At 32.6% G+C, this 128,606-nt stretch overlaps 11 protein-coding genes, 1 long non-coding RNA gene and 1 other non-coding gene across 14 annotated transcripts; 9 read left to right on the top strand and 4 right to left on the bottom strand.

The window, feature by feature from the left end:
- Nucleotides 1-21,684: 21,684 nt before the first annotated feature.
- LOC122580487 (amino acid transporter AVT6E-like) lies at nt 21,685-23,057 on the top strand. The gene has a single exon (XM_043752762.1). The coding sequence runs from the start codon at nt 21,703-21,705 to the stop codon at nt 23,029-23,031; it is 1,329 nt and encodes a 442-aa protein (XP_043608697.1). The 5' UTR covers nt 21,685-21,702; the 3' UTR covers nt 23,032-23,057.
- A 3,509-nt stretch (nt 23,058-26,566) lies between these two features.
- Nucleotides 26,567-27,919, top strand: LOC122610708 (amino acid transporter AVT6E-like). Its single transcript, XM_043783675.1, has one exon. The coding sequence runs from the start codon at nt 26,567-26,569 to the stop codon at nt 27,917-27,919; it is 1,353 nt and encodes a 450-aa protein (XP_043639610.1).
- A 16,240-nt stretch (nt 27,920-44,159) lies between these two features.
- Nucleotides 44,160-45,141, top strand: LOC122579466. Its single transcript, XM_043751648.1, has one exon. It carries the CDS (start codon nt 44,192-44,194, stop codon nt 44,834-44,836), a length of 645 nt encoding a protein of 214 aa, XP_043607583.1. The 5' UTR covers nt 44,160-44,191; the 3' UTR covers nt 44,837-45,141.
- A 1,381-nt stretch (nt 45,142-46,522) lies between these two features.
- LOC122579072 (protein NUCLEAR FUSION DEFECTIVE 4-like) lies at nt 46,523-50,564 on the bottom strand. Its single transcript, XM_043751164.1, has 3 exons — nt 50,080-50,564; nt 47,765-48,648; nt 46,523-47,203 (listed from the first exon to the last, which is right to left on the bottom strand). Exons 1-3 carry the CDS (start codon nt 50,401-50,403, stop codon nt 46,738-46,740), a joined length of 1,674 nt encoding a protein of 557 aa, XP_043607099.1. The 5' UTR covers nt 50,404-50,564; the 3' UTR covers nt 46,523-46,737.
- An 11,252-nt stretch (nt 50,565-61,816) lies between these two features.
- LOC122610707 lies at nt 61,817-71,463 on the bottom strand. The gene is made up of 8 exons (XM_043783673.1): nt 71,230-71,463; nt 64,884-65,065; nt 64,162-64,446; nt 64,015-64,073; nt 63,548-63,584; nt 62,924-62,995; nt 62,515-62,839; nt 61,817-62,252 (listed from the first exon to the last, which is right to left on the bottom strand). Exons 1-8 carry the CDS (start codon nt 71,461-71,463, stop codon nt 61,899-61,901), a joined length of 1,548 nt encoding a protein of 515 aa, XP_043639608.1. The 3' UTR covers nt 61,817-61,898.
- A 1,486-nt stretch (nt 71,464-72,949) lies between these two features.
- LOC122578311 (BRAP2 RING ZnF UBP domain-containing protein 2) lies at nt 72,950-77,774 on the top strand. Its single transcript, XM_043750244.1, has 11 exons — nt 72,950-73,237; nt 74,030-74,145; nt 74,227-74,335; nt 74,411-74,522; nt 75,230-75,327; nt 75,595-75,942; nt 76,312-76,365; nt 76,554-76,700; nt 76,799-76,863; nt 77,277-77,331; nt 77,420-77,774. Exons 1-11 carry the CDS (start codon nt 72,989-72,991, stop codon nt 77,468-77,470), a joined length of 1,404 nt encoding a protein of 467 aa, XP_043606179.1. The 5' UTR covers nt 72,950-72,988; the 3' UTR covers nt 77,471-77,774.
- Nucleotides 77,775-78,237: 463 nt separating this feature from the next.
- On the top strand, nt 78,238-78,917 carry LOC122578312. Its single transcript, XR_006320502.1, has 3 exons — nt 78,238-78,269; nt 78,351-78,405; nt 78,724-78,917. It is a non-coding gene; the product is annotated as an uncharacterized LOC122578312 (long non-coding RNA).
- Nucleotides 78,918-79,770: 853 nt separating this feature from the next.
- LOC122578309 (F-box/LRR-repeat protein 14) lies at nt 79,771-82,513 on the top strand. 2 transcript variants are annotated; one of them, XM_043750240.1, is made up of 3 exons: nt 79,771-79,842; nt 80,321-80,444; nt 80,931-82,513. In XM_043750240.1, exon 3 carries the CDS (start codon nt 80,987-80,989, stop codon nt 82,397-82,399), a length of 1,413 nt encoding a protein of 470 aa, XP_043606175.1. In that variant the 5' UTR covers nt 79,771-79,842; nt 80,321-80,444; nt 80,931-80,986; the 3' UTR covers nt 82,400-82,513. The 2 variants fall into 2 exon arrangements, with proteins under 2 accessions (XP_043606175.1, XP_043606176.1); XM_043750241.1 differs by lacking the exon at nt 80,321-80,444 and having other exon boundaries at nt 79,780-79,842.
- A 1,574-nt stretch (nt 82,514-84,087) lies between these two features.
- On the top strand, nt 84,088-87,491 carry LOC122578310 (acetylornithine aminotransferase, chloroplastic/mitochondrial-like). The gene is made up of 3 exons (XM_043750243.1): nt 84,088-84,668; nt 85,585-86,016; nt 86,755-87,491. The coding sequence occupies exons 1-3, from the start codon at nt 84,234-84,236 to the stop codon at nt 87,292-87,294; spliced, it is 1,407 nt and encodes a 468-aa protein (XP_043606178.1). The 5' UTR covers nt 84,088-84,233; the 3' UTR covers nt 87,295-87,491.
- A 9,412-nt stretch (nt 87,492-96,903) lies between these two features.
- Nucleotides 96,904-97,590, top strand: LOC122610706 (ethylene-responsive transcription factor ERF084-like). Its single transcript, XM_043783672.1, has 2 exons — nt 96,904-97,444; nt 97,517-97,590. The coding sequence occupies exons 1-2, from the start codon at nt 96,904-96,906 to the stop codon at nt 97,588-97,590; spliced, it is 615 nt and encodes a 204-aa protein (XP_043639607.1).
- Nucleotides 97,591-113,250: 15,660 nt separating this feature from the next.
- On the top strand, nt 113,251-115,303 carry LOC122611095. Its single transcript, XM_043784060.1, has 2 exons — nt 113,251-113,398; nt 113,955-115,303. Exon 2 carries the CDS (start codon nt 113,963-113,965, stop codon nt 115,142-115,144), a length of 1,182 nt encoding a protein of 393 aa, XP_043639995.1. The 5' UTR covers nt 113,251-113,398; nt 113,955-113,962; the 3' UTR covers nt 115,145-115,303.
- Nucleotides 115,304-120,140: 4,837 nt separating this feature from the next.
- TRNAF-GAA lies at nt 120,141-120,213 on the bottom strand. Its single transcript has one exon. It is a non-coding gene; the product is annotated as a tRNA-Phe (tRNA).
- Nucleotides 120,214-121,328: 1,115 nt separating this feature from the next.
- LOC122578284 (heterogeneous nuclear ribonucleoprotein 1-like) lies at nt 121,329-124,363 on the bottom strand. Its single transcript, XM_043750209.1, has 5 exons — nt 124,061-124,363; nt 123,785-123,902; nt 123,285-123,567; nt 121,932-123,051; nt 121,329-121,789 (listed from the first exon to the last, which is right to left on the bottom strand). Exons 3-5 carry the CDS (start codon nt 123,522-123,524, stop codon nt 121,776-121,778), a joined length of 1,374 nt encoding a protein of 457 aa, XP_043606144.1. The 5' UTR covers nt 123,525-123,567; nt 123,785-123,902; nt 124,061-124,363; the 3' UTR covers nt 121,329-121,775.
- Between the last annotated feature and the right edge of the window lie 4,243 nt (nt 124,364-128,606).

The following is a 128,606-nucleotide window of genomic DNA, read 5'->3' as shown; positions in this document are numbered from 1 at the left end:
AAATACTTTTTGACCGGCTACTTACACGGTATCCCACAATAGTATATTTAGCCATTTTCATACCATCAAATAGAACTTTTTTTTGTTGGAGCCCCAGAAAAGATTTAAGTGACAAGTTGAAGGACTTTTTAAGTAATTAGCCCTTCATTTTATTATTGATAAATAAAATAACTAAAGATGACTAGAAAAATGATTGTAACCGATCATGGATAAAGAAAGTTGGCTTATTTGACAAGATATTAACTACTTCTATCAATAGGGTGAAACGAACGATCACCATGATAACACTTGACAAGTGTATTTTTATTTTTATATTTATATACAAAAAATTAGTGGTAACACACTTATACCATCAAATTCGTAGTAACATACAAATTAGTAGTAACATATTTTTATTTAATATTTCCCTTAGTAGTAATAAGAATTTTAGTCCATTTAGTACGTCGCATAACCATTTAGAAAGAAACCATCAAATTGCAATACAATTAATCATGAACCATACGCCAAATTAGCCAAATAAAGTATGTGTTATGACCCCGTGACTTATTGTCCCCAATTCCCCATGCATCTTTCCATCCATCTATCGATATAAAATCTATTTATATATTGAGTTATCACATTTTTCGTCCCTGTGGTTTGTAGCAAATTTCACATTTCATCTTTAAGTTCGAAACTCTGTCAATGTTTTTGGTCCATGTCATTTTGGATGTTAATTTACCTTTAATTATACTTTTGCTCTAAGAGTATGTTATCAGTGTTTTACTTAATACATCACAAGTCAGTAAAATAAATATATTAATTGTTGTGATAAGAATATATTTTTTCAATTGATTATTCATGGGGTAGAATTATTGTCTTGTGAAATATCATGACCTCATGTACCATTAGATATTTTGATGGTATAAATAAGGGTTATTTGATTGGAAAGTACTCAAACTAGTCTTGATTGTCTTTTTTAAGACCAAACTTTTAAAATGTCTATTGTGAAGATTAAAACCGGTAAAAACTTCTATTTGGGGTCATATGTTCACTTCGACCACTTTATCTCTATTTATTTAACATAATTATAATTATAATTACAATTACAATTATATAATATCCATGTATGTGCATATGTATATCACATATATCTGGGTAAATCAACAACATTCATCTCCCTCACTATCCTTTTTCTTATTCAGGCCAGCACCACCGCCGGTTCGTCGCCGATATCGCCGGAAAAACGGGAAAATGCTACAAAAGTAACCTTCATTAACCATCCAACCCCCGGCGCACCTCTGCCTCTATCCCCATGTCACGTCGTCTCCTCCGCGCCACCTCCATCGCCGAACCGCCGTCCCATCCCGCCTGTTCAGAAATAACTTCTATCCAGTAAAAAAAATCCATCCATAGATCCGGTAGCCACTGCCAAATAGATCCGGTCAAAATCATGGGTGGTGGTGGTCAACAAAACGAGATTCCTGAAGATCCGTGGTGGTGGCAAAGGATTCAGGTTCCAAGGGGTGAAGGATTCCGACAGATTTTCTTTATTATCCTTTACAAACCCATTTCAATCGGTACAATACATACCGATCGATCTAAAGAAAGAAAGAAATAGAAAGAAGGTATAGAGACACTCTTAATGGCTAGGGAAGATCTAGTGGTGGTGATATGGTATAAAGTTTTTATATATGTGTAAATTTATTGAGATTTGAGATATATAGACATTATGTTGTCATCAAAGTTCATTGATATGTGATAAGTATTGATATTGTTTTAATAGATATAGATATTTTATACTCGTAAATGATTCATGAACTCTTTGATATTGTTATAATACTAAACTCTTTGATCTACATACTTAGAGCCATTCGCACAAGACGGATAGTGGAATACATTTTTGGCTCATCAGTATTAAACTTGATTGGGGTGGAACATAATTATGATTAAATGACATGGAAAATGATTTAATATGATTAAATCATGTGGAATATGCTTAAATGACATGGAATAGTCACGTAAGCATTAATAAAAATAGAAAATGAAATTAAAAATTAAAAGTAACTGGGTACCTGAACACAGACCTTAAATAGAAGTTTTTACCGGTTTCAATCCTCACAATAAACATTTTAAAAGTTCGGAATTGAAAAAGACATTCGAGACAATTTGAAGTACTTTCCAATCAAATAGCCCTATAAATAAATCAATGTGGTCACTATCAAGTATAAAAAAAATATTATACAATTATCAAAATTTGCTCATGTCTATATTAACTACGGGATGTATAACTTTACCAGGGGAAAATGTGTAACCCCACCACAGAGGGTATTAGCGGCGACGTCGCCGCTAATACTGCGGGCCCCCATGTCTGTAATGGTAAATCTGAACGAGAAATGTCAGTGTCAGAGTATTAGCGGCGATGTCGCCGCTAATACCTTTATCGGGTTGACTTTTGTCTAGTGGTGTTACCATTAACTATTGTCTAAAAGCAACAAATAATGTCCTTTTACAGGAAATGAGTTTTCTATTTTCTTCTCATGTGTATTTATGTTTATAAGAAAGTCATTAATTTTTTTTATTTTGAGTTAGTTGCATACATGGTTTTTGTGTTTTGTAACGTAATATGGTCTTCTTTTATTTTTTAAAAAAATACTTGAATAATTAATGAAAAGAGATTTGAATTTTGTACTCCATGGATTAATCTAGTACATGTTTCGAATTTATATATACGCATCATTATATATATATATATATATATTATAAAAGTTAAACTATGAATCAATTTGAAAGTAAATAACCTCTCTTCATAATGATATTAATTTTTTCTTTTTAATTTATTCATAATTTAATCATGTTAATAACTAGGTAAAACCCGTGCGTTGCACCAATCTATTTTGTTTTTTGCTTGATTCATCATAAAATCTTGTTGTTTGACTTCTCGGCATATAAAAGAAACTTATTAAGTACACAAATTATGTATCAACCATGACAGATGCAAATGTAAATCTGCAGTCTTAAATTTTATCATACAAAGGTTAACTAATATGTTTGTGAAGAATCTCATTTAATATGCAGATAATAATAGTAATGATAGAGAGTTAATAGAAAAGAAGAGGTACAAAGACAAATTATCATTAAAATCACATCGTTCAAACAATACAATTTATCGGATAAATGATCTTTTATGCTAAGGAAAAAGATAAAGAATGATACTACTTAATAGTACTTCAAAATGCTATAACATGGGCCCAAGCAATTCATACAAAGCATATACCATTGATACAAGTTACTTCCTCTTAAGTATCATTTACCATGCCCTGATAACAATATGCGAATGAATTAAGACTATATATCCAACTTATGAGATATGTAAAAAAGTGTAAACATATCGAGAAGATTTTGACCTCATGAAGTTTTGTTACATCTATTTCAAGATTGCTACTAACCAAGAATAGCCGGATAATGTGAGAGTGAGAGTGTTCGCTAAGTGAAGAAAAGCAAAATCCAAATAGAATGACCAGTATAGTATTTAAAAACAACATTTTTTTTAGTGTTTATAGGCTTGTCATCACTTTCCAAAACCAAAACCGTTGATCATTGTTTGCTTTTGACTTGCGAAAAGACAACATACAACTGACGATGGCTAAAGACTGATTCGTATATAAACCAACTTTGGCCATGGCTAAGTCTTTGTGAATTACATATAATAAAAACAATAAATTGTGACAATCTATATCAGAAGATAATGACACAACCAGCAAACAACAACAAATTTTTACCAATTTATTAATAAATGATATCCCAATATGTATCTGTACTCTTATGTTGAAATACGAATTTACATACTAACACTAAAATCATCATCCATTTGATATAGTTTAGAAATATAGGGAATATTCCAAGTAAGATATATAAACCATATATTCCAAGTAACTATTGTTGAATATGTTTTGATATCCAGTATCTTTGATGGTTGAAAACCAACATAATATTCTTGAAAGGTGGTAATTTATCATTTAGCCATGCTTTTTGGGTTGTTCTATAAAATAGAGTTCAACATGTAAAAATTGTAGCCTTCAAATATCTACGGGTTTTTTCTATAGAAAGACACTTATGGCTAACCAAAACATGACACATGAACTAAACAATAAATCAGCCACAACAATTTCAAAGGCTTGTTCCTACAAAAAGAAAAAAAGTGAGAAAGTAGAGATCATAATAAAGTTTTATACTAATCTAGTACATTTGTTAGGCTTGCAGCAAATTTTATCATAAGCATATATAGTAGATTGCTAAGAACTTGAATTCTTAGAAAATAACAGGAGTGCCATATACGAAAAAACAAATCGAAGCAATATTGTAGAACACGCGTTGAATCAAGTAGACACAATCACTAAATTCTAAGCATATACGAAAATTCATTAATAGAAATCTGAGCATATTTGAAATTCCATTAATTTAAAGAAAGATTGGTTTGTGTGTCCCTATAATCTCGAATCACTAAACCAATCTGAGTATATGTAAAAACCCTATAATAAAAACACAAAAAACAATGATTATTTTGATGAAAAGAAATCATACCATGATCTTCTTCCCAAGTTTGTGAGGTTAGGCGGTGCGTGAAATTTTTTTGATAAAAACCTTTTAATTCCAAATCCTAAACTTAAGGTTCTGATCTCTGCTAATTCAAAAGTCTATATGTTGTAATTCCAAAACATGTTGATCGTGATTGTGAGAAAAGAATTTGAGATTCCCTTTCCATAATAATATGTTTATTTGTTTTCTTGTTAGGTATGTATTAAATTGATAGAAATAATCTTTGAAATTCATGATTGTTAAATCGATGTGTATGTATATGATGATATAGATTCTTTATTAACAGTGGATTTCCAATTTACAAACAAAATTAATTCTAGTTCGAGTGGTACAACGGCTTACCTAAGAATCAAGAGATTGCGGGTTCGATCCCACCTCCCGATATTATTTTTTTATTAAAAGCCATTTAATAAGTTATATATGTTTAAGTAGACATGTAACACCCTGCTAAAGCGGAATATACGGGATGCACAGATAAGCACAAGCACGCACAGTACAAGTTCAAACACAGCCAATAACATTAAAAGATAAGAAGTATCATAAGTTATTGCAGAACATGGGATATACCCAGAATAGTCAATATCAAGGAAGACAGAACAATTGTCTTTACAGAACCAAGTCTTGAACTGGATTTGAGCAAAAAGGAAGTCTTCACAGCTACTAATCTTGGACGTACAAACGATCGCCAAAGGGATGAGCTTAGAGAAGGAAGACTCCTATGCTAAAGGATGTAATAGTCTAGCCTGAAAAGCATGTAAGTTCAAAAGGGTCAACTACGAAAGTAGTTGGTGAGATTCACATAAAGTACTTAATAGGTATGCATGATAATAATAATATGTATAATAAGAGCAAGTCATAAGGTCAGTACATTTATCAAAAGTACTTCGTAATAGCAAGATCAGTTTAAGAGCAAGTAATGTACTTTATATGTATGTATATAGTTACTGCTAACCCGATTGGCCAAAGATGAACAATAATATACCAGTAAGCTCACGTAAACAAGTAAGCTAAATATATGATTCAGATCAGAACGAGTACAGATAATATGCATCCTCCAGAACTGTAGAGAATGAGGGTGGGCCTACCCTAACAACGTTGTCCATGATTACCTACGTTTCATTCCGTGAACTGTGGGATATGAATTGATAGCAGTAAAAATAGTACTCATACACAGATCAGTAAGTACATAGTAGCGAACATGTATATCAATAGGAATGTATTCTAGGTCCTGCCCATTCAAGATCTAATTACACTTTGGAAGACAATTCAGAATCATTTCATAAGTATTTTCATACGATCCTATAATAGTACGTAGAACAGTTCATGAACGTATATATATATATTTATATATATAAAAATACAAAATAGTTTTCATGCTTTTCAGTCCCCGAATAAGAACTTTGAACAAAATGTACGAAAAGGGGATAAGTGAACTCACAGTGATCTGGTACACGCACAGTTATCAAGCACAGATAACAAGTACAGAGATAGATAGATTATATCTATTAAAATCCAAGCACACCTTGACAGAAGCCTAAGTACACGTTGTTGATCACATAATATATACATATATTAGACTTGATGATCAATTAATCACAAAAATATTCTTGATGATCCGATGATTTGGTCTTTAATGGACTTAGAACGTTTTGACACAAAATGGACTTTAAGTACTCGAACTGAACTCGTTTTGTACATCTTAGAACACACACGACATAATCATGTAGTCCGTAGTTTGATCATAACTTTACTTGTGAACTTTAGCTATAACAAGTCATTAATTGAACTCAGTTAGGGTTTGCACAAGATCAGATCGTTCATTAAACAATTAAAGGAACATGTGAAAGTGGAATTATAGTTTGAGGTCGTCTAGGGTTTTGTACAAAATTAGGTCATCTCCATATGTAATTTAGAAAAGATCGTTTTAAGTTTCTCAAGTTCAAGTCGTTTTGATTCAAGCCCAAGTTCCAATCGATTCAATGTTTTATCTTAAGGGTCGTGTTGGCACCACTTCACATTTGAGTTTCTTCAGGATCCAAACTACTTCCCAAATTACCAAGTAAGAACAGAAGAGATCGTCCTAGGTTTAGGTTCATTTAGATCGTTCTAGGTTTGGTTCATTTAGATCGTTTCACTGCTTCATCATTTAGATCGTCTTAGCTGCTTCATCATTTAGATCGTCTTAGCCTTAGGTTAGTTTAGATCGTTTCATTAGACAACCTTTTTTAGATCGTTCTACAAACTGGCAAAGAGATCGTTCCAACTAGCAAAAGAGATCGTCTCAAGCTAGCAGGGAGATCGTCCCAGCTTTTCCAAAAACAAACACCAACGTGACTGATCCAATTCATCATTCGTTCGAGCGAAACCGATCATAAGATTGGTTACCCGGAATGTGAATCCACATCAGACCACACCACACACTCAACAACAACGAGCAACAACCACAGTAGCTCAAGAACAAGAACACGAGCCCAAATCAACCATGAATTCGAGCTAGAGAAGTGTACGTCGATATCGGAACGAATTAGAACATATTACTAGTACATATTATCATAATAACATTATTTCATAATCAATTATCAGTTTCCAGGAACAAATTATTACATGAACACCTTTGAATGTTAATATTTCAAAAAGTGGGTTTTGTAATTTAATCATGTTATGACCCAAATTTGCTCACCAAAATGATGTTAAACACATTTAGAGACAAACCCATTGATTATTAACATGATTTCTTAACAAAAATCAGACCAAATCATCAAGAACAAGAACATAAAAAGTATACTTTTGTTTTGATCAAATTCTCAAAAGATGTTGTTATTACCTGTGATTTGTTGTTAGAAACGTGTTTTGATCGTCACAAGGAACCCAGAAGTACAAATGATTTCACAAGAACAACTCAAGATCAACAGGGTGGTTTTTAGTGTGTGAAAAGGTGGTGGAGAGCTTACTATGTGTTTTTAGAGAGAGAGTGAGAAATGGAGGTGATGATGAATAGTGAGGGTTTTCTCACTCTAACTTTCTATATATACATTTCCTAAATAGATGCACAAGTTATTTACAAGGGACTAATTGTGAACATTTTACATTAGAACATTTCATGGACATGAACATTTATGAACCGAACCTTCATATTTTATCGAATTAATTCATAATCCGTCACATAGATCAAGATTTAAAATCAAATTGACCTTCAAATAAGTACATATTTTAAGTCTAAAGTACGTCAAGAACTTAAATAGATTGGATTGTCTAGCTGTTCAGATGGCGAAAGTACGATCTAAGAACTTAATTAGAATATTCGTAAGGCGGTTGTTACAAGACACACTCCACTTCAGCAAATAAATTGCTTACGTGGCTGCTGACGTGTCTCTCAAATCGTTCTGGTGATGCCATGTAGGAAATTGCTGACATGGCGGGCTCAGAGAGCGCCACCCAAGCGCTTTCTAATAGCCTTATATATATATATATATATATATGTATAGAGATGTGTGTTAGAGTTGGCAATTGAAAGGGTTTGTGAAAGGGTCAACAATTCAAAGGGTTTGTGTTAATGGTGTATTATGTTATTGTCAAAGTGACACCAATATTTAAGAGTCATGATTGATGCATTCAATAGGTTTGTTTGAGCTTCCATCGGTTTCATTAGTATATATTTTGGCTCTTAAAAGTGTGTATATATAGGATAACAACACAATATTGTTTACTTCATCGGGATTTCTAAGTATTTTTTGTTTCCGCTTTTTAGGTTGTTGATACACGAGAAGACGATTAATAAAATCAGACAATTCATTGTAAGCAATTGAAACTAAAGAGGTTACTTGCATTTTTCTTTAGGATTGTTGTTTGCACAAATTCTAATATTCAGATTTAGGTGTGTAGCTTTTTATACCAAAGATTTTTCTAATTCTGATAGACTTGATTTGACACAGATGGATATTTTGTTACGCGAATGTCCTGTAGAGAAACTTACAAATGATTGTGAGAAAGAGCAATTGTATCATGAGCCGGCATTGATCGCAATTGGGACTTTAGTACTAGATGGATGAAGTAAAATGCATGTTAACTGTTTTTGTTTGCATTCATTCTATAGTTGTTTTGTTTGAATTGACAATTTGTATTTCAAGAATACCTCTAATCACAATATTGTCTATAAGCATTTATTTTGACTGCGAATTTGAATTGCCACTGACATGAAGTTGTGATATAGTAACCGTACTTGCCAAAGTCATGTCATTTCAGAAATACAAATTTAATAAAGTTATAAAGTTATACATATTATCTGTTTTTCTTACATGGAACTTAATATACCTTCTTGGCAAATGTTACTCGATAAAGTACTCATGCTTTACACGTCACTAAGGCTTTAAAAGCAACAAAGAAGACCATAGATTCTATTTTTTGGGACGCCTAGAACTCTAGAAGGGTCAATGGTTTGATTACTAGCTCAATCATAACTTGACTAGCTAGGTAAGGAATACCATAATATTATTTGGTGTGCATCCATATGCCGCTCTCATATTACATTCTAATGTCTTTTTTATGATTTTAGGATGTTCATAAATACAACATCTCTAGGCAGGATTAAGATGTATATGCCTCAAACTTCATCTTTATATGGGTTCAGTTGTTCATCTTAGTTTTGATTCTTAAATAGGAAACCTTTGGAAAAATTGATGAAAGGTATATTCATTTTAAATTTAAAAGTTCATGATGAGTGTTGCCCAATTGGATGTCACTGTGATGTCTCAGATGCTAACTATTAACTACTAACTAACTGTTATTATATATATATATATAGGGGTGTGTTAGATTAGGGACTCATTATTTTAGGGACTGTTAGGGACTCGATCTAAACCGTCCATTTTCATCAGATCTAATCACTACTGATCGTCTCCGGCAACATCTCCGGCCATATTCATCTCCGGCGACATCTCCGGTGAGACTTACACATGTGTAAGTACAACTTACACATACACATGTGTAAGTTGAATAAAAATTATGATTCGGAGCGGGTTTCGCCCTTAAGGATATTCATAAACCAAAGCTGGTAGGGGTGATAGGTCATAGAGGGTGATAGGTCATAGGGGGTGACTGGTGATGGGTGATCTACCTAAAAAAAATTGTACTTAAAACATGTGTAAGTTACTTACACATGTGTAAGTCTCGCCGGAGATAGTCGCCGTCGCCGGAGGATCATGGTGGTGGTCGGAGATGATCATGGTGGTGGTGGTGGTGGTCAGAGATGATGGTGGTGGTGGCCGGAAAAGGAGGTAGAAGGAGTCTTTAACAGCCTAAAATAAGGAGTCCCTAATTTAAGTTTTCCCTATATATATAGGGGAAAGATAGAACGAGTCCACCTAAAAAAAGTCCATGTAACATACACATGTGTAAGTTAACTCTGACCACCACCATGATTTTCCGGCCACCACGTCGCCGGAAAATCATGTGTAATTTAACTTACACATGATTTTCCGGTGGGGCCTGTCGCCGGAAAGTCTTAGTGTTTTTACAAAAAAGTTTTGTATATCGTAGTAGATGATGATGGTGGTGTGTAAGTTACGAAAATCAATGGACTTTTTTTGGACTTTGTTTAGGTGGACTCATTTTATCTTACCATATATAATAACAACGAGTTAGTAGTTAATATTTTGAGAACCCATTTTTTTGTAAGAACCCATTTTTTTGTAAGAACCTTGAGAACTCTTAAATAATGTATTGGATCTCATGTTTTTTTTTTGTTCATTCACAAGTGAAATGTTATAAAAATATATGTTGCAGAAGAAAGTTTTTTTCAAAATCTTATAAATACTCATTTGTTAACATGTGAACGAAAACGTGAACATATTCATTCACAAGTTCACAAAACGCTATTTTGAAGGTTTTTTAAAAAAGTTTCTTCTACAACATACTTTTTTATATTATTTCACATGTGAATGAACAATAAAAACATATGATCCAATACATAATTTGAAAGTTTTTATGGTTCTTACAAAATTAATGGTTCTCAAAATAAGGAAAGTCTATATATATATATATATATATATTTATATATATAGTTATCATGCTTTATGAAAATAAGATCAACGTTTCTTAGATTATTTTGTGTGTAGGATTTGGTACTGCAAAAGTAGCGTGTTCTGGACAAGTGTCATACAATAGAATTAGACTATGTACCCTATTGTCAAACTTATGCCCAAACAGAGGTATTTACATGTTTTGGGATGCCATTTCATCCATCATAAAAGGCAGGTAAAGTTATTAAAGTTATTATAGATCAGAGTATGTATGAAGCAAGTGAGTACATGAATCTAATCCCGAAAACCATTACCCTTTTTCTCGCCTTACAACTTATGAGATTTAAGCCCTCATATATATAAAAAGGAGTGACTTTTAATTAAAGTTTTAAAACAATTAAGGATAATTTTAATTAATCTTTCACTCAATCAATAATTAATAACTCATCTTTTATTCTGACAAGTGTAGGTTGAATTTCAAAATAGTGTCTATACTATATTATTTTAATCAGGTCTCCATAAATCCAAACTTTCATAAACAAATTTTCCTTTGCCATTGGGACTTTCTGAATCTAACGACAATTATTATTATTCTAATTTAAAAAATTGGTATGGGCATTATACTAATTTTGGTCAGTTATTTTTATCTTTAAATTATCTACAACAAATAAAAGCAAAACTTATTTAATATTATGTATTAGGTAATCCGAAGCCACCTATATTGCTATAATCACTCTTAATTGCATATACCACCGGTGTCCTTGAGTATTAGCTCAATGGTTGAAATACTATTCTTTTATCCATGAGGTCTTGAGTTCAAGCCTTGGGGAGGAAATAAGGAAGTCCCTTTATGAGGGCTTGACTTGGGTATACTCATGTTCAAGTCTGAGGGGGCAGGGTTTACCCCTATTGATCGTCGTGCCTTCAGGCGGATTAATAGGGGTTTTTCCCCCATCGGGTATTTAAAATAGACATTTCTACTTCGAGGGAGCTCTCTAGGGCGGACCCGGTTAAGACAACGTATGCTAGACCTTCCGCTGTCGAATCGCAACACGAAATTTTCAGCGAAATTCACCTTTAAGAAAAAAAACTGCACATACCACCACACATAATTTATAATTTATTAGTAACACTTGATTTGTGCAAAAACTTATATATTTTAACCATCAACTACCGCACATTATTTAACGTGTAAATGGCTGGGAAAAGAAAAGTTTCTAAAACATAATCATTGTGGTAAATGTTTCAAATATCTCAAAACTTTAATATTCTAATGTAATTTTTAGATTATATGTTTAATTATTTAAGAAATAATTGAATTATAATATACAGTGGTATGAATAATGTGGCATTATATAACCAGGGGTGACGTCTTTTACTGAAAAATAATGTGGCATCAAATTTGGTAAATATATATATATAAAAAATAGAATTGTATTAAACGTCTTGTTTAAAGATGATTAATTTGCAAATAAGATAAAAATAAAATAAAATATGTCCTATCACTCTTTTCTTTCTATTTTTCAATAACTTAAACCCGAAAAAGCTTGGTTATTTATCGATAGAAATGGAAAACTACTTCCTACAAAAGCATGACTAAAATCAGGTTTGGTGTGTTTTTTATCGATAGAAATGGAAAACTACTTCCTACAAAAGCATGACTAAAATCAGGTTTGGTGTGTTTTTTTCCCTTTCCAAGGGAGAAAAATCATCCACGTAGCAAACTTAAAGCAATACAAGTTGATGGGTTGAGCTTGACCATAATAAAGGAAGAAAGCCATGCTTTACTTTCAAAAATCAAAATTCAAAACCACGAATAATAAAAGCAATGATACATAGATTTACATTTTATACGTTTATATATAATAATTAACTAATTAAACTGTTACAAATATATGTCATTTTCTCGAATGTTTCATCTTCATTTTCAATCAAAATTCGAATTTTTCTATCTTTTTTATTGACAATCATGTTAGTCGACTCCTTGTCTCATAGTTTATTTGTTTTCATTTAAAAAATAGAGTTTTTCTCTAAAATAGTGTAATGGGAAATTTTATTTACCAAATTAGTATGTTTTTAAAAATATTTATCATTTTGGTTTAAAATTTAATTTAACATTATATATTACTAGTTAATCAACCTGGACATTTTAAATAAAATTTTAAAAGCAAAATAAATCTTAAAAAATGTATATAATAATTGTTATTGATATATTATAACTCGGCTTGGAGATATTAAATTGATTAACACAATAATTTATAAATATTAGTACCTATTGCATTAACAAAACATAAAAGGACATTTCACGATATTATATAAAAACGAATTTACTTTGATTCTAATAAAAGAATAAGTTTGTAGACATCATAAATAAAATAAAAAATTTTGAAAACATTTAATGGGATATTTATCTTTAAAAATATTATTAATTAAATATGACATCATAAATAAAATAAAAACATTTTAAGAAAATTTATAGACATGTCACATTATAGTTGTTTCTTAAAATTGTTTAAAAAGACAATCCTTCTTTATTATATATAATAATAATTATTATTATGGTATTACATCATTATACATTAAATTTTTACAAACAAATATTTTTTATAACCTTCCCCAATCATCTTACATTGTATTTTATTATATGAAATTGATAACTTTGAAATTTAAAATTACTGAAAATAACTAAAGAGTAAACTATCTAAATAATCTTTTTCACAAACTATTATTTTTATATTATCTTTTTATAACCTTCGTCAATCATCTTACATTAAATTTTGTTATATTTTTTATAACTAATAAGTAAATTCTTTAAATATCTTTTTTAGATTTTGATTTGTTACCGAAATATGACTTTGTGGTTATATTTTAGACACTGAATCATAAAAGATAAACTTTGCATAAGATCTTGAGGGTTACCCATGCCGACCCATTCAGCCAACTTTAATTTTAAATGGTTTTCTAAAAATTAAAATTTTTTAGCGGTATTTGAAAGTCGGATGGTTATGGTACTAGATTATTCACTTCATTTTAACCAAAAGTGTAAGTGTTACTCGTATTTATAAATTTGCAAATATGTAATTCTGATAACGTTTTTGAATCTCATTACAAAATTATTCAGTTCATTCTGACCAAAAGTTTCAATTGGTTTTTTCTTTCCAAAATACATAAAAAAAAATGACAGTCATTACATGCATATAAGTTGTAAGAAAACTAATTAATGTTATTGTTATTTTTATAAAAGTTGCATAACAACACTATAGCGGGTAAAATAATGTTAAATTAGTTTTAAACTTAATAAAAAAATTGTTAACTTAAGTTCCAACCCAAAATGATAAATTTTTAAAACTATACTAATTTGATAAATAATTTTTTCCGTTATACTAGTTTGGAAAAAAACCTCTAAAAAATATCGTCGTTGTTTAGTTTCTCGAGATATCATATATATCACGAGAGATTGAAAATGATACCCCATTCTTGTGTTGACGACGACTGGTTAACAAAATGAGAGAGAAATTAAGGTGGGGCCCGTATAATGACATATTAGTTTCGTTTTCACGTTTCTTCTGACAAATATAGCAAGCTGCATTTTTCGGATGCACCACTGAACTCACGCGCCTGTCTAGTTTGTCGGCTCCTACTCGTATATTTATCGTTAACGTGGGTATCTATTTTTACTTTCCTTTTTTTTTCCTCGGTTGGTTGAAGAGAAATTAAGAGATCTTATGTTTAGGCTTTGAGGTGGACATAGAAAATTCTTTTATACTTAACTTAGATATTTCATGTTTAAGTCTGAGAGGTCAAGATTTGAAATACATTTCGATAGAGCTCTATAACACGGAATTGGTTAAGACAACGTATGCTAGCCCCCGTTGTCGAATCACGACATAAAGTTTCAAACAAGATTCATATTTCAAAAGAAAATGTATTATATTGTTTATTTTATATCGAGAGACAGTATGTAGTATGTAAAAGAATTAAGAATATGAACATTCATTCTTGACTTTAGAACATTTATAATGCTAAATGGAACAGGTCAGATAAAGGGCGAATTACATGAATGTTGCCAATATATAGATCGTCCGGAACACCTCCTCGTCCAGGTGATCCCCCTTTTCAGCGATCTCTACTGGTCGCCATTGTTATCTTATTGTTTTCCTTCTTTTTCTTTTTTTTTTTTTCTTTCGTCTTTTTCCCTTTGTTTTTTGAGCCCCTAACACATTTTTTCACATATTGATTTCCTTGTCTTTTCGTCTCTATTAAACTTATTTTCATAATATATTTGTATGTATATTTGCAGAAAAGGGAGATAATAAAATATATTTGGGTTATTCAATTCCCAATATTTTTCTTCGGCAACCCATGACACAATATGGGGCAAGTAGCACAATCCAACAATACGATTTTGTTTAGCCTAAATGAAAGTAATAATGAAATGTTATGACACGACAGATGAAATGAGGTGAAAACCTTAAAGTTGCTATATCAAAAATATCGGTAAAATGGGCTACTTGATCTATATTCACTGTTTGAATTTTATTTTTTTTTTGCTTCGATTTTGCAAATAGGGAAAGCAAATATTTAGGAGGAAAACATGAAAATGGGCTCCAAATGTTGAGTTTGAGTAATTGTTAAGGATAAGAAGAAAAAAAAAACAAAATACATGAAATGTGATGTTAATATGACAAGAAAAAGTATAGGTAAACATGATGAACGGTTAAAAATTATCATTGATAAAAGAATAAAGAACAGTAAGTATTACAACATGGGTCAGACCAGCTGATCGGTCAATTTTTTTTATTTATAACAATCAAATTTATTCTCATACTTATGAGTTATGATGTTTACGTTATGTGTTTAAGTGAAACTTTATTAAGTGACTGAATGCATAAATGATGCATGTATGTATTAAGTAATAAATTAAATTTAAGATTATTTTTATTTATTAAGTGAAAACACACATAAAATTTAACTTAATGTGTTAAGTTTTAAATTATTAAATCTATTAATTAAATTATTAAATCTATTATTAAATGTAAAATAAATGGGACCTTTAATATGAGATTAAAGGTCACCCACACATGTTAATATAAAATTTGGAAAAAAGAAAAATTAAAAAAAAAAAAAAAGAAGAAGAAGAAGGAGTTGATGTGAGATAACAATATGCAGCTGCAGTGCTGAAGTTTCCCAAACTTACATTGGGACTATATGTGTATTATAACCTTTAGACGTGAAGAGGATAAGGAGTAAAGCATGGAAGTTATTATAGATAATAAGTAATTACCAGTCGTTTTTTTTTATAGGTTTTGGGTTTTAATATTGTCTTTGACAGTGTATAGGAGGATTGGGATATAGACAATCTTACCAACCAAAGATAGAAATGTTGCTTTCAGGTTTTACCAAAAATAGAAAAGGACCTCCAGTTTTGTTGGACACGAGGATCGAACCCATACTCCCTGTCTCGAAAAGCAAAAGCTTTAATCACTGATCTAAGTCACTTAGTTGTTTTAGAAATAAAAATTTCTATTAATACTTCTTAAAAATGTCCAATTGAATCATTCATTGAATAATTTATAATATAACTAAAAAAAGAGGTTGAGGGTACGCTTGACACCCATAATCTTCCTCTATTAGTCTAATACTTCCTCCTTATTAATCATTTATTTTTTAATATTTATATAATAAAAAAATGGCCGACCTTTAATAAAAAAATCTTTATTATTATTATCTACCAATATATATATATATAACAAGTTTCTAAATTCTTTTATGGAAAAACAAGGACCGTTAGATTAGTTTCAACTTTTGATAACAACCCTTAGATCTATATAATAGTACAATTACCAAATTTAATATTAACTAAACACAACATTAGTCCATCTAATTTAAATAATTTACACTTTTTTGTTTTCCATCACTAATTTATACTTTCCACCATTAATATTCACCGTTAGATGAGTTTCAACTTTTGATTACAACCCTTAGATCTAAATAATAGTACCATTACCAAATTTATATTAAGTAAACATAACATTAGTCCATCTAATTTGAATAATTTACACTTTTTTGTTTTCCATCACTAATTTACACTTTCCACCATTAATATTCAATCACTAATATTAAGAAAACATAATATTAGTCTTTGTATTTCAAATAATTAAATATTGTATATTTAATAAAGTATATATATACCTAGGAAGCCATAGATCGATCGATCAGTGTAATGTGTAAACATAATGAACTTATATATATATATATATATATTCATGCATGTATGAGTTCATATTGTAAGTGTACTGTTAAGTTATCAAATCGTTTACAATTATATTATATACATTAAAGTCTTTTAGATTATCTGATTATCATTTAACCAATATAGATAACTATTAATTTATTAATAAAAGAAAAAGCATGTCATTCACTATATATACTAGATACTAGATTAAACTCGTACGTTATGCGAGATAATTGAGAACATAAAAATAAAAATAATAATTGATAGTTACATTATTATTCATAGTTATGATAATATAAGGAAATGTCAGATTACAACTGATATATAAACAATTAAATTATAGTTTATGAATATATATGATATACGTCAAGTATATATAAAAGCAAGATTAATGAAACATAAATATTTATAAATCATAAAAAATTTTCTCATGATATATAATTATTAAATATAATATAATAAATACTTTTTTAAAAAATCAATAAATATAATATAATAAACAATCTTATTTGATAAAAGATAACTATCAGTGAATTAATAAAAAAAAAAGTAGTATCATGTATATAATCTTTATACCTATATATAAAATAGAAAATTAAATATTAATGATTAGGATTATGATTAATGATTATGATCAAAATTGATGATAAAGATCATACATGATAACATAGATATACATAGGGTAGATCGATGAGAATAATTTGATTCCGTGTACCAAATTGGTACCTACGAAACCTCAATGTTGAGTTTTTTTGCATCGATGATTAGCTATAATTATCAGTCTTATCCATGACAAGAATTGAACATGCGTCCCTCAAGATAATAAACTCAATGATGTCATGGTGGCCAACCCACCTAAATGAGTTGGTTTGAAATTTAATCATCATAGTAAATAAAGTGTTTTGTTTATATTTACTTTTATATCATCATTATATAAATATATAACAACCATATTATAAAACCAACTACACTAAAGAGCAATTTTGAATATTACTATCTTCACCAGTATTAGATGTATTTAAAATTACATTGTCATTATACAAAATTTATATATCTTACTAGCCATTTTTTGATGCAAATAAAACTTTAAATAATAATACAATTATATTTTAACATGTTTTATCTATATTTAATATTATGTTATTCTTAAAACTTATTATGTTATCTCGCGTATTTATATTGTCTCGCGTAATATGCGGGAAAAATATAATTTTACTTTTATAAATTACAAAAATACGATTTTCTTAAATAATTATTAGCCAATTGAAATGTTTTATTTCACTTAATCAACATTTGCTTATGTTGTTGATCCTATCAAATTGAAAAACTTATTACTTGACACTTTTTAATATGTTATTTATTATATGTTTTTCCTAATAATTTTAGATGTTGAAATTTAAGGTCTCTTATACGATTATATTATGAACTTTCAAATCTTGATTATTATATTATAGTTTGCTTTTACATAAGAGATGTTAATTAAAGTAAATATTAAAAGTTTAAGATTTTAGCTTCCTAAATATTTTAGTTTTTTAAATTTGTTACATAAACCCGATATTTGTTTCATATATTATTAATATTAATAACAAAATTCAACCATGATTTTACAAAAATACTTTGAAAAACTCAAAACATTTAACTATAAGTATATAATCCGAAACTCTCAATATATTGATGTAAAATTAATTTTAAAAATTCAAAAGGTTAACTATAAACACAAAAAGTAAACTTTCAAAAGGTGAGCCATTGACAAGATGTTTAACCTTTGGGAAATCCATCAGGGTATAAACACACTTCCGACATTTGTAGGAGTGGATAATTAAGAGGGTTTTTGATATTAATGAGTTTTATCCCAGACATACGTAGTTCAAATGCTAACTACTTTTGTTTTGTTAAATTATATTTATGTGTGTATTTATATAAACATTAAACTACATGAAAATTGTAAAAAATGACTAATATAGTTACACTAATTAAAGAGAAGTCAAATCCATATAAAGCTCTTATTTATATTCCGCTAAACAAATCTGTTTATATTGAATTTCAAACTATCACTTGATACAATAATTTGAAGTGTTACTAATTGTTTATACAAACAGACATTAACTTTGATCGTAAATGCGATAGTTTTCAATGAAAATTTGGTTATATGCATATTAACTCATTACAGCAAGATACTAACTGAATTACATCTTTGACATCATGATACTAATTAATCTATTTTCAACATCTTTTCTTTTATGGTTGTCAATGTATGATATTATGAAACGATAACTTGTCACTAATTAAATACGTTATCTCGCGTATTACGTGGAAGAATAATCTAGTCTATATATATACCACATAGAAAAACTCTCACATATTCTCAATCATAAGAAAAAACCTACGGCAAAAAAAATGCTACGATCGACTACCACAAAGGTTTTTTATCTATATACTTTGTTCATATTTAATTATTATTATTATTATTATTATTATTATTATTATTATTATTATTATTATTTAACATTATATTCTTATATTATTATTATTATTTCTTTTAATTTAGTTTGTTATCCATTATAGATTTATAGGTTCATTATGGCTTCGTAAACCCTCACATATTCTCAACCTTAAGAAAAAACCTACGGTCAAAAAGAAGAAAATCAAAACGTTCGAGATGGTCTTTGTTGATCAATTAATATGTATTTTTCAAATTATATACTTTACACTTTTTGTTTCTCTTTTTATTTATTTAAAGTTGAAAAAAAGGGTAAACTGGACACAATATTTATATGGAGTTAATTTTGATATGTTTCTTCTTTAACTTTCGTATTGATTAAGTTGTGATACTGGTCATACACTTTTTGTTTCTCTTTTTATTTAACTAAAGTTGGAAAAAAAAGGGTAAACTGGAATCAATGTTTATATGGAGTTAATTTTCATATGTGATTAAGTTATGATATTGGTAATACACTTTTTGTTTCAAAATTATTATGTAGTTTGAGACTACTCGTCCAGTGGACAGGTCTGAGTACTAGTAATAATGAATATGCATTGACACGCTATTGGAAATTTTTTGTTACCGACACATAACACGAGTCTCTTTGTTACTATATCCTAAAATGTTACATGATAAAATTTTGGGGTTTGCTAAATACAACCCTTAGGGCTGTGTTTAAGGTATATAAATTGTTTATACATTTACTATGAAAGTCAGGGGGCGGACTTTTAATATGGAAGGTACAAGTTTTTATGCACGTTAAATACAGCCCTTTATGGCTGTATTTAACATTTCCCTAAAATTTTAAATCATTTAATCTTTGTATAGTCATGTTGTTCAATCAACTCGATTCACTTGGATTCAAGGTTTAAACTAACTTTAAACTTGAACTATTTCTAAAAATAGAGGATAAAGAATTTTTATAAAGTATTAAAGATAACCAAAAACACATAAATTGATGAACCAACATAGTTGGATCAAATGTTTAACATCTTTGCTTTTGGACACAGAGGTCGGAGGTCCCTTTCCATACATGAAAGGAGCCTTTCTACATTAGGTAGGAGTAAGACTCAGGGATGGCCCAATAATTCTCAAAAGGTAAGCAGCCGTTTTTGGCCCCCACTTTTCTAAGGCCCCCAAAATGTAAAATGGGCTCAGTATTTTAAATATCAGGGTTAATATTATCATTTAGAAAAAAAAAAGTAATTGAAAAACCAAACTTTGCCTTCAGCCCTTTAGAAAAGGAAAGGAGAAGACGATATAATTATTACCGCCGCTCGTTGATAATATGAAGATGAAATTAATCGAAATGATCCAAGATAATATAGCTATAAATGAGTTATTAGGTACCCACCATTTGATCTAAAACTTATCATATTGTTTTTTATTGCTCAAAATAGAACACAATGGAGATATGGATGTAACATTTTCTTCGCAGTAGGAATAGCAAGTTAAGTTAAGAGGATTTATCATTTTCCAATTTGAATCACTAAATCACATCCTCACTTGTTGAAAAGCAGCAGACAAGCAATGTCAGTGCCTTTCAAGTTGCCTTTCACAATACTTTTTTTTTTTTTATGTTAATGAATTAGACCTCCAACATTGATCTCGCTTAAAGCCCTCAAAGAGCTTAAGCTGCCATTGGTAAGACTGTCTACATTATCTTAACTTCCCCAATACATTGTTGTTGTATTCGGATCCTAAACTTGTGGAAGACGCCATTGGTCATTTGGTTGTTACTTTTTTCTTTAAATGAAAAAGCATAAATTGACATCTTTATAAATATATGCGGAAAAGTTAATTTAATAACCCTTAAAATCTTACGAACCTTTTTGAGTATTTATAACAATAAGATGAGATTGATCAATGGCTTGCATCAATAATGGTAGTTTTGGAAATATATGAACAAATATTTTGGTTGCATAATGACTAAAGGGTATATATATGATCAATGGCTGTCATAGTTACATCAAATTTAATGGTTGTATAGTTGTACATATGTGAGCCACTGAGCCAGTGGTCTAGAAAAATGCTTAATGGGCTGTGATATGTATAATCTATAGCCCAATAGAAACTGGTCAAAGTCAAAGAACTCAAAGTCAAGTATACCACATGGGCTTCAAAGAGAAAAACACTAAACTAAACATTCGAACAATCGTTATTTCCCTCTAATTTCTCATAATCATCAATACAATCCACAAAACATTCGATCCGAAGACCTTGCTTTCTCAAATTTTCTTACTTTTAACCCTCAAAACATTCAAGTTTTTTTCCACCCAATTTCTAAGGACTTTGTCTCACTACTTCAAACTTCTTTTTCCAATTGTCTAGTTACCAATTCTCTTTTCTTCATATCACTTTTTCTTTTTTTGGTTAACTTCTAATTTACAGTCATGTACGATTACGAAAAATCTAAAAAATCCACAAAAGAGGATGATGACTATGATCATTCAAATGGACACAAACTTTCTGGAGTCTCTAGTGCCGTTTTTAATCTAGCTACGACGGTTATTGGGGCTGGAATCATGGCACTTCCAGCCACATTGAAAGTTCTTGGGTTAATTATTGGAGTTGCTACAATAATACTAATGGGTATCATAACCGAAGTTAGTATGGAAATGCTGATTAGATACTCTGCCCATTGTAATGCCAAATCGTACGGAGAGGTTGTGCAACATGTTTTAGGTACACCAGGCAGGATTATAAGTGAAATTTTTATAGTTTTGAACAATGCCGGTATCTTGGTGGTTTACATGATTATTATAGGTGATGTTATGTCGGGTACTGGTGATCACATTGGTGTTTTGGATCAATGGTTTGGTAAAGGGATTTGGGATGAAAGACGACTAGTAATGTTAATCGTATTAGTCCTTTGTCTTGCCCCACTTTGTGCATTGGACCGAATTGAATCACTGAGTATTTCTTCGGCCGTTTCTGTAGCTCTTGCTGTTCTTTTCGTGATGGTAACTATTGCCGTCGCGTCTGTTATGTTAATTAAAGGTAGAATTGATTTTCCTAGACTATTACCCGATATTAGTACAGAAAAAGCAATTCTTGATATTCTAGTTGTCATCCCAATCATGTCGAACGCATATGTTTGTCACTTCAATATTCAACCGATTTACAATGAATTAAAAAATCCTTCACCAAAGAAAATGAACAAAGTTGGGAGGATCACGACTTTTATATGTGTTACGGTGTATTGGCTAACCGCGGTATCAGGCTATCTTTTATTTGGGGAGAAGACTGAGTCCGACGTGCTTACAAATTTTGATAAGCCTCTTGGGATTCGTTATAGTACCGGTTTGAACTACATTATTCGTGTGGGTTATCTTCTCCATTTGTTTCTCGTGTTCCCCGTGATTCATTTCTCGTTAAGGCAGAACATTGATGCATTGGCTTTTAAAGGATGGGACCCGCTAACCAAGAGCAAGAAGAGGTGCTTATTGTTAACATTTGTGATTTTGACACTTGTGTACTTAGCAGCAACCCTGATCCCGAGTATATGGATCGCGTTTAAGTTTACGGGTTCAACCACAGCTGTCTCACTTGGGTTCACTTTCCCGGCTCTTATAGCGCTACGGTTGCACCACACTGGATCAATTAGTCTTACGAGTCGAGAGAAGTTGTTGGCATGGATGATGTTGATTCTAGCCATCATGGTTAGCATTGTTGGAGTGATTGCCAACATATATAGTTTGCATAGCGGTTCAAGTGAATGATTTTTTGAAGTTTATATTTGGTGGTGGTATATATATGGTTCAATAATTATCTGATTTGTTTTAAAACACAAACCAGATATAAGAGAAGTCATATATTTAGAGAATTAGAGTACATGGGGGTGGGGGCTCTTGTGGTGTGAAATTTGGGCTTTGCTTGTGTGTTTATCCTTCCTATATGTATCGATCACATCACATCATATTTATTGTTAATAAAGAAAAGTACTTTTTTTTGTTTCAAAAAGCCAGATATATGTACATAGGGCCATAAAACGTCCACTTGGAGCTCAGAACTCGGCGTGAACTTGGTTATTTTTTTGATAACTCAGAACATTTCAAGTTTGATGAGTAAAATTCATGCTCGACTCGTGAATAATTATATATATATAGAGGTTCAAGCTGGACTTGAGCTTGGTTGGTTTATATAAAAAAGGTTATTTTATTTTATTATACTTTTTATTTGAACATCAATAAACCAAATTGTTATTTTTTACTCAAACACAATTGGAGCTCTTTAAGCTTTGGCTGGTTGTGAGCTTTAAATGAGTCGAACAAAGAGTAGCTCATTATTTCGTTTGAATCGTTTACAGTCTTACACAGACACAATCCAATGTTCTTTGGTTTGTTTTGCTCTCTGTCTTTCATCTTCAAAAACGATACCAGTCCAAATGCAATTCATAAATATTACAGCCGTGTCAGGGGACTTTTAACTTTAATTAAACGAAAAATAAAAATTCAACTGGTGATTGACTTGTATATATAAAGATTCAAAGTTCAAAACACACGCGAAACAATAGGAAACGAAACAAATTTAAATGAAGTTAAACTAAAATAAAAAGTTACTTAGGTGGCCCGATGTCTTGTGAAGCTGCAACCTTAGGCCTCTGCTTATAGGAGGGAACTTCTTAAAATTTCTTCACTGCCACATCAGCATCACATAATCCAAGACTCTCCTCAGGACACTCACTGTCTATAAGGACAACTTCTTCAGAACTTTTTCGCCACATCATTAATCCTTTTAACATTTTTTTATAACTTTATATATATTTAACATTAAAACACACTTAATTAATTGAAAAAACACATGTTATTATTAAACCACACCACACTTAATTAAAAAAAGTTACAACAAGGATTAAAAACGTAACGATTGTTCATAACGACAATTTATTTTAAAACATAACAACAACAACACAATAACATAACAACTACTCGTCGCTCTCGTTCTCGTCGTCACTGCCACCCATCTCTAGAAACTCATCCCCATACTCATCCATCAAAGACTTACGATAATTAAGAAGAGCTTTCAACTGCCTCCTAGGCATATCTGTGGGCACCGGGTTCTGAAGAAAGTTAAACGCATCCATAACTTCCTTCCTGCGACGAGAAACTTTCCTTGCCGTCCTATCCTCTTCAAACTTCTTTCCATCTTCCTCTGATTTCTGTAGCGCATCCCTCTGTAACTTGAGCATCTCGTCGAGCTTCAATAGCGCCTCTGAACCGGTGGATGATCTACTAGAACCTGCATCAGAACTTTGGGATAACTTTCTGCTAACATTACGCCCCAATGGTCTCTTAATGGGGTCATCTCCAAACAAGTCGTCAACAACCGGGTTTTGTGTCCCCGGCTCACCGTCGTCACCCAAATCCACCCACGCTGCTTGCTTTTGTGTCCTGTGGTCATTCCAAAACGTTGGAAAACCTTTTAGGATTTCCCAACACTTCTCAAACGCAAATCTACTCGGCCCATACTCCCGCTTGTATTGTTCATGTACGACATCATAAATATGCTTCTCGTCCGCCCCGCTTTGACGTCCTTCGTCACTAAACCTTTTAAACACAGCCCCAAAATTCTTACAACTAGATTTGATTTTGTTCCATTTGCCATGAAGTTGACTTATGTTACGGTAACCTTCTTTTGATGCGGTGTTAAACAACCTCTCAATTGTTGTCCAAAACACGTTTTCCGTTTGCGAATTCCCTTTGATGGCGTCCTCGGTAGCATGCACCCAACTCCTATTCAATATCACACATTCGTTTTCGCTCCACTTTTTCTTTTCTGCCACCTCTTTGCCTTTTCTCGTCAATCGCTTTGCCGGTTTTGCTATTTCGTCTTCTACAGGAGTGGCAGAAGCGACACTAGTTCTCGCTCTTTCATTTTCAGCTTTGTCGTCAACGGGAATCGGTTGTTGTTGTGGTGGTGGTGGTGCTGCCGCGGCTGCTGCGTGTTGCATCATTTGAGCAGCTTGCCATTGTTGCAATAACAAAAGATTGTTGGCACTATTTATACCCTCGATCGGGTTGTATCCAAGATTATTGTAAAACGAACTAGAATATGGGTTGACATTATACGATGGTGAACCGTAGTTGAGTGGGAATTGGGAGTTGGAAGATTGACCTTGTGGGTTCAAGCTTGACATTGCCGGTGATGGAGGTGTAGGAAAGTCAAGAAGATTTTGAAGCATGTCATCGCCAATATTCTTGTTTCTGTTTTGTTTTTGGGTGTTTTTCTTAGGCATGGTTTGATTGATTTTCGGTTGTATGTGAAGAAGGAAGAGGTATGGTTTGTTTTTTTTTTACAGTGTATGCTACAAATGAAGAAGAAGATAACGATATATAGCCATTTTAAATTAGAAAAGTTTTTTTTTTTTATTGGCTCACACGTGAAGAACTTGGCCCAATGTAGCGTCCTCTAGTATTCTCCGTGAAGAAGTTATGGCAGGACGCGAAAGACAGAAGCTCACGTTCAATAGGGTGTCTGCGTCTTGGGAGCTTAGGGACGCGCGAAGACAACCCTATAAGCACCGCCCTTATAGAACACGAAGTTAGCAAGTGATCGACACTCGACTCGGCCCCATTATGATGGACGATTTGTCAACTACTATATATTAAGGTGCAATAAATAATTAGTTTCTCGGTTTCGTGTTATAAATAATTAAACTTAGGTATTTCCGTATAAAAAAGAAAAAAAATAGGCAGTCTCAGGTATAGATAATGCCAACCAAATTCATAAATAATGACATCCACAAGTACACTTCTTTTCTCTCCGTATATTAACAAAATTTAACACTATGACAACAACTGTCTATAAATTATATATCGCAAATATGCTGCAAAAAATCACTAGCGATAGATAACATGTGCATGAAAGGTACATATATAATGTTGATAGTGATTGGGGACCGCAACAAAAATACCCCAAAAATTTCTCTTGAACTATGCGGACCCCAACAAAATTACCCTCCCAAATTTAACCAAACTTTATCTATGCGTAAAATCAAAAGTCTAAGCTTATTAAAAATCTTGTGTTTTCATTTTTTCCTTTTACAACTTACAATCCTGAAAACATTCAAACTTTTTCCACCCAAATCATATCTCTAACGCATTTTGTCTCCATTAATTCTTCAAACTTTTCTTGTAATTGTTCTCCAATATATATATTCTCTTTTTTCTTCGTGTATCAAAAATTGAGTTAAAACTTTTATGTCATATATTCATGTTTGATACCGAAAAAGGTTCATTTTCATCTCAAAACTCAATGGGAAGTCAAGAAAGAGCGGTACAAAACAATTCTATAACAACAAATGATAGACAAGAGGAAGATGACAACAATGATTATTCAAACGAAAACTCGCATTCTGGGTTCTACGGTGCCGTGTTTAATCTAGTCACAACGGTTATCGGGGCTGGAATCATGGCATTACCCGCCACAATGAAAGTCCTAGGATTAATTGTCGGAGTTATTTTGATATTATTAATGGGCATTATAACCGAAGTTAGCGTCGAAATGCTGATTAGATACTCTGTTCATTGTAATGCCAAATCGTACGGAGAGGTTGTGCAACATGCTTTAGGTACACCCGGGAGGATCATTAGTGAACTTTTTATAATTATGAACAACGCCGGTGTGTTGGTCGTTTACATGATTATTATAGGTGATGTTATGTCGGGATCTGATCGTCATGTTGGTGTTTTAGATCAATGGTTTGGTAAAGGTTTTTGGGATGAAAGACGACTAGTTATGTTAATCGTATTAGTCGTTTGTCTTGCACCGCTTTGTGCGTTGGACCGAATTGAATCGTTGAGTATGACTTCGGGCGTTTCTGTAGCTCTTGCTGTTCTTTTCGTGATGGTTACTATTACCGTTGCGTTTATTATGATACTTGAAAATAAAATCGGTCGTCCTAGACTGTTTCCCGATATTAGTTCAGAAAAAGCTATTATAGATCTTCTAGTTGTGATCCCGATCATGTCGAATGCATATGTTTGTCACTTTAATATTCAACCGATTTATAACGAGTTAGAAGGTCGTTCCCCTAAGAAAATGAACAAAGTTGGACGAGTCACGACTATTATATGCGTGTTCATCTATTGGGCTACCGCGGTATCTGGCTATCTTTTATTCGGTGACAAGACTGAATCCGATGTGCTTACAAATTTCGATAAGCCTCTTGGGATACGTTTTAGTACCGGATTGAACTACATTGTTCGTGTGGGTTATATTCTACATTTGGTTCTCGTGTTTCCCGTGATTCATTTCTCGTTAAGGCAAACCATCGATGCATTGGCTTTTAGTGGTCGGGAACCACTAACCGAGGACAAGAAGAGGTGTTTATTGTTAACGTGCGCGATTTTGATAATTGTATTCATGGTCGCGACCCTAATCCCTAGCATATGGACCGCTTTTAAGTTTACGGGTGCAGTTACAGCGATTTCACTGGCGTTCACTTTCCCGGCTCTTATCGCGCTACGTTTCAACCACACTGGATCGCTAACTCTTACCAGTCGAGAGAAGATATTTGCGTGGATTATGCTGGTTTTAGCCGTCATTATTAGCATTGTTGGAGTGTTTGCCAACATCTATGGTTTGCAAAGCGGATCGAGAGAATAATTATTTACCTTCCTCTTTATTTGCCAACATCTCTTTGTTCCATATTTAGTTGTCACTACTGACTTTCAAAGTCTTTTTACTACCGTAAATATTTTTATTTGTATTATATAATACTTGATGAAAGTTATATCATTGAAAAGTTCGTTTAAAATCAAATTTATTTATATAAAAACTATTTTTGGTCAAAATTGAGACAAGTAGACTTTGAAAGTCACTAAAATGAGATGGAGGGAGTACAATACAATATATTGCAACTTAAAGGCCGTGTTTGTATGAATATTGCAGCTTAGAAGCTGTCTTTATATAAATAATGCAGCTTAGAAGTTGTCTTATATTGGCACTTTTTTCTTTAGTTTGTGCTCTTTGTATAGATACCTACGAGTTTTTGCATGCTTTTTTATGGATATATACCCAGTGGTGGTGTAGATATTTACAGGGGGACTAATTCGAATTCTTATGAATTCCTGTCCTCTTAAATATTCTCTGGAGTTTTAAAATTATATGGGCGTCCCCATTTAAGTACTCTTAGCACGTATTGTCTATGAAAAAGCCTTTAATTTAGTAAGAAATATAAGGTTATATACCATAGCCTCTAGGCTTTCTTTCAATAATAATTGAGGTTAATAGCCTTTATGAATTGAAAAACTTAAGTCTCTTTAGGGTTTCCCTAAGTCGTAGGCTTTGAGAGTCCAAGAGGATACTTTCCTTCTTTACTGAACCAAGTGATAAGATCAAATCCCGAGTTTATAGGGAAACAATTCTTATCTCCTTTACCTCCTGCGGAAGCCTTCGTTACGGACATCATTCGTGTCGTAAAGTTCAACTATTCTTTCGCGTGACAGGTCCTGCATATCGCTGGGAGGGTGTATCATCACAGAGTTTTATGGAACTTCCGCAAACTCAATTCTGTATAAAAGGTTGAGTCCAGGTCTTATCAACCGGACCTCATTCGAGGATTTTTAACTAGTAAGCTCCGTTACGTAGGCGGTTTCGGAATATGTGTGGGCCTTCCCATGTCAGTCCCGGCTTTCATTGATATTATGTGGTGCCGGTGTTGTTTAGTCAAAGTACATAGTCGCCGGTTTCGAATGAAGTAGGATTGATTATTTCGTTGTAGCCTCCTTTGATTTTCTTTTCGAACATTGCTTCTCTAATGAGTGCATTTTTTCTTCATTCTTTTGACAGTTCCAAGTCACCTTCCTCCAAGTTTCTTTCAGTTTTCAGCATCCTATGTGTCGATATTTGGAGTTCTGCTAGTACCACAACTTCAGTACCGAAGGCTTGTCCGAACGGTGATGCTTCGTTTCGGAGGTTCTTATTTTTTTTAGGACCGAGAGGAGTTCGTCTACTCACCTTTTCGTAACGCGGCTTGTCCAAGGATTATGTATCGTTGTGTTACGGAAGGCCTGCGGATTGACCTTCGGGATCTGAGCTGCGTAAGCTTTGCGGGGTCTGAACTGTTTCTGGACCTTCAGATCCGAGCTTTGGAGGATCTTCGGGGTCTGAGTTGCGAATGGGCCTTCGGACATAATTTTATATAAGGTTAAGTTCGGACCGGAGACTGTGTAAGGTCTACGGGACTTAAACCGCATCGGGACCTTCGGAAGTGAGCTTTATAGGATCTGTGAGATCTGCTTTGGATCTGCGAATGGGCCTTCGGATACGAGGCTGCGTAATATCTTTGGATGGGCCTTCGGACTAGAGGCTATATAGGGCATGCGAGATCCTTCGGATCTGGAAGATCTGCGGATGGTCCTTCGGGGGCCGAGGCTATTATATAGCATTAAAGGGGTCTTCCAACCTAGAAGTTGTGTGTGGCAGCGAAGAGATCTTTAAGATACGGAGCAAACATTCCTCCTTAATCGTGATGTTTTTATACTCTACCTATGGAGATGTAGCCTCTTCTTTTGTAGGGAAAAGTCAGATCTTAATATGAATATTCGGATCTTATTTCGGCTAGACTTCATTGAAGATGTCGTTCCAATTGATTACCCTTTGTAACATAGCTCATCAATGAGATTGTGTAATAATGATGTGAGTCTTCGTGACCCACGCGCTTCGCGGCGCAACCGGTTCGTGACGATGCATAGTGTTGGACCTTTATTCGTCGTAGGGAAATATCACCATCGCTTGGAGGCCGCGTGGGGAAATAGATCTTTCAACAGTATGGGGGTGTCCAAACAGTAATAATATTTTTGGATCTTGATCAAATCATTAGATTATAGCCTTCGCTACAGAGCGTCGTCGTTACGGAAAAACCTTCATGTCGTTGAGAGCTACTGTGATGGGTCCTTTAACAACCAAGTCCTTAACATCGATGATCTTCAAATTTGGAGGCTTCAGGAGCCTTCGTTATAGAGAAGTCTTTGTGTCATAGCGAAGATATTTATTTCATTCATCATTATTATTTTTTTATTTTTTTATAAAAGGATCTTCAAATTGGGAGGAGATTTTCAGATATGATGGCTGCGTGTCGCAGCAAATATGCTTCTTCTTATTTTTATTTTTTTTAATTTTTAATAAAAGAATCTTCAAACTTAGAAGAGATCTTTAGATCTGATGGCTGTGTATCGCAGCAAAGATACTATTTAAGAAAAGGATCTCCAAACAGGGAGGAGATCTTCAGATCTGATGGCTGCGTGTCGCAGCAAAGATATTTTTTAAGAAAAAGATCTCCAAACAGGGGGGAGATCTCCAGATCAGATGGCTGCGTGTTGCAGCAAAGAGATTTTTTAAGAAAAGGATCTCCAAATAGGGAGGAGATCTTCAGATCTGATGGCTGCGTGTCACAGCAAAGAGATTTTTTAAGAAAAGGATCTCCAAATAGGGAGGAGATCTTCAGATCTGATGGCTGCGTGTCGCAGCAAAGATATTTTTTAAGAAAAGGATCTCCAAATAGGGAGGAGGTCTTCAGATCTGATAGCTGCGTGTCGCATCAAAGAGATTTTTTAAGAAAATGATCTCCAAATAGGGAGGAGATCTTCAGATCTAGAGTCTACGCTAAGTCACATGGAGGCACATGACATGTATTGTTTGGGTACATCTCCCATCTTTAATAAATCTGGTTCGATGCACGTTAACATAACGATTTTGAGAAAACGGGAATGGGATCTGAGAGTTGTGTCGGTCCCACGGATGGCGCCAAATGTTTGTACACCAAACCGCGATTAGGTTAAGAAAAGGGGATGATGGGTGTTTTTGGTTGTTTGTTGGCGATTCCCCGAAAGTAACTCGTATAATGTATACGGTTTTACGCCAATCTATGTATATGTATATTGTCGTATAGTTGATTATGATCATGCTATCGACTAGGTTTAAGATCTTGTTTGATTGTATATTATGTTAGCCGATTATGATCGTGCTATTGAAAGAGATTTAGATCTGATCGATCATGTTTAGTGTGCTCATGGAAGGATATTATTATATCCGATATTCAAGGATGTTTTTGCCTAATCGTTGTAGGCTGTGGGAGGCTTCGGGACGGAGAGTCATCGTCCCGCAGCACGTTGTTGATATGTGAGTATATTGTTGTAGGTTGCTGGAGCATCTCTTAGAGAGAAGAGAACGTCCAGATCTATGTATGTGTTTTCTAGAGAAGAGGATAATGAATGTTTTAGGTTTAGACTTCATCCATATATATAGGGATGAAAATCTTGGAGAATAAGCTTAGGATTTAGGGAATATTCCTCATAATATGCCAAATCTTGATATTTAATATGGCCAGACGTGATAAGATCAAATCTCCTTAATTTAGGAGGAAGAGATTGAGATAATCTCTTCCATATTTAGATAAGGCTTACAACGGATACTTTCGTCACGCAGGATCGACTTTGTCATGTTCCGTCACGAAGAGTGACATACACCATCACTATCTATACTACATAATAAACAAAAAAAAATACCCCGTATTAAAACTTACGAGGAATTGTCTAAAATACCTCTCAAACAACCTTCCTATTTCCATTTGGAGCCTTTCACACACACAACTTTCTCTCATATCTATCTCTCTTTCATTCATTTGCAACCATTAATGGTACCTGGACGTGCGGGAACCATGCTAATTATAACAAATAGATATACTCTACTTAACTTGCAAATTTTTCCAAAAGCTGGTTCAAGAGTCTTTAACCGCATCAACCCATCGGGTAGCAGTTTGGAAAGTAAAATCAGTTGTCACATTGTAACTACTATCATATACAAATTTAATCCCTTCAAAGTAACATGTTTAACATAATAATAGTGTTTTGACAACTATTCATTAAACGTCCAAGTGAAGTGGGTAAAAGTTACATCATGATAATATTCTTTTATGTTTTCTTAACCTGTATATCTTTGACCTTACTTCATAATAATTTATAATTAAGCAGTCGTTTGTTTCGTTTTTATGATTCTCTTCCTTATAAATCTACAACGGTTCATACTTCATTTTACTATTATTTTTTTCATCATTCGTCAAAACTGACAAAAAAAATATAAACTTTCTTGTTGTGTTGTAGCAAAAAAATATATTTTTAGATTTTTTTTATAGATATATTCTACCTGGGTAATTGATTAACCCTCTTCCAATTGTCTTTTAGAGGCACCATGAAGCTTATGCACCACTTCACAGCCTCGATAACAATCTTGAGCCAGGTCTGGATGAGCAATCTCATGATGAACATGAGGAATGTGAGGTCAGTGAAGTTTTGGTGCATCAATTAACACATAAAAGCAAATCCTAGCTGTTAAAGATGATGACGAAAATGAAAACTCAACATAGAGTCTTCACTTAAATGATAGCTATAACGGTCGTACAAATTCCATGTTTTAAGCCAGTTAAAAGCAAACTCAATAATCCCAAGTAGATAACAAATATTCAGACATGTAATTGCTAATGAAAGAGTTACGATATGGTACATACCATCTTAATCGCAGAACATATAGCTGACAATCGTTCATGAAAGTTCTCCAATGAATAAATCCTATCACACAAATCACAAAAAATGAGATAACATTATTCTCAAATCATATTACCTGCTACGATCATCTATGCCATTTTTCCACCATCGGGGTCAAATTTCTTTTGCCACCCTTGCTTACCATTTTTTATATTTATTTTTCATTTCTATATATCAATTTACCCAATTATTTACACCTTTAGATATTACAAGAAATAACAATCACAATCTAAAACCAACGGCTGATAAGGTCGATTACCCTGTATCAAATGTAGTACTAAACTAATATGCTAGTTTCAACATGACATGATAGGACTAATTTTTTTAATTTGTAAGCCTTTAAATGTAAACTCAAATCATGATAGTTTCTTATAACCAGAAATATATATTTGATAAAGTCTTTTATGAAAAAGCTTTCCCAATTAAATGGATATATGCCTATATGTTAGAATAGTATAATTCAAAATTCTGAACTTGCCTGACCAAGTTTTACTTCAAACAACTTGTATTTTTAGTTCTCCTACGGAGTATAACACAAGGGCCTTTTAGTATACAAAAACCTGTTCATTCAAAATATAATACCAACCCATTTGAAAGCATACATGGACGAGTCTTTCCACCTGCAAACCGAATAACAATACCGACATCACCAGAATCTATTTGGGGTGGATCTCTTAACCGGTCTCAGGTATTTAGACATAGCGAGAATAAGAAGAGACATGCATAGCGCGACCATAATAGATAGAACATCAGTCAAACACAGTTTACAAAAAAGTTGACAAGACAAGACTAATTAGTTCGTTCATGGTAGACAATAAAGTTACTCTAAATTAAGTGGCCTCATGGGTAGACAGCAAATTGAAACTAACATCGAGTAGCTATACGCATAATTAATTGAAACCATAATAGTGCTCCCGCGTCCAGTTGACCATCAGAATAAGCAGTCACCCGTCTCACGATTCCTCTTGTTCATTGAACCGTTGACTCTCGTCTCGCGCTTCCTCTTGTTGGTTGAACCGTGGACTCCTGTTATTCGTTGTATGAAAGAATTAGGCAACAAGGTGAAAAAAATATATGAATCAAACAAAACAAGTTTTCAAGCATTCCATTTATTTTCATCCTAAAATACACAATCCATAAGTTCTTAATTGATGGTAAACAGATCAAAAAAGGCTTTAGTTTGTGCGGTGTGAACCTACAAGATTTCCTTCTTCGTAAACAACACCAACAAACATGAGAACGGATCCTGTCTCTATACTAAACAACAATGCAACACTTAACATATAATTAGATATTGCTGATCGGGAGGTTTATTCAAATCTCTATCCGGACCGAATGTCCCATATATACGACTGCCATCAATTTCAGATTGAACGGATTGGTCTCGCACAGGGCAAGCACCCTCTTTAACATTCTGTTTTTGACGTCCATACAGAACGAAATGGGACAGCAAAAAACAAGTGCAACTCATATATGGAAACGCTTATTCTGACCTTACACACTGGTAACTTAAAGCCATGGGACTCTTGTGTGTCTTTGTGTGCATTGGTAATTAAAGGAACAATAGTAAAAAATCTCATATACAAAACGAATTGCCACCCAAGCATACATACCTTTGTCTTTCGGGTTGTTCAAGGCCTCTTCAAATCTGCAGATAGTATCTCGCATGCATTCTTTGACGGCCTGTTTCAACGCTGGCCACAGTCCCTTTATGCGATGAGCCTCCTGCTGTAGACACAGTGTGACATATGAACCACCAGCTGTAGTATTGCTACTGTTCTGGGAACTGATGGCAATCCCAGATAACCCAATTAGAGGATAACTCTGGGGATTTTGACCAAGTTTGGCAAGATCAAACAGATTTCTAAGCAAGGACCACACCACTAGTGAGCCTGACCGGCTAACACTCACCTCTTGCAGTAAGAGGTCATTGTTGAACGACTTATTAGCCTGTTGCAACAAATATATGTCAAATGTAGTAAAAACTAGATTAAGCCGTCCGAAAAAAAAACTTGTGTGTCAACATATACCTGAACTGATATCTTGTTCCTGGGGTCAGCACCAGTTGCGTAACATGCCACCTCTTTGAGTGGGCCAATCCTCCCAGACGCATCCAGCTGTGGAAACAAACAAAATTAACATGGAATGAAATGATGGCCTGTGTGTGAATGTATATATAGGACAGTGTACCTCATTACGTCTACGTTCATCCCCAAGGATTTCCAAGACGAACTCTGGAGAATGCGGTAGACTAAAGGTGGTGGTTGCTAATATGACAACTTGTCTTGGATCATCATGATAGTGGGAGTACTTGACCTTAAAGAGAGCCGACGACTGACGGGCGGCAGAAACACACGAGGCCAGCGGACGATCCCAACCTAGAGGGCCGATATTCTCACAGAAGTCACGAACCATCCTATTTGAGAACCTCATCACACATTTCTTCTCATAATCCAACAGATCTGTCCAGGCGTCAGATACTCAACCGTGAGATGCAGATCAGCAGTTGGTCATTCCTGACTAACGTAAAATGTTTGATGAGTAGAACAGAATAGAAAAGGATGTACCTTGTCCAACTAAGCGTGGAACGAAATAGAAATCAGACTTGGTCCGATGATAGGATCTTCGTTCACAGGATCGTTGAAGGCACGCCACCCATCGTTCGGCACCGAATGCAAAGCCTCTAGAGCACAGATCGCTGTAGAGCTTGGGGTCTAGGCGGTAACTTTCTTCGAATTCCAAATGGTCCACCCATGTGACCTGTTCAAATCAGGATACAAGGCAACGGACGTGTCATATGTACATAGTGTGTGTGTGCTTAGTGCACGGACAATGAACTAAGGAAGGTGATGATGGAACACCTACCTGGGAAGATCCATCGGGCATTCCTTGTATCAAAACACCCGCAAGGATAGCCAACGTTTAGAGAACTATCAACTGAAACGTCAGCCCAAGTCGAGTGATCGATTTTTTTACAAGTTCTGAGGGTAACAAAGTCCCTTTCGGGGACAAAGGGTGTAGGCGCGTGCAGCTGCATATGCATCTGATCGAGGGGCAAATATATACAGCATGATAAATAATTAAGCAAGGAAAGAACTAGATACATGTATGCGTGTAGAAAACAACAAACAAACTAACGGCAGGTGACGTACAAGCAGCGTGCAGCCATCTGGGTTACGAGAAGGTGATCCTGGGGACAAGAATCGAAGGCCTGTAGATGTCGACACTATGGATGGGAATAGCTGTAGCCAATCTTTCTGGAGAGAGGAAAGGAAAGAGTTAAAAGATTGGATAACAAAACTTAACGAACAAAGAAAAATATTGAATATACGACGTACATCAAGGGTGAACTTGTTGGCCAGGCGGGTGTGTTCCATCTTAACGACAGCAGAAGCCCTGGATGCGTGAGTCCATGGAGAAGAATTTGCCTCATCATCCCACTTGGGCCTGGGGAAAGTTTGTTGGTAATGTTGTTGGTTAAGAAGGCCGTCGTTGGTCCAGAAAAGGCCATCTTTGTCGAGAGCAAGAGCGAACAACTCATGGACAGCGCAGGCAGAAACGATGGGGTGGTCGATACATCCATCCTTTGTTAAGAAACTGGTAAGGACTGGCCGTGATGCTGCTGGATCTTCAAGCTGTACGTACGATTGATTTAGAAAAAACATCCATCAACACTAAATTGGGAGGAGATTGATAGGTTCATCAGTAAAATGGAACTTAGGTGCAGTAGGAGAGGAGGTTAGTTTCACATCATCATACATATAAAGTTATTAACTTGATTGAATGTTAACAAGGCAGGCTAACAAATATAAAGTTATTAACCTGTTGTGGTGGTGGTGACGCATCAAAAGAAATAGCACCGTCAAGCAGCTCCAGTTCGAGAGCCATTCGGGTTGCTTTTGTTTCGCGCAGATACTCGTGCTAATTAAAATCAACATTATAAAAATAGGAAAAAAAACATTTCATGAGTAGAGATGCATGTACTGTACGTGGTAAGTACCCATTCAGCTTCATCTTCAGAAGAGAAAAAATGTCCTCCTTGTTCATATTTTTTGCGCTGATCCTTCCACTAGAATAAAAACAACACCATCATCATCATCAAAATCAAAATTTTAAGGATAAAAAACAAAATAGTAAAATAATTTCATATAAGGAAGCAGGTACGTACATAAGCATCTTCAGGATCAGCTCTTTTTTCGATCTGACCAAAAATTAGAATTAAGTTTTTGAAAAATAAAAACACCATCAGCAAATAAAGAAAAGATGATCGAGTAATAGCGAGCAATTTCATATAAGGAAGGAGGCACGTACCCAATCATCTTCGGCTTCAGGAACAGATGAAAAAGCTTCTCCTTTTTCGCTCTGATGCTCCTTGTACTACAAATTAACATTTTTTTTTTAAATATAAAGAAAAGTAAAGGTGAGCAGTAGTAGTAGTTGATAAATTAAATTTTCATATATGGATTGAAGGTAAGTACGTACCCAATCTTCTTTCTTTCTCTTCAGGAATTCACGAAATGACTCCATCGATAATTCTAGGGATTTCTTTCTTTAATTTATTAGGGTTTCCTTTTCCCCTCGTTTTATCGAAACTAGATTATTGTCCCGCGTAATATGCGGGTAAATATATTTTTATACTTATATATATCTAAAATACTATTTTCTTAATTAATAGTTAACAAATTAAAATATTCAATTTCACTTTATTAACATTTGTTTTTTGACCTTGATAATTTCACAGACACTTATTGTGTTGCTCATTAAGTCTTACTGATAAAATAAATTATTCAATGCCAAAAATTATTGCTTACATGCCATCACAAGTATCTCGATGTCATTCGGATTTTCATGTCATATCATAAAGAATACTCGTATCACACATGACACATTATTTAGATGGTGCCAAGACATACAACCTTCTAAACCGAGTTGCGATATTCCTACCATCAAGCCAATGATCATTCTATTTGCCCATATATTATTACCATTTGTTTTACAGAGGAACACACACTCAGAACCATGAATCATATTGATGATATTAAACCTAGCATAATTCAGATTTTGAACCACATGTCATATCCATTTGTACATATCAATGCTAAATTAAGAGTATCTAGACCACCAAAGCCTAAAACCACCCACTTTTTTACTTGATAATTATCTTCCAGTAGATCCACTACATTTCATTTTTCGAGTTTGACCCCCCCCCTTACCCTTTCTACCAAAAAAAAAAAATTGAAGTTGTGATCTTTATCAATCGAAATAGAGAAAAATAATATATCATAAATACTTTGAATTGCCGAGTTAGAATCCATCGTAGACAACGCATTAGTATTGTGTTTAGATTTTATTCTATAATGACTTTGCAAAATTTATGAAATATAACTATGGATAGAGTCCTCACTCAAATTTTGGTACAATGTAAACTTTTTTAAAGGTATTTTTGTAATTTTGTTCCTACAAAATATTAATAAATGAAGAATACATACAAACATTGACTTTATTGTCATAGGCCTCTTTTTTGGTAGTACATCACTTGGTTGGAAACATTATTTTTGAGATACACTCCTTTATTAATAGAGTAAAAATTTTAAGTTGTTTTTATTTTTATTAGAATAGAAAAAAAAAAAAGGTTGGAAAAATGGTTTTTTCTTTGTTTAGGTAGATATAGACAAAATTGATGATATACTTGTATGTAAATATGTTATATTTTTTTTCAAATTCCTATATAATAGTCATCACAATAGTCATACATATTTATAAGCTAGATTATATATCATTAATTTCGATATATAATTTCGATAATTATATATCATTAATTTCGATACTTTATTAAAAACCTTTTTTTTTAATTGTCATTTACAATTTGTATGGGAAGTTCCTTATGACTTGTTGAGATTTTTTTAAACTTTAAATTTCAAAATGCCTTAAAAGATCATTTTATAAATTTTTTTATTCCTTATTTTATATATATATATATATATATATTAATTCGTTAAGTCCAAACCCAATATAACTTTCATTGTGATCTTTAGTCATAATTTTCTATTTGTTTGGATCTCTTACTAATGTTAGGTTCATTTGTCTTCTTCAACATTTTTGTTAGTATATGTTTTTTCCTTTTTAGTAATTGCAATGCATAACTTATGTGAATTTCAATACAAATTATTTTTGTTTAGCTATTATTTTGTTTAATTTTACCGTTTAAACACTAAATGTATAAAGATAAAAAAAAATAAAATAGTTATGATACTAATAGATTGAAAGTAAATAATAATGATGATAGTAATAGATTGAAAAGAAAAAGTACATGAACATACATTTAAAAATATCTAGTGATATTAGTTTGTCCTTGAGTTTGACTATGATACTCAAAATTAATGTTTAATAGCAATGATAGATTTATAACATAATTGGCTATATTAAAAAAAAAAGTAGCTTAAAATTTTATGTTTAATAAAAAATAAATATGTATATTTTATGTGTTATGGTGATTGAGTTGTTAATTTTTAATTTGTTTACTTAACTTGTAGGCGTATTTTACTTTTGAGAAGGTGAATAAAATCAAAACGTTTTATATGTTAAAGTATAAAATTTAACATGTATAATTCTAACAAAAATATTACTAGATTACAAATGTACATTAAATAGTGGTTTTGATTTTAATTTTTTAACGGCAAGAATGTTTTCAATTAAGGAAAAATAGAAGGTTATACCTGTTTAAATTTATAAAGTGAAAAGGCTAATGTTGTGTTTAATTATCAATAAATTTGGTAATGATATTACTTTTTGATATAAGGGTTGTAACTAAAAGTTTGAACTCATCTAACGGTTTTTGTTTCTGCATAAAGGAATTTAGCATCTTGTTACGATAACAGTTTTTAACCATACAACACATAGTTTAATCTAGTAAATAATATAATACAGATATTTTAAATCCAAAATAAATAATAAATATAAGAGATTTTGTATAATAATTTATTAAATTAAAATAAATAAAACAAATAGTATATATCTCAACCCTCTCTCCAATAAACGTCCACCGGTGTCAAAACAGATCCGGCCCAACCCCAAATGGCCGGGTCTTTGAAATTACCTTTATAACATTAACGTAAGTTTGTGTCTCCGTATTCAAATTTTATTCTTACCTTTATTTTTTTTCCAAATCGCATCCTCACCGTGTGATGGTAAAACCTTGCATGTACCATAAACAATAAGATCTTCACCAAGAGCCGTTAAAAGTATTCATTCAAAGGGTATTACTCCAATGTTTACCATCCCTTAAAAATCAAACTCTAGATAAGTTGGATAATTCTCGGCATCCATGCTTGAGAATTAAGTTGGGGAAGGTCGGTTGGGTGAGAAAGAGAATGTTTTTGCAATTACTTGAGCCGTTAACTTATATCTAGTTTAAAGTGTACATTGAGGACAATGTACCTCTAAGTTGGAAAAGGGAGTTCAATTTAATATAATTGCAATTGTTTTTAAATCAAGTTTAAATTGTTTTTAAAGTTAACTATAAATTGAGGATTGTTTTTTAAAGTTTCAATTGTTTTTACAACTATAAAGCTCGATGAAAGTTAAAGTTTTAAAAGTGTTGAAAAAGTTTTGAAAAAATTGGTCGTGGCTGTAGTTTGGAAAAAAAAAAATCCGAAGTGGGCGTCCTGCACGGTGGGTCCACAGTCCGAAGTACCCAATGTTTACCATCCCTTAAAAAACATTTCATGAGTAGAGATGTATGTACGTGGTAAGTACCCACTCTTCACCAAGAGCCGTTAAAAGTATTTAGTCAAAGGGTATTACTCCAATGTTTATCATCTCTTAAAAATCAAACTCTAGACTTTTGGTACAACCGGAAGTACCTCTCACCTTTGTCTAAATATGTTTTATTTTATATACATTTCTGCTTCTGTATATGTGTTTGGGGTAGAATTTTCACTATTAGGATCCTGAATAAAAATTATACTTAAGTCCTTCTAGAATAAATACGTAATACTGTGTACTGTTAAAGGATCCTTGATCCTATTAGAATAAGAACCTCAGATTACATAACAGTATTATCATGATACAATGGGATCTTGATATCTTCAAGATCTATGATTCTACTAACTAATATATGTCCAGTGTGTCAGATATTATTTGCAGGACTAAAGTCAAAGACGTGTTACATGCACAAAGAAAACGTGTTACAACGGATAGTCTATCATTTCCTCCACGAGAATCGGACTTGACAACAGATTTACTTGATGAAGAATCACTCATAACGGTCATATGTGCCATTTCTTCAGCGTAGAGAGCAAGTTCAGGGAGATCCCGGATATTTCAGAAATACGGTTCAACGTTTAGCTCTATAAATAGAAGAAGCCAATGAGCAGAAGGGGGCATGCTATCAATCACTCATCAACAACACTGAAAGAATACACATTCTGCAAATCATCAATCAACTCATTGTTCAAGCAACCATAGTTTAATAAAATAGCAATTGTAATTCACTCATTCAATTGTTATTCATTCTTTTCGTTGTAATCGTTCACAAACAAAGATAATAATAAAAGAACAGCTGGAGGGTCGATTGCATCCTCCCGGAGTTTTTTACCTAAGATCACTTAACTGGATCAAGGGTTTTTCCTCGTCAACAAAATTCTGGTGTTATTATTCTTTACCTCAATTTCTTTATCGCATTACTTAAATACTTTACCTTTAATCTGCATTACTTTACATTATCTTCAACCGTTTTCTTAATTACTCAACGTATTTTTGTCTCAAAGATCTTCTCAAAACTCTTTTCAAACCTAAACTCTTAATTTAGTAATTTTTGTTAAGAAAACTTTCCTTTTTAATTGAAGATCCTTGAACAGCAAACCCCATTTATAAATCTTCAGTTCTTGAGTTGTCTAAAATTCTTTTTAAAATTATCTTAGATAATTTTTGACCGAAACAATATGAATGACTAATCTTAGATTGAATGAATATATTTTCTCAAAATCCTTGAAAAAACTATAATTTATGATGGTATTGATATGTATTTATGTATATGTGTATGGTTTAGGTAATTTTATCCTAATGGTTTTTTTTCCCACAAAATCCATGATCTTTTTTATGATGTTTATTGTTGAGGTTTATGATGTTAGTTATTATGAAAAAACACGAACAAAATACTAAAAATAAAAAGAAAATGATATAACAAAAATTTAGGTTGTATATGTATTAATTTATTGACAAAGTTTTAGGATATTATATATCTTCAAAATTTTAAAAACCTTTATTTAGATAGAAAAAGATTTATGATATAATTTTAAATATAAATATAAAATATTTAAAAAAATCTAGGGGAAATAAAAAAAAAGATTTAGAGTAATCCGGATAAAGTTTTAGGCCTAGAAAAACAACTTTAAATGATTTGATCGAATTAATGATAAATAAATCACGGATGATATTTAAAGCCTAGCTTAATTAGCCAATGATTTCTTGATACGTAATTCATGGGATTTCATTTGCATGGAATACTTTTTTTTTCTCATCTATATTTGTTAGTAGGCATGAGCATGGATAAAAGACCGAATCGAACCGGACCGGCTTGACCCGAAGACCAAGATGGCATGAAAACCCAAACCGAAGCCCTGCCCAAAACCCACTCGGGCGGTTGGGTTCGGTCCCAGGTTAAACCGGGTCGGGTTCGGGTTTTAAGACATGGACCGAATATTTATACCTGGATTCCATGATTATTCATGCACGGATGCAAGTTGCTGGGATGTTTTCAACATAGGTAGGTAAACTTTGAGTATTGTAAGCGAATGACAATGAAACACGTTTTTGCTCTGTTTCTAAATATACAAGCTTGTTTTTGTATGTAAATATGGAAGTTTGATATATATTTATATATATTATTTACGTGATGGGTGAATTGATATGAGAAGAGTGTTTGTAAAGTCAAAAGTGTGTAACTGTGTAACTTTTCTCTCTCTCCTAAATCAACTCTTCCTTACTCACCACCAACCCTACCTCTTCATCACCTCTTCCAGCTGGTCTATGGCTGACAATTATAATACTAGAAAGAAAACTGGACTTGATTTATGGGCTTATAATCAAGACGCGCCTTGGGACTCGAGCTGGTCTATGGCTGACAACTATAGTACTAGATTATCTTTGCAAACACAGACTTGTCGTTCTAAATAATCGAATTCAATGTTGTTAAAATGATAGATGCATCAACCAATTGAACGGGTACCATTGCAAGTATTATCCAATCATATATGCATACTAATGTCGTTCTAATATTAACCACAGGCACACACCATGACATCAACTTGGCGCAACAATTAAATTATTAGGAGGCTACCTTGGAAATATAGAAAGTGGTTGGTTTGCATGTACATGGATACTTGATAAAGATTGAAGCTAATTAAAATCAACCAACATCAATATGCAAAGATATTAGTAAGTGGTTGGTATGTGCCTTTTTCCATGCCTTGATTGATGCCCAAATTTTCAAAGAAACATTCCTTAACTTGCCCAATTCTGACTTTGGCCCGTGTTTTTAATGGGAAAATCTTTATAATTTCAACCACCATATGGGAAACTACACATACCACACATACCGAACTTGTTATTACAATTGCTAGCAAATAAAATCATGATTAGATCTTAATTATTAGATACAGTAAAGTGTGAAAACAATGTAATATTTTAAACTTGTTGAAAGTCATAAATGTATACACCGCACCAGAAAGAAAGTTCACTTCTATGTAACCAGGATTTTATTCTAAAATCGACGAATTGTTTTATAATATTAATAAGCATAAAATTAAGTTATATTTAATTATATTAGTCTTGCGTTACCTTCAAAATTGAATAAACACACAAAAATATAAAGTTTTATAGATATTATGGGATTGCCGTGACCAATCTTAACTATTACATAGTTCGCCACTGCTTCTATATATCTATTAATAATCTACATACGTTTTTTCAATTTCAGTAACATCATTATTTTTTAAACATACTAAAAAGATTATTCTTATAATTAAAAAGATTTTCTTTTTCAAGTCTTGATATATATTTGCCATATAAATCCACCCAATATACATTTACTTAAAATAGATTATCACAAATATAGTAATTATTAAAGAAACTAATGTGCTAATACGGGTTCATAACTTACTATCTTAATATATATCTTTAGAAATAATAGACATGCCTATTTTTGTGCTAGATACTTTATTTCTTTTATCTCTTTTTGCTTTCTTTTCCTTTTACATAGTTTAATTTATTATCCCTTTACTTTATATAAATACACGAGCGTTATATCTTCCACTCAAAGCAACACATCAAAGCCATGGACTGGTTTTCATGGTTATCAAAAACACACCTTGAACCTCCATACATTAACGAATATGCAAAAACCTTCTCCAATAACCAACTCGAAGAAGAGGACATTTCATATTTCAACCATGAATTCCTTCAAAGTATGGGAATTTCCATAGCCAAACATAGGCTAGAGATCCTTAAACTCTCTAAAAAGTCATCATCCACTTCACACCCAATGGCTAAACTAATGCTAGTTTTCAAGAAAACCAAGAGAACATTGGCTAACTTGGTTCGAACATGGGTGCACCGCAATGATTCGGCTATGGTTATGGTCAAAAGAAGGACTTACAGCTCAAGATGGAAAGGTGCCATGGTTAAGAGAAGTAATAGGTTGGTTATGAACAAACAATGGTCCGGAACTCTTTTGCTAACTAATGGATATCGGCCCGTTGTTAAATCTAATAATGGTGGTGCTAAAGTTAATAGCTTTTCGAGCCCTTTGGTTTACGATATCCAACATGATGAAAAGAAGGAAAATGGTAATGAGTATAAAGAAGAAGATTTATATAGTGATTATGAAGATGGTAATGATGGTGATGAATATTGGTCTACTAATAAAGGCGGTGAAGACATCAAATGGGATGCCATGTTTCAAAACTTGAAGCCTACTTAGCTTTTTGGTTTAATCTCTTAATTACGAGTATCTTACATATTGATTTTGATCTTTATCAAAAGTTTTATATTACTATCATATGCAACTTTGCTTTCGAGTGAAATTGTAGGAGAAGCAACATCAAAAGTTATCTTCTTTAACATGTTTTGACCCTTTTAGAATATGGGTTAGAGCCAGAGGCCGTGTTCTTTAAGTTTTCTGAGTTAAAGTCGAAAACACTTAAAAGCCGAACCACAACGGATTTGAGTTTGGGTTCTGGTTTTTGGTTTGGTTTAACATAGTAATAAATTATAGGTTATGTTTTATATTTTCCTGTTTTTAGCTTGGTATGAATGCAAGTATATTTGGATTCGTAACATTTGTGTGCATTATCTTTCTTAAGTGAGCCCAAACTGGGATTTTATTAGGTGATCAATTAATAATGTATGTAAAAAAAATGTTATAGGAAATCTTGTAATCTATATATCTATATCTATATTTTATTTATCAATGCTAATTAGATCTTTTTCCCTAATTTACAACATTTTCTATATCATTTTATTCACACACATCATTACTTCTCTCCGTGAGTTTTGTGGCATATTTGTTCTTAAATTGTTACAAGACAAGAAACATAGAAACCTATTCTTATCTACGAGTAATTAAAATATGATTGCAGTTTTTCTAGTTGGATAACTTGGATCTAGGATGTTATGTTTTGATATAAAAGCACTTTTATTACCTTATAAATTTAGGCCCACCTTAGCCACAGGGATGGTGCACTTGGTCTGACCCATCCATGTGTTTGGTTTATGTAGTTATGTTGGTGGGGGCTGATCTGGGGTGCCATCCTTAACAAGTAACAACAAACCAACCAGTTGGGGTGAGTTAACCCTTGATTATGATGTATGCATTTGGTCTTTTCTAAAACATCTAAAGACCAACTGTGTCAAATATGATGTTTTTGGCTCTTGATGCGGTAAAATCCATTCAACTATCATGGTTGTTACTCAACATATATATTTTATGTGACAAGTGACAACTTCTATTTAACAGATAGCTTCACTTGAAGAATTTTGATTGTTTTTAATGGCTCATGTAGATTAATCATCTATAGTGCATTTATAGATGGATGAGGTTAAATAGATCAAGTTTTTCCTGATCAGGTTATCCAAAAAAAATGTAGTCTTTCACTCGGACATATGTAGCTATCTAACCAGGATATTGTGCGACCTTTTCCAAATCCCTTCACTGCATTGTGTGAGATATATGCAATCTAATGGGGTATCCCATGACATTTTCTAAACCCCCCCTAATCACCCCAAAATGTTACCTAAAGAGGTTGGAGCTTATGTCTTGTTATGAGTATATGCATCTGACCACCATGTCCCCTGGGCAGTGGTTGTTCAGTACATTAAAAGTTCAACGAAAATTGGAAAAATGAACAAACACTATATGGGCCTTTATACCCAGGCACCCAGCCTGTCACACTTTTGAACTTGTGACTTCATATACAAAATTTGCAATCATTTGCAAAATAGGAAGAAAAGCAATCAATCTTCTCTTATTTCAGTCTCATCAATTAAAAGCTTACATTACATCAGATCAAAACAAAGCTATATAAAATAACTTCTAGAGGATCAATCCTCAAAAGTCATACAAAGACTCTTGGCAAGAACATATATTTTTACATAGCAGATGTTCAAAAGCTCAAAAAGTCAAAACTCTAGTTGTATTAATTCTTTTTAGTGTAGATTTTCATACAAAGACTAATGGCAAGAACATATATTTTTACATAGCAGATGTTCAAAAGCTCAAAAACATATAAACTCCTGTGATTACTTGTACATGGCTACAACAAACACACAAAACCAACAAACGTGGACAAAAATATCGTTTTGTTGACCGTTGGTGAATGATCATTAGCGGACAGTGCTTTGAGGCAAACGAAATGACCCACCAGCATAAAGCATTTGGTAAACGGGTCGAATTCTAAGGGTTAAAATTAAGCTCAAAATAGTCCCTAAACCACATACACAAGCAAGAACAAGGAACGTGAACCGAAAACAAGCAGGACCCATACAAGTGGTTGAACCTTGCCTAGCTTCCTCTGCATCATAAATGTAACCTGCGAGCATACCAGAAAATAGAAGTGCACCCAGAGGGTTTCCTAACTGCATAAAATTGAATATAATCCCAAAGTTTCTCAACCCGAAAAGCTCAGAGGATGTCGAGATCATAATAGCAATTTGAACACCATAACATGTTCCAAGTAATGCTGTTGCAGCATATAGAGTTCCATCTAGAGCCGATGCATATAAAAGATACGTTAGCACCATAATAATTTGTGTTACCATTGTCCAAAATGTCCTTGGGATCGCATTTAACCTGCACAGGACACCAAGATGTTGTAACCACAAAACTACAGGTGATACCTTCAGTTCATTTATATATGAGAGGATCTAACTAGATTTTACTTAATCTCTTATGATAGGTTACATATTCTTGGAGCTAAAACGGTTCAGCTCAAACTCATCATAGTCAACCAAAGCCTTTCTTTTTTCATCAACCTACTAATTCTTTATTGTTTATAATATAGTTTTTGTACCATAATCAACTAAATATAAGAAAAGTTAGAAAATAAACAAAACACTGATTAAGAGTGACCTGACCTGTTTTTGACACAACTTAAACTGAACCTAGTTTGGCCCGTAACCCAATTCGATCCATTTTTTCGTCCACTACAAATGACCCAAAGTTTGTTTCAACTCCTTATCCAAGCCACCCAAAATGACCCAATTTTGACCCATGCTTAAAAAAATGACAAGTTTCAATCAGAATTTGTTTTTCTTTGCTACTTCATCTAACCATCCATCCAACCATCATGTGACCTCTATATAGCATACCCAGGTTAAGCATCATATGAATGATAATGGCAATAAAGATTACCTTACAAAATATTCAGAAACCGCACCACCACCAAGCCGGCCAAGAAAATTGCAGAAACTGAATAGGCTCAACAGTGTGTTTGTATCATTAAAACCAAGTGAAGATCCAATTTGAGCCAAATTGTTTAAAACCGTGACTCCAGACCCAACACCAAGAAAGTAAGCCGTCCATAGAAGCCAAAAATCGGCCTTCACAACAGCTTCGCGAAAACTAAAATCCTCCCCTCTTCTAGGTCTTCTTTTCTTCAATTTCACCGCCCCTTCACCAACAGCAAGAAGCATATTCACCTCTGACACTTCTTCATTTTCTCGAAAACTTGTAAGATTCGTGTTTGAAGATGATGGCGTTAACAATGGATCTGATTTTGAATCCAGGCTGTCTGAAGACTCAACCGGCCGGAGAAGCTTCTTGCGAGCTGGAAATAGGGTCATTTTGATTGGGATTGCAAGTGGTGACAATAAAAGAACCACCATTATTGCAATAAATGTGTAGGAGATGGTATTATTTAGGTTTAAGGAGTTTTTTAGTATTGTTGTTGTTAAAAGAAAGATTGCAAGTAAGAGACTGGTCCCTTGGGTGAAAAGAAAGTGAGTGTTCTCCGATGGGTCAATTTCATCAGAAGGAGTGCACGGGCGAACATAGTACATTAAGGCAAGACATATTATGGGTATACCTAATGTGAACACAAGCACAATCGACGATTCTGACCCATTAAGTAACATGGTGCATACTTCTGTGAAAACCGCAGCACTAAGGGCAATGTAGCCTTTTAGTAGGCCAGCTACTGTACCACGACTTAGAGGGAAATTTCTTAGATTTGTAACCAGAACCGCTGTACCTAACCATGCACTGCTGTTGGCTGCTAGCACAAGCGCAATCCATAGCTGCAAACAAAATGCAAGAAAGTTATTGTCTTGATTCAAGAAACTTAATAAAGTTGCTTCAAATGTATTGCTTTATGGAATGAGAGTATTAAATCTTGATTGAAGTTGCTTCACATATTCCCTAATGAACTGTTAATAAGTCAAAATTTTCAAATGAAGTACTCATTAATGAGGCTGATTCACCCATTTCATAATGAACTCAATCTTTTCAGGAGGCTAGAAACTTATCAAAACTGAGATCATTAAGTGAAGTAGTTAATGCCTAGAGGAACGAACTTATAAGCTTAATCAAAATTGGTCTGTTTTTATCTTGGCCTTACTTTATTCAGGGTCATGACTATGTATCTTATTTATGGCTCAACATGGTGATACCTTTGATCAAAATCATGTGGATTATCTATAGCTGATACAAATTACAAAAGATCATCTAACTTATTAGTAATCAAACTTCAATTAAGTAGCAAGTGGCTAAAATCTAATTTCTTGTTCATGATCTTTAATCTTTAAACTTTTCTAGCAATTCAAAATCTTGAGAGTTTCAGTGGTTAAATTAGTGCATATATAAGATAAAGATCTACTTTTGTAAAAGAAATCCAAACACTTGCTTTCCGAAAAAGAAGCAATCTAAAATCCTAAAGCAAAGAACTTTTTGGAAAGAACCAACAAAAAAATCAATCTTTAGCAAACTATGAATAAAACCAATAGCTTTAGATATGAACTTTTTGAAAGAATAAATACAAAAACTGAATCTATATACAGAAATACTTGGAAGAATAACAAGGCAGGCATAGCTTATTCTTTTGGCTTTATTGAGTTACTCAACTTTCAAAAGGCCAGGACATTTTTGCTAATAGGTTATGACTTATGAGCTAATCAACTCAAGCTTATTCCTTATTGTTTATTGAAGCCCATAAGCCCAGCTGGGAGCTTATTGGCTTCATTGAATTTCAATCTCTATAACCCCACAAGATAAGCTATGCCGAAAAGTCAAAAAACCCCTCCCCCCTTTCCCTCACACCCATAAAATTAACCAAAAAAAAAAACATTTTGGATCATGGGAATTGGTAGAAAGGAACAAACTTGTTTACAGAATAATCGAAAAAGATTACATCTTTATAAAGAAATTACTTCAAACTTATTCAAGGCAAATTATGAATAGAACTTTATCAATAAGTATTTCTTAAAAAAGAAACAATCCCAATTTGGATCTTGGTAAAGAGTACACAAATATACAAACTTTAAAAAGAATACACACACACACAAAAAAAAAAAAAAATGTAATCAAACTACAATAACTATTTTTCTTAAAAGTAACAATCCCAGGTTGAAACACGGGAAAAGGGTATGCAAAGATATGAACTTTTCAACATAAAACTAACAAAAAAATGAATCTTGATAGATATAGATATAGATATAGATAGAAATACTTACAACCCAATAAGGCAAGTTGACAACAGTCTGAGAAATAGCAAGCCAGATAACACCATAACCAAAGAAAGAAGAAAAAACACCAACAAGAAGAACAACCCATGGAGGGAAATAGTTACACGCAATGCCTGGAAGTATTCCTGTATTTTCTCCAAAATCATTTGCAACTCCAAGTACTGTTAGTTGTTGTTGTGAATATCCCAGTACTGATTTCAATGAATGTGAATATAGTGGAAAACAGTATGAGTTTCCGGCAGCTATTCCGACCCACACGGCGGCCGCAAAGCCTACCCACGGTGGCCGTGTTCCTGCTTTTACGGATTGCATAGTGTTGGCACCAGTGATCGAGTGGAGTAGTGTATTATTACTTGTGTCTATATGTAATTATTATATGCGGGAATATGTGATGGCGTAATAATATTTTTTTGTAGGATCCGATCAAAAAAGTGTTTGTGTGTGTGTGTGACAATTGTGTTGTTTAAAATACAAGAAAGTGGGTTTTCCACGTTTTATGTTGCCATTTGGTCTATTTTATACAGATCTTTAGATCCCAAGTGATATATTTTAATTTTTAATTATATAAAGATTAAAATAATTGTTTGATATTAAAAACTATCATATGAATGCTTTTCTTATGGTCTCAATTAAGCCGGATTTAAATTAAAAGGTTCTCATTTGTGAGTTGACAACAACATCTGAAACTAATAGCTTAAAACTTTCTCTAATTATAATTTTTAGGCGATGATATGTAAAAAAATCATGGAACAAGAAGGAAAATTAGTGAATATCACATATCAACCTTCTTATATTATAAGAGAATTTTAGGTTAAATTTTATAAGAATTTATCATTTTCCTTATTAAAATTTTCAACTTGTTAATGGAGCGTTCATTTGGAGAAAACATTTTTTTTATCTAATAAGACACGAAAAATATAAAGTTTCAAATCAACAGAAAACATTGTTTCTATTTTTTGAAGTTTGCTAATTTTTTTAGTTTTTTACTCGTATTATGCAACAAAAACATGTATGCATTTTTATAATTTATATTTTAGATTTCCAACCGTACATCTAAATGATTTTATTGTTAATTTATCTTTTATACATTTAATTATACATTACTTATTGACATTCCAAAGTTATTGTTAGAAAATCTTGTAATAGTATACTGTGGTGAGAACTATGCACTTTTATAACAATTTTATATATTTAGTTTTCATCTTATTTTATTTTTCTTACAATTTTTGTATTTATAACTCCAATTCTTGTATTGTGATCACTTGTGGTATTAACCCTATAGATCCTCCAAAGCGAAAAGAAAACCAATCCTAAACATGGACAACTACTTTCAAAAGTTATAGATGACGAGTTCAATTTGACTTGGTTTAATTAGTTTTTGTGGTATGTTATAATGCCAGGAAACTATGGGATTAGATAGTTCGATTTGACTTGAATTCTTAGCAAATATATGTTAACCAACTCGTAAGTTCAACTTAGATACTTTATAAGGACAAATTAAAACCCAGGTTATTAGGTCCCATTTGCTTAAGAAAACCAATAAAAACCGTTCGTTTATATTATTGATAAATAAAACTAGATTAATAACACGAGGATTTGAAGCCTAACGATGTAAGCAAAACATTATATTAACATTATATGTGTTGGTAATTTTACAATTTAATGTTTGATAAAATGTTTGGTTAATTTCTAATTACCAAGCAAGTATATTAAACAAATCTTCAAACAAGTGAACTGACTTGAATATACTTCAAACAAGTAATACCAACCACAAAATTATGTTCGGATGGTTGGTTAAAGGAAGTGAGAAAGCAGTGATTAAGTTTTTATGAAAAATGATAAACATAAGTAATTATTTTCTTTAAAATATGTTTAAAATGTTAGTGTTTTTTTTCCAGTGGATAAAAGAGGCTTCTAATTTAGTGTTTTTGATTAAATATTTATTCGGCGTTCGTAAACTCGATTAAGAGAATAGAGATTATATACTAAACCTTTCGATATTCACCGATAATTTACACTACAAAGAAAACTTATTAGTTATTAACAAAAGGAGTTGGTCAGGATATAGTAGGGAAGTGAGTGTGCATAAAGCGTCCCCTCATGACTTTTAGGGTCGTATTTGTTTTGATGGAAAGCGACACGCCAAGGACCCACAAGCTACAATTTGATACTTGACACGTAAGTTATGATTTTGACTGAAGTTTCCTTTTGCCAAACTGAGAATTCCCAAATCCTAAATTAACACTTTAGTTGTCATAATTTTATTTATATTTGTAAATTAATACCATAATGAAAAATTTAGACTATGTTATTAAGTTCACCCTACAAAATCTCTCAACTTTAATACCTTGTGAGAGGAAAAATCCGTCCACCCAAATTCAGAACAACATATTGAAGGAAAACCTTGTTCATAAGTCTCGACTCGAGTCTTCCAAAATTCAAGTATCGACAAAGAGATTTTCTTACCACTGGGTTATCAACCCGTTGGTAACATTTTAGTTAATATAAATGATGTATTAATCAAATTCTTTGATGAAAATACTTATGCTTTTTTATATTGATTTTCAAAAGAATATGAAAAATCCTTTAATCATTCAAACTAAAACCGGTTTAATTTGTTTTAGTTGCTTTAATTTGACATGACGATATAGATGGATTGGTTTGAAAAATCATTAAATTATACGAATCTGTTTGATAGAGATTTTAGGTTAAAACAGATCAAACTAGATATGCACATCTCTAATTTATATATATCTCAAAAAACATAATAAGATTGTTACGCTTTAACGTAACCATGTAGATCGTTAATTAAGGGTGTAACATTTTGCAAAAAGTTTTTTTATATTTGGTAAGTTTTTAATAATATATCTTGAAATCCCTCTGATCACATGTTGAACTACAAACAATTTTGGAAAGTCGTTTAAGTATCCGAAATCACCATTTGACATGTATTTTAATATAGGAAATGTTAAATACAGCTCTAAGAGTTGTATTTAACGTGCATAAAAAAATTTATACCTTCCATATTAAAAGTCTGTTCCTTGATTTTCATGATAAATGTATAAATAATTTATGCATCTTAAACACAATCCGGCTGTATTACCCCTTTTGATATTTTCTAGCAAGCAACTGACCTTGTAGGACTATTTACACATTATTTTTGTTGCCTAATATCGTTATACAACTAGACTTTTGGTCCAGTTGTCTTTATATTTTTAACTTTTAATTATGTTATTTTGTCTGTTTTGGATGTGCACGAAAAGGTGTTTTCTATGACAAGTTGTAAATGTTTTTAATTCTTACAATGCTGTCAAACATGGCCGTGAATACTTTACAATTAAAAATATAAAAGTTTATTAAACACCATTAGGGCCTAAAAAATTCACAATAGGATATTTAAATGCAAGTTGGGCGTGAATTGAAAGTAAAAAAAAAAACTCAAATGTGTCACAAAAGTCACCTCTTTATCAATTCTGAAGATCAATCGTTGGCTGGGAGATAGTTTCAGAAAAATGATATAGTTAGTTAGTTACAAACAAAAGTCGCTACTAATTAATAACATTTACAAATTCATGTGAAGCAATAGAAAAATAAAAGTGAATCAAGACATAGAAAATATATATTGTTTTATTGGTGGTTATTGATGTCTGTATTTGTAAAAATTTATTAGTGAATGTAGCATTGCTCATCTAGCCACTCATTTTAGTTTATTGGAACAAACAAGTAGCGACAATTTTCCTAGTCTATTTTGTAGTCTAGGTAATTTAGCTGAACAAACAACCGAATACAACACTTAAAAAAACAACTCTTTTTTGGCTAACAGATTAAGAATGTTTAATTAATGTGTCGGTTCATTCGCTTATGTGGTACTGTTACATAAACAACCGAACCTTAATTAACATTGTATAAAACATTAAGGAACAAATGAGGTACAATGATACAATAATACATACTGTATATGTATTGCTCGTTTGTCACTAAATAACATATCTAAAAAATCTTTTAAAATGATACATGTATTTGTTCTTGAAATGTACGGTTCATTACCAGTGACTTTGTACTTTTGGGCCCATTATGCCATTATGAACCAATTAATTAAGATTTAAACTTTTATGAACATCGGATCAAAATGCTTGAAAAGTTGGTTTATGAATATATAGAACGAAATTTCCCTTCACATTAGTTGCCCCACATAATAGAACGAAATTTTCCTTAAAAAAAATGTTATAACAGTAGCAACATGTTGCTAAAACTAGCTAAGTCTCTAGTCACGTCTTGTTTTGATATACGATCTCCAAAATGTACATGTCTTTTTTTTAAATAAAAAGGATTTAGACACTTTTGGACTGTTGTTGGTGTGCATATGAAATTATCATAATCACTCATTAACAACAAAAATATTAAAAAGAAATACGTGGCAAGCTGATAATCGGTAGACGTGTGACCAAATGGATTGTGACATGACATGTTTGATTTTGATTCAGAGCTTTTGGAGAATAGTTAACACCCTTTGTCCCTTTTCCTACATAAATATGAAGTTTTGTAATTAAAAACTTACTCTTTACATTAATCTTGTAAAGTTGCATTTATAATTTCATTAAGGAATGGCCAAATGGGTAACTTGTATCTTAATATATAAAAGTTGAACTAATAACTTATTAATCAATCAAATCGTTCAATTTTATCAAATTAATTCTCGCTTATGTCATCATTTAGATTAACTATAAATTAAAAATCCTAATAATCATTATCCAAATATATTATTATATTGATATTTATATTATTTTGTATAAAAAGTTTCATTAATTTACACTTTTTTGTTTTTCATCAATAATTTACACTTTTTAACCCTAAATATTTAATTTATATTTATTTTTAGCCATCAATTTGAGAATTTTTTTCTTAAATTTTTTAAAAACGTTACAAAAAGTATTTATATTTAATTATTTAAAGTTACAATTGTCACTCAAATCAAAAGTCCTAATTGTTATCAAACAATATGAAAACAATCCTAATTGTTATCTAATTATCATAGGAGAGTGATTGAAAATAAACATATTCATGTTATGGGTCGTATCATGATTAAACACATATACTTAAATGTCAAGTACAGGATCACAAGTATGTTTATATTTTAATTCTTAATAATCTTTCATAATAATATCACATTATGAGTACAATTAGTTTCAAAAAATTATATAATAGAGAAATTATTGTAGCATGTGCCTTATGGATTGACAACGACAAACAATCCCATCAATATGTATCAGCTAATAATGACAGTGACGAACATGTGGTTATTGTACTACAACTTGCAAAGTATAACATTTAGAACCGTATATTTTCAAAATTATAAGTTTTTATGAATTAAATGTATGAATATCTAATATTGATAATATCGTAAACCCCGTGTCCAGTGTCGGACACGAGTCTAAAATCTAGTTTTGGTCTATGGATATGTTTGAGAAAATTAGTTGGGGTGGAAATGGATCGAGGTTGAAACTTTGTACGGGAGCTAGAAATCAGTTTTTTTTTAATAGTGTTTTACTGTTTTTCGAACCTCCTTTCAAGCGTTTGCATTTTAAAGATCTTTATTGGTTTAGTTTTTTATATTTAAACAAGATCTAAAAGCTCGTACCTTTAAAGTTACAAACTACAAAACCTCTAAAAGCCCTTTACAAAGATGATTGAAATCACATGTAAATGAAGCCCAAAGAGCAAAGACATAAATGATCAATCAGATGGTATTTTGGCCTTTTAGGCCCAGACTGTGTCTTCACAGAGTCACAGACACAGGATGTGCCGATGTGGGCATGGCAAATACAATATGATTTTCGTGGGAACTTTTTTATAAATGAGGACCATGAAAACTTTGATATTATGTATTTGATCACTTCATTTGTATATGAAATACGATAAAAGTTGATGATAATAAAACAAAAATGTTAAAAACATATTGAAATTACATATAAATTGATTTGTTTATATGTTAATAAATTTATTAATATGTAAATCATTTACATATTTTTAATCATGTTTAGATTAGGATAATATTTATATCTTCATGATGATTGTTACTTATGCACTAACATCCATTTAGTGTTACAATGTTTATATGCACCTTTCCAAGTTTCCGTCATATATCAAGCATAAGTTTTTTACTGACATTTAGTCACATGTAATCGTTCAATGCTTTTCTATTAAATTCTTTTGATTTCATAGTTTTTGCATTTTTTATCTTTTATATAAATAAAACAAGATTATTTATATAAACTATTTTTGGAAAAAAATCAATGTGTCAACTCAACATTCATATCTATATCTATACTATTATATAAAAGAAATAGCACCCTCTCTCATCAAATGTTGAAATGTAACCATGCGAATGTACAAGAATGCCCTTCCTTTATTCCAAGTAATATTTAAACTATTTTAACAATTTCACTTCAATTGAATATTCACTTATATTGTTAATACGTGTATTTTTTGTTACTGTTGGTTGATATTGAAACTACGGTATCATCGTGGTATCTCGCTTAATTAATTGTTCATTGATACTGTTTTTGGTAATCACGACATCAAACGCATTGTCAATGGTATTCGCTGCAACGCGCGGGTACCATGCTAGTACTTATTAAAGAAAATCCCCCCATGTTGAAAGTTACATGGGGGGAAATGTCTAAAATGCCCTTCCATGTAATATTTTAATCTACTACCCTTAAAATATATAATATTTTCACTTAGCACTCAAATATTTTCAGTTACACTACCCTTAACATTAATAATTACGTTACATTATCAATCATTTATCTTTTAAAATATCTTCATTAACCATTTATATCAATAATTTACACGAATCGACGCCTCATCTGCCACTAACCGTCGCACCTACCACCACATCGTCGCCGCCACGATCACCGCCTCATTGCGCGGATAACGTGCTAGTATAAATAAAACAAGATTGTTTATATAAATTATATTTGGAAAAAAACCAATGTGTTAACTCAACATTCATTTTTATTTGTCATTTATAAAATCATGCATGAAATATTTTGTGTTTTAAATTTGTTTTATTTAATATTTTTCATTTATTTTATAACTTTAATTTTTTTAAATTTGAAAACATATACGGAGTAGTATATAATAAAATATATCTTTTTTTTCAAAATATAATAGATAGTTAATCTCGTAGAGGTGATAACGACAACTCATTAATCATTATCAAATCTATGCGAATTACACAAAGATCAAGTAAATATTAGCAAAAGTTTTATTAAAAATACCCGGGTTAAACCCGAGCTTATTAACTAGTATATATATATATATAGTATATATATAGGACTTGATAATATATATAACTAAGATCAAAGTTATCATTTATTTTTTAAATCTCCCCCTTAATTACAACGTTCAAGGTATTAGATACCAAACCCATAAAAAACAACATTGGATGTTACAAATTTATCTACAAATTACTCATGTTAATTAATTTGTTAGGCCTCTGACAACCGTCGATACCTTTCTCCCTCTTTCTCACTGTCACCTTAGTTTTCCTCTTTCTTAAATCACATCTTCCTCACTCACTATCAACCTTACCTCTTCTTCACTTCTTCCTCATCTCTTCCACAACTTTTATTTATTTTTATTTTATATTTGTCCTAGAATATAGAAATTTAAAACTATATACCCAATTTTATCTATTTTTCATACATATACTTTCATAGTTTCATATATTAAAGTAAAAAAAAAAAAACATTTTGTATTCTAAAGTAAAAGGTAAAAATGTAATTCTTAAGTTTTGTAGGGACCTAATAAAAAAAAAATTAAAAAAGCAAAAAATTAGAATGGGGTTGGTTATTGTAAAACAAGTATTAACGTAAAACAAATAGGATAAGATCTTGACTCTTAGATCATGATAAAATTCACGATGATTCACGAAGCACAAATACATATATTGATGCACAATGATTTTCATGATGCATGATGATTTTCAGTAGGGGTGTTCATCGGTTCGGTTTTTAGTTATTTGGTCTATTTGGTTCGGGTTTTTCAGTTTTTTATTTTTATTTTTCAAAACCAAAACCGAACCAAAACCTAATTCGAAATAGAAAAATCAAACTGAAAACCAAATTAGAATTCAGTTCGGTTTCGGTTTAAAACCGAAAAAACCAAATATGAAAAACACAAATTTACCATTTCTTTTTGTCTAATTTGTGGTTAACCAAAATAGGTACATAATTTCAATTTTCACCAAAGTAGTAAATTTAAACCATATGGATAAACAAATAACATAAGTGAAACAACTAAACTCTTGTTTGTCATTATTATTAAAAATTATTCATCAAAATTGAATTTATCTAATTTCATAAAAAAGTTAATATGATAAACAAATAGACATATAAAGTAAAAAATACATTAATAACTGTCCATAAAAAAAAGATACGAATTAAATATTTTTAATAATACATAATAGTAATATAAGTTATTCGGTTTAACCAAATTCATTATCTTTTACCCATAACCAAACCAAAATCCGAATATATAATTTGGTTTCGGTTACAAACCAAACCCAAAACCAAATTCAAAAACGGTTTGGTTTTTTTCAATTTTTTAAACGGTTCGGTTTACAGTTTAACCGTGTAAAAACCAAACCGTGAACACCCCTAATTTTCAGTAAAAAGAAATATATTGTTTTATTTGTTTTATTTTACTAGTTGTTTTATTTTACCTAGAACCATTATATATATATATGTGGAAAAGGGAATATAAAGTTGTCTGACACCTAAGCTTAGGTGTGAAACCCCTTACATACTAATTCTTTAATATTTGTTGAATTTTAATTAAATCACATGGCCCCCATGATTTTTATGGATTAAAAAATAATATGTGAGTATATATATATATATAACCTGCACATTTTTTAAAAAAAATAAAAAAACTTTTTTTTTGTTTAAAATCAATTCGGACCTCGCACACAGGCTTTATTCTCTCGCCCTTCCCCTTCGATCCACCGAAGGATGCCATCGACAACCGCCACGAAGCCTCCCATGCCAATCCATTCCTCGTCGACGAGGCTTTCGACGGGCCGGTTTGAGGACTTGGGGTTGGCACCGGCCTTAGTGCCCAAAATCAAACCTGGACCTCTCAAAAAATTTAACAAAAGTGTCATATCACCCTAGAACCAATAGTACAAGGGATCATTGGCATGAACCTTTCCCTATTATACTCACTGATCTTCTTAATTTTTTTATTTTTTAAAATTTTTTATCTTTATTCTTCATTTCTTCTTCTTCTTCAAATTAGGCCTTAATCATCAAAGCATACAAGATAATAACTTATAGGATCAAACATATTACAGTAAAATGCAAGAAAATATATACATAAAACCAATTCGTACAAATTAAATAGTCAAAAGAGTCTTTCCATTTATAGAAAACCAGATCGTAAATACAAAAACTAAACGATCCAAATCTTACATAAAAAATAACATGCATAACTTGATTTACATATCACATTATATCAAGAGAGACCAAAAGAAAAAAAAAAAACCTTTGGACGAACCAATTATTTTATTTATTATTTATCAAGAAACAACCACTTCATTATTGTTGGCATGATTCAAAACAAAGAACCTGGATGGCTTTGGCTCAAAATTCCTTCTTCTTTGAACATCATGACTAGACGGTTTTATTATTTTCATAAGAAACACTTTTATTAGGTTGGTTTTCTTGTCACCATCCAACCGGTTCAGCTGTTCTGTTATCAATTTTCGACCATGTTTAGGAGCCGAGGCCCGGTGAAGTGCGCACCGGAATGATCCCGGATGGTTTGTTGGTGAACATAGACATATTTTCCTTGTTGGTGATGAATTTTTGCGGCAAGAAGAATTCATCAAGTTTTTTTTGTAGTGTGTGTGCATGTGGTTTTATTTGATTGATACAGAACAAAGTATACCGTACAAGATATAAGGTCATTATTCAACGAGAAGTATTAGGAACTTTAGTTATGGTTATTCGCCTTTAGTCCTTTACTTTGTACGTTAATTTTGAACGACTCTTATACTTTGTAAATATGACAAGAGAAAACCTTTAATATTACTCTTTTTAAAGTCATTCGTATGAAAACTATGATCACTAATTATTTGGCTCACCTCTCAACATTAATAGTGTATCCAATTATGCAAATACAGTTTTTAAGTAGCCTTTGTAAAAATAAAAACTAAAAAGTTATTATATTACAGTTATGGATAAGTAAGTAAGTAACTGCTTAGTGTCACCTTCCGCGGGTTTTGAGCCCCAATACCTCGACGATGTATGGGGGAGGTTAAGATGTAGGCAGACCTTACCTCTACCTAAGTAGAGAGGCTGCTTCCAATTTCTACCTAAATAGTAAAAAAAGGTCTCTAACCTTTGCATGGATAAAACTATAACATGGAGGATTGGAGGGTATAAATAAGAATTTTATAACGATGAAGCGAAAAAGGAGGGCACCTCACATTCTCACACATCAAAATGTTAAACAATTGGCTTCTAGAAATGAGATTTAACAACTCCCACCCTTACTTTATCTTTTTTTCCTTTTTCTTTCTAAAAGGTCATTCTTCATTCATGCAAATTCCTCTTCTTTATGGTATTCTAAAACTATAAAATATTCACTTGTGTTTTGGACTAATTTTTCGTTGGAGAATCATGATGAGCTAAGTTAGTTAGATGATTAACATGTTTAAGTTGCTAACATGCTAAATACAAATATAAAGCTAAAATTTTACATTATGAACATATTATTCTAATGAAACAACAAAGGATGCAGCACAATCATTTCCAAATGGCCTAATAGTTAAAATATGTGATTTTTTTTATTAGATGGCTTTAGGTTTAAATTTCATTATTTTTATACGTTAGGTCGTCTATATTTGAGTCAAATGATTTTTCATCGCTAAATTAATTAAGCTTAATAAAACCTCATGATTTACCATTTAACTAAGGATGTTGAACATAAGACCTACTAAATTAAATATCTAATATGTTTCAAAGAAGTAATATGATGAATGAATACATGTCCGCAGGTTATTGTCAAAAAGTGGAAAGAGAAGAGACCGAAAGTTGTGGCCTTTTTCTACCTTAGTTACTTTCATTAAAAAAAGTTGAAACTAGATATATTCCAAAATAATATATAAAATAATCATTACAACAATATTGAGGTGGAGTCGAGTCATTTTTGCAGAGAGATGCCAAAATGTGCGTCAACCACATATGGCAATGATGCAAATCAAAATAACGGAACTAATTTTGGTCTACCAATCACATGACTAATATCATATGACAGGGATAATTATGTAAAACTATAGTTAAAAGAAAAATTGACACTAGGATTTAAACGTCTGCCATATGTTTTTATGTTGCATATTGTCTTGCACTACTTGGTTACAATTGCAGGAATTGTAATAGTATAAACAAGATAATTGTATCTCACATAGTCATTCTAGATTTCTCAACAAATGATGCACCCCTAATCCAAGTACAATTGGTTTATCAGTATTAAGGTGACTTAAAAATCATTCTAGTTCCACTCAAAACGATTGTGTATATAGCGATGATATATGAATACTTGCCTTGGGTATGACTTGTGAAGATAGAAGATTGGGACCAAACCGTTTTTGTTATATAAGGTTCGTAAGTATAAGGTTATATTATACACAAAAAATTTGTTAAACATATGATCCCTATAAAAGATATGCGCCTATATTGATTCGTCATTATTGAAAATTTTGGTTCAAAAATTTGGGTGTCACAGTTCATACACTAGTTTCATTTCCATTCACTAGCAGATGCAGATTTAGTATACTTCCGATGCCTTCTTTCGCGAGCATACATCACCCAAAGCATCAATGAAAACATCACGGCGGCAGACACCATGGCTAAACCAATGTAGACCCACTTGCTGTATTTTGTGAGCTCGGGGCAGTGATCTTTGTGGACCACTGTGAACGTATCCCTGACAAAAGAACAATTTAGCAAAGCAACTAGAAACGGGGCATAGTTGGTCAACCCTGAGCTCACGTTGGCTGCGGCCGACATCTGGTCATACATCTTTGGGGTCAACCGTCCCACATTTGTGCATTTATCCTCTGCGGAAACTTGGCATACATAAGCCTTCCATACCTGCAGACAACATTGTTAAATTGTGCAGTTTGACCTTTGAGGTCAAACCGATGCCTTAATGTATTCAAAATTGATTATTGATTTATATGATGAATGCTGAGAAAATTTATTTTCCCCAATTTTGGTATTAATCTCTTTAAGGTATTTTTAAAATATATTACTGAACAAGAAGTGCAAAAATTGTTGATTAATCTTTAAGCTCAAAGTCAGTTATGTTTGATTCAGAAGTCAAACATTGCATCCGAAACTTCAGAAAGGCTACCTGAGTCGCATTACTGGCAGGCAGTTCATTAGCTTGACATTTACGGTCAGTTTTGTCAGCGTTTAGTGGGTTACAAAGGATGGGAACCAATGGGCCTGATTGATTATAATTGAGGACACCGCCATACGGAGGAGGTTTGATGTTTGCTACATTGGTGATGATCGTATTAACTATTCCAACTAGCTGAAATGTGACATCTTTGCTTTGAAACAATGTTTCTTGTGCAGTTTTATTGTCAACACAGGGAAGAATATCGTCTAATGATGTATGAGCCGTAGGGTTTTGAACCCATTCATCCATTGCAACACATGTGTCGCCCATAACACTAACAACACAATTAGCAAGTGATACGTTAGTTAAAAAAGAAGATAGATGGTTAATTTCAGCAATTTGGATTTCTATAACATACTTGTTAAGCATGACAAATATACCACACAAGATATACGTAGCTGTAACAAGAATCCAACCAAAAACCACCAATCTGCCAACAGAAAATTAGAAGTTCTGATATAAAGATGAGTCAATGACATGAAAAGACAAAGCAAAAAAGTAATGACATATGCCTGTATATTCGTAGAAGTGGAAAAATGGTGGTGGGTAATGGGTCAATGTGTCTAGATGGGAAATTTCTAAGTACGTGGTAAAGTGGTTAAATGGTCAGGTTGAGCCCATTCATTAAAACCTGTTTGTTACTTTTGTTAACTTATATAATGAAAAACCATATCGTTTAGATAAGATTTTTTTTAATAATAAGATGATCCGGAGCTTTTAAGCATTTAAAAACACTTTAGCACTTTTGGGTTATCTACGAATTACATCTTGGCTATCCCATCTTACCCGTTTCTAAAGTTGGTAAGTTCTATAATTAATCTGTTCGACTCCATGGTACATAAACAACCCAAAAATACCCATTTTACCCGAATTTAAAAGAGTGACTATGTATAAATTATCTGTTTGACCCGATAAAGTTCATATACAACCCAGATAGACCCATTGTAGGTCGAAATTCGAACTACTCATCATCATCACTCACATGTAAACTAGAACTTGCAAGCCGAAAATGGAGAGCACTGCAATCAACATTCAAGAACCTGAGTTTATGTATGTATATTTAAGTTCAAATTATTAGGACTTTAGAATTTTGGGCTTAAAATGAAACAAATAGGATGGGTAAAAATTTTAAGAGGGAAAACCTTGAGGCTTAAAATACAGATTGAAAAGTTCACAATTTCCAGAAGATGATATCTCTATGTAATATATAATCAAATATAAAAGATCGAAGAACCATAAACTTACTAAATGATGGGATCTCTAGGTTTACAAAAACCAGCAGAACTACAAGAAGCATAAAATCTTTAAAAAAAAAAACAGGTTTTAGGCATAAAATACCAAGAGAAACTGCAAAATAAAAGGTATAAGAACCTCCCGGAGTCAAGTTTTTTACCCATGCTAGAAGATCTAGAACATTGAATAACTAAAATATGGTTTTTGTAGGCTTACAGAAACCAAGAAGAGCTAAGAGAAGCATAACAGCAGCAATAATAATAAGAGCAAGCTTCCTGCAGCAAATACATAATGTTAGCACAAGCCTAATTTCACACAACTGATACCTAAAAAAAAACATCGTTATCATAAACAATTACTTACACAGAATTTAAAACTTCTTGTATTTCCTTTTTGTTTCTTTTGGTCTCAAGTTCAAGGTCTCTAGCAGCTTTAGTTACCATTCTATCAACCCGATCAATGTTATTCTTTATATTTGGAGGTAAAGAAGCTTGCTCAACTCCAATACTTTTCGCTGTATCTAGAATTTCCAACACACTGTTGAGATTATAACTCGTATCTTTGGATTGCCTCACGACGTAGTCCAATGTATTTGTAGTACTACTATAAAACTTTCCTTGACCCGTGTAAAGAATCACACATCCAACACTGAAAATGCAGATTACGCCAACAATGAAAACTCAGATTACGCACCAAGATCACATGAGACAATTTTGACTCATTTGATAATGAACGGGTTTTTATCTTTAATGAACCAAACAAGTAATAATATAGAAAGGTAGCTTAAAAGGAAATTGTTCAAATAGGCCAAAGCTCTCCCCAGGTATAGTTTTAACGTATAACAGTGATAAATAAACCTTTGCAGTCAATTTTAGTATTTTACTCACACAGAGAAGTTATCAAAAAAAAAAAAAATGTTTAAACATATTTGACCAGCCATTTATTAACAGGAAGATTAAACATGTAACAATAGGTTCTTGGGCTAACCCAGCTCAACCTCTAAAATAAAATACTTTTTTCACCCGTTACTTAACCCGCCAAACCTGTTTATTTTGCCACCTCTAATCAACCAAAGAGATTCTCACATTGCACCGATGGTGAAGAGGGTAAGGAAGGCAAGAGAGAGTGCATAAGCAGTTCTTGAGTAGCCGTACTTGACTTTCCGACAACAGCAATAATAACTACATATTAGGAGCAAGGCCATGCCAAACCCCACAAACCAGATTGTTGCAATGGTAAACAAGGGTGTAGCAGAATATGATACAGACTGCAAAAACATAAGTTTTCTTTAGAGGAAATAATACAACAAGAACCAACACTAGACTACATGTGGCAGTATATGAAGGTTTTGTAACATGTCAAAATGAGTCACGGTTCAAAATTACAGGATTAACAGTTTGATAATGGTTTAACCGCTTAACCAATTAGTCAATACAAACTTGCATTATTAAATCATAGAAGAAGAAAATTTAAGGATTAAAATGCCAAAAAAAGTTAAAAACTTAACGGATTTAACTATTATTGTTTAAGGGTAAAGTTACACTTAAATTAAGAGGGTTTAATCTGGTATGAGAAAATAATACTAAGTGATAGAGGGCGAAAATAAAGGATGTTGGACTTGTTGGCGGTTCCCTAATGGTATGAAGAACGCATTATCTTCACGCCACCAAGTGTGAGTTTTGGAGTGTTTTTTTTTTGTGTATGTTGCATTAGGGTTTTGGGTAAATCCCAAGGGAGGTATTAATAGGCATCCTCAGAAAGATCCAGAAATTGGCCTAACGGCAACGTTAGGAGTAGCCGTTGCCGTTAGCCAGCTGTCGTGACACAATTTGATTGGGTGGTACAAATACGGATCGATCGTGCTGGCGCACGTTCTCCTTTGTACTATTTGTCCTTCATGAAAGCGTAATTGTCGTAGCCTATAGTTCCGATTTAGGCCTTAGGATCATTTCAAGAGTATTAACTCTAACAGTCTATGTCTAATCCGTAAGGTCTGTAGGATTAAAGATGGTACATCATCAAGCCCCCCAGCCTAGCATTATGTCTAATCATAATGGTGGGGTAAGGCCAAGTGTTTTTGCCTGCAAATTTATAAACCTTCTTTTGCGTCAATCGGAGGGTCCATTCGGAATTTCTTTGCTGTCTCGTAGCATGTTATTATATGCTTCCTCTCCCCCCTTTAGATGGTAAAATGAGGACAAAAAGGAAAACAAAACGTTCCGCCGTTTTGTCTTTTGTTCATTATGGCAATTTTAGTGGGGACCACGTGTCGTCTGTGAAGTCATTATGTTGTTGTCTGGAGAGTCAGTGGGAAGCACGTGTCGTTCTCTGACACTGCGCCGTTTCAAAGTGTCACATCGAGTGAACAGTGTTTCCACCTTATGCCTATAAATAGTTCATCTTCTTCTCATTTCTCATCTTTTCTCAATATTCGAAAATTTTTTCTCTCTGTCTTCTGAAATCCGTAGCTTCCGTAGCCTACTAAGCATTCTCTATTCTTCTTCATATTATTCGCAGGTGTGTTCCATTTCCTTGTCTCTATCTTTTATAAATATGGGTAACAGGAAAGACTTGTGTATTAGCTTTTGTAATATTACGAAGCAGGATTTGGTTCAATTCTTATCCGATTATAGATTTCCACTAGGCAATCATTATACTCTCCCACGCCCCTCCGACAATGCGAGGATGGCTCCGACGGGGAAAGTAACTTTATATATGGCTATGTTTGAGATAGCTAATGTTCGTCTGCCGTTTACAACGTTCTTTCTCCAAGTCCTTGCACATTTCAAATGTCACATTTCCCAATTGACCCCCTTCGGATCCATGAGGATAACTATGTTCGAAGCCGTGTGTAAGGCTCACTCTGCGGAGCCTACGGTTGATACTTTTCGTAAGTTTTATTGTTTAGGAGCCAATGGTGATTGGTTTACCATACAAAAGCGTCCCGGCTCGAAGCTTCCGGAGTGTATTTATGGTGTAACGGCATCTATTAAGGGTTGGAAACGTAGGTTCTTTTATGTTGATGCTTCCATTGTGCCTACGGCCTTCCCGGCTTTATTAAACATGAAAGGTAATGCCCGTGGCACTTTGGAGGATCCCTTGACTGATGTCGAATTTGATCCAGAACTAGTGGAAAAGCTTTGTAGGCCCACGTTAAGTCGGACGTTACCGGAAGCTCTGTTATATTTGGCGAAATTGAGTTCTATTTGGAAGCATCACCCGGCAGCTCCGATACTTGTCAACAAGAAGGGGGAGGGTACGAAGGCTCCGCCTCTTCTAGGGGATTTCTTTACATATATAAATATGCATGCGAATTCCAATGTCGTGCTTGTCATTGTTTTCTTTCTTCATTTTTTTATATATATATTTATGTTATGTATATGCTTACCCTTTGTCTTGCTATTCTTCTCAGTTATGGATTTCTTGTCTTACATGGGCTCGGAGTTGGAAGACATCGATGCAATTCCGGATCTTCCGGAGGGAAAAAGGGCTGACGAAGTCCCACATGTTTCTCACGAAGAAGATGTCATTGTATTGAAGGACACCCCGGAAACTGTCGCACGTCGAAAAGACATTGAGGAGGATTTTGCTCGCCGAAACCAAGGTAAGAAAGGTAATAAGGAGGAGGTTTCTACCAACGTAGCTTCCGAGAAGGTCTCCAAGAAAAAGAGGAAATCTGAAAGGAAAAGTTCCAACTCTCGTAAGAAGACTAAGATGCAAGAAAACTTTGCCTTGAATGATGATGAAGATGTTCAGTCTATTGAAGAAGGGGAATTTGTTGCGGAGCCTCCGAGACATGGGGCTGGCAAAAGCCCTATGGCTGTTAGACATATAAAAAGAAAAGAAGTTTCTCAAGAGGTTCAGGATGTTGATGAGTCCGATGGGAGCAAGGGGACGGAGCCTTCAGAAGGTCATAGTTCTCCCTCCCAACATATTCCAAAAATCCCCCGCTCTAAAGCTCTATTTAAGGTTACCTTTGCTAGGATTCCCACCAATAGTCGTTTGGATAATGACACTGAAAGAAAGGACTTTGTGACCCGAATCGTTCCTCCGGCCCGCCTTCATGACGTTGCGATGTTGTCCATTGAAGAGTTCCGGAGCTCTACAAACGAGACTTCCATTCGGAACATGTCGGAGCAGGTAAAATCATATCTTAGCTTTCTTCATTTGCTATATTGTGTATTCGATGTTTGATTTATTTATGTTGTTTGCCTTTTCTCTTTTTTTTTTTTAGGCTGATTTTTGGAGGAGATATGATATATTGGAGGCGAAGTATGAGCATGTGAAAAATAAGAATAAGGATTTGCGCCGGTTGGTTCGGAAGTACGAGATTCAGGATCCTGCGATTCAAACTCAAAAGGTTGCCGACATGGAGGTAGAGAATGTGGCTTTGAAGAATCAGGTGGAGATGTCGCAACAGTCGATAACTGCGTATCAAAATCAAATCGAGGGCCTTGTTGATGAAAAAAAGAAAGTGGATGATGAACTGGTTGTAGAGAGAGCGAAGGTTACGCAATTGACGTTGGAGATTAATGAGCATAAGGTTGTTGAAAGTTATGTTGGCCTCCGGGAGGTCCTCCTTGATGCCTGTTGAATGGGGCTGTCCGGAACCTCTCATGGCGAGAGTTCATGTTTCTTCTATTTCGATCTATATCTTTGCCATAGCCTGGGTTAGTTACTCCACCTGCTGTCTCCTTTCCTACAAGAAAAGTGTAAGTCTTGTCCATCAACACTGTGTACTCCTGCGGAAGGTCCGTAGAAAGGAACTCCACAAGTGGCTGAAATCGTAGCCCGTGGACAAATCCTGAGATCTTTTGGTTTTCGCTAAGGCCTTTCATTAGTGCTGTTTCATCTGTATAGCGGGTAATGAATTGACGGATGCTTTCATTCTCCTTTCTTTTTATGTTGTGGGCCTCTAGGTGTATTTTCTTGTATTTTCTTTGCTGGCTAAAATGGGATCGAAATTTTGCTTTTAGATCTTCAAAACTATGTTATGCTTCCTTCTGGCTGTGCATCTAGCCATACACGTGCCAAGTCTTTCAATGTAAGGGCGAACATGTGACAAGCAATCGGAACATTCCATCTTTGCATCCTAATCATGTCATTGAAGTGTTTCAAATGGTTATCCGGGTCTTCCTTCCCATCAAACATCTCTATCCCTTTTGGCAGGCCACCCTCCGGTAATGGGTAATCTTCGATCCACTGTACGAAGGGGCCTGGCTCTGTGTAAATTATCATGTCTTCTTCAGTTGGGTACCACCCCGGAGGAGTCGAAGTATGCCTAGAGGCATTGGGAGCTTGTGAATAGTGATAACTTGTGCTTTGGTAAGTAGTGTCATACATTTGCCTTCTACCAGGTTGCGGAGTCGAGAAATGCGGTTGCATGTTCCGCAACCCTCTGGGAGGCTGTGGTGTGGAATATTGATGAGTATTCATGCCTTGATTATGATTGTATTGCGGAGGCTGATTGTTAAAAGCATGGTAGTTATGATTGTACGTTTGACCTGTATTGCGAACATATTCTCCGGCCATAGGCGGAAGGTTCGGAGCCATTTAGGGGTCTTCATTCTGGTGGGTGGCGAACCTCCTTGGAGTGTGGTCAAAGTGACCTCTTGCCCTTGGCCTGCCACCGGAGGATCTATGAACAGGTGTTTCTACTTCAAAATCTTCTTCCATAGCCTCCGTTTCGTCTGAATACGTTAGCCGCGTTCGTACACTCTGCATATCGACTTGCCTGAGATATTCTCGTAAGAGTGGTGTGAATTCCTCCAACTGTCTTGCTGTTGGCGGGGCGTTTGGTGTTGTTCTTGAGGTTTCAAAGCCTGAAGGTGACCGTGGGTCACCATCTTCAGCCATTTTCGTACCAGATTATTAGGAGTAGAGTGTGGATGGCGCCACTTGTTTAAGGGTAAAGTTACACTTAAATTAAGAGGGTTTAATCTGGTATGAGAAAATAATACTAAGTGATTAGAGGGCGAAAATAAAGGATGTTGGACTTGTTGGCGGTTCCCTAATGGTATGAAGAACGCATTATCTTCACGCCACCAAGTGTGAGTTTTGGAGTGTTTTTTTGTGTATGTTGCATTAGGGTTTTGGGTAAATCCCAAGGGAGGTATTTATAGGCATCCTCAGAAAGATCCAGAAATTGGGCCTAACGGAAACGTTAGGGAGTAGCCGTTGCCGTTAGCCAGCTGTCGTGACACAATTTGATTGGGTGGTACAAATACGGATCGATCGTGCTGGCGCACGTTCTCCTTTGTACTATTTGTCCTTCATGAGAGCGTAACTGTCGTAGCCTATAGTTCCGATTTAGGCCTTAGGATCATTTCAGGAGTATTAACTCAAGGGGCGGAGCTACTTTAGACATAGAGTGGGCCACGACCCATCCCATATATGCTAATGATATTAAAGTGTTATACATATTTTGCTGTAGTTTTATTTTATTTACTACTTGGCCCATCCTATTTGAGAAGTTTAAAAATCAATATAGTTCAAAGGTTTATGCATAAGCTTTTTATCTTTTTATGTGCAATGAGCTCTACCAAGTTCTTCTAGAGATCCTGATCAAACTTGCATTATCTTTTTGAAAAAGTAGACTTTATATATCTATTATAAAGAAATTTACAACTCATTTGACATGTTTAATATAAATTATAAAATCGAGTGAGAATTTAGTAAAATGACCACCTAATGTCTGTAGTTGAAAAGATTTTATTATCTTCGGCATTTTATATACTTTATTTATTGCTAAGATATCATTGTTTTGTTATTTGTTTGTATTGCAGTACTTTTTATTATATATTGTACTTTTGTTCAAAATTGTTTTTAAAGTATTTTTAGTTTGTATATTTTTAAGAGATGTTTATGTATGTAGCTATCACAGAATTTGATTATAAAGTATATTGTCTTAAGAAAATGAAAGATAAAAACAAATATTTACTACCATTATGATTGTTTCTATGTTATTTTATACTAAAAGCAGCAGAATAAGCTATGTTCAGTTGATTTTTTGGACCATTGTTTGTTTTCATGGACTAATTACATGTTGTTTTCATGTAATAATATGGTTGACTTGCTAAATGGGTTCATTGTTTCAAGGTGTTGTATTGTTGTCTTGGTATAATTTTGTAATATGTTATATTGTTGTTATTTGCTAGCTATATGTCTACTATACATAAACATAAATGTTCGACTAGTGTTCGGGTTAAAATTGGCCCTTCCTAGATCAAATTGCTGGCTTCGCTACTGATTAACTCTAACAGTCTATGTCTAATCCGTAAGGTCCGTAGGGTTAAAGATGGTACATCATCAATTATTAACCCTTTATTTTTAGGACAAATGATCTTTGTTCATTTACAAGTATCTGAAGCGCTTTTTATGAGTACAAAAACGATATTACTACAATGATCCAAGTACTCGAATAGAACTTACAGAGAAATAATGATGATCACTAATATTCCAACCACCAATGTAATACTTGAAATCATTCAGAGGGTCTCTTCTCCTAGTTCGTTTGTCAGCCAAAACCATAGACAAATTCTCACTACTATTACTCCCCACTTTAAGAACAGACTTCACCGAAAAAACATGAAAGCCATCATCAATAGACACTCCATGAACAACCACAGTCAGTAACATAAACAACAATGGTTTGAGTGAGAACATGTTACTGTTTTTTTATTTTTAGCAACTTTCTCGATGACTATGCGTTTCGATATGTGTTGAAAGAAAATGGAAAATTGGTTAACAAAATTAATGCAAGATTATGTCTTGATGAACTGAATTAATGGAGATGATCGCTTGGTATTTTATTTAGCTAGTGTTTTTGTATGTTTGGGCCGACTTTTGGTTTGATTCCTATTATATAGTATTAGTGTCACACGCTTTATATACGTTATCTTCAAAAGTTTTAAGTCATAATAGTCATTGTTTGAAAATGAGAAAGTTTATCTTGTTTGAAAATCCTAAGTTTAAACAACATTTCAAACAATATTTTCATATAAAAATTTGCTATTCAAAAAGACATATATCACATCACCTAATAACTCACAACTTTGTATCGTGACCTGAACTTACAATATCTTATGGTTGATGAGCTAATTCATTGACTTTTGATTTGATATTATGGTAAAATTATTATGGTTGACGAGCTAATACATTATACAAACTACTAAGACTATTTGTATTTTTTTTTTGATATGGGAAGAACAGAAATGAATATGAGATAAAATGCTAAGAATAACCCTTAAATGACTTATGCCTGAAGAATTTAACTGTTTCAGGGAATAAATTTCTCTCGTACATGCATAATTAGTGGCGGAACCAGGATTGAATGTGACCCGTAACACAATTTTTTTTCATTGGTCTCATATCCGTGTAAAGTATTGTTAACGTGTAGATTGTAACGATCTTTAAGATTTTTTTGGATTACTTTTTTATTTTTGACGGGTTTTAAGAGTTTTTGTTAAGAAAATCTTTAAAAATTCAAAGTTAGCTAGATTAACCGGTATCCCATATTTATCTAATCTGTAACATCAATAAATATATAATTTTTCAAAAAAATTATAGTACAAAATTTTAGCGGACCTATAGGCCGTAGCCCCAACTACCCTCCTTTCAATGTGGTTCCGCCCGTGTACATAATATCCATGATACTTTTTTATTTACTCAAATGAATTACTGAGAGAGATGAAGAGAGTTTTTTGATATATTATGCTTAATTGTTGTATGGTCTCACATGTTTGGTTTTAAGTTATGTTTTGTTGGACATGTTGGAAGCTGCGTTATGTTGTATACCTCGATGTCTTTAAAAGAACAGTCTTTTTACATCTGACTAAAAATAAGACTGTCTATATCTTATTTCTCATGGGGTATGGTTGTACGAAAAAATGTGTTTTTTAAAAAGGATTTGATATTGCTACACACATTTTAGCCATCAACAACAAATTCTACATAATACAATTGTACATTACGTAGTGTAGTTTATACAATTGTTATAGATACTAAATTTTGTTGCTCCCCTTTTTCAAAACACCTTAATATCATAGGTTTAAAATTACCGTTTAAACCCTTTTATTTTTTTGTCAATGCTATTTCCCAATACCTATAATTTTCCCGGTATTTAATTTACCAACCCACCCATCAAAAACCATAACAGATTCCTCCCACCGAAAATCAAATCAAATAAAAAATGGCAGAAGCAACATCAGCAAGCACGGCACCGATTCCCATACCGACGGTCGCCGACGATTACTTCCGGCCATCATCTATCAGTAAACTTCCGATCACTGAAGCCGGGGATTCATCCAGTCCGTCCTCATCAAATGCGTATGTCACTCAGGCTTTTCCTTTCTCATCTGGAAACCCTAGAATTGAAAATATCAGAGGCGTCATGCATCTCTATCTAGACGACGCCGTTTCATCTTCTTCAAATTTACCTGTAAGCTTATCATCATCATCATCATGCCTTACACTCTTTCATTATTTGATTATATAATTTTCACTTTTTAGAATTTGATGTTAGGGTTTTGATGACGTGTCAACTTATATGGTTACAATTTAGATTAGTTTGTTTGACCAAGAGCTCACCAGATAGATACAATAGCAATAAACTGGAAATTTGATCCATACAAAAAGTATATATATATATATATATATAATTTAAGGATTCCACGCCTACTTTGTTTACTTTGAAGCATCGGATGCACCGTTTACGCTTTGATGCACTTTTTTCAATTGCGTTGAAGAGTTAAGTTATGACATTTACACTTTGATGCTCCTGATTAAAGAGTGAAGTCATATTCTACCAACTTACTGAGTTTAAAAGTAGGCGCCTTTACGATATGTGTATGATGCATTTACTTTTTATGCTTTGATGCACCAAATGCACATACTTTCGGTGCATTAAAAAGAAAAGTTAGGTGGATCTAAGCGTAGAATGTAGGCGCGTCCATCTCTTTTACCTGAACCAGTACCTACGTACTAATATACACTAGTCTTTCTTGTAAAGTTAAACACTTTGATAACACTAGGAACCATTTACATTTACATATATTATTTTTTGTTCGCTGTTTCATCAATGGTGATTGCTACATATGTAAAGCTTGTTTACTAGAGTTTATTGATTAATTGTTCTAGTATGTATATCTGTTCATTGGTATTTAGTACTGTCATAGAAAGTTGATAATTTTGATGGTTACATTAAGATTTTGATTACTTTGCTGGTATTTAGGTTGGGAGAAAACCTCTTATTTGTGTACTTGGTGTGCCACTTCACATGACATATGCTGACTTTTGCCAATTTTGTGGTTCCTTTATTCATCATATCATGGAAATGCGTATTGTCAGGTTTGTTGCTTATAATTACTAGCAGTTAGGATTAGTTCTTTTGTGAGATGCGTTTGCTATCTTGCAAGTTTTGGCTTGTAGGAATGATGGAATGGATAATCGGTATAGTATACTAGTAAGATTTGATGACCAAAACTCAACTGATGGATTTCATAAGCATTTTAATGGAAGGCGTTTCTCATCTCTAGAGGTATATGCCATAGTAAATTTAAGCCTTACGTTGGGCATATAGAAACAGTTATTTGAAATTTGCGTTGGAATGCAGACAGAGGCATGCCGTGTGCTTTTCACAGTTGATGTGCAATATACAAGCTCTATTGAACACACACAGACTTCCCCTGCAAGTGCAGAGCAGCCAACATGTCCAGTCTGTCTTGGTAAGTTTTAACTTCTGATTTAGCATACATATATAAATACCCTTTTCAAGAGAAAATAATATTTTGTTGTGGCTGTAGCATGGTGAGCTGATAGTTTTGAATGTATGGACCTATAGCCTATGATTTCTGTTCATGACTTTAGATTCAAACCAGCAATGATAACACTAGAAGGCATTTAGGATTCTAAAAGTGTAGCGGGCTAATTTTGCAGGACATATTATAAGTAAATAAGAACAGAGATTAGAAATTCACAGCTAGTAATGTGTTTATGCCGAATTTTGTTGACTGTAAGTCTGTAGCTGAATTGTGCAAATTCTTTGAACTTGGATATTCTTGTATATATCAATAGTATTATGTAGGATAGAATATACAAAATCTTGGTAACTGTGCATGACTGCTTTGTATTGCCCTTTGTTTGAAACATTTTACTCTCTTTTTCTTAGTAATAGTATATGTTTGACTGTTTTTATTATGGTACTTTTATGATAGATCCAAGTTTTGGTTACGAGTCCAATGTTTAGAAACAATAAGTCAAATAAGTCTTTGTTGAAAGTGGTATAAGCATGCTCAATGAGTATTTGGAAATTTACATTATCTGGTATAGGTAGGAGAATATTGGTACTAACCGAAAGTCAAAATCATAAAATTTCAATTTATCAGTTGCTTGTTTGTCGAAATTTTACACGTAATATTTCCTATTTTTGTAGAGAGATTGGACCAAGATATGAGTGGGATTCTGACAACCATGTGCAACCATTCGTTTCACTGCTCCTGTATTTCGAAGTGGACAGATTCTTCATGCCCTGTAAGTATATTCGTTGTTCCTATCGTCTTGGTGTTCTGTGGTGACAAGGCTATATTAGGTTAAAAATGGTTTCATCACCTTCCACAATTTAGTTAAGCATATAGAATATGTTGATATCATCTTGTTCTTCAGACCGATGATTGAAGAGAAATCATCATCAAACAGTGTATCATGACACCTTTTCTTATTATAGGTCCCCAAGTGAAAACAGTGAAACTTATTTTCAATCTACGCAAATTGTGAATATAACATTTATTATTCTTACAGGTATGTCGTTATTGTCAACAACAGCCAGAAAAGTCTGAATGCATGATCTGTCAAACCTTAGACAATGCCTGGATATGTCTTCTTTGTGGTTTTGTTGGATGTGGAAGGTATAAAGAAGGGCATGCCATTGAACACTGGAAAGAAACACAACACTGCTACTCTCTTGATGTGGAATCACGACGTGTGTGGGATTATGTTGGAGATAATTATGTTCACCGTTTGATTCTATCTAAAACAGATGGAAAGTTGGTTGAGTTGAATCACCATGGTGAGCATACTGATGGCGATTATGAATATGGCACTGATCCTGGATTTCAAGAGGCTCTTTTGAACAGCCGAGTTGAATCTGTAAAGTTCTTTTTCTCTCTATCTTTCCACAAAATGGTGCCAGGTAAGGTGGATTGGGTAACAGGTAAAAACTGGTAGTTTTTTTAATAGTCGGGTTTGCCAAAACTTTAAACTTCATATAAATACTCTGGGTGTCTAATGTGATCACAAAAATGATATTGTTTTGATAGTTTTCTGATCAAATAAAATGATTAGGAAGTTTTATGCAGATATTCACACTTTGACCATTTTTTGATCTGTTCAACTTGTTTACTTATAAGGCACTATTCTTATACCTCTTTGACCTGTTAAAGATTAAATAACAACCTGAGTGGATGAGCTCTAGTAAGTAGTAACAAATAGCAGTGATATCTGTTGTCCTATATACAGATTAAAAACGAGTATGATGAGCTTCTCACTACCCAACTCGAGAATCAAAAGATCGTAAGTTCACTTTTTATTTATCAGTAAATAAACTGGCATTTAATTTTGCTTTAGGTTGGCATCTTTTAGTGGCTACTGTAATCTATTATTTGAAGTTGCTAACTAGCAGCATTGGTAAGGCAAGTCATCTAAGTAAATAATTTTCAATTTTTGTGTATCAGCTAATATGGGATTGGTTTCTTTGGCAGTATTTTGAATCATTACTCAACGAATTTGAACAAACTGATCGGGACATTTCAGATGCTGTAAAAGATTCTCTAAAGCGGAATACAAAATTGCAAAAGATGCAAGCCAAGCTAGATAAAGGTCTCAACGAGAAAAAATTTCTGGATGATGTAATTTATTTTCCCTACCTTCTTCATGTTGTTAGTTTCATACCTATGAACTACACTTTATCAATGGTTTGTTGTTTTTGGCGGTGCTAAATTTGTAGATCAATGAAAATCTTTCGAGAAACAAGGAAATATGGGAAGGCATCATTTCGAAAATTGAAGAAAGGTATGTGGCTAGAACACACTCTTACAAGTTCTGTGCAATTTTTATATATTTTCAATCACCAATACAGGTTGAGTAGTTAATTGTATAACTAAAAGCTGTGTAGGTTAGTATGGGAGGTTGGGTGACTTGTCAAGATGGGTAAGTTTTTGGGTATGGGCCAAAAAGTGTCTGCTCAAGTTGGCTTGAAGCACTAGTCTTCAAAACTTCGAAGTATGCATTGAATTTAAGTTTTTACAATAATAAATCTAATATGCCAAATAAAATTGTCTTACAAAGTTTTGTGTTTAAAAGTACTTTTTGAGCAACTTTTCCAGCTAAACCAACTCTACCTATTCACAAGTGAATGGGTCAAACTCCCCTTTAAAATGATGCAATCTATTCATGTGTTTGAACTCACGTTGCATGATATGTAGGGAGAAAGAGGCTTCAAGGGTCAAAGATCAGAAGATACAAGAACTTGAGGCGCAGGTACAGTGCCTTTTTGATGATTATAGCTACTTAACTTGGATATTGATTTCATTTTTATGAATATGCAATGTTTACATGTGATGTGCAGCTTCAAGACTTAATGTTGTCTCTTGAAGAAGTTAATACGGTTGAACAATGACCAATCAACTGATCGCCCAGAAGACTAACGACGAAGACACTATATCACTTGATATGAAGTCCTAGTGAATTATTGCACACAAGAAGCCCAATATATAGAAGTGAATATATATGTACAGAATGATACTCCGTATTAAACAAAATCAGCTGTAGTTTCATTCTTAGTTTTGCCTGAAGTCTTTCTGGATGCAGTCTATCTACCCTATGATTGTTCTCATCTCACCTCTTCACACCCATTTTTATGGGATTGTGTGTTATTGTAGCTACAGAATCATGTTTAGTTCATCCAGTTTGAATCTTTTGAATTTCTTCTGCTCGGAAAAAAGGTCGTTTAGAAAAGTTTGATTAACTATAATTTAATATGTATAGTTGTATATGGAAGGTTAGTGTGCCAAATCAACCATTACGGGCACTTTTTAGTGATGTTAATTAATAATTTACTACTAAACTGGTAAGCTTACAATTAACAAATAGGAAGGAACTCGAACAGTCGAAGTTACGAATGGCATATCAGTGTGTCAAGACTATGGCTGTGTTTGATATCCATGGAATGGAATAGTTCAGCACCAAATGCTGAATCGGTTAGCATTTCATTCGTTTGTTGAGTCCTTCTGAACATTGAACTTCTGAACATTGAACGAGAAAAAAAAAGCTCTGAACCATCCCACCCCAAAAGCTTCTCTTAACCATTCATTATCCAATCTTTTGCCCTAATACCCTTTTCTCCCTTTTATCCCCCTCCCCTCTGCATCTCCCCTTTCTTTTATTCTTTCTCTACTCTTTTCGTTGTTACTTTCATGGTACATCTTTTTCCTAGTCTCTTTTTCATTTTATTTTTGCTCTCCTACTTTAATCTATTTTTTATGTTTTTATTTAAATAGGTGATTCTCTATTAAAAGCAAACACATCAACCTCCATTGTTGCCTTGGATATGAGGTATGATATATACGAGTATATATAGTTTTTTCCATACTCTGTTTTAATGAATATGCTATTATTATTACTGTTCAAGTTTTTTTTATTTGTTTATGTGTAAAAAACTTATAATGTTGGTATGTTGTTTGCTAATTTTGTACTAGAAACTTGTAATTAGTGGTATGTTGTTTGCTTTTATGTCAATGCTTCGTTAGTTACAGGAACTATCTAATGCCGTTAATTTATCTTATATTATGTTGAAGGTCTCGTATATTTGGAAGATGAAATTGTGTTTATAATAATTGTTTGTTGGTTTTGGTTGACGAATGTTTCATCAAGAGTTGAAAGAATAAGAGACCACACATCGGCATGGAATGGACATGCGTATACACAAGAATTATTAACAAGATCAAGCACAGTCAAATATGTTACAACGACAAAGAAACCTAAGATTTGCTTAGTCTGTGAATTTGAATAGAATTTAATATTCTTATGTTTTGCAAAATTAAATGAATCTTGATGTAAGAGAATATTCCAAGTTAGAAATATATAATATTTATGTTTTAAATGTTTTTTTGTGTGTAATATATATATAGTCAAATCAAAACAAATTTACAAAACTATTTGTAGTCGGCACTTACACAAAAGGTTAAAATGGTAATTTTTCACTGTTCAAATTACACATTCAGAACAAAATTCAAACATACATAGTTCATTCAGAATCAGGTTTAAAAATCATTCAGCAATCATTTTGTGTTATCAAACACACCCTAAGAATATCTTTTCTTTTTTTTTTTTTCTCTAATAGGCCTAGGACCTTTAAATTATCATTACTAATATCTAGAAAATATTTTAAAATGTCATTAAAGATTCTTGTTTCAAAGTTATAAAATGAAACAATTCAATTCTCCAGGGATATTATATGAGGGAGTTTGGCAAACCATTTTAGTTGACGGCTGGTATCCCGACCACTTTTTTGGTAATTAAATCAGACTATTTGCAGCGATTATTGCTGTAAATAATGATGTTTTTGTCCATATCCAACTATTTTCAGGGATTACTGATAGGAGGCCGTTATTTTTTGTCAGATTTGCCATTACAGTCAGGGAGGCCCGCACTATTTACAGCAACTATCGTTGCAAATAATAGGTATGGTCGAGATACCAAAAAAACTTGGTTAGGATATGAATTCCGTTTTAGTTTTGAGTCATCATCAACACTTAATTGGTGGGAAAGACAACTAGTCATTAAACATACGTGGCACATGAATATCGAGTTCCACCGTAGAAGAATCACCCAAAAAACACCTTGCAATTTATTATATTTATTATTCATATAAAAATACAAAAATAATAATATAATATATTAAATCAATATCATATTTTCCCAAGCAGATAAGAATAGTTAAAGTTAATATTAATAAATCAAACCCCTCACACGATATTCGTTTCGTTTCAGGTACATATGTATACATTTACATCTTCTTTGTTTAATCTTGTTTGAAAATTTCATTTTATACAACACGTAATTACATTTATCTTCTTTTTATATTTGTTTTTAGACTAACTACTGTTTATTTCATTTCATATATTATATATTTGGATGGATTCGTTTATGTGTTCCTGGATAATTATAATAGTTTTGTTATAATCTTTAAATTGTTAGTTTTAGGATTGGTTTTTACATGTCACGCATATATTGGGCGGGGAAGTTAGACTTTTACAAACAAATTCTTATAAATACATATGGCATGACATATGTGTTTTTCTGAATTTGTTTTCTTTTCTTTTTTGTATAAATGTTTGTATAGATATAGATAGATATATTTGTTTTTGATAGATATATCTATAATTTACGAATATGCCATTTAGGAGTGTTTGCCTGTACTGCAGTGCCAATTGCCAAACCATGTTTATAATTCTGAATTGTTTGTCAGATTTCAGGCAGCTTTAACTGATTCTATATGTTATATGAATCAATTTCTTCGAGTTAACTATTGAAAAATAAAATGTGTTTGGTTATTAAGCATTGCAAGGGATTTTTGCCGGGCTTTTCATCAGGTAATGTTTTCGTACAAGGTTTCGTTGGATTTTAATGTGACATCTTTTTTTTTTTTTATCCTACTGTATTGAGTTTGAAGTGGAAATATGTTCAATTTCGAATCGAATTTTGGCTTTTATTTGTTTGTTGGGAGTTGGGACAGGGGGAGTAGAAATATATTACTCGTATATTTAATCAGGTGGTTTGTGTATTAGCAGTTTGTAGTGTAGATTCGTTGGCTTTATTGGTACTGTAGAACCTTGTATGCTTTTCTGAATCTTTTCTAAGCCACTTAACCTTGATCTTAAAACAATCTGTTTGATGCTGAATTTCAAATTGTAGCTCCTGTTTATATATGAGAATGGAGGGACTCGATATACATTTCATTTGGTAGAATGCTAGTTTTCGTATCAAATTTATTTTGCCAAATGGGTATTATAGGCACCTTTGATGTTTTCTTATATTCAGAACATGTATTGTTTCTGATATGTATCTTCTTTTGGCAGCTCAGGGTTTAATGTTTCCGTCCTAATTTAATTCTTTCTTTGGCAAAGGGAACAATATGGTTACTATGGATAATCTCCCTGATCAATTAGTTTGGGAGATTTTTAGTAGAATTGAGAAAACCGTTGATCGAAATTCCATATCTTTGGCTAGTAAACACTTCCATAATCTTGATAACGAACAAAGAAAATACCTTCGTATTGGCTGCGGATTGAACCCTGCAAATGAAGCGTTGACCTGTCTATGCCTCAGGTTCCCAAACTTAAGCAAAATCGAAATTACATACGCTGGTTGGATGTCCAAGTTAGGCAAACAGTTAGAAGACCCTGGTCTTTCTGTACTTTCCAACAGCTGCCCGTTTTTAACAGATGTCACCTTAAGTTATTGCACTTTTATAAGTGATGCGGGTCTTAGCACTTTAGCTGCGTGCTCCAAACTTTCATCATTGAAATTGAATTTCACCCCAAGGCTTACCGGCTGTGGCATATTTTCAATCGTTGTGGCCTGCAAAAATCTTAAAGTCCTTCATCTTATACGCTGTTTGAATGTTAGCAACCTTGAGTGGCTTGAATGTCTTGGCGGACTGGAAACTCTTGAAGATTTGTGTGTGAAGAACTGTAGGGGGATAGGGGAAGGTGCTCTTGTAAAGCTTGGACCTACATGGCGTAACATAAAACATTTGCAGTTTGAGGTTGATTCGAATTATCGGTACATGAAGCTTTATGATCGGTTAGCTGTTGACAGATGGCAACAACAGTTTGTCCCATGTGAAAACATGGTAGAGCTTAGCTTGATAAATTGTATGATCAGCCCGGGAAGAGGGCTCGCTTGTTTATTAGACAAATGCAAAAACTTGGAGAAAATTCACTTAGACATGTGTATAGGAGCCCGAGACTGTGACATCATTGGTATGGCCCAGAGCTCAAGAAATCTTCGATCTATATCAATTAGAGTACCGTCAGATTTTTCACTTCCTTTATTAATGGAACACCCATTGAGACTCACAGACGATAGCTTGAAAGCATTGGCTCAGAACTGTACACTTCTCGAATCAATCTCATTGTCTTTCTCAGACGGTGAGTTTCCTTCATTGTCTTCATTTTCTCTTAACGGAATTCTTAATTTAATCATAACTTGCCCTGTGAAAAACCTGTCTCTTGATCGTGTTTATTCCTTTAACAATATTGGAATGGAAGCTCTTTGTTCTTGTGCTCATCTTGAAACCTTAGAACTTGTTAGATGCCAGGAGATAAGTGATGAAGGACTAGAACTTGTAGCCCATCACCCGATATTGCGTGTATTGCGATTGACCAAGTGTCTTGGAGTCACTGATGATGGGTTCAAGCCACTTATTGGTTCTTGCAAACTGGAACTTCTTGCTGTGAATGATTGCCCTCAAGTATCTTATATGGGTGTGCAAGGAGCTGCAAAGTCTGTGTCTTTTAGACAAGATTTGTCATGGATGTATTAAATTTCATGTTTTTTTCTGTGGTTGAAATAAAAACTTTGTTGTAATTCTATAAATTCGTGCAAACTTTTGTCATATGTTTTTGCAGTTTTATTGAACGATACAGTATATGTCATATATACCTAAATACAGAGTTGCAAGTGGCGATAGAGAGAACTAGAAGATGGTCAGTAGTGGGTTTGTGTTAGTATTCAGATAATGTAGTAATGTACCCCTTGTGATTGCCGAAATGCTTTGTGAGTTTTTGTTTAAAAATTTATGGATCCCATGAACAAGGGTAAGAGTTTTACATTTCATGTTGTCTTGATTAATGTTTTTTTTTGGTTTATGCAAGCTCGATTAGTGTTGTACCAATACATGGTAGAAAATGACCAACCCATGTACCGGCAGAGCCCCTCACGGTTTCTTCAAAGATTACATATATATTGGTCTTGATGCTCATCAGTCACGTCTCTTTTACACATATTTTGTTTATGTTGGAAGCTATTCGGTGAGGTTACATTCTTTTCACTAGAGATGATAATGTGTTTATGAGACGGACATCTTTTTTAGATTCACTCTTTTCCTCTCCCTTATGGTCGAGCTACTTCGTTCCTCTCGGTCTCATTAACATCGGCTTCCCAAAAGCCATCATTTTAAGCTTATGACATTGATGAGTGATCCAACAGTCTTGAGTGGCAGTTCTCCAAGGAGAAGGGATCCCCAGGTAGGAGAGCCAGCCGGGCCGGGGGAAAGAGGTAGTCGAAGACTACCCAGGAGTAAGTTTTGGAATTGATTCAGAGTTGCCACTCCTCAATCTTCAAAATATAGTCTAGTCCGGCGATAGAGGGCTTGATACTGATCTTCGAATTTATCAGGTGAATGGAGGGTTTTTTTTTTATAGAAAAAAAAAACTACTAGCAAAATACTAGAGGTCAAGGTACAAGAGTACAAATTTAGTATACAACAATTACACAATTAGGTAACACCAAGAAAAAGAAACTACCTCTATTGAGAATTAAAATCAAACTAACCATGAGTTTAAAAGCAAGTAAAGGATTGTTGATCCAAGCGTCCCATCCAATTGTAGTCTTGTTGCGTCTATAAAGGAACCAAAAGAGGGGGTTTATTCGGATATACTTTCTACACGACTAAAAAGGCTTTGATTATTTCCAACTGCTTAGGTTTTGAGTGTAAAGTTTAGCAATTGATATTCAAAGCAAATTAAAGGTAGTTAGCTTTCTATGGAAACGGTGAAGTATTAACGTATAACTTAAAGAAGCCCAGTGAGACGATGGGAGATGAGCTTCATCGTTGAGAGGAAAACAACCCAGATCACTAGCTAAGGCCCCTAAATGACCATTTAAGTTAAAAAAATCCTCAACCTTTATATTGAAATCAAATGTTAAGATTTAAATTTGATTTTTAAATTTGAATCTTTTATTATAAGAGTTGAAACCTCTTAATTTGACTAGTTTAAGTTTGGAGAATATTATGAAATTTCTTGATATCCTTTTCATACCGAGATGGCGAGATCTCTTTAAATATCATATTGACCAGAATGTCAAGTTCATTGAACCGTGTATCCATAATTCCATACGGGTTGCATAGTTTCGTTGAATGGGCCAAAAAATTGCACGTAGAAGGTGGCCCGTTTGGCAATAAAAAGACAAAAAGAAGAACCGAACACAAATAGAGACATACAACTAATACAAGTGGTGAACATGGCCATGATTTGAAAACCCTAGCAACCAAATCCCATTTTAAGTACATACATACATACATATATGATTTGTAATCAATACTGTATCATATCTGGCATCATCATAACATTATTATTAAGAAAAAAGTTATCATAATGAGTTCAATTTACGGAAACTTATTATTTTCAACAATTAATCTTAATAATACAAAAAATCCCCCCAAATTTACTACCACTAGTCATCTATGTTACTTCCGTAGTAGAAGCAGCAGTAGATTACATTCACAACTAATCGACACCGCCACTAATGATAATAATCAAAAGGAATTGGAATTGGAAATGGAAATGGAAAAACAAGTGATGGAAAGGGAAAAGAGAGTGATAGTTGGGACTTACGGAAGAGCCCCTGTCGTGTTCACCAGCGGCATTGGCTGTACCTTGTCCGATATCCACGGCCGTCAGTATCTCGATATGACGTCGGGTATCGCCGTGAATGCGTTGGGCCACGGGGACCCTGATTGGGTTCAGGCCATCACGCTTCAAGCCAACACCTTGACTCATGTCAGCAATATCTTTCACACCCTCCCTCAGGTACCCCCCACCCCTTCATTCATTCTTGCTCCCTTTTTTATTTTATTTAGGGGTAGGCAGTGGCGGAGCTTGGTGGCCACGGGTGGCCATGGCAACCCCACGATATATATAAAACTCTATAATTTTAGTACTATTTTTATGTATTTATTTAGTTTAAAGGTAATTGGCAACCCGACTGGTAGCATTTAATTTTATAGTATAATTATTATGCTTATTAGTATCAAAAACACTATTCGGCAACCCCATACTGGCTCCACCACTGGGGGTAGGGGTAGTGTTCTTGCCAGCTCGGCAACCTAAGCTATTTTGTTTCATAGGTTGATTAGCACCCGTTTGTATTCTTGGGCCCATCGGGTCTCAGGATTTCCTAGTTATTTTCTACTTTTATACATGTATGTCGGGTTGATACCATTGTTTTCTGCTTTTATGGCTTATTGGGAGGGGATAAGGGGAGTTCTTGCACATGCCAATAGTAATTGTTGCTCTCATGCCACATGCTTAGTTTTATGCAAGCATGTTTATTAGGTCTCTTTTATGAGGTGTAATATGTTCAAATGGGTTCCTATTTACTATGTATTGTTGGATTTGCGCTTAAGTGTGCTATGTGCTATGTTACTAAACTCTTTACGCTCTCCTGTTATTTCCTCGTTTGGCCGGAGGTTCTTATGCAAGCAGTCTTTCTACCTCTGGGTAGAGGCAAGACTGTCTACATCTCACCTCCCCCATAACCCTCATGCAGGGATTGGGTCTTGTTGTTGTTGCGGATTATTTTATTTAGGCCCATACATATCTATATCATACATACTTTACATCATCAAGCTGCTAAATTGTGTTTGTTAGTGTTAGATACTTAAAAAAAAGTTAGTTTCTATAATCTTGTTAAATAAAATGGGTGATGATGATTTGGTGCATGCAGGTGAATCTTGCAGAGCGACTTGTAGCCAATTCATTTGCAGATCGTGTTTTTTTCTCAAACTCTGGAACTGAAGCTAATGAAGCTGCCATTAAGTTTGCAAGGAAGTTCCAAAGATATTCACATCCCACGGATCCCCATACTACTGAATTTATCTCGTTTACTAACAGCTTTCATGGGAGGACAATTGGTGCGCTGGCCTTGACCAGCAAAGAGCATTACAGAACACCTTTTGAGCCCGTGATGCCTGGCGTTACTTTCTTACCATATGGGGATATCGATGCTGCTGAGGAGCTGATATCTAGTGGCAAGATTGCAGCGGTGTTTGTGGAACCTATTCAAGGGGAAGGTGGAATTTACAGTGCTACCAAAGAGTTTTTGAAATCTTTGCGTGCTGCTTGTGATAAAGCTGGATCTTTACTGGTTTTTGATGAGGTATGATCCTAATTACTAAATTATCGAATTTTTAGTACAATTTTTTGACAGTTCCATGTACTTCCAATCTTGATTTACGAGGTAAGAGTATTGGTACTTGCTAAAAAAATGAAGGTGAACGCTTGAAGTGGCAAAATGCAGGTCAGCGGTCTTGTGTAACGGTTTGTGTTTAAGACTTAAAGAGGATTGATTTAATAGTATCAAAATGGCCAGTTTGTTAAATGAAGTGATTTAGGGAGGTTGTAAGCATTAGATACACTAGGTGACTTTTGACTTGTAATAAATGTGACTAAATGTGGCAACTTTGACCCATTTACATGAGCTACACTTTATCTTTATGGGCCAAACAGATAAAGCTAACTTTTTTGTAGCTAAAATTGAAACGAACATGCACTAACACAATCAAAATGAGAATAATTTATGATGCATCACACCAGTTTAGGGGGTTGGTTGACCTCCATACACATATTATGTCCAATTTTTTAATTTCATTATAATGAGGAATGTACATTGACTACAAACGCTATTATTAGAATGATGAATGTGTCTTGTTTTTCATGAAGCATTTTAAGAGGTTGTAAGTAGTTAGTTTGAACACTTGCTTGTTGCATTTTATTAATATACCCATTTGACTAACAGGTATAAATTGTAACCAAAAGTGACATATCCTCACTCAAATGGGTTAAAAAATTTGTCCTGTCTATTGAATATGTAATCTTTTTATGTTTCCAATTATAGGTTCAGTGTGGGCTGGGTCGAACTGGTTATTTGTGGGCACACCAAGCTTATGATGTAACCCCCGATATAATGACTCTTGCCAAGCCTCTAGCTGGAGGTTTGCCGATTGGGGCTACACTAGTAACTGAACGAGTAAATGCTGCCATCAACTATGGGGATCATGGAAGCACTTTTGCAGGCGGGCCCCTTGTTTGTGCTGCTGCAATTTCTGTCTTTGATAAAATTTCAAACCCGAGCTTCTTGGCCAGTGTCATCAAGAAAGGCGACTACTTGAAAGAAATCCTGAATAAAAAAGTAGGAGAAAACTCGCACGTGAAAGAAATACGCGGGTTTGGTCTTATTGTTGGAATCGAGTTGGATGTTTCTGCAACACCACTTGTGGATGCTTGTCGGGAGTCTGGTCTTTTAATATTGACTGCAGGAAAGGGCAACGTTGTTAGACTGGTGCCACCATTGATAATATCCACACAGGAACTGGATCGTGCGGTTGAGATCATAAGTGAATGTTTACATGTTCTTGATGAGAAAGTTCTGAGCTAGAACATAATCGGTCAGTTATTAATTCTATTTTATCTTCCTTGTTTGTATATCATTAAGATATGATGGGGATATCTTTGTGTTTTCAAATGTAAGGTATGTCAGAGTATCCCCTCCTCCAGTTGTAATATTGTAACTTCATGCTTAGGAGACCTTTTATAAGTTGTGTTCTTTTAACTCAGTGGATCATATTTATAGCATCCGTCTGTAGGTTGTTTTAGATGTCTGTTCTTGAAATAGTTGATGCATTTTGGTTGATTAATTAGGAGGATTCATCATTTCCCATATTATATAGTATATATATATATATAATATAGATATAGATATAGATAGAGGTGTACAAAAAAACCGGGTTGGAACCCGAACCCGAAAAAGAAACCGAACCCGAAAATGGTCAACAACCGGGTTTGACCCAACCCGGCGGTTACAAACCGGTTTGGATTTTTGGGTTTTATTTTCGGTTAGAAACCGGGTTGAGTTCGGGTCGGGTTTGGGTTTTGGTCAAAAAAACCAAGTCAAACCCGGTCAATAACCGGTCAAAGTTTGACCCCAAACCGGTTTCAAACCGGATCGGGTTGGGTCAAACCCGGTTTTGGTTCCGTTGATCGAAAAACCGGTTCGGTTTCGGGTCGGGTTGGGTAGAAACCGGTTTTTGTTCACCTCTAGATATAGATGATGAGCAACCCTTTTACATTCTTAGCGGTTGAAGTTTCAAGATAGATCTAGTCTTTGTTAATTACAGGTAGTCTATATTGTAATACTATTGACTTCTAGTGTCTTGCTAGATAGTCTTAATGAAAATATAGGATTGAGATCCTCTAAAGTTGATCCAACTTTATCTATGTAATTGGATGAACTTTAGAGGATTTTAATCCCAAAATTTATAGATAATGAGTTCAATTTCAATAGTATTTACCCACTTTTATGTTGGTCTTTAACTTAAATACTCAGTAAGCCAACATATGTTTTGCCCACCCAAATGTTGTGAATTGGCGGGAATGTTCTAACCCCGGGAGGCTTTAGCAAGTCATTATTCGCTTGCAAAGAATAGTACTCTCCTATTACAGATTTACAACGTAGCATGTTGAGTTAAGTTTGAACCCGAGATTTGGTAACGTTATGTTTTGTCAAGTGAGGTAACTTTATAGAATCACAATTAATAAAAATGAACATGGAAGTCCTTTAGTTTGCAAGTTTCTTCAATAACTTTGGAGTTTGGACTTGTTTTAGGGTTAAGTATTTTTTTCATCCATGTGGTTTCTCAAATATGCATTTTTATCCCTCCGTTAAATTTTTGGCCGAAATCATCCTTGTGGTTTTCATTTTGGTCCTTACTTCCGTTAAATGTCCCATGTGCATGTCACGTGAGGGGTATTTTTGTCCACTAGACCTTTGGTGTCTCTTATAAATACTCACTCATCTCTATTTTACCTCATTTCGTCTCTACGCGTTCCCCAAACTCCATTGACTCCATGGTGAATTCAAAGGTTGATTTGATTTGATTAATTTGGGGAAAACACAAGGACGAAATGGGGTAAAATAAAGGTGGGTGGGTGTCTATAAGAGACACGGAAAGTTTGGTGGACAAAAATACCCCTCACGTAACACACACGTGGGGCACTTAACAGAAGCAGGGACCAAATGAAAACCACAGGGATGATTTCGGCAAAAAAGTTAACGAACGGATGAAAAATGCACATTCAGGAAACCACAGGGATGAAAAAAAAGTACTTAACCCTATTTTCAATCCCCAATAACATATATATTCTAAATACTACATAATAAATATAAAATCATTTACACTGCATTCTTGAGTTATTTTTTTTTTGTGGGGGGGGGGGGGGGGGGGGGGAGGAAAGGGAAGGCTAGGAAAACTTTTTTTTTCATTCTTCAGTTTTTTTTTTGAAAGAAAAACTTAAGGCTTTTTTATCCAAAAATTTTCCAGCCAAATATGGCCGGATTTGGAGAGAAAAGTGTACATCAATATATAAAAGTACCAATCTACCCCTCTGAATCTGCTGTTGCTCGATCTATGCTTGAATCTGCTGCAACTGATCTATGTTCGGATCTGTTGTTGCTGCTGTTGTTAATGGCATCAACTCAAAGAATGAAAAATAAAAGGATGAGGAGATGTTATGAAGGTTTTATTAATATTATTATTATTATTGGTTTTACTTGGTGAGGGGTTATTGCTCATCGGATAACAAAAAGTGAATCCAAATATTGAACAAGCATTATTAGATGAGTGAGATCCATATTCCATTCATTCACGCATTATTTTTTTTGTTTTTTGCTGCACATACATATAATTGGAGGTGTGTTTATGAAGATAAAAGGAGGACTGAGGAGGAGATGGAGACCTTTTAGACGAATGTGTGTGACATAACCAAAGTTGTGTTCATTATATGTAATCATTTTTAAATTATGTGTATTGTATGTAAAAAAAAAATGTATCTGATTAGTAAAAAACTTATACACTACTAATAAAGTTTAAATAAGTAAATAATTTTATAACTTTAAACTATATGTTACGTTTTTAAACTGTGTTTTGGAATAACTACTTTCTAAAGTGAGTTTTCCCTCTTAATATATACAGATAATCACTTTTATAACTAAACACCTTTTATGTTTATTTGTGTTTTACAAATCCAGTAGTTAAATAATTCACTCAAAATGTAATTCTAATTATGCACTTTTATGATCCAACACATTAGTCATTTTAGTAGTATATATATATATATATATATATATATATAGCAACTGAGACATCTTGTCCATAAGCTCAAAAGGGAAGTGGAAAAGTAAGTAAACACTCAATATCATTTTTAATGGGTTTAGGTTTCAATGTTGTGATGATAGATGTACGAAGGAAGTTAATATATCCACAGTGTTACCTATATTATGATGGTGTAGAAAGGATATTTCCAGTTTTAATCTAAGATTGATTAACATCTCCGATCTTGTAAGTTATGAGGAGAAGAAAAGTAAGACATGAGTATACTGTTGATGCCCCCACTAACACTTCAACTCGCTTCCAAGTGTAACATATTCCAGTCAACTTCATTCTTCATACATATATAACCACTTTGCCAAATGTTAGCCCGGCCCCTTAAATTACGTACAAAAATCTTGATTTAAACTTGCGGTAAGCCGCTAACCAATTTTGAAGAATGCAAGTCCACGATTACAAAAATTTTAAAGTGTCCTGTGTCCATATATTAATTATACATTTCTATGCATTTCTACGCGCAAAACATTGGTTTACTACCATATCAAAAGAGGTAAATGACCAAGACACTTTTCATTTGTTCACTATATAATTTGTACATACTTATAAATATAAACAAAATGAACAAATTTATACACATCTCTTTTAGAAGTGTAAAACAAAAAGTGGAGTGCATAAACTATATATTTGTTGGTGTGTTTAGTGATCTTACATTACATATGTTGTTTTAAGCCACTTATCTAATATATGACTTGCTACAAATACATCATCGTTGTAGGCCGGTCTAATACAAAATGCATAATTTTTCTAAAAAGATATCACAATTATGTCAAGTTATGAACGAGTATTAAACGAAAGTAAAACAACGAATTAGCTCAACACACTTTAAGCTTTCATTGATCAGAAAAAAACTACACAAAAAAACTGATACATCGAGAGGTATTTATAGGCTTCTAAACTTGCTCACCAAGTTTAGAGAGTCCTAATCCTAATACAACTGTTTAAACATTTTGTCCAGCATGCTAGACTGTTTCTTAAACAATTATTAATACTAATTCTAACACAATTAGTATTCTACCCTCTTAATTATCTACCTACACGTAGACAACTACGTACAGAAATTAATATTCTAACATCTTATTCTTAGTATATACTATAAGACAGTTGAACTAATGACTTATTAACTAATCAAATCATTTAATTTTATAAAATTGGCTCTCGCTTATGTCATCACTTAGATTAACTATAAATTAAAAATCTTAATAATCATTATCCAAATATATTATTATATTAATATTTGTAGAAAAAATTTCATTAGTTTACACTTTTTTGTTTTTCAACAATAATTTACATTTTTTACCCTGTAATGTTTAATTTATATTTATTTTTAACCATCAACTTGAGATGAATTTTTTTGAAAATTTTAATCATTTATCTAATAAAAAATATTTCAACGTATGAAGTATTGTTCACAAAAAATTATTTCAAAGATGAAATACAATATATGTTTTCAATGTTCTAGAAATATATCTATACTATATTATAAAGTAGATTCCTTTCAGATTTTCAACATTGAGTTAAAATTTTCAATATTGATTTTAAGTACATCCCCAAAATACCTCTCTCATCTATTCTATATTTATCTAAAATAACCATAATACACTTTTGTTCTCCTCAAATCTCAACCAATCATCTTTTTTCTCTCTCCTTCATAAATTATTTATTCCTCCAATTCATTCATAATCTTTTATCTCAAAAATCATACGTCGATAAATTATAAAAATTGTATGGGTGTTCTTAAAATTTCATACTCTTTCATTAGAGATGTCATTCGATATACTTTTGACAAATTTTTAAATTCGAGGTCGGAGGGTGGAGGCCGTAAGCATTTAACTATCACACTCTCTGACTTAGCTATCACCCCCACCATCTCACCGCCGCAACGCGCGGGTACTTACTCTCGTATTCTTTTAAATTTGTTTACATAACTCAAATTAAAAGTCCGAATTGTTATCAAATAATATGAAAACAAACCTAATTGTTATTTAATTACCATAGGACAGGTGATTGAAAATAAATCTATTCATGTTATGGGCCAGCATCATGGTTAAAGACATATACTTGAATGTCAATTATAGTATCACAAGTATGTTTATATTTTAATTCTTAATTATCTTTCATAATAAATAACACATTATGAGTACAATTAGTTTCAAAATATTCTATAATAAGGGAATTATTGTAGCATGTGCCTTGTGGAATGACTACGGCAAACAATTTCATCAATATGTCTCAACTAATAATGACAGTTGACGAATGTGTGATTATTGTACAACAACTTGCAAAGTATAACACTTGAAACCTACATCTTCAAAATTATAAGTTTTTATGACTTAAATGTATAAAGATCTAAGATTGAGAATATCGTAAGTCCGTGTCCGACATTAGACACGGGTCTAAAATTTAGTTATGTACTAATAACGTGTATAGTCTCTAACAAATGTTATGTATTATGATAAATAAATCAAGAGTCATAGACTTATAGTAGCCGTGTGACCTCTCATCGACAAAAGATTCATTATTTTGAAATTTGAACAATTAAGTTTAACATAACCAATGCAAGTAAAAAATTCTAATCCGTGAGGTATATTATTTCCAAAACAGGATGACGTACATGAGTTGAACCAAAAGATATGTTTTAATCAAACCACATTCACATAAAATCTTTTTACCAAGGACACCTAAATTAAATTTCTAACCTCGATAGATTGAACAAATTAAATACAAAAGAAAAAAACCACAATTTCTTCTTAAAGAAGAGAAGCATTCCATCCCATGGTCACATCTCTGCTCCTCCTCAATCACTCCTTAAAATTCCCCCGGTTAAACACAGTAATCATATTTTCTTTACAAAAACTGTCAAAAAACATGCAATATCTTTCCCTTCTTACGCAATCGTGACGCTTAAATTTTGATCCGACGGTTGGGGTTTTACTTATTCTTGAGATCATATCCACCCTTCAAATCAGTCTTTTGTTATTTCCCAAAGTTGCCCATCATTTCTCATTAAAGCTAAAGTAACTATTTAACGCCCCCAATATCCCAACCATTATTTTTTAGTATCCAGACCACTATCACACTTTTTGCAGCGATCCTCGCTGCAAAAAGTGAAAAAAAATGCGGGCCCCCATGTCTATAATGGTAAATATAGCAGAATAAAAGCGGGCCCCCTGTCAAGATCACTACAAAAAGTCTAGTCGGGTTACCAAAAAAGTGGTCGAGTTATCAGGCGCCTTAAGTAACTTCTAGGGACATTTATGTCATTATAGTTGGTGGGAGTGTGTGTACATGAATATGGGAGTATGACACTATGACCATAGATGACGGATTTGGGGTCTCATCGTAATCTTTATATACAAAATCCATCTTTCTTTTTAGATCATTAAATTATATTCCAATCTTCGATATTGATACTCTCTAGTCTGTGGTCTCTTCGTTAGAAAAAAAATTCAACCATAAAATGTACGAGTAATAACAAATTTATGGAAATGATTAATCCTCCTAATAAAATAGCCTAAAAATTCACCTAATTATTGGATGATGACATTTGAAAAAATCAGAGGGCAAGATTAGAAAAGAGAATTTGTGAATACTACATGTCACCTTCTTAGAATGTTAGGAGGATTTTTAAGCTATTTTATTAGGAGAATTAGTCACTTTCCACAAATTAATTTTAAGGATTTTGCCAATCATATCCTTAATACTTAGTGAATGCTTTGCTTTAAATATATACTAGTCATATGCCTGCGCGACATGACGGTATTGTGGCAGTTACGGCGACGGGTGGTGGTGGCAACGGGTTGTGTTGTCGGTGCTGGCGGTTATTAATGTAAAAGTATTTGATATAAAAGGATGTAGTTTAGTTATACTAAGAGTTGAGAAATGTATGTTGTAAAGTAATTTAATTATGGATATTAGGTGATGATATTCAAACTAATTGATAAAAGAGATGTGTAATTTGGGTAGATCAAGTTCTTTTTTGAAAAAAATTGAAAGGGGTTAAATGTTTTATAAGGTAGTATATATATATATATATATATTATAAAAAAGAACAGCTTTTTATTTATAAAAATGTTGAAATTTGTGTAATATTTACACATAGCACCCCTTAAAGTGTTTTTATCTACATTAGCCAGTTAACATTAATAATTAATCTACAATATCAATCATTTATCTTTCAAAATATTTCCATTAACCGTTTATATCAATTACTTTTACATCAATAATTTAGACTACTCGACACCGCCTCCGCAACTAACAATCGCTCCCACCACCACATCGTCACCGTAACGACCACCGTCACATTTGCGCGGGTACCGTGCTAGTATATATATATATAGGGTAAGGTTCATGTGAGAACTATTCACATATGAACAGATTTCAATTATAATTTGATTTGTTCATACGTGACAAATTTGTTCACATACACCATTCATATATGAACATCAAGTTACAGTATAATTTAGAGGTTCTCATGGTTCTTCCAATTCAAATAGTTTTCAAATGAACCTTTTCTCTTTATATATATATGTGTGTGTGTGTGTGTGTGTGCAAGTTATTTTAGAACCACTTATTTTATGACCAATTTTAGGACATGTGTTTTTTGTAACTTATATACCACCATGATCATCTCCGACCACCACCATGATTTTCCAGTCACCATGTCGCCGGAAAGTCTTAGTGTTTTTACAAAAAAAGTCTTGTATATTGTAGTAGATGATGATGGTGGTGTATAAGTTAAAAAAAAAAAAACACATGTCCTAATTAGTCTTAAAATAAGATATGGTACTAAAATAACCTACCTCTATATATATATATATATATATGGTATAGAATAGATATAGATAATTGTTCCTTAAAAATAATAAACCTTTAAATACAATATTTTATGAGTGAAAATTTTCACAAGTTGAAAAATCAACTTGATCCTCAAATTAAATAACTTGAGAGGATCTTTCCTCATATTATATTAGGAGTTACTAGAAGATTAAAGCCTTCAGTTAACAAAAATCCATTAAATATAAAAATGCGCTTGCTTAAAAAAGTGTTGTTGAATAAAAGCACGAAGAGAGATAAGACGTACGTGCCAAGATAAATTCAAATACATTTTATAACTTTGTCATGTAGTTTACTCTCTAGTCTATGGCAGTCAAGGTAAAGACAAAACTGGCATAGCAACAATTCTGTCATAGAGCATGATGAAGCGAAGAACTTCTATTCAAGTTTTGTTGGTATTATTAAAGGAGAGGGTAACACCACCAGGCAAAAGTCAACCCGATTAAAGTATTAGTGACGACGTTGCCGCTAATGCTCTAATACTGACAGAGGACCCGCTAATTTCTCTTTCAAATTTACCATTACAGACATGGGGGCCGTAATATTAACGACGACGTCGCTGCTAATACCCTCTATAGTGGGGTTACACATTTTCCCCAGATAAGGTTATACATCCCGATTATTAATCGAAGAATATTAATATATTTAATAATTTTGTTAAGGTGTTAACTCTATTTCTCATATCAACATTTTTTACTGATCGTGAAATTTATTAAAACCTTATCAAATTAACTTTGTCGATATATCAATCATTATGAGTACCAAAGGCCAAAGGGAAGACTCAGATAAGAATAAAGCTATGAAGAAAATTTGTCAATAAATATATATATATATATATATATATATATATATATATATATATATATATATATATATATATATATAGGACAATCAAATAATAACAGATTTAAATAAGAACGATGAGAACACATTAAAATCATCATTTTGATGCATTAAAAGTCCATAAAACTGACATAATGCATAACTAATTATCATTATTTAAGTGTTTAAATATATATATATATATATTAACACTCCGGTGAGAACACTCTTAAAATAAGAACTGTGAGAACACCTTAAAAACATCATTTTGAAGCATTAAAAGTCCATAAAACTAACATAGTGTGTAACTAATTATCATTATTTAAATGTTTAATAACACATTGATCCGTTAAAATAAAAAAAAATCATGCATATTTTTTGTTGGATGCATCATTTTGATGAATATGCATCCAAGATGGATGTACAAAATAAAAAACATGATTTTCTCGATTTTGACACACCAATATGTTGTTAAACACTTAAATAATGATAATTAGTTATACACTATGTTAGTTTTATGGACTTTTCATGCATCAAAATGTAGTTTTTAAGTGTTCTCATCGTTTTCTTATTTTAAGACTATTCTTATTTTGATTGTTCCCATAAATATATATATATATATATATATATATATATAATTTATATCATCATAGTCCCTTATCTTTTAAAACATCTACACTATTCATTTAGATCAATTAAATGTACATCAATTATTTCAACAATTCGTTCCCGCCACCATCACTACTCGCCGACATCACCACCGCTATTGAAATATTTAGATGGAGTGATAGTATTTGGATATTTGTCAGCCCCCATGCAAATACATATGCACAACTCCTATTCCTGTATCGAGGAGCGTAAAACCACTAGGTTAAAAGGGATAACACTACCAGCAAGAGTATTAAGTGCGGGCCCCCATATCTGTAATGGTAAATCTGACAAAAAATTAATGGACCCCTGTCAATGTTAAAATATTAACAACGACATCGCCGCTAATGTCTTGATAGGGTTGACTTTTACCTGATAGTATTACCATGTGCCTTCCTATATATATGCCTGCTTTTTGTTAGGCTTTATCACAAAGATAGATACTGGGGGTGCTACAACTTGCACTTTGATCCTCCTAGCTACAACTATACTGTTTCTCCCACTAAACTAGTCCCAAAATGAATACCTATTTCCAACCCAATCATCCATACCAGCACTACCCTTCAATATTTTCCAATGATCCTACTCTTTCAACCCCATTTCTTCTTTCCAATAATAATAACATTGACAATAACCCACTTGAAGGCATTGCAGCCATCGTCGGAGAACATGTTCTCTTTGGCAAACCAGCAGTACCCACCACCCAAAACGAACCGAAGTCGTCGCCGGTGGAGAAGACATACAGAGGGGTGAGAAAGCGGCCATGGGGAAGATGGTCAGCCGAGATACGGGACAAGATAGGGCGGTGCAGACATTGGCTAGGTACCTTTGACACCCCAGAAGAAGCCGCACGTGCTTATGATGCCGCTGCTAGAAGGCTTAGGGGTGCCAAAGCACGCACCAACTTTGAGATCCCGTCGGTATTCCCACTGTCCACACCTGATCAGGAAGTTATTATAAATAATAATAATAATCTCACTAGTACTACTTTAAGTAGTAGCAGTACAAGCAAATGCCATGCAGTGACATCAGTTGATCAGCTTTTTAGCACTTCTTCTTCATCATCATCATCATCAAAAATGAAAATATATCATCATCATCATCATCAACATCATAATAATAATGTTCAAAGTAACGTTAATAATCTTGAACTTGATTTGAACCTTGGTTGTTATGGGTACAACAAAAGGACTAGAACTATATAGTACGAGTAGTTTTTTAAATAATTAGCTAGCTAGTACTCCGTACTATACTACATATATCATATCATATCCCAACTCTATCTACATATATCTCTCGATCCGTATCCTGATCATGATCGAGTATTAGGATTAGATATCGTACGTTAACGACATCATTAACGCATATATTAGTTTTCTAGCCTAGCTAGTCAAGCAGTATGTTTTTTGTAATGGTGATTTTATATGTAAACGACGTTGTTTAACTAATGTTAGTTTTTTTCTTTCTTTAATTAATTTGTTGTGTGTATATATGCGTGTGTAAAATGGTACTATAAAAATGAACCATAATGCGTTAACGGAAATTGGTAAAAGCTATAAATAGATCAGATCAATTTGGTTTGTGATTTGTGAATTGTTATGATAAGTAAGACTATGGCCGGGGCGTTTTGGAATAACATATATCCTTAATTACCGGCCTGCTTTTTTGAACTTTGTTTTATGTTTAATAAAAAGGCAGATAATCACTAATTTTTCCAAACATATTTTTCCATTATTTGCGTCATGCAAACTCAATAATCAGATAATCAGCTCAAAACGTAATTACAATATATTTATTATTGGAAATGGTTAAGATATGATCATATATGTGATATATAATGTGGTATGTTGTGGTAATATTATATCACTCATTTTAGCTTTTGTAAACTTTTTGAAAAACTTTAATGTGACAAGTACGTACAGTAGTTAGATGTACGAATTTGTCTAATGTGCATGACTGTAAACTTACCGTCCGGTTGTATTAACTCCGGAAGGAATAAATGACGGAGAAAGTGGCAGGAAAAGGTACGATTGAACTGCAGTTTATGTGCCCTAAAAGATCTAGCTAGCTAGCTTTTTAATTAATTGGCAGTAGCTACATTACTACTACTGCACCTACAGTTCTGTACGTGATCTACCTATATATGTAGGATCTTGCTATTTATTCTTGGTTTCTTAGATTTCTTGATTTCTTTTTCAATCGCGCATGATAACCCGACCACCTTTTTAGTAATTCGATCAGACTTTTTGCAGCAACTCTGACAGGGGGCCCGTTTTTATTCTGTCATATTTACCAATATAGACATAAGGGCTCGCATTTTTTTCACTTTTTGCAGGGACCCTCGCTGTAAAAAGTAGTGGTGGTCGGGTTACTAAAAAAAAAGTGGTGGGGATACGGGGGGCGTTTTCAATTGGAGTTGCCCATTATTATACACCGGTTTTATGACTTTATTTTCTGGTCAACTTTTTACCTCTTCATGTGGTTGAACCGTTGAACCATGTTGAAAGTTGTTAAGATTTATTTCTCCCTTTTTCTTTTTTTTTTTTCCTTTTTAACATCAAAGTGACATATTGTTGATGAAATGAATTTTATTAATTTGTACTATAAGATCTTGGGTTTGATTGTTTGACGCTTATAATGGGATTTTCTACTCCATAAATTAATATTGAGTTTCCTCGTATTTTGTGTTAAAATATGATCAATTGGAAAAACTTGTAGCACGATAATGGTCCATTAATGATCGAAATGAAACAAGTGCCATCATAGTCAGTTTGGGCTAAACGGGACTCCCAATTTAATGGTATTAGCGGATTCCAGTACGCCTTGTAACGAAACGAAGCTGGTAAAAAGGGGTTTATTAAAATCAAAAATTTGAATAAGTAGAATCATGGATTATAGTTGAAGGGAGGCCCAGTGAAGAATTTGGGTGTAAAACTCATATTCCACACACACACACAAAAAAAAAAAAAAAAAAAAAAACTATAAGCAATAAGCATGTATATATTTTGTGGAGTTATACGTGGGCTAGTCAGTGGGTCACGTACTGTGTGTGTTTAGAGTAGAACTGATTGGGCCTGTATTTGGAATGATAATGATCCTAACAAGAGGTAAAAAGCGTACACTTTATAGTAACTTTTGTTGAATAGAATGAACACTTAGAATTTTAAACATAATATTAGTTGTACGATTTCTTGTGAGATTGATTTATATTACAATGTCTTAATTTGTTGTAAATGTTTGTGATGGTTTAGACTTGTGATCAAATGCTCTGTTTGTAACATCATGTAGTGTTTAAAATCGTAATAGAATGCTATTAGATACTTATATTAAAGCATATGACCTTCAAAATCAACAGAAAGTTTAATTCAATACAACCGATCACATGATTTTAGTTGAAAGTTGACAGATGTTGGACTACGACAAGATAGCTAATATTTTACAACACAAAACTAGTGGGTGTTCATTACAACAAAAAGCTCAGGATTATTTTTTCGCATTTTTTAAAAGTGTCAAAAATTATGTTAATTTACTCACATTTAAAATTGTATAAAAAAAACTTAAAAGTGTGAAAATTTTTAAAAATTCATACTTTTCACAAGTATAAATGTATACACAAAATGTTCACACTTAAAAGTGTGAGAGCTAATTTGTCACACTCAAATTCCTCGTACTTCCTCTTGTGTGAGAAAATTTGGTGTCACAAATTACTTCCACACTTTTAAGTGTAAACAATTATATATTTTTAAACACTTGAAAATGTGAAATTTATGTTTCTACATATATAATTGTGAAAAAATTTTGATTCTTTAACTTTATTCACACTTTTAAATGTGAGTTCTTTTCACACATTTATAAGTGTGAACAAATTAACAAATTTTTTACCATTTTTAAAAAGTGTAAAAAAATGAGTTTTAATAAATAACATATTTGTTGTTGTGGTGTTGTTCACTTACAAAATTTAATAGGGGCATGTAAAAATCGTCTAGCACTGAACATCAAAAATCTTAAGACCACCTTGTAGATCATGTATTTAAAAAGAAAAAAAAAATACTTTATACTTTATATTATAGCACATTTAATACTATATTATAAAGCATTTTGTTTTTTTTTAAGAAAAGATAATTTGAACTGCCTAAAATACCCATATTCTTTATTCACTAATTTAAACATCTCTACCTAATATAACTATAATAACTTTAAATCTCAACCATTCAATTTTTCTCTCTCATCAAATCTTAACCACACATTTTTTTTCTCTCTCATCTATAAATCATTTTATTACTCTAATTTACTCAAAATCTTTTATCTCAAAAACCGTATATCGATAAATTATAAAAATTGTGTGGGTGTTCTTAAAATATCATGCTCTTTCATTAGAGATGTTATTCGATATACTTTCGATGAATTTTTTAAATCCGAGGGAAGAGCCCGTACGGATAAGGCATTTGGTTATCATACTCTATGACTTGACCTATCATTCCACCATCTTACCGCCGCAACGCGCGGACAATATCTCTATGTAAATAAATATGGTTTGGTTCTTCTTTCGTCTCCTCTCTTCTTGGTGGTTTGGAATCACCCAAACCAAACACGGCCCATTTGGTTTATCAATGTAACCCAGACACAAGTACACAACCCATGTAATTCATTTATCTAAGCTGGTCAAACGAGTTAAATATGTAAACGAGTCAAAAGCTTTGCACGAAAACGAGTCACAGTTTCTGGTGTGGTTTTACATTCTACGAGTAGTTTCTATGTTGTATGAGACCGAAGTATCACTTCCACTCTTTCAGCTTATCACTTTATCAGAATAAAGAACATGATACCCACACATTTCATGAAAAATAAATTATTATTTTTGAGACATTAGAATAGGTTTAAAAAAAACTTGGTTAATAGTTCTCTTAAAAATAACTTAAATTATATGAAATTTAATAAGTATTCATTATAACCTATTTATACTTTTTGACTAACATGGTACATTGGTATGTAAATTTAAATAACTAAATTTTTGGTCAGTTAATTACATGTTCATAACTCCAAATCATGATGGGTTGGGCTTCGTTTCCTGGCAAAAAAGTAAGAACCCAATACGGAGGTATATTCAAAGCTAGAAAGGCCAAACTGTTGAACACTTGAACATAAAATTGTGTGTGTAATACTGTAATAGTTCAAATATATATATATATATATATATATATATATATATATATATATATACACATAAATATATACATGGGAAAATAATCCGTATTGCACGCTTTACCTATCTTAGGTATTGTCATGTTAAAAGTACATGTGTAAGTTAACTTACTTTCTTCTTCTCCGGCAAGACTGCCGCCGCCAACCACCACCATGATCGTCTCCGACCACCACCATGATCCTCCGGCGACGGTGACCATCTCCGGCGAGACTTACACATCGCCGAAGATGGGCGTCATCGCCAGAGGATCATGATGGTGGTCGGAGATGGAAGTAAAAATGAAAAAGAAGGAAGTAAGTTAACTTACACATGTACTTTTTATACTTTTTTAGTGCATGTACTATAATTATTTTTCCCCTTGTGTGTATATATATATATATATATATATATATATATCCAACCAAAGATGTAGCGGAGATACTTTTGACAACTTTTAAAGACTTAAAATGAAATTAAAATGCGATGGTTTGGAAGAGACTAGTTAAAATGCATGTAAGGGCTTTTGGGGGAAAGCGCCTTTATAAAGGATGAGTATCCTGAAATGTAACTAATTATGATCAAACGTATAGATATTTTGAATGAGTTTAGGTTTTGAATATTGTATGTTTTGACCAGACACCTATAAGACTTGATTGAAGGCTTTTGATGACGTTGGGATTTAACTTGACAAGACATTATCTACATAATAAAATATGTATTACACAAGTCAACTATGCATTGCACGTGAGGGGTTTAACGGATGAAAACTAACGGTTGTTAGTGACAGGATCGACCAACAATGAAAATGAAAAGTACAAGGACACCTGATGATAAAAAAAAAAAACACAAGTATGAAAATATGAATCGAGGAAATCACATGGACGATTTGTGACAATTTCCAAAAATTCTATATGAAGTATAACCGATGCTGAATCTTTATTTACAATATTCATATTCCCAAAACAAATTTACATCTATATGAGAATATATATGCATACAAAAATCAAACAAACCAAATCTATATCTATACATTGTGTATTTCGGATCTCGTTTGAGGTTGTGGTGGTGGTTGGTGAGTTTTTTTGGGATGGAGTTTTGGTGGTACCCGGTGGTAGCAGACAATGGTAACGATCGATGGTGGTGATACCCGTCATGATTGCCACAATTCCTCCGGCAACCACTGTCGCAGCCCACCTTCTGACGTCGTCAACCTACTTTTCCGTCACCTACACACAAAAAAAACAACCTTGTCGTCGCCTGTTGCCGAAAAACAACATCTGAGATAAATTTGGATTGCAAGTGGAGATGTAAATTAACAGCTTCAGATCTTGCAAGTGGTGATGTAATTGACGACAAATGAATATTATCGCATTGTGTTATCTCTTTTTTCTGTTGTTACATGTTCACTTCATACACTTATGACTTGTGTCTAGTTGGCACTGGTTCTTTTGGTGGTAGTACATGGGTATGATTCGAGTTGTAATTGTATTGGTTTTATTATCTTAGAACATCTCGAATGGAACTTGATCAAAAGTTTTTTTTAAGAAAAAAAGTCTTTCTAAAGCTTGATACCATTGGATACAAAAGCTTTTTTTTTGTCAAAAGCTTGATATTGATCAAGCTATTGAGCAAAAGCTTTTTTTCATAGCAAGGTTATTTAATCAAAAAAAGCTTTAGAAAAAGCTATCATTAGAGTAAATGACTTTTTATAAAGCTTGAAGTTAATGGATTGATGAAGTGGCAACAAAAAAAAACCTATTAAAAGCTTTTTATCATTGGAGATGCTCTTAATTTGATGATAGTCTAAAATGTATTTTGTTATCTTGATTTGGGTAAGAATGTGGTTGGAGCGAGCAAATGGTCATCACTTTCTTTTTTTTATTTGAAGAAAAAAATGAGATTTGGGTAAGAAAAAGAAGAAATAATTTTTGTTGTTTTATGTATAAAACCCTAATTCTATGTGACGATGAAGAGAATATTTGGGGAAAAGGTTTTGATCTATTATTGTGAATAGGGTGGGTAAAATGTGTTATAAGGGTAAATTTGGATTGAAATGTACAATAATACCCTCATTTTGGTATGCACGTGAGGGGGTTAACGGTGCACAAAAAAGTCTGTTAAAGAGAGGGATCTGTAATGAAGCAAAAAGTCACCTTAGGGTGATCTAATAATAAAAAGAAAGCACAAAGGCAAAAAATGATAAAATAGCAAACCACAGGGTGATGTAATGAAGTTTTCTGTAATAAAAGTATTCAAATCATTTAACCGATCAATAAAAATTTACACGTAACGACTTATATGGGTTTTCATATATGTCATGTTATCAACTGAATCTAATATTTGGAATAGAAAAGTGTTTATTAGACCACCTCCAATGGAACTTGATGAAAAACTTCTTTTAAAGAAAAAAAAGTCTTTGAAAAGCTTGATACCATTGAGTACTAAGGCTTTTTTTTTATCAAAACCTTGACAATCTTTAAACCTTTGAAGAAAAACTTTTTTCCAATTTACACACAAAAAAAGCTTTAAAATTTTTTTTTGCATTGGAGTAAATGACTTTTTTCTATTTTAAATTAATAGATTGCTTGGTTGAAAAAATAAAAAAGCTTTTTATAATTGAAAATGCTTCCGTTGTGGGATTAGTTCATGACCTCAACAAACTTAGTGGTGGAATAATTCTAGCTAGCCCATAGGGTTAATTAGTTAATAATTAAAGCAAAATATGTTATTTGGAAGTTTCTTGGATTCACCATACACTAGTGATTGATCCACTAGCATTCATATCTATCTAAGATATACTATTCTTTTACATCTAGTTTATCTTCATTTTTGTTTTGTATGTCTTATGCTAATTATTCTGATAAAAAGTGTACAAATTTCATAAAAAAAACAAGAATGCTATTCATCACTAAATGATCCTAACTATAATATAATATAATATATAATACATAATCTCTATATAACTAAGAAAATATATTTTTTCCTAAGACAACACTTTTAATTTTTAGCCACCTTAGGACTTTTAATAAGTTGTCAATTTTTTGATTTAAATGAAATATTTATATTTCCATGTATAATCTTAATCATCTATCTTAATCCTAATCATCTAATTTAATCATGATCATCAAATGTAATACATCCAAACTTCGATTCAATTACTAGATATTGGCAAATGAGTTTACGACTATAATTCAATTACTATAATCCATATACATATGCGAATATAGTGAAAAGTTATTTTGAGAACCCTTTTTTTGCGAGAACCTTTGAGAACTTTTCAAATCAAGCCCAACCAATGATTATTCTTTACATGAAAATTGTTTTTTGATTGTTTTCTGAATAACTTATGTGTAATTTTGCAGTTTATAATTGTGTGGAGGCATGGATTATCATCCGGTATACAATTATATGGAGATTTGGATTATTGATCACATGTGCACGAATAGTGCTATGATTACATGTAATTGACTTGCATACGTGTGATCATAGCAATATTCGTGCACATGTGATCAAAAATCCAAATCTCCACATAATTGTATAACGAATGATAATCTATGTCTCCACACAATTATAAACTTCAAAATTACACATAAGTTATTCAGAAAACAGTCAAAAAACAATTTTCATGTAAAGAACAATCATCGATTGGGCTTGATTTGAAAAGTTCTCAAAAGTTCTCGCAAAAAAAAAGGTTCTCAAAATAACTTTACCCTGAGAATATATATATATATATATATATATATATATATATATAATGCGCCAAGCTTTGGTAAAAACCCCTCACATACCAATATTTTAATATTTTGAATAAATGTTTGGCCCCCATGATTTTTATGGTTTAAAAAGAGGTATGTAAGGGGTTTTTTTCACCGAACTTAGGTGACTAACATCTTCATATCCCACCCCCCATAAAATATATATATATATGCGACAAGGTGAGTAAGGGGCTGTTATGCACTCAACTTGGGTAAAAAAAAAAACCTCTCACATACCTATATTTTAATATTTTAAATAAATATTTGCCTCCTCCCAATGATTTTTATGGTTTAAAAAAGGTATGTGAGGGGTTTTTCACCAAACTTAAATATCTAACAACCTCATATTACCTTCCCCGATATATATATATATATATTGTTTTTAACAGATATATATTTCCTTATATTGGTAAATGAGCTTAGGGATGATATTATGATGATTTTTTTTTTAGCAAATAATATTGCAAAAAATTTCATATTTCCATAATACATGAGCAGATGTTTATATACCTTAGACTGTGTCTTTTATTAATTCAATAATAATTATCATTTTTCAAATGAAATGGATTATTATATTATATTTAATAAATATAGATCATTTAAAAGATTTTTATGATTTATAAATATTAATATTTTATTAGTTATGCTTTAACATATATCATATATTCATAAATTATAATTTTATTATTTGTATCAGTTGTAATCTAACATGTTTTTATTTTTTTTATTTATGTTCTCAGTCAGCCCCGCACAATGTGCGGGTTTAATCTAGTATATACTATAATTATAAACAAACTATCCTCCCTTTTTCAACTCTCTACCTTTAAAATATCCAAAATACCTTTAATTTTTTAATTTCCAACTCTCACACTAAATCTACCCGATATATTCCTAAAATATTTTACACCCACATTTATCCAAACTATCTCTCCTGTATTAATTAACTTAAATATTTATACCTAATATACCTATAATATTCTTAATAAAGTTATTTACAAAATATACATCCCTAATATACCATCCGTTGTCGCCACCCGCCGCATTGCGCGGGTACCCTCTCGTATTATATAAACAAATCAATAGAGGGGTCATTTTATTTGGCAAATACATTTTTAAAAAGTTTTTGGAAATATGAAGAAAGAACTTCTATCGAAAAGAAAGAAAAAGTTATATTTGAGTGTAGTTTTCAAAAAAAAAAATGTATTCGATAAAAAATAAAATCTATTTAAAGGAATGTTTATAAAAATTGCTGAAAAATATATAATTTCGACAAACATACATATGGTTCATTATAAAAATTTTAAATCTTCGTAAAATATATTTCATATCCGGTACAAGTCTACAAAACAAGTATATATCATCTATCCGTTTGATGGATGTTATTTGTTATTGTCTATGTTGTTCAATTTAATTACACGATGTTTTCTTTTAAACATGATCGTTTTTGCTTCAAACTAGAGTATTAAACTACATTAATATCCGGTCTACACATTGGAGCTTAAATTCGATAAACTTTTTCATATAAATGCGAAAATGATCTTTACCGAATATATCTGTAAGTAGACTTTTTAATGTCTGAATTCCAACAGTTCGATTTAATTGTTTTCTACATTCATGGAAAGAAAATAAAGAAAAGCATGAATTAAAACATTTACTGACTTTATATCTCTAATAAGTCTCAATCAAGTAGATGTCATTCTTGGACCCAAATTGTCAACTTGAGAGAAAAAAAAGAAGGGTAAACTATAAAGGATTACTAAAATATACAAGATATGACCTATTTGTCAAAGTTTAATTTGGAGGGATTATGATTTCAAATTCCAAATAAATATTATAATTAGTTATTACATTTGTCCATTTAACGTTGAATTAGGATCACTAACGGCCTATTAGCTTACCTGATATTTTCACTCTTCACAAGAAGAAAGCTCATTATAAATAAGAAAAGGACTTTCGTTAAGATGCATTAATTAGTTATATATTTACCATAAAATTTAGGGAGTGGGTTTTTAATATGAAAATGTACAATTTTTTATGCACGTTAAGTGAAATCTTAAGGACTTTGTTTAGCATTTTCCATAAGAGAATACTAACCTTTTTTTTAATAACATATGGAACTTTAACACATAATTATCCCCATTATTGAAGTTACTAAAATCCTTACCTTAATCATTTGAATTCCTAATTACTTTATTTCAATCTATTAAACTTGGCAAGGACCAATGATTTTGGCCTTATTGTTTTATTTCAAAGACTAATGCTATATTTTTGAGTTCCTTATTAAAAGAAAGGAAGTGATAAATGAGATTAGAAGGATATTGAATCCTTTCAAATCATCTGAAAAGTGAGAGGAAGATAAACATTGTGTTCTGTACCTTCTTTTTAAAGGAAAAGAAAAGAGTTGAAGAGATGAGAATGGAAAAGAATGGGTATAATTTTTATCATTTCAAATCATCCCATATTTGAGAAGAAGATTTGTTTAACAAAATCAATTAAAAAGTGCATTCATTTCATTTCTTTTCATTTCTCTTTTTCCCTTAAAAAATACTCAAGAACACAATTTATCTTAAAATCTTTTTTATTCCTTTCCTTTCTTCCCATTAAAAAACTCAAGAACACAGGGTAAGGGGTGCTTGGTTCAAAAAGGGGAACGGGTAAGGGTAAGGGAAAGGTAACGAGGAAGGAATATTATCATAATAAAACATATTATATAATAATAATAAATAATAATAATAATAATAATAATAATAATAATAATGGGATGTGAGAGAAGGAGTGAGGTATTAATAGTCATTCCCCCCAAATTATTGTATAATGGGTCACTACCTACTTCTAGTATTGATTACCCACTTTTTTCTTAATCAATCATTATTAATGATTATCTTACCCATTCCTCACCCCCAAATATATCCTACCAATCACCCCTAAAACTCCAAAAGGTTCCAACATTTGCCACTTAATTTGGTATCCCATGTGCCTTCTCTTATGGCTTTCTCAAAAGGGTACATAATTTGTTTGATGGAAAGGGGGAAAATAAAAAATATTTGGATTGATTGGGATATTTAGTTATAGAAAACATTATTTGTATCCTAAAATAATAAGAAAGGATATAGTTCTAGAAAAACTTTGAAAATCTAAAAAATATGCTAAGTATCAAATCAGAAAACACAGAGTTCTATTTCTAAAAGAAAAAATCTATAGAAAAGTACACAAAATGAACTTTTCAAAGTGCAATTATAAATTAAAAAATTAAATTTTATGTTTTCATTAATAACTTTTAGTTTTACAAAAACTATATTTGAATACAAAAAAGTTCATATCTCTAAATATATATAAAAGAGAAACCTTAATTCATAATTGGAGAAATATGGATCATTAGATGAAGTTTTTCTTTAATCTAGAGTCATTAAATCAAATGATAATGTCATATATTTTATTTAACTTTTTTGATTTAATTTAATTTTATTAAATTTTAATTATTATTATCCCTTATTTAAGTTTGTAGACATCAATAATTAATGTTTTTAATGATATAATTATGAAAATTAATATTTTTATATTTTACATCATTTTTTATCTTTAAAATTGATTTTAAATTTTTTTACGGTAACATTTTGTTTTCTAATGTAATACGCTCTTATTAAAGTATAGGATCTTATCATATAACATTTTTATTAAATCAATGTTTTTGGAACTGGACCGGATGTAAACCCGGTCTTCTTAGTAAAGAACTAAAAAATAAATATGAAGTCTATAGTAAGATATCGCAATTATATATTAGAAAAAATAATTGTATGAAAATTGCAATGATATGATGCATAATTTTAAGTTACGTTAACACAACATGCGATATATAGATTGATAAATAAACTACTTAGTAATTTTAGTGTATAACTATATTATTCGAGCAAAACGTTAAAGCACAAGTACAATGACAATGCAGACATCAAAAGAAATGAAAACCTTACTTTATGAGACCTTTAATAGATGATGTATCCATTTTTCAACTGTCTAGTCACTGTTAACCGGAATCTAAACGATCACCAATGTATCTTCATGTTTTTTAGTGGTTTAATTCTTACCCAGTTAAATATTTGTCAACTTATGATATTAGAAAAATTTAATTAACACGTCATTAATTATATATGTTTCTCGCGTATTACGCGGGTAATAAATTAGTTTTTCTCAGAAAGCATTTACGGTATTCTATAAACGAACCCACTAGTAATTTTTGTTTGCACAGGTACACATGTATATTTTTAAAATAAATGTTATATACCAATATATATATATATATACCATGTAGGTTGCTTGTATATGATGTTTATGATGCAGGAGTATCAATATGTTGTCAATATATTTTTTTTTGTGTGTTTCTTAGTTTATCTGATTTAGTTTCCTTGTTTAATTATTTGATTTAGTTTCCTAGATTCTATGGTTTACTTGTTATCATTCCCATCTATAAAATGGGATTTTAGGTTAAATGTTTTGAGAGTTTTTTTTATTATTGAAATAGGAACAATGTTTTTGAACCTTTTGATTCGTTTTTATAGTCTTTGATTAGTCATTACGTTTTTAAGTCATTTGATCGCTTCCAATCTGCATCGTTTATATTTTTAAAGAGTGTAGTAGATTTTAGATGTACTAAATCATAAGAGGCAATTATGTGTAACTATTTGAGAAATATTGTTATAATAATTTATCATTGAATATATATATATATATATATATATATATATATATATATATATAAATTGTTAAAATATACTAATAATAACAATATTGTTGACAATATCTGAAAAGAATTTCCAACAAGAAATATGTAAGACTTTTATTTTCTTAAAATAGTTCTTATATTGTATCTATATTTCTATGTAAAATGGACTCACCCAGTCTCCTTAATGAACAAGGGAGATTGTTAAGTCAAGGATTCGTTGATGAAGACTTGGTTGCTGATGTGGGTCATCGGCGAACCATCAGCGAGTCTAGTAACTCTTTGCCAACTATTCATTCTAGTCCACGTTGTTTGTCAAAGGCGGGAAGAATTCAAACAAGAAAAAGACAAGATTTACATGGTGGTGGTTACAACTGTATGGTTAGAAAAAAAATGTTTTCTTTCATACCCGATATGCTAAAGAAAACATGAAAGAAAACAAAAGGCATATGTTGCAAGTACTTTTGGACCAATGAGATATCGACAAACACCATTATGTCAATATCAAGATCTCAATGATGTTGCCTTATCTCTTCTGCTATATAAGACAACCCATTGTCTCACAAATTTGTATGTTTGTCCACCTGAAAGTTAGTGCTTTCAAGTTTACATTTGGTGTAATATTGTGTTAAGTTTTGTGTGTCTAAACTTAACATTTGTAATTTACATTTAGACGTTTGTAAGTAAAGTTGTAATATCGATCATGTATTCATTGTTTAATTAATATGCATATGATTAGACTTATATAGATTGTGGTGTTGTTGTTGTTCTTTTATATTTTGTTTACTATTATGTTATCTATTAATTAGTTATTAATTTAAGTTAAGCAAACTTCTGAATTGTTACATGTGTCAAAATTGAATTTATGTGGTGAAACTTTTATAGTCGAGTTAAAGTTAAAATACTTTTAATCATCCAACTAGACAATCCAAAAATTGAGTCTGATTCAGTTTAAAAGCTTATAATTTATGGATAGCAAAAACTTGTTTTACGCAAAATGAAGTAGGAACATTCTACCGACAATGATAAACTTTAAATGTGTGTTGGGGTAAACTTAATTAAAACGAGCACAAAAACAAAGAGCGTGGCACCCATTGTCCTAGGCTGCATATGTTGTGGTTGCACTCACCTGATTGGACTCTCCACCCTCGTCATCACATGCGTATTTATGGGGGGCTTTACTTAAAGTAAAAAAAACTAATTTTATCACAAACAACTTTTGGATTTTGATAACCCAATAATATGTTATTGTGTATATAAAAAACTAGAAGAATTACATTTATGTAAAATAAAAATGTTTAATATGTCTACAAAATAAGCTTCTAAGATGTATCTAACCAGATATAACAGACACATAGCTAAAATAATAATAAAAAATTAAAAAATGATGAAGATGATATATCAATATCCGGAATGATTAGGCATATTATTTAAGCCTATTTATACATAATATATTAGTTATTTGGTTTTAAAACAATATCGTAATCATATAATATAGTCCTATATATGTCACTTCAAAATTTATCATAAAGTCACGAAAGTTATTTTATGTAAAAAAGGTAGAAATCAAATATAAAATTTTGTCTTATTAAATATTATATATATAGAGATCAAATAAGAAAGTAACTTAAATTAAAAAGAGAGGAAAGAAGGTTTTTCATCCAATCAGAACTTCACAAATAACATTTTAAATTAAAAACGATGACAACTTCTTAAATGTGATGTCTTTCTTTTTAAAAAAGTGATGTGGTAATATTTTTCTAAATATTGACTTTCACATGTGTAAGTTCGTGCATTTTGATTTTGAATAATAATGTTTCTTACATGTGAAAAAATTTGTGTAAATATTGCTATTGAATGATTTACTTCCGTTATTTGAATGCTTTTCGATGTCAATATGAGGTTTCAATATACAAAATGAGTAATGACAAGAAATATAAAAAAATTTATTCTTAATTATATACCTTACAGGAGATATTTAGATATCAAAATTAAATGCACTCCTTTATACATGTGAAAATAAATAAAAGGAATACTTACAATTATATATCACTGCATCTTTTTTTATCTATACTATACTGATAAACAAACTACTTTTTCCTCTTTTCAATTTTCTATCTTTAAAATACCCAAAATACCATTAATTTTCAACACATTTTTAACTCACACACTAAATCTACCTAATATATCCCTAAAATATTTTACACCTATATTTATCCAAACTATCTATCTATGTTATTAATTAATATAAATATTTTCACCTAATATCTCTATAATATTCTTAATAAAGTTATTTACAAAAGATATATCTCTTAACCATAAAATAACTACACTATCATTAACGTCAATTACTTTTAGATTAATAACCATATCGTTACCACCACCGCCACTAGCACCACCCGTTACCGCCATCACCGCTCCATTGCGCGGATACCCATCTCGTTGTTACATATCAAGTTGTGACTAGGTTAAAAACTTTTTTTTCTTAAACAATTTTTTTCCAATATCCTTAAATACCAAGATTCTAGTCTCGCATTTCACATTTGTAGGGACGGACTATTGGAGGATTTTTGAAAGTTTTGAGTTTTGTCCCAAATATACATATAATTTAGAAATAAGTAGTTGGTGTTAAAAAAAATAATTAGAAGAATTATTAATTTTTTTTAAAGGATCCATTTCAAATAATAAATAGATAAATGAACATATAATCATGCTTGCATGATTATTATTATTATTATTAGGGGAAAGAAATATGAGGCTGTTAGACCCCTAAGTTGAGTGAAAAACCTCTTACATATCTTTTTTAAACCATAAATATCATGGGGCTCCAAACATTTATTCAAAATATTAAAATATTAGTATGTGAGGGGTTTTTCATCCAAATTGGGTGCATAACAGCCTCATACTCACTTTTTTTTTATTATTATGGAAATGATCAATCCTCCTACATGTTCTCCTAAAAATCATCCTAAAACCTTAAAATCATATGACATGTGTTATTCACTAATTTTTTTTCCTAATCTTGCCCACTGATTTTTCCACATGTCATAATCTCGTAATTAGAAGAATTTTTAGGCTATTTAATTAGGAGGTTTAATCATTTCCTTATTATTATTATTGTAATTAAAATTAAAAAATGGAGTACATCAACTTATAAAAATAGGGGGACACACGAGTGCAAAACATACTTTCCCACAGAGTCTTCAAAAGCCCATCAATTAGACAACAACATTATCTTCCACAGCTTTTAACATTTTTATTTATTAATATATATATATTCTCACTTCTCGAACTTGATTTCCTGGGATCAAACACTCAACACAAATTTTCTTGATTTTGGTGCTCAGAGAAGAAAAAAAAAAGGCAAGAAATGACCTAACTTTCCTTTTATATTTCATTCCTTTATACTTTCCTTTTTATACTCGTAACAAGTACTGTATATAATACTTTAGCTTCCTTTTTAACTGTTTGTTTTTACCATCTTAAAATCTTGGATTTTGGAGCTGTTATTTGAGGTAAAGTTGATACCTTTATTGAAATTTGAGTTGATTAAAGTTGCGGGTTTTGTTTATTTATTGAAATTAAAACTTGGGTTTTTATTTACAAAATCAATTCTTGAATGATTTTGGGAATTAAGGTTTGAGATCAAGATTTCAGGGTTTTTCTTGCTTAACTTTTCCAGGTTCGATTTTTAAGCTGTTTTTGTATATATGTTTATGATAAATAGTAAATGGATGAGGTTATCAAATATAGCTCAAATTTTCATCAGAGATGATTAATTAGTTAAGAATTATGAATTTGCTCAATTTTAGTCCACAAGCTATAAAATTTAGTGCCAAGTAATTTAATGTTGGGTCAAAATTGAATTGACTATGATTTGTGCTGTTTCATTATCTTTAAAGTCTTGAACTTTTTTGCAGGTTTTAATGGAATCTCCTCAATCTGTTGTGTCGCCATTCAAGGCCTCCTCTGTTTTCTCTGATCATGAGAAACAGAATCTTGATCTTTTTACTAAAAACCCGGCTTTCATGACGAAAAAGCCCGAACCGGAACCAGCGCCAGCTCTTGGTGTTCTTGAGGTATGCATTCATCAAGCTAGGGACATTCAAAACATATGCATATACCATAAACAAGATGTTTATGCTAAAATTTGCATCACTAGTAACCCCGAAAAATATGTTACTACTCAAACCATCAATGGAGGGGGACAAAATCCGGTTTTTAATGAAACGCTAAGAATTAACGTTCCTACAATTGATGCTTCACTGAAATGTGAGATCTATATGTTGAGTAGGGTGAAAAATTATCTTGAAGATCAGTTGTTAGGTTTTGCTTTAGTCCCTTTATCGGAAATTCTCATGAAGAATGGAAAGTTAGAAAAGGAGTTTACTTTATCTTCCACCGATCTTTTCCACTCGCCTTCTGGTTTCGTTCACTTGTCGTTGTCATACAACGGTACCTCCCCTGACATTATTGCTATCCCACCACCATCGGCGGCTGATGGAACTGCCAATGATTCTGAGTTAGCTGAATTTGACAAACTTGAGTTTCCGGATCCCAAATTAGTGAATGAAAACCATATGATGGTGACAGAGTATATTGGTTTGAGCTCAGAGAGTTTGGTCTCATCTGACGCCGATGATCAAGTTGATCAACCTATTTCAGAAACCGTCGAAACAGTTGAAACCCCAAAGCCCAACTCTCCACCAACAAGTGTCTCAACTAATGGGTCTCATTGTGCTTCAGGTCCTGTTATAAGAACGGAATCAGACTCAAAATCTGCAAATCAAGAATGTGAGTCGCTACTAAAAGAAAACCCTGCAAAAGGTGGTGATGGTGAGAGTGATTCGGTAAGTGAGAATGCCATAAAGAAGCCTTTAGTGGCAGTTAATGTTGATTTGGAGCAAAAAGTGGTGCAACAGGACTTTGTGGATTTGTATATGAAGAGTATGCAACAGTTCACTGAGTCGTTGGCTAAGATGAAACTCCCATTGGATGTGGAAAAGGAAGGCTCGGAGTCAGGAAACTCTCCTAGTTCGGATCAGAAGATTCAGACACCAAATGGGACACAGTCTCGTGTGTTCTATGGGAGTCGAGCATTCTTCTGAAGATTCACAGGGGAAATGTAGGGTTTAGAATAAAGAAGACTGATGACAAAACACTGCTTTAGCTTATGTTGTTGTTGTTTCAAGGTATGTAAGTATGGATCTTTGTGTTTTAACCCGTCACTCTGTGTTTTTTAAATTCTGAGTTTAGTTCTTGATCTATAACTGCTGCTTATATGTTTTATGTTTTTATGGAGTATCTTGATATTTCCTTTCATAAGTTGTGAATATTGAAAGCATACGCTCATCAGTTTGTCAACCGAACTGGACATACAAAACCATGTGGTCCAGGTCATAAAAGTCCCAAACCAGACATACAAAACCATTGTACTAGATTAGTCCGGTTCTGGTTACATCATTTTTTAAATCTGGTTCCAACCCATTCTAATTCAAAAAAGTCAAGAATCTCGTATGTTTTCATGTATGGAGTTAACAAGTAGCTATCCTTGTAGATGGATTGACGAGTAAAGTAGTATCACGAGTCGTATGGTAACAAGAACGCCAAAAATTTAAGTACCAAAACTTGCAACATTGATAACATTACGTATAATCGTTTGCCCTCGAAGCAGACTCAGATTGTTGCTTTGAAGTTAGGACATTACACAATAATCATTAGTTAAATGATGCAAGATTTTGGTTTCTTTGGGTGGAGTGGGGGACTTAGTTGCTTAATTGCTTGTGATCTCAATAATAATGTAATCAAAGAGACATTGACAAAACTATAAGGTAAAGTGAATCAATCATATGTTAATTTCATGGGCCTACAAATAAATCATATATTGTCAATTTGTCATTGTTAAAGTGGATTTTTATAATCTCAAATCAATTAAAAGTCCGTGTTGATGTGTGATCCAATTATATTTAAATTAAATCAAGTCATAAAACCTTTTTTCTTTATGTTGCTTTTGACACATGTATATGTGTTGGTTTTCTTGTAGTTATTAGTTACCACTTAACAACCACCATGAAAGGACATTTTCATAACTTTTGTATTTGTCGATTTATAACTTTTTGTAAATTATATGGGGAAAAAAAAACTTTTTACTGCTATAATTTTTAAGCTATACTTCTGAAGAGAAAATTTTTAAACAAATTCTTTTTCGCATAGATGATTTTACATCTACAAAGAAAATGATACCAAATTAAGTGAGAAATGATGTATAAAAGATATGATTTTTATAACTATAGCCACTAATTCTTTTGGATTGTTCCAGTAAATAAAGTGTCAAAAGATAAAATGGAATGGACCATAATAATCAAAGGAGATGTTAATTGGACTTGGCAACTAGCAATGACAAAAGAACATGGTGGATGTTGAAGTATTGTTTTTCTTATCGATAATAGTCAAGTACTAGAAACCAAAAGCAACTTAACGGATATATCAACTATTTACTATTAATAAATATTACTATACCATTACTATTGGAAAAGGGACTTTGATGAACATAATCATAGGAAAAGAATTAGGGCGTTTTTGGTTCACAGAATATTTTTGAAAGGAATGAAATCTTTCGAAGGAATTAAAATTTGAAGGAATGAAATTTGACGGAATGTTTTTGATTTTTTAAGAATTCAAGTGATAGAAGGAATGAAATTCCTTCCTCCATGCCCAAGGAATGGAGATTCCATCAAATGATGGAATGTTTACATTCCTACGGAATGAGATTCCTCTTTTTTTTTTTTTGCGAGAACATTTGAGAACTTTTCAAATCAAGCCCAACCGATGATTATTCTTTACATCAAAATTATTTTTTGATTGTTTTTTGAATAACTTATGTGTAATTTTGAATTTTATAATTGTGTGGAGGCATGGATTATCATCTGTTATACAATTATGTGGAGATTTGGGTTCTTGATCACATGTGCACGAATATTGCTATGATTACATGTGATTGACCTGCATACATGTGATCATAGCAATATTCGTGCACATGTGATCAAGAATTCAAATCTCCACATAATTGTATAAAGGATGATAATCCATGCTCCACACAATTATAAACTTCAAAATTACACATAAGTTATTCAGAAAACAATCAAAAAAAAATTTTCATGTAAAGAACAATTATCGGTTGGGCTTGATTTGAAAAGTTCTCAAAGATTCTCGCAAAAAAAAGGTTCTCAAAATAACTTTACCCTATATATATATACGAGAAAAGTGAGTATGAGACTGTTATGCACCCAATTTGGGTGAAAACCCCTCACATACCAATATTTTAATATTTTGAATAAATGTTTGGCCCCCCATGTTTTTTATAGTTTAAAAAAAGGTATGTGAGGAGTTTTTCACCCAACTTAGATGCCTAACAACCACATATTCTATATAGGGGGACAATCAAATAAGAACAGTTTTAAAATAAGAACGGTGAGAACACTTAAAAAACATCATTTTGATGCATTAAAAGTCCATAAAACTAACATAGTGCTTAACTAATTATCATTATTTAAGTGTATAACAACACATTGGCCTGTCAAAATCAAGAAAATCATGTTTTTTGTTTTGTGCATCCATCTTGGATGCATACTCTTCAAAAGGATGCATCCAGCAAAAAACGTAATTTTTTCAATTTTGACGGATCAATGTGTTGTTAAACACTTAAATAATGATAATTAGTTATGCACTATGTTAGTTTTATGAACTTTTAATGCATCAAAATGATGTTTTTTAAGTGTTCTCACCGTTCATATTTTAAGACTGTTCTCACTGGAGTGTTACCCTATTAATCCGTTCAAATGGTCGGAGAATAACCTATTAATCCGTCAAACGACACGCCGATTAGTGTTATAAACCTTGGTCTCTCAAGGCTCAAACCTAGATCTCCCATGACCCAAAACCCTCCTGAGAGGATTGGTTTTATCTAATATTTTTATATTATTATTTAATAAAAACGGGTTAACTATAACTTTTACACACAATATTTGATAACATCCAGTATATAATTCTGATATTCGGTTAAATTATATGATTATATGGGATTTTATAGAGTTAATTGCAAGATTGGTCCCTGTGGTTTGTACGTTTTAGCAAGGGGGTTCCTATTCGAGAATCGTTGCAATGGGGGTCCCTATTTTGAGAATTTCTTGCAAAATTGGTCCAAATTTAACGGATTCGTTAAAGGTGGCCGTCAAGTGTGCACCTGTGGGGGGTATTTATGTATTTTCCACCCCACAAGGACCCTTATTGCTAAAATAGAAAAACCACAAGGACCAATCTTGCAACTAATACCTTGATATTATTATTTTTATTTAATTTAAGAGTTTGTAACATACAATTATCTGCTCGTTAAGTATCTAAAAGTATATTTATGTGCACTTTAAAATTTTAATAATAGAAATATAGCTTATATGAATACTTTTGTTTTAGAAAACTGATTTATATAACTTTGTTATTATTAAATAAATAAAAGATTGTATGTTAGGAATTTAATATTTATTAAAAAAAAAACAAATATATTCGAATAATATAAATGTCATATATGGTATTTTAGTTATCTATTCTCGAGTTAAATACATAGAAAATGTTGTTGACTTTCTGTGTATTTTATTTATTTAATATCTAATTTTATTTCAAAAAATGCTGTTGACTTTATGTGTATTTGACTCGAGAATGAATAACTAAAATATCATATATGACATTTATTATTCAGATAGATTTGTTTTTTTCTTTTTAATAAATTTTAAATTATTAACATACAATCTTTTATTTATTTAAGCTTATATAATAATAAAAGTTTATATATAAATTGGTTTTCAAATTTATTTTTTATTTATATAAGGTATATTTCAATTATTAAAATTTTAAAGTGCACATAAACTTACTATTAGAGACCTAACGAACATATAATTATATATTACAATCTCTTAAATTAGAAAAATAATATATTAAGGTATTAGTTGCATGATTGGTCCCTGTGGTTTTTTCATTTTAGCAATGGGGGTCCCTGTGGGGTGGAAAGTATATAAATACCCCCACAGGTGCACACTTGACAACAACCTTTAACGGATCCGTCAAATTTGGACCAAACTTGCAAAAAATTCTTAAAATAGGGACCCCCATTGCAACGATTATCGAATAGAGACCCCATTGCTAGAACGTACAAACCACAGAGAACAATCTTGCAATTAACTCGATTTTATATGATAGTAACTAAAATGATTCAAAGATTTCGTAAAACAATATTTGTAAGGGAATTGACCAACGTTTTGAATACCGGTATTTTAGTTGTACCGGTCGGGTATCCGGTACCGGTATTACCGGTATACCGACCGGTACGTACCGACACGGTATTTTAATTTTGTATTTTTATTTTTATAGAAATCCTACAAAACTTGTTACAATTTAATAAAAATAATTAAAATACAAGTACAATCCACTTAAAAATAATACCAAATAGGTATTTTATAACAAAATATAAGTTTTAAAGCTTACAAATAACAAGCATAACATTAAAGTATCAAAAAATAATTTTTAAAAAAAATCAAAATACTGGTATTACCATTCCGGAAATACCGGCCAATATTGAATAGTGAAAATATCGGACAAAATACCGGGATAGTTGTACCAGGATACCACTCGATATCTAGTATTCCGGGTATACCGACCGGTACGTACCAGTATTTAAAACACTGAAATTGACCATTCATGAAAACTTAGCAAACCCAAAAGACCAAAAAGTTTTACTAAACAATCCAAGGCGGCTTAATGGTGAACATTTTCTGGATTTTAGTATTTTTACAAAATTAGACACATAAGAATAAATGGAACATGTATGATGTATCCTCCATATAAACGTCATCTTTCTCATGTTATTGGGGAAAAAGAAAATGATATTGCGCCACCGACATCTTACACAACCTATATGTCAATTCAAATTCATATATAATGGTGTCAAAGCTTTTAAAGGTAACAGAACTTGAAACATGAAAGAGCATGTAACAGCTTTGAAAATGTTGTGATATGATGAAAACTGTAAGTAAAAAAAAAAAATACAAAACAAAATGCGGTGAACGTGGATCGAACACGTGACCTTCAGATCTTCAGTCTGACGCTCTCCCAACTGAGCTATCCCCGCTTTATTTTAACAACTAGCTTTCAATTCAATATAGTAAGCTAGATGGGCAGATAGTGAAATGGGTGTAAAATGGGAATAAAAATAAAAACACTAATATGCGGTGAACGCGGATCGAACACGTGACCTTCAGTCTGACGCTCTCCCAACTGAGCTATCCCCGCATTTGCGAAACTGTACATCAAACATTTATTCGGATTTGCTTAAATACACGTATACAGGAGTAACCATAAGTCCACAATCCGTGTTAGATATGTTAAGACATTTTTTCATGCCATGTCTATCTTTTAGAATTTCATTCATCCAAATTAAATGGTTAATATAAGATTCGTGATTATACTTTTTGTTTATTTCTGTATTACATGTGACGAAGGAAAAAGTATGGTTATATCGTTGCCTAGAATGAACCATAAAATTTTTGTCACATACCATATGTCCATTTTGTCTCGTACCATGGATCCAGAGCCTTGCATTGTTGTATATGTAATCCTATGCCATTTGATGTTTTCTAGAAAAACCTCGACCGCATGTGCACAATCGTGTGTTGCATTTTTACATATGTAGGATAAGAGAGTATTGTAGCCTTTACATTTTGTTTGTTGAGTTGTATATCGCCAATCGGTATATACCTGGCGTGTAAAAGTACGGCTATGGGCAGACTCGGGAAATGAAGAATGGATGTAAATTAATAATTAGTTTAGACGATTGTCTGCTTTTCGGGTCCCATGGGGATGTTTCCAATATCCATTAATGGGACCCACGATTAAGCAGGCGAACGTAAGGTTTTCTATGGTATGGAGTCAATGTGCACGTCTGGATACATTAAACTGTTACAATACTCAGTTTTTTTTCTACGTATGGTATATATATGCATATACCAAACCAAACCCCTTTTAGGCGCGCCATTGTAGCCTGCCCATAATTACATAGAATTCACCACAATGTAAGGAAAACCGAGAAATCAAATAATAAAGGAACCGAAGAAAAGTCATGTGAACCTGGAATGGACCCATATCAAATAAAGCTACAACATGCAGAAAGCACAAAAATATGGTCACCTCTATCAAATACCAGAACCTGTTTCAAAAAACAGATGAAATAAGCAAGAAAACGAAATATTCAGTCAAATTATTAACTCGAATTCTAATCATTCACACTTTGTAAATCAAACAGAAACGGAACGTACATTCTCAGAAAACAAAGATAAAAGTACTGGCAACTTTGCCAGACATTACAACATCTCAACAAGAACAAATTAAAAACCGGAAGAAACCAAAAGAGAAACAGAAATTATTGATCTACTCTTCTACCACCCTCGTTCAAAAGATGCACAACAACACATCAAAAGTGGAACCCGTCGTCCAGCCGGAAATCTAAGGTCAATTAAAAATCAAAACTTGCCACCAAATACCCCTTTTAAACCTGAAAGCTTGTAGTATATCTTTTCAAGAATCCGCATACCACATTGCTTTTAATGTTGCTTGTGTTGTATACTAAAGAGGGTTATCTACGAAAATAACAGTTCCTCCTAAAGTTACCTTCTTGTATGCAAAGCTTGAAAACTTCTATGCAGCAATCCCTGAATTTATTTACCATGAAACAAGTTAATTTATCTAAATTATGCAGATAAGTTTTCAAAATATTGTTCAAATCGAAAAGCACAATTCATTGAGATAGACAAACAATACAAACATTCTTGAAATTAATTATAAAAGACATACCCCTATTAGTTTGTCTATTTGCAATGCTATAGTTTCCAACATCTTCTGAATTCTCGAGCCCATAACCGAATGAACCAGGACCAGAACCGTCTAGCTCATTAGATGAAGACTGCCACGTAGGGTCACCATACATTGAACCCCCACGGTACAAATTACCATAAGACGCTTCCTGACCTACACTGGGTCCGTTTCTTCCAAGTCCAAGGCCATAGTTGTTTTCTGGCCCCCCAAGAGATCCAATACTTCCATTATTGTATCCAGAAGAGCTCATTCCACCTTGACTAGATATAGGAGATGACCCCCAGTTTGGCCCATTTCCAAAAACTCCAAACCCGCCACTTCCTGAACCCAAGTACGCACCTGACCCACCAGGGCTTGTGAGCCCACCATTTCCCCATACATTTCGAGTGGATGAACCAATAAATGAGTCACTTCTCACACTGTTTTGATTATATCCAATAGGGGTAATGTACCTATTTGAATTTCCACCAAAATATGGGCTCAAAACTCGCCCGTAACCCATGTTATTAGAGCTCCCTCCAAATGCACCAGGGCTTAAAGCTGGTTCAAGGTTCATACCCATCCCATAACCAGATGACCCAAATGGAGAGAACCCATTTCGGCCGCCCGCAATTGGACTAAAACGACTGTCGGTTCGACCTCCATAAGCACCAATTGGGCTCATATTGTAACCTTGTGGGTAGGCACTGGTAAGGAATGTGTTAGGTCTGGTTAACCCATAGTTAAACCCAACCAATGGGCTCCGGTTGGGCCCCGGTGATAACTCTTTTGGAACAGCCCGTTTGACCTCAACCATTTTACCATTGAGTTCATGAAAGGTCTTGTGTAATACACGTTCCACCGCTTCTTCCGAATCAAATGTGATGAAACCAAAACCTCTTGGCCTTTGAGTGTTGTGATCATACATCACCACCACATCTGTAATTCCACCAAATTGATCGAAGTATTTCTTAAAGTCACTCTCGGTAACAGTTGATGCTAAACCACCTACAAATATCTTCTTTGTACGCCCTCCAGGACCCGGTGATCCTTGAATACTATTATTGGTTCGATTAAGTCCATGGTGGTCTTCCCTAGGAACCGCCTTCTTCGCTTCAACCTAAATTTGGACATTATGCAAAACGTATGAACTTTCATTGTTTCCATTACAATGTACAGTGAGATTGTTTTCAAAGTAACTACGTATCGTGCCTTGAATATTCAGATATGCAAGTTATAATCAGTTCTCTTACAGCTATTTCTTACAAAAATCATAATGCACGACAAGACTAAATGCGCATCCAAATATTTTATAGTGCATACATTAGAGTTACAAAATCAGAATGAACTTACTGTTCGACCATCGATCATATGCTTCTCCAACACAACTCTTTCAGCAACAGCAGGATCAACAAACACTACAAAACCAAATCCACGAGCACGGCCAGTGATTCGATCCCTCATGATCACAGCCTCCACCACTTCACCATAACTACTAAAATACTCTTTCAATCTACTCTCATCGGTATCCCAAGATATCCCACCAATAAACAGCTTACCGAAATCCGATTTCAATCTTTTCCACAACCCCATGTTGAATTGCCATGAAATGAGTAGAATTCTCAACTGAATTCAACTACAACACCAACAAACAAACAAACAAAAATACCAAAATTCTATTAAAAATCAAAACTTTATCTTACACGCATACATAATTCAATCAAAATCCTAAAGATTTCATCAACCCCATATCAATTCAATCATAAAGTTCTTAAATTTACACAATTCTAACAAATCCCATTTGGATAGATCAAAAATTCAAAATGTATGTACAAAAAAGATTGAATTTTTACCTTATCTTGATAAAATTCGTGCACAAAATAGTGATCAGATTACTATAATAGTAATCAAGAACTAAAATCTTGAAAATCGGATCCCACAATCATCAATCTCGAGTAGATTTCCAGATTCCTAAATAAGATTCACAATTCAAATAGATCAAACAAATTTATTAATCAAAAAAGTAAATTAATTTGAAGAAATTTAAACAATAACATAATTGGGTCATTAAATAAATTTTTATATATAGAGAGAGACACATAAATATATATGTATGTATATACACTCACCCTTTAATGGAAATGAAGAAGAAGAAGGGGTGGGAGAGATCTACATAAAAATTTAGAACAGGGGAAGATGTGGGTAGTTTTTGTTCACCAAAGGTAAGGTATAGTTATTAGTAGTATATTTGTTTTAAATAATTAAATAAATTGAATTAATAAATTAATAAAATTTGAAACTTTATTACACATTTTTTTAATTTTTTTCTTGGTTATTCCTCCACTTCTATCTATGTGTACATGTATATATTAATGAAATGAAATGGGATTTTGATTATTATGGGAATAATATAAATGAATAGAGAAATAAAAAATGAAAGAAGAGAGAAAGGGAGACAATGTATTTTGGGCAATCTTCTGGTGTAAGAATATCTGAAGGAGGCCAAGAGAGAGATGACAGGAGATGATGAGCTTTTTTTTTAAAAAAAAAAAATGGATTTGAATTATTAAAATAATTAAAACCAAATCTAGTTTATTCTTTTTTAATTATTTTGTTGTAGTGGGATTATGATAGATAATTGTACAGCCTGATTTCGCAATTTAACATTAGGTATGTCTGGGATAGTTTAAATAAAATAATAAATAAATATTGAATTTAATAATCTATATCTATCTATTTTCTCATATACTTGAAAAGTACTTAGACTATTCTAAATTTCTAATTCAAAAAATTTATTTAAAATTTAAGAATGAAGGTAATTTGTATGTCTCCTATAAACAAACAACTTAATAATAGACTTTTTGGAACCTTTTTATAAACTAAAAAGAATATATGTTTTTTCTTAGGCGATTTTTTTGCCATAATGAATTTTTAATGAGGTATCCTTTTTTAATTTAATTTGCTATACTTATGTTGCCATGTATGATATTAATCATCAATTCTAATCTTAATCATCAATCATAATCATAATCATTAATATTTAATTTTCTATATCTATATCTATACTATATTAATAAACAAACTACCCTTCTCCTTTTTCAACTCTCTACCTTTAAAATACCAAAAATACCCTTAAACTTTAAAACATTCCTAACTCGCACACTAAATCTACTAAATATATTCCTAAAGTATTTTACATCCATATTTATCCAAACTATCTATCTCCTTTATTAATTAATCTAAATATTTCCACCTAATATTTCTATAATATTCTTAATAAGTTATTTACAAAAGGTACATTTCTTAACCATAAAATAACTACACTACAATTTATGTCAATTACTTTTAGATTAATAACCACATCGTTACCACCACCGCCACTAGCACCACCCATTGTCGTCATCGCCGCCACATTGCGTATGTACCCATCTCGTCTTTATATATATATGAGTATAAGTATTTTAATATACATTATACTATTTTTTATTAATTCACTGATAATTATCTTTTTTCAAATGAGATTGTTTATTATATTATGTTTATTTTTTGAAAAATATTTATTATTGTTATATTTAATAAATATATATTATAAAAAAGATTTTTATGATTTATAAAATATTTATGTTTCATTAGTCATGTTTTAACATATTTGTTTATGTGATAAAAAGATAATTATCACATATTCATAAAGTATAATTTTATTATTTGCATCAGTCGTAATTTAAAACTTTTTTATATCATAATAAATTATAAATAATAATGTAACTATTAGTTATTGTATTTTTATTTATGTTTTCAGTCAGTCTCGCACAACATGTGGATTTAATCTAGTTAATATATAACCGAAATCAATTTACACATACTCGTTATTATATTTAAATTAAATAAATACTCGTAATAATTAGTTTTTTATATAAAAATAACTTTTAGATCTAACAAACTAAATTCTAATAAACTAATAGTAGTATTACATTACATAAAAGAGTTATACAGACTTCATCTTGCTAACTCATGAATAGTGTTGGATAAATCATCAAGGTCCAGTAAATCTAGAAATTATTATCATTTTTTGTCCATCGCATCGCAAGAGTATATCAGTATATAATGCAAGTTCTATGCCAAAGTATTTAGCGTATGTATAAAACTTTAAATTTTCAAGTAAACAAGTTTGTCTTTTTACCGTTTATTTAGCACTCTAAGACCAATTGCAAGTTTGTAACACATAGGTGGTGGCTTCCACTTGTTAACGACCCCCCACATATAGGTGAAGGGTTATGTCATGGAAGTAAATATAACCCTCGGGTATACGCCCGTGTTGCGGGGCCTTAGCTATTGTGTTGATATGCTTTTGTTATGTGTGTGCATGCATTGAATCGACAACCACTTAATTAAGTACCACTTTGTTATGCCGTTATGGATATTTTTGCTTAAAAGTTTGTCAAAGCAAATACTATACATCTATTTGAGGACAATACCACATTAGGTTTCATTTGCATGTTGATGCAGTTTCAATTATTGTGATCAGTTACGATTGATTTTGATGTGGTTACACTATATATGTTTGCTAAAAACTATAACATGTCAAATATATTAATATTTAAGGGCAATATAACTACATTGAAAAGTTTGTAGTACCAAACACATATATGTATTTTGAAAAAGAAATTAAAAGCGAAAAAAATACTTTAAGGAAAACAAAACAAAACAAAACGAATATGTACATTTATTTTTGTGCATTAAAACCAAAAATCAAAAACAAACAAAAACCAAAAACTTTTTAAAAATTGTGCAAGAAACAAAAAAACAAAACAAAAACCCAAAAATAACAGAATCAAAACGAGATTTTACGTGGCAAAATCTAGACTAAACAGGATGTGAGGTGATAAAATTCGAACGGTGCAATGTTTTACATTAATATCAAAATTTTTCTTGTAGTACCAAACTAAGGGACTTTTAAAAGTTTTGTGGTCAATTTTAAAAGTTCTACAACTTTGTAAGATTAGACTAAAACTTTTAAAAATTTTGTGGTAAATTTTAAAAGTCTTAAACTTTACTATTCACTTATATTTGGTTTAATCTAGAAGTTAATTAATTAATTAATTAATTTTATTTTTCCGTTAACCTCGAACGGTCTCACTCTTTATGGTGTAAATTTTTTTTAATTTATATCCTTTTTACCCTCTGTTTTTGACTTTTGAAGTTTGCTATTGAGTTGGTATAAAAGTGCATAATTCAATAATTCATAGCTGCTTTCAATGCTTGGTGCCTTAAATATATTTATAACATTTTTATAAAAAAAAATTTTAAGGCAACTTTTTGATCCCAACATTTAGATACTAGATCAATACTCGGTTGGTAACCGGGTTAGAAACAATAAATATATACTTAAAAGTACACAAAATATGTACAACTTTATCTTTAACTTGTTTTTTTTTATCGGGTCTGGGTTAGGTTATTAGATGGTTCCGTTGACCCGTTAACCTGAATAACTTCTTTAAAATTATATTTATTATATATAATGTTGACCTATTTGACCTCAAAACCCACTTGACCTATCAACTCATCAACACACATCACCAACAAAAAACCTATTTGACCCATTTGACCTAAGTTATATTCATTTGACCGTCAACCCACTTGACCTAAACTAACCCAATTGACCTGCCCATCCCATTGACCAAAAACAATATATTTGACCCAAAGCTAGCCATTTGATTTGTCAACCCATTAACTTGCCAACTTAAATGGCTGAAAATTAGTTATAATTAATTAGGTTAATTTGGTAGACCCGAGATAGGGGTAGGTTGATATTTCTAACAATAAATTTTTAGTGGGCGAGTTAGGATTATATATTTCAAATTGCATCCCGGCGCAGGTTGACCCGATTGATACCCTAATAATAACGGTTGTTTACAAATACACACATCTTGTATAAACCACTAAGAAACTTTATTTAATATATTTATTTAAAATTTAGATTAAATGGTTAATTTGTTAAGAGTTTAATTTGACGAAATTTCTAGTCAGTCTGTTTAGAACTTTAAATGTATTCTTAAGTAAACTTCAAAATTATAGCATACTAATTAATTTCCTTGGATCTTGAACAAAATTGGTTCACTAATATGAATTAAAATTTAATTTATTTTAAATAGCAAAATGTAAAATTTGTACCAATGTTGCAAAAAATTTTTGAAGATGTAATTTTGACTACGTAAATTGCATATATGTGGTGTGTGTAATTAAACTCATGATGTGTGATTAGAACGACCCAAAACATATTTAATAAAAATATACTCGTATTTGACATTTAATTATAAAAAGATTAGAAAGTAAAAATGGGCAGGAATGATAAAAACAAAACAAAAACTCTGTCATGTCAAACCTCATTTCACATTTTTATCAAACACACACTTCTCTAGTCCAGCCACAACTCGCCCTTTCACCGCCACACGACCCGCCGTGTCTCTCCTCCAACCACCGTCGAACGCCACTTCTAGCCTGACCCCTCTTCTCCCGTCGACTACTTCGCCTCTATATTTGTGCGTGTAATAAGAGATCTGTGGGTATGTTCTATAGATCCGTGGGTGTGTGTATGTATGTGTGATGATAGATTTATGGGCATGATACACTTCAATACTATGGAGAAAATAAATTTTGTAATGAATCAACGTAATG

Source organism: Erigeron canadensis, chromosome 8, assembly GCF_010389155.1.
Source record: "Erigeron canadensis isolate Cc75 chromosome 8, C_canadensis_v1, whole genome shotgun sequence".
In the NCBI taxonomy this organism is placed as follows: Eukaryota; Viridiplantae; Streptophyta; class Magnoliopsida; order Asterales; family Asteraceae; genus Erigeron; species Erigeron canadensis.
This window is presented reverse-complemented; position numbering and strand designations above follow the sequence as displayed.

What these genes read in the sequence shown, in the direction of transcription:
- LOC122611095 (XM_043784060.1), top strand. Translation starts at nt 113,963, where the DNA reads ATGGAATCTCCTCAATCTGTTGTGTCGCCATTCAAGGCCTCCTCTGTT.
- LOC122579466 (XM_043751648.1), top strand. Translation starts at nt 44,192, where the DNA reads ATGGACTGGTTTTCATGGTTATCAAAAACACACCTTGAACCTCCATAC.
- LOC122580487 (XM_043752762.1), top strand. Translation starts at nt 21,703, where the DNA reads ATGTACGATTACGAAAAATCTAAAAAATCCACAAAAGAGGATGATGAC.
- LOC122578311 (XM_043750244.1), top strand. Translation starts at nt 72,989, where the DNA reads ATGGCAGAAGCAACATCAGCAAGCACGGCACCGATTCCCATACCGACG. An exon ending in CATCTTCTTCAAATTTACCT is followed by an intron (nt 73,238 to 74,029) that starts GTAAGCTTATCA and finishes GCTGGTATTTAG; the next exon opens with GTTGGGAGAAAACCTCTTAT. An exon ending in AACTCGAGAATCAAAAGATC is followed by an intron (nt 76,366 to 76,553) that starts GTAAGTTCACTT and finishes TTTCTTTGGCAG; the next exon opens with TATTTTGAATCATTACTCAA.
- LOC122610706 (XM_043783672.1), top strand. Translation starts at nt 96,904, where the DNA reads ATGAATACCTATTTCCAACCCAATCATCCATACCAGCACTACCCTTCA. An exon ending in GCTTTTTAGCACTTCTTCTT is followed by an intron (nt 97,445 to 97,516) that starts CATCATCATCAT and finishes ATAATGTTCAAA; the next exon opens with GTAACGTTAATAATCTTGAA.
- LOC122610707 (XM_043783673.1), bottom strand. Translation starts at nt 71,463, where the DNA reads ATGTTCTCACTCAAACCATTGTTGTTTATGTTACTGACTGTGGTTGTT. An exon ending in CTTAGCTCTTCTTGGTTTCT is followed by an intron (nt 63,585 to 64,014) that starts GTAAGCCTACAA and finishes TGTTGATTGCAG; the next exon opens with TGCTCTCCATTTTCGGCTTG. An exon ending in TTGCAAGTTCTAGTTTACAT is followed by an intron (nt 62,996 to 63,547) that starts GTGAGTGATGAT and finishes TTCTGTTGGCAG; the next exon opens with ATTGGTGGTTTTTGGTTGGA.
- LOC122579072 (XM_043751164.1), bottom strand. Translation starts at nt 50,403, where the DNA reads ATGCAATCCGTAAAAGCAGGAACACGGCCACCGTGGGTAGGCTTTGCG. An exon ending in TCAACTTGCCTTATTGGGTT is followed by an intron (nt 48,649 to 50,079) that starts GTAAGTATTTCT and finishes TTTTGTTTGCAG; the next exon opens with CTATGGATTGCGCTTGTGCT. An exon ending in GTTTCTGAATATTTTGTAAG is followed by an intron (nt 47,204 to 47,764) that starts GTAATCTTTATT and finishes TGTCCTGTGCAG; the next exon opens with GTTAAATGCGATCCCAAGGA.
- LOC122578284 (XM_043750209.1), bottom strand. Translation starts at nt 123,524, where the DNA reads ATGGGGTTGTGGAAAAGATTGAAATCGGATTTCGGTAAGCTGTTTATT. An exon ending in ATATGATCGATGGTCGAACA is followed by an intron (nt 123,052 to 123,284) that starts GTAAGTTCATTC and finishes GTCCAAATTTAG; the next exon opens with GTTGAAGCGAAGAAGGCGGT.
- LOC122578309 (XM_043750240.1), top strand. Translation starts at nt 80,987, where the DNA reads ATGGTTACTATGGATAATCTCCCTGATCAATTAGTTTGGGAGATTTTT.
- LOC122578310 (XM_043750243.1), top strand. Translation starts at nt 84,234, where the DNA reads ATGAGTTCAATTTACGGAAACTTATTATTTTCAACAATTAATCTTAAT. An exon ending in TCTTTCACACCCTCCCTCAG is followed by an intron (nt 84,669 to 85,584) that starts GTACCCCCCACC and finishes TGGTGCATGCAG; the next exon opens with GTGAATCTTGCAGAGCGACT. An exon ending in CTTTACTGGTTTTTGATGAG is followed by an intron (nt 86,017 to 86,754) that starts GTATGATCCTAA and finishes TTCCAATTATAG; the next exon opens with GTTCAGTGTGGGCTGGGTCG.
- LOC122610708 (XM_043783675.1), top strand. Translation starts at nt 26,567, where the DNA reads ATGGGAAGTCAAGAAAGAGCGGTACAAAACAATTCTATAACAACAAAT.